At 35.9% G+C, this 144,179-nt stretch overlaps 10 protein-coding genes across 17 annotated transcripts in view; 5 read left to right on the top strand and 5 right to left on the bottom strand.

The window, feature by feature from the left end:
* LOC306880514 (dual specificity protein phosphatase 10-like) overlaps window positions 1-5,280 on the bottom strand; it is a 16,294-nt gene extending 11,014 nt beyond the window's left edge. Inside the window, exons 1-2 of the mRNA XM_079434073.1 lie at window positions 5,095-5,280; window positions 3,177-3,978 (exon numbers count right to left, since the gene is read on the bottom strand). Coding sequence (XP_079290199.1) covers window positions 3,177-3,912 — 736 coding nt within the window. The 5' untranslated portion in view covers window positions 3,913-3,978; window positions 5,095-5,280. The remainder of the gene's footprint in view (window positions 1-3,176; window positions 3,979-5,094) is intronic.
* A 4,493-nt stretch (window positions 5,281-9,773) lies between these two features.
* LOC306880529 (TATA box-binding protein-associated factor RNA polymerase I subunit A-like) lies at window positions 9,774-28,038 on the bottom strand. 3 transcript variants are annotated; one of them, XR_013785077.1, is made up of 7 exons: window positions 27,912-28,038; window positions 12,606-12,764; window positions 12,469-12,525; window positions 10,504-10,641; window positions 10,257-10,342; window positions 10,089-10,128; window positions 9,868-9,973 (listed from the first exon to the last, which is right to left on the bottom strand). XR_013785077.1 is itself a non-coding variant. In XM_079434092.1 (5 exons), exons 1-4 carry the CDS (start codon window positions 27,954-27,956, stop codon window positions 10,543-10,545), a joined length of 360 nt encoding a protein of 119 aa, XP_079290218.1. In that variant the 5' UTR covers window positions 27,957-28,038; the 3' UTR covers window positions 9,774-10,342; window positions 10,504-10,542. The 3 variants fall into 3 exon arrangements, 1 of the variants encoding a protein (XP_079290218.1); XM_079434092.1 differs by having other exon boundaries at window positions 9,774-10,342; XR_013785078.1 differs by lacking the exons at window positions 9,868-9,973; window positions 10,089-10,128; window positions 10,257-10,342 and having other exon boundaries at window positions 10,510-10,641; window positions 12,336-12,525.
* Window positions 17,745-44,887, top strand: LOC306880497 (uncharacterized protein). 4 transcript variants are annotated; one of them, XM_079434040.1, is made up of 28 exons: window positions 17,745-17,932; window positions 19,459-19,592; window positions 21,022-21,108; window positions 21,195-24,036; window positions 24,799-25,107; window positions 25,185-25,321; window positions 29,265-29,396; window positions 29,485-29,506; window positions 30,292-30,380; window positions 30,460-30,537; window positions 30,617-30,727; window positions 30,808-30,879; window positions 32,062-32,166; window positions 32,247-32,369; window positions 32,505-32,604; window positions 33,844-33,899; window positions 33,975-34,065; window positions 34,166-34,304; window positions 35,301-35,463; window positions 35,552-35,587; window positions 35,949-36,016; window positions 36,120-36,217; window positions 36,831-36,944; window positions 37,205-37,273; window positions 38,334-38,383; window positions 38,541-38,606; window positions 40,090-40,309; window positions 43,462-44,887. In XM_079434040.1, the coding sequence occupies exons 1-28, from the start codon at window positions 17,809-17,811 to the stop codon at window positions 43,731-43,733; spliced, it is 5,907 nt and encodes a 1,968-aa protein (XP_079290166.1). In that variant the 5' UTR covers window positions 17,745-17,808; the 3' UTR covers window positions 43,734-44,887. The 4 variants fall into 4 exon arrangements, with proteins under 4 accessions (XP_079290166.1, XP_079290165.1, XP_079290168.1 ...); XM_079434039.1 differs by having other exon boundaries at window positions 36,828-36,944; XM_079434042.1 differs by lacking the exon at window positions 38,541-38,606.
* Window positions 44,888-45,594: 707 nt separating this feature from the next.
* On the bottom strand, window positions 45,595-50,894 carry LOC306880524 (axin interactor, dorsalization-associated protein). Its single transcript, XM_079434085.1, has 10 exons — window positions 50,607-50,894; window positions 50,011-50,077; window positions 49,774-49,827; window positions 49,511-49,565; window positions 49,215-49,278; window positions 48,882-48,985; window positions 48,447-48,569; window positions 48,239-48,361; window positions 47,365-47,482; window positions 45,595-47,289 (listed from the first exon to the last, which is right to left on the bottom strand). The coding sequence occupies exons 1-10, from the start codon at window positions 50,714-50,716 to the stop codon at window positions 47,193-47,195; spliced, it is 915 nt and encodes a 304-aa protein (XP_079290211.1). The 5' UTR covers window positions 50,717-50,894; the 3' UTR covers window positions 45,595-47,192.
* A 2,239-nt stretch (window positions 50,895-53,133) lies between these two features.
* LOC306880518 (BRO1 domain-containing protein BROX) lies at window positions 53,134-63,444 on the top strand. Its single transcript, XM_079434078.1, has 13 exons — window positions 53,134-53,231; window positions 53,800-53,913; window positions 54,845-54,951; window positions 55,059-55,155; window positions 55,832-55,927; window positions 56,059-56,131; window positions 56,346-56,451; window positions 56,543-56,632; window positions 57,418-57,503; window positions 57,735-57,816; window positions 58,768-58,918; window positions 59,007-59,166; window positions 61,687-63,444. Exons 2-13 carry the CDS (start codon window positions 53,813-53,815, stop codon window positions 61,771-61,773), a joined length of 1,236 nt encoding a protein of 411 aa, XP_079290204.1. The 5' UTR covers window positions 53,134-53,231; window positions 53,800-53,812; the 3' UTR covers window positions 61,774-63,444.
* LOC306880528 (protein FAM177A1) lies at window positions 62,651-66,094 on the top strand. 2 transcript variants are annotated; one of them, XM_079434091.1, is made up of 5 exons: window positions 62,651-63,752; window positions 64,466-64,600; window positions 64,698-64,764; window positions 65,449-65,543; window positions 65,816-66,094. In XM_079434091.1, exons 1-5 carry the CDS (start codon window positions 63,741-63,743, stop codon window positions 65,957-65,959), a joined length of 453 nt encoding a protein of 150 aa, XP_079290217.1. In that variant the 5' UTR covers window positions 62,651-63,740; the 3' UTR covers window positions 65,960-66,094. The 2 variants fall into 2 exon arrangements, with proteins under 2 accessions (XP_079290217.1, XP_079290216.1); XM_079434090.1 differs by lacking the exon at window positions 62,651-63,752 and having other exon boundaries at window positions 64,326-64,600; window positions 65,816-65,995.
* Window positions 66,095-66,773: 679 nt separating this feature from the next.
* LOC306880527 (uncharacterized protein) lies at window positions 66,774-71,023 on the top strand. The gene is made up of 2 exons (XM_079434089.1): window positions 66,774-66,917; window positions 70,411-71,023. Exons 1-2 carry the CDS (start codon window positions 66,776-66,778, stop codon window positions 70,881-70,883), a joined length of 615 nt encoding a protein of 204 aa, XP_079290215.1. The 5' UTR covers window positions 66,774-66,775; the 3' UTR covers window positions 70,884-71,023.
* Window positions 71,024-75,521: 4,498 nt separating this feature from the next.
* On the top strand, window positions 75,522-132,095 carry LOC306880498 (protein dispatched homolog 1-like). Of its 2 annotated transcripts, none has more exons than XM_079434043.1 (8): window positions 75,522-75,646; window positions 111,534-112,028; window positions 124,781-124,810; window positions 125,696-125,819; window positions 125,932-126,059; window positions 127,013-127,110; window positions 127,919-128,016; window positions 128,121-132,095. In XM_079434043.1, the coding sequence occupies exons 2-8, from the start codon at window positions 111,568-111,570 to the stop codon at window positions 131,685-131,687; spliced, it is 4,506 nt and encodes a 1,501-aa protein (XP_079290169.1). In that variant the 5' UTR covers window positions 75,522-75,646; window positions 111,534-111,567; the 3' UTR covers window positions 131,688-132,095. The 2 variants fall into 2 exon arrangements, with proteins under 2 accessions (XP_079290169.1, XP_079290170.1); XM_079434044.1 differs by lacking the exon at window positions 75,522-75,646 and adding an exon at window positions 107,074-107,485.
* A 4,995-nt stretch (window positions 132,096-137,090) lies between these two features.
* Window positions 137,091-140,290, bottom strand: LOC306880502 (toll-like receptor 5). Its single transcript, XM_079434048.1, has 2 exons — window positions 140,143-140,290; window positions 137,091-139,919 (listed from the first exon to the last, which is right to left on the bottom strand). The coding sequence occupies exon 2, from the start codon at window positions 139,907-139,909 to the stop codon at window positions 137,294-137,296; it is 2,616 nt and encodes an 871-aa protein (XP_079290174.1). The 5' UTR covers window positions 139,910-139,919; window positions 140,143-140,290; the 3' UTR covers window positions 137,091-137,293.
* A 341-nt stretch (window positions 140,291-140,631) lies between these two features.
* Window positions 140,632-143,080, bottom strand: LOC306880512 (thrombomodulin-like). The gene has a single exon (XM_079434066.1). It carries the CDS (start codon window positions 142,897-142,899, stop codon window positions 141,367-141,369), a length of 1,533 nt encoding a protein of 510 aa, XP_079290192.1. The 5' UTR covers window positions 142,900-143,080; the 3' UTR covers window positions 140,632-141,366.
* Window positions 143,081-144,179: the final 1,099 nt, after the last annotated feature.

The following is a 144,179-nucleotide window of genomic DNA, read 5'->3' as shown; positions in this document are numbered from 1 at the left end:
GTATCAGTAGCTTAACAACATGCTAACACCAAACTCTATAGAAATCAATAGTGAGTGGAGTTTCCACACATTGTGTGAGGAGAGCTACAGGTAAATGCATAAGCCACATTTTCATGTTGTAGCCTATGAAGAGCATTCCAAACCAATTATGAGATTCCATTTCAGGCTGCTGCGTTAGAACTAGACAGCAAGGCAGCTCACTAGAATTTGGAACAAAGCCCTAATGTGTGCGTACGCTGACATATCGGCTCCGTTCCAAAACCTAGTGTGCTGACTTACTGTCTGCACTCCTAAAGCAGCAGCCTAACTGTGGGATTATCTCATATGCAACACATATGTGACCCTGGAGCACAAAACCAGTCATAAGTAGAACAGGTATATTTGTAGCAATAGCCAACAATACATTGCATGGGTCAAAATTATAAATTTTTCCAAAACAAGATAACTTCGAAGGCATAATGTTGGAAAAGAACACATGTATGATGCCTATGTTTTGGAGCAGATGCGTGCAGTGGATGTCAGCTGACAGACGCGCTCTGCCCTCGTCCCTCGACTCTTCACGCCAGCCAAACAAGGCAAAAGATGGCAACAGACTCGCGCACTGCTAGAATAGAGCTGGCTCTTCACCGTCAGCTGCTGCCAGGGGCCGCAGGAGCTCAGGCACGCGGAGACACATGGCCATCGCAGAGAGAGGTCAGCTGAGCGGAGCTGGACGTGCCTGCATGCATAAACAACCTAAAGCTTTCAACGACCTGAAGTCAGATCAACCGGAGACGTAACACAACTACTGAACTGTCCGGCTAGTTTGTTCGGTCACACCACACAGTCCTACTGTTCTAGTCTCATAGTATTCATTTGACAGTTGCTGAATCAGTTTATTACAAATTATACAATTAAACAAAAGTGCAATGCCTTACAAGTCTCTTCTGCTCACCAAGGCAATAAAATTGTGAAAAAAGCTGTATTTTCAGCATCATAACTACAGTCTTCAGTGTCACATGATCCTTCAGGAATCATTCTAATATACTGATTTACTGCTCAAGAAACATTTCTGATTATCATCAGTGTCGAAAACAGTTGTGCTGCTTCATATTTTTGTGGAAAACGAGATAGATTTTATTTTTCAGGATTTTTTGATGAACATTTATTTGAAATAGAAATCTTTTGTAACATTATAAATATCTTTACTGTCACGTTTGATCAATTTTATGCGTCCTCGTCCTTTTGTAACATTTTAAATGTCAGAAAAAGTCTTTACTGTCACTTTGTTGCCATCCTTGGGTTGCTGTATAAAAGTATTAATTTCATTCAAAAAAAGACTGGCCCCAAACTTTTGAGTACAATAACGACTAAAAGATTATATTATATAAATATTTATATATATATTATATAAAAATTTGATTATATTGTTAGAAAGAATTTTATGGGGAAGATATACAATTACAACTTCTGTGGGGTGTGAAAGAAAAGCAAAGTAACTAGAAGTGTAACTAATTACTGTTGCAAGAAAGTAATAAGTAAAGTAATAATATTACTTTTGAAAGGAGTAACTGGTTATGAGGAATATATTACATTTTTTGCGCAACTAGCCCAAAACTGTTCACAACACACATCAAAAAAGCCCAGGATTACACTACAAGTTTCAGAAAGTGAAAATCTCATACGGTTACTCAAATGCAACGGTCTGAAAAACTCCAAGCAGACACACGTCTGAGAGGGTGGCTTCATCTTTGAAAGTACAGACTGATGTTTGAGAAGTAATTCAGATCATACGCCAACGAAACAAAAAGTAGGCGTTGAGTAACGAGTCATTTCTAGAAATGAATAATTCAGCTAGTTCTATTTCTGCAGGACTCAAATGACTGTTGGTGAAATTAAAAAGGCAGCACAAACGTTAGGACAGAGGATTCACAAAACAGGAGATAAGAATGACAACCACTAGGCTATTTTCTGCTTATTTTCTAATTTATGAGTAAAGTATTTACATCTAAATAAATGCTTATTATGAAAAATATTTGAGAAAATCTTAATTTTTTCATGAACTGCATATACACTCTTGAAAATAAAGGTTCTTGATTGCATCGATGGTTCCATGAAGAACCTTTAACGTCCATGGAACCTTTCAGTTCCACAAAAGGTTCTTTATAGTGAGAAAAAGTGTTTTTTAGAATTTAGCTTACAAATTTTTTTGACTTATTTTCTTATGAAGATTTTTGTGAATCCGGCCCCCCAGGACTCTCAATGTTGGATGAAAAGAGCATTTGACTGCTTCCATGAAGAACCTTTAACATCCGATCCATGGAACCTTTTTCAATCCACAAAAGGTTCTTCACAGTGAAAAAAGCTTCTTTAGATCATCAAAATGTCTTTCGAACTATGAAAACGGTTCTTTTAAGAAAAATAAAAAACCCTTTCGGAACCTTGTACTGAACAGAATTTATCTCACAAAACTTTTTCCATTCCACTTTATAGTTAAAAACAGGTTCTTTAGATTATTCAAATGTTCTTCACACCAAGAAAAATATGGTTCTGTTCACTGAAAAGGTTCTTTGGAGAACCAAAAATGGAAGAAAAAGCAGTCAATCGATTCCTTGAAGAACCTTTAACATCCATGGAAATTTCCCATTCCACAAAAGATTCTTCAGATTTTAAAAAAATGTTCTTTAAGTAAGAAAAAAAAAACTTTTGGAACCTTTATTTTAAACATTCATTTTAGAATGTCTCTTTAGGTAACACTTTATTTCGATAGTCCACTTTAGACATTCTACTAACAGTAAGTAACTTTGCAACTACATGTCAACTAGCAGTCATTAGAGTATTAGTAGACTGTCTGCTTAATATCTTCTAACACTTTATTTTGATGGGTCCACAACATACAACATACTGACTATGAAAAAATTTGCAAGCATAACTTATTCTACTGACCCTAAACCTACCCTAACAGTCTACTCTGAGAGTTAGTAGATATGTAGCTGCAAATTAATGAGAATTAGTTGACATGTAGTTGACATGTAGTTACAAAGTTACTTATAGTTAGTAGAATGTCTAAAGTGTACTATCAAAATAAAGAGTAACCTCTCTTTTTTCTTAGAAGATTCTAAACGTTGGAAGAAAAAGCATTCGATTGACTGCAAGCCCATTCATTTCCAAAGCTTCACTCTCAAAAGCAGGCCTACCTTTAAGAACGATGGGGTCCTTTCCTTCCCTCCGCAGCGACTCCAGAACCACATGCAGAGGCTGAGACGGCGTTAGCCGGCTCGGGTCCACCGTGCTTTCGTCGTACACCACCAGCTCTTTGGAAAAAATCCCCTTGAAGGAGTCCTTGCTCTGCCGGCAGGAGATGAGGTCCAGGACAGTGATCTTTCCCTGCTGGAGCCGTCGGCGGCTGATCTTGTCCGAGCAGTTGATGTGTACGGCGCCTCGGATGTGGCTCTTGTTAAACTCCATGAAGGGCCGGCAGTCGATGATGACGGGCACCGGCCCCACCGGGTGGCCCAGCGGGCAATGCGTCAGCTTCTTGGCCAGTTCGTTGGGGTGGATGACACGCATGCCGCCCCTGCTCAGGCCGGAGGTGAGACTGGGAGCGCTGTAGGCCTCCGTGGGGACACCATAGCCCACTCCGGAGTTCAGGTTAGGGCTGCTGGCGCTGACCTGGCCATCCTTCTCGTAGGTGCTCACCGTGCAACAGCTGGCACTGCTGCATCCACACGTCAGCGAGCGCGTGGAGCCGCTGGACGAGGGCATATACGCCTGGATCTTCACCACGGTGGTGCTGCTGATGACCGTCGACTGACCGGCGGTGCCCACGGTGGCTTCCAGGTAGCTGGTGTCCAGGCGGAGTCGGAGTTCCTGAGGTCGTATAGGCCTTGGCAGCGCCACCACAATTCTGTCGTCTAGAGGAGAAGGAGGCATGGAGAGACCACAGAGGGCTGGCACACCACGGAGAACTCAGATGTCCGCTCGGTCGCAAGCTGGTCACTGAGAAACACACGAGAATCAGAGATGGATTTAAAAATGAAGGTTGTTTGCGCAGGGATGCCATTGAAGAAAAAAATTTGTTACCCATGTCCAGAACATTATAAAAATCTAAAGCTAGGTGTTTCCCAACCAAGCTCTTTGGAAGCACACCAACACTACATATTTTCGAATTGTGTTAAATAAATAAATAAATAAATATATTAATTAATTAAAAATTGTTAGAAAATTATTTTAAAACATTAAATTTTATATTTTAATTTTATAATAATCATTTTATTTTTTATAAAAAATAACTTTAAAATCATTTAAAAATTTAATTAAAATAATAAAATTTAATTAAAATAAAACATTTTGGAGGTAAAAAATAAAATAGTCATTAAAAATAGGGGAACGCTAACCTAAAGAACCTGTTTCCATTATGAAGAATAGAAAGATTCCATGGATGTTCTTCATGGAAGCAATAAAGAAGCTTTATTTTTAAGTCTGTAGCGTTGTCAAACGGATAGTCTGTTCTCACACAGGCCCGGACCCAACCTGCAGGGGCTTCACACTCATTTTTAGGGGAACCTGCAGAATGGCTTTCAGCTGAGAGCACTACAGTCAAATCAGCCGAAATATTCAGCCAGCAAATGTGCTAGTGTCACTAGAACTTTCAGACCAAGATGTGTTTGGATTTGCATGGAAATCTATCTGATAGATTCCTATAGGCTCTGATCACAGGAGCGAATTGCTGACCCCATTAAATTCAAAAGAGCACACAGCAGCCCATTCCCAAACACAGCATGTGGACGTGCTGGGAATAAAATATGGAAAGGTTCTGCATCTGAGGCTAGACATCATCATTATTTCATGCGGTGACAATGCATGCAATTTACAGATGGTTTGCTTTGCACAGCACAGACTCTGTCAGGATCACAACTTGAGACTCACACATGACTGATGACAGCCATGCATGGAAATCAAGTTTGATTTGTGACAAAATAGCATCTGCATTAAATGTGTTCTTATTTCCTGGAATGAAACACATCCTATAGATCTATATGGGGTGGGACTGCTCAGCAATCCCGTGCAATTACTAAACAACTCCAAACAGTTCAACATGTTCTTCTTACTTACATGCGAGTGGCGTTTATCAGCAGTGTCTTCCTTCCGCTGCTTATCGATCAGTATGAGCCGCTCAGCCGGTCCCGGCGCTGGAGCCCCGCAGCATTTTCCTCCCGTCCTGCTTTGCTCTCTCTTCACTGATGGAGTTGGAGTTTGTAGCGGCTCCGCACTAGTATCACTTCAGACTGACGTGCGCCTGAACCAATGGAGCTCCGCGCTGCTGAAGGAGAGCCACAGCGACCCAGAGATGGGGGGAAGCGCAGGGTGATGTCATTGAGAGCCAATCAGGAGAGAGCTCGGTCAAAGCGGTTTAAAGAGACGGGACGCGAGTGTGAATGCACTGAAATACTAGCAATGAGTAAAGAATTAAAATGAAAATTAATTAGAATGAAACTAAAAATATTATACTGTGTTTAAAAGTAAAATTATACAATGAAGTAAAAATTATATATATATAAAAAATTTATTAAAATAATTAAAAAAATATATCAGTGTTGGAGGGTCCTTCAGTATGTCAAAAATTTAAATATTTATTATATATATTATATATATATATTATAAATTAAGCAATCAGAAGATGGTGAAACTGGTTTAAAGAGACGGGACACAATGCACTGAAATAGTAATAATAAAATAATAAAATAAAATAATTCCCCTGTTTAAAAATAAAAAATTATACAATAAAGTAAAAATTATTTTATATATATATATATATATATATATATATATATATATATATATACATTAAAAAAATGTATAAATGTTGGAGGGTCCTTTATTATGTCAACACCTTAAAAGCAAACATTTCAATATTTATTACAAATAAAATGCTAACAGAAAAAGAACATATTGTATAAATTAACCAATCAGAAGATGGTGAAATTGGTTTAAAGAGACAGGACACAAATGTTAAAGCACTGAAATAGTAATGAATAAAGAATTCAAATGAAAATGAATTAGAATTGAAATAATAAAATAAAATAATTCCACTGTTTAAAAATAAAATTATGCAATAAAGTCAAAATAATATTTTAAAAAATACATTTAAATTAATTTAAAAAATGTATCAATGTTGGAGGGTCCTTCATTATGTCAACACCTTAAAAGCAAAAATTTCAATATTTAAAAAAATTAAAATACGGTAACGCTTTATTTTAAGGTGTCCTTGTTACACGTTGCATGTACTTACTATTATAGAAGAGACTGTAGATGGTTCGCACTCTGAAAAACTAGACAAAGTCTTTTACAAAAAGAATCAAATTTTTAATAGAGCAAGAGCAGACGTTTCAGCCATCCAGCTATTCTCAATGCTCATAATTATGAATCACATTATGAGCATTGAGAATAGCTGGATGGCTGAAACGTCTGCTCTTGCTCTTTGTCTAGTTTTTCAGAGTGCGAACCATCTACAGTCTCTTCTATACTTTATTGGTTTTCACGCACCTGGACTTACCATTAGCCTTCATTTGAGCGCAACAGTATTTCCTTGTCTTCTGTACTTACTATTATAAAAAAAACAAATCACGCATAATTACATGCAAGTAACCGTAAGACAAACCCTAGCCATATGGTAAGTGCATGTAGTTAATTAATATTACTCAACACTTAAATCTTATATTATTCCATTGTTATTTTTATTTCAAACACTGCTTTCATTATTCCATTGCATTCACGCTTGTGTCATCTTCTGATTGGCTAATTTATACAATACTGTATATTCATTTCTGTTAGTATTTTAAGGTTACACTTTATTTTAAGTTGTCCTTGTTACAGTGTAATAATACATTTAAGTACTGAGTAATAGTAATTAACTACATGGACTTACTATATGGTTATGGTTAGGATTAGGGTTACTTACATGTAGTTATGCACAATTAATTGTTATTATAATAGAAAGTACATGTAACAGGTGCAGCAAGGACACCTTAAAATAAAGTGTTACCAAAGTAAATCATAAATGTTGTAGGGTCCTCCCTTATGTCAACACCAAAAATTAAAATAGCTATTAAAAATAAAATACAAACAGAAAGAGGAGAAACTTTGTGTAACATAAAACTTGATACCATGTTTAAAAATAAAATAAAATATAAAAATTATAAATAAATAAATAGTGAAAAAAGACAATGTTTTTGGATCATGTCAACACCTTAAATATTTAATGTAAATATAACATAATATTATAATACAAAAGATAAATGAAAACAAATAAATAAAAATGCTGAAAAATAAAAAGATGTTAAAATATAAAAATATATAAATGTTGTAGGGTCCTTTCTTATGTTAACAACCTAAAGGCAAAACTTTAAATAGGCATTAAAAATACAGAAAGAGAATATTAGTATAATAATTGTATAAAATGTTATAATTTTTAAGAATGAAAATGTCAACATTATACAGATTCTATATAACAAACATTATCCAACACTAAACTTAATGCATTCAAATATTATGAAACTATGACTCATGTATCAACAACTCATATTTGAATGCACATCACCTACTGATCTGAACATTCAAAAATATTAAATGACTTATTAATAATGAAGGTCATTATGTAGTGTATGCAAAATAAGACTGATTTGTCTGGGATGGACTGCTGTTGAGTGGAGCCCTATATAAAGCCCATGACTGCTGTTCACTCTGTAGTTTAGAGTTATCTATAAGAGTCCTTGTTTTCACATTTAAGGGCAAGGCCACAGTCACAAATGTTATATCATGTCTTCATCTCTAAATGATTCATCTGTGACTAATGTGAGCTTTATTGATGATCTCACGAGCAGTGAATAGTGTAGCATTCACCAAACAGGTTCTTGTAACACATGGGAGTGAGTGAGGTGAGGTTTGACACTTCATGATTTCTTGTGTGTTTGCAATAGAAAGCATAAGATAGATTTAGTTGTTAAAATGAGGTAAAGTGTGCCTCTCCTGATCTTGTTTTATTGCCCCGGTAGAAGCATACAATTATATTTAGATGTGTGTATGTGAGAGTCTGTTAGTGGAAAAACTGAAGTCATGCGGTGTGATATTTAGAGGCCTGAAGAACAGGAAACGAACAACCACTTCCTCTTTTGCAGAGGTGTTTTGCTCAGGCCCTTTTTTTACAGTAGCATTAGTTTCATTATTCTCAATGACAATTCTCATTAGACTCTCGTTACTGTAATGCAGTCGTTTGCATTTGAATCAGCATCGTTTAAAGGCAGTACAGCATGGGGATTCATTACAGCAAAGGCAAATAATACTTACATGGAAAAAACAAATCAAATGTAAATAATATTTAATTATGCAAATATGTGCACTACTGGTCAAAAGTGTGGAATGATTATGAATTTTTTATATTTCTGAAAGAAGTCTCATACTCGATGCTAAAAAAAAATTAATATTATGAATTATTCACAAAATAAATAAAATATATATTTATTTTATGCTGCTTTACATTGATTATTACATTATTTTTTAATAATTAAAATTTTGTTTGTTTTTGAAAAATATCTATTATGCAAGTATTTATTATTAAAATGTGCATAATACATATCCTTATAATTATTTATAATTAGATATCTTTATAATTATTATTCACAAAATAAAAAAGTATATATTTTATTCTGTAATTATGTTTTTCAAAGACATCTTTTATGCTCACATTATCAGTAAAACATTTTATAATATTTTATGCTGGTTTACACTTATTGCATTATTAATAATTAAGATTTTTTTTTAAATGTTTTTCAAATAGGCTAGTCAGACCACAAAAGCTGCATTTATTTACATTGAAACAGTATTGTGAACTTTTATAAAAATGTATGAAAAATAAAAAAAATGTATTAAACTTTAAAAACATTAAATTACTATTAATAAAACTGTATTACCAAAACTTCATTTTACATATGCATACATAAATAGGAGATTATAGGAGGTACAATTTGTTTCATTGCCATGAATATAATGACAGCAAATGCATTTTCTTTATCCAAATTTATGTGTATTTATTTAATTTTATGTGGCAAAATGTGACATGTTTTTTTTTTTTCTCCCTCCATCCATAAAAACTTTTGGACCTGTACGCCTGATTAAAACTCATCTGGTTCTGAATGAAGCTGAATCTTCTCTGAGATCTGAAGAGTATTTTTCTGCATCATTGCCTTCGTGATTCAGAGTCCATGAACATCTTGCTCAGCATAAGTGTTGTTCAGATGGTCATGAGCAACACGCAAACCTGCTACACGTGACAGAGATGCTGTCAACAATCTCCCCACAAACCACGCTGTTATTACAGCCATCTGTCTGCTGTCTAAATATATTTATACAGTCCACTGTGAGGTCACTCACTCTTCATACGGTCAGACAAGTGTCAGAAATCATGGTATTCCTTGCATGATATTTCACAAAGAACAATTAAAAACAAAAACTACACTTACAGCGTATAATTTATATAACCTAGTTGACATACTAGAATAAAAGAAGTTAAATCCGTTTTATTTCAGAATTTTTTTTTTAATTAACTAAATTATTTAAAATAATTTTTCATTGTTTTCTTATTTTTTTACCATACTCAACCAGTTTTTTTTATATATATAATATACATTTTATATTATATATATATAAAACAGTATATCGATAAATACCAAATATATCAATACATTATAATTATAATATACATATATGACATTTAGATGCTTTTAATTTCTTTATTTAATCAAAAAAGTATTGACTGGACAGGAGAAAATCCACTAGTATCATCTCAAGAGCTGCTGACAATGTTTTGATTTTTTTATAAATATGAAATGTTCATCAGGCTGTGGTTCCAGGAAAGCATCAGGCTTGAGAAATGCAGCGTTTGCGCTCCCTGCTGGTCACCATCAAGACCAACGGTCAGTTCACTGCACTTTCAGTCCTTTAATTCACAGCAATTGAAGAAATTCTCATGTGTTACATACGCAATCAAACATTCTCAGGTAAAAATCTAGAAAATCTCAAATTTAGACACTTATTACAAAATTTACTCGCACTTCTTAGTCTTTGAGACTCTTCTTTTTCTTTTCCTTCACCCTGAGTGATATATAAAATATAAAATGCAATTAATATCAAACATGCATAACGTGAAAATGTATAGATTTGCTCTCTGGTAAAAATCTAGGAAATCTCAATTTTACACAGTAAACATAAAGCTTAGTCACCATCCTCTCTTTCCTCTTCCTGAGTCTTTCTTTCTTTGGTTTACTTTCGCTCTCAATTTTCAGAGCGATTCTGAAGTACTCTCTGTCTGCAAACAGAACACATTTAACATATACAAACAAACAAAGCAAAGTTTACTTCATATCAGGAATCATCTGCAACACATTACAAACTCAAAGCCTCACGGTTTTCTTTCTACTAAGTGAACTGAAACTTTCTGCAAATCAGAAATAATAATCATGTACTTACTGTTTTCATCCGTAAACCTCAAAACGTCTCTCTTGACCATCAGAAGCTGGACGTTCTCGTGCGAGTCCTTCCGGCTGATGTAAGGAAAGCCAGAGCGATCTCCTGACGTCCCACTCCTTCACAGCATCCATGCACTTTCTGAATCAACATCACGAGAAACAAAAGCACTGGAAGCACTGCTTGTCATAAAAGTCATTTATCATCAGAATCATGCTGTGACTTCCTAACAAGCCATTTCTAATTCCTTAGAAATGTATATAATGTGATTTATATAATGAAAATAATTGTGTACATAACTTGTATTTCCAACTCTTCTTATTGAGTGGCCATCTGATTTTTTTATGAAGGTGACAAAATATTATCAATAAGTTTACGATTTGAACAAGATATAACAGTGTAATGTGTGTATTTTTGCATGCGTGTTCCTTACTTTTTTTATTACTAATGCTAATTCTGTGAATAAAGAGAGATCAGACTATACTTTAAAACAGCTCTATTATACGGTTCACTTTGGTTACAGCAGATCTCAAATAAATAAAAAAATTTAAAACAGATAAATATTGTCATATTCAAAAAAAATGTTAACTATATATTTTGGCACATTCAAAAAAAATTTTTTTTTATATAATATATATATATATATATATATTTATATTTATATTTGTGCTGTCAAATGATTGATCACATCCAAAGTAAAAGTTTGTTTTGTATATTTATTATGCATATATAAATACACAAACATACATGTGTATATTTATGAAAAATATATTATATTTATGTTAGATTTATTTAGATATAATATAAAATATAAGAATATATATACATATAAATATACACAGTACACACATTATGTAAACAAAAACTTTTGTTTTGGATGCGATTAATCGTTTGAGATATATATATATATATATTAATATGTAATTAATGTCACCCATATAATGCCTTGTTTCCACTGAGCGGTACGGTACGGTACGGGTAACCCTGATCAGGCTTGCGTCTCTACTGCCAACACTACCCTTTACTTGATAGGCCTGGTGTGTGCCGGAAAGTAGCGATCGACAATAAAGAGCGACAATAAGCACAACTCTGCCTCTTTTATGTTTTAATGAACAATAATAGCCATTATAAAAGTATAAGTACAAATTATAAGAGGCTTATATAAGAGGAAATAGGCACTATATCTTTATAAATAAACTGCAGATTTGAGTTTTAAACTACATTCTCGCCTGAAAACTACATTTCATGACAGTGAAAACAGTAATATTTAGAACAACAGTAAAATTACACGGGTTTTTGGGCAATGATGTTTCACAAGTGCACAAGAACAGACAAGAACGCATATTGAGAAACAGCTACTGTCTGTGTGAAAATATGAAAGTATACCAGTAAACCAGTAAACCAATCAACTTCTGCAGTGAGTTTAGCTCCACCCTTTTGGTACCCTTTGCTGTGCTAGGTACCCCAAGGGAAGGGTACCAAAAAAGTGGTACGGTATGGTTCGCTATTTTGGTACCATTCACAACTTCTGACAACGGAAACGGAACTGCGTACCGTACCTCTCAGTGGAAATGAGCCATAAGTATGTTAGAGATGTTGTTTAAAATGAATGCCACAATAATTGTTTTATAATTATATTTTTCACTCCTATTCTGTGAAAAAAACCTGTCAAATTTAAAAGATATTGTCGGCATTTTACATCATTTATGACTTCAGTAACAAAAAGAGATTCAGAAGCTGATGCAATTTCTCATTTTATTCTCTCTCGTCAATACAATGTTGACCCGGTGCGACTGATTTTATGTACTATTTATGGTGTATTAATAATAACTTACTTCTTTTTGAGTTTCTTCATTATTTTCAGAAGACACTTCCAAGCCTTCCAAATTTACTGGTCAATTACTGGTCGGTCTTTATAACAAAACTGCAATAGAAATCCGTCAGAAGAAGTCTAGTTTCCATACGTACTGGTGTGCAGCAGAGGTCCAGCATCAGCTCGTGACTCGGGACTAAAGAGTGCAGAATCTGAGCGACACAAACCACAACATGGGAGTCATTTTAACGAGTAGCTTCATCTATTCCTGACTGACTGAATGGTTTCATACCCTTAATGAACCGATGAGTTTGGCTTGTGGGGCTTGGTGTCTCTTGAGGAACTGGAACAGATAAACATGAGCGTTGGGGTTCAAAGGGAACTCCTTATTGTAAGCGTAATTCTCCAGAACCTGAAGAGTAGCCTCCTCATCCTCGTAAAACTCCAGCATCTGCAGCGGTCCACACACATAGACAGCAGGAGATCAAGACGAGCCTACTTTAGGGGGTTAGTTTAAACAAAAACAGCAATCCTGTCGACATCATTACTTTCTACACTACCTTTATTTTAAAGCATTGGTCTCAAACTCAATTCCTGGAGGGCCACAGCTCTGCACAGTTTAGCTCAATCCTAATCAAACACACCTGATCCAGATAATCAAGGTCTTCAGGATTACTAGAAACTTCCAAGCAGGTGTGATTTGGAGCTGCTAAACTGTGCAGAGCTGTAGCCCTCCAGGAACTGAGTTTGAGACCACTGTGTGAGATTGAAAAGACTCTGGAAGAAGAAACCTATTGGTCAACATTTTAGAAAAAATATTATTATTTAATGTTTTTGAAAACAATTATTTTCTGCTCACCAAGGCTGCATTTATTTGATTAAAATATCCAGGGAATTGTTTGAAATATTATTACAATTTAAAAAAGCATTTTTTTATTAGAATACACTTTAAAATGTAATTTATTTCTGTGATCAAAGCTGTATTTTCAGCATCATTACTGCAGTCTTCAGTGTCACATGATCTTCAGAAATCATAATAATATACTGATTTGCTGCTCCAGAAACATTTCTGATTATTATCAATGTTGAAAACAGTTGTTCTGACCAATATTTTTGTGGAAACTATTCACATTTTTGGGGTATTTATTTATTTTTTAAACAAAAAAAAAGAAAGAAATTAAAACATTTGTTCAGCTAGGATGCATTAAACTGATCAAAAGTGACAGTAAAGATATTTATAATATTACAAAATATTTATATTTAAAATAAATGCTGCTCTTTTGAACTTTCTATTCATCTGTGAATCCTGAAGAAACAAATGTATCACAGTTTCCACAAAAATATGAAGCAGCACAACTGTTTTCAACATTGATAATAATCAGAAATGTGTCTTGAGCAGCAAATCAGCATATTAGGCACTGAAGACTGGAGTAATGATGCTGAAAATACAGCTTTGATCACAGAAATAAATTACAGTTTAAAACATATTCAAATAAAAAAATTATATTTTAAAGGGGTCATATGATGCTTTTTTAAAGATCATTATTTTGTGTATTTGGTGTAACAGAATATGTTGACATGCTTTAATGTTCAAAAAACACATTATTTTTCAAATACTGTATATTGCTGTAGGTCCTCTATGCCCCGCCTCTCAAGCGCAGTCTGCTCTGATTGGCCAACTGGCACAGTGCATTGTGATTGGGTACACACCACAAGCCAGTCGGAAATGTAACGCCCCTTTCCATAATCGCGAGCTTCAGCTTTCAAAATGAAAGTAAAGACAGTTAATAATGTCTTTAGTTTTACCATCAGTTGAAGCCCGAGAGGGGAACAGTCGCGTGACAGACACAGTGATGAAGCTCATATGTGTTTGCAAACAAGCCGTGATTAAGATGTGATGTGATGTGACCCCCTCTCTCTCTCTCTCTCTCTCTCTCTCTCTCTCTCACACACAAAGCGTAAAACTCCGTATTTGAGCAGTCAATAGCAAATACTTAAACTAATATCAAAACAGTTGCTGATTCAGAAGTGCCAGATTGTCAGAGCAAAGTCAGAATTACCTCCTCTCCTAGGTTCACGAAACTGTAGTCCATAAATGTGTTGCTGTTCTGTTGTAAGTAATCTTAATGATTCCTAAATGCGTCTAATTTCGGAAGGCCAAATAAAGTGCTTTTGCGTTCACATAGAAACACAGCTTCTCCCTGTCATGGCTGCATCAACACTACTGCGGTTACTGAAACCATGCCTTACGCAAATATTTCCACATCGTGACATAGACATGTGGGGGCGTGTTTAAATGAGCCGTTTTAGGGGGGCGTGGCAGAGTCTTAACTTTGATAAAGAATATCTCTTTGAGTCGGCGCCGATCGTCGACATATAGCGCAACTGCGCTCACAGTGACCCGAGTTCGAGTCCCACCTCGAGGTCCTTTGCTGATCCCGCTCCCCTCTCTCCGCCCAATGCTTTCCTGTCATCTCGCCACTGTCCTCTCAAATTAAAAGGCACAAAAACTCATAAATATATATATATGAAAAAAATATCTCTTTGGTTTTGAGACTTTAGTCTTTGCAACTTCAGGGATCTTATCTATGCACGAACAGCTTGTAACACTCCAAAGAGAAAGGAAAACTTGAAATCACATCATTTGACCCTTTTAAATTGTAATAATATTTTACAATTTTTTACTGTATTTTTGATCAAATAAATGCAGTCTTGCTGAACAGAAGAGACTTCTTTCAGAAACATAAAAAAATTCCCAAACTTTTGAAGAAACAGAAAATTAAAATAATCCATATAATTTATAACACTATATATAATCCTATATATTCCAAGTCTTTTAAAGTCACACAACACTTTTGTGTAACAAATAGACTAAAATATAAGCTATTATTCACTCACAAATCTCATTGGTGCATGTGCATTCCAACTTCAATCCATTTGTTACACAAGGGCTACTATAAGACTCTTCTGAATTACTCTCATCATGCATTTTGTCTTTTTTAAGGCTTGCTTTGCATGATGATTTCTTCAAACAAATCTCTTTTGAACAGCACAAGGGTGAGTAAAATAGATCTCTGCATTTCAGGCCGGGCCTGATGGGCCTGACGGGCCTCGACTTTTTTATGCCACTAGGGCCGGGCTTCGGGCCAATTTTCACATCATAGTTCAGACGCGGGCCGGGCCTTGGGCCGGTTTTAGATTTCTCCTTATTTTTATATTTTAAACATCCATCAATTAGTGATGAAAAAAATGTGCCACGCTGGTGGAAACAACACGAGACCGTGCCGCTACTGTGAAAAACGGCTCGATGGTGTTTAGTGTCCCGCAGCAGCAGCGAGCGTGCCGTCAGTGCAGATGAAGAGTTCTGCCTTCAAATGCACGAAATAGGCCAAAGCTTGCTGCAACCCCCCAAAAGTAATTACCATGAATGTGTCAGGGGGAAATAGTAAGGAGATATTTGAATTATTTACTAACAAACTTGTGTTTTCTGTGTCCGTGTCGCAAGGATGAAGTTGCTGATCCTGACTCGCCGTCTCCTCATTAGACGCGCCTTTAGAGAGAAATGAATCTTCACGGATTATGATTATAAAGAAAGAGATTTGTTTAATTTCGTTAAGTAGTAATTTAAAGCTTTCTATAGATATATGTGTCATGTCTGTGAGGCATGTATTCGCTGACTTTCGGTTCATTTTTGTGAAGCGCTCCTGTTCAAGACTGAGACGGCAGAAAGCGCATCATGTTTGTTTTCTTTATTTTATAAAAGCACAACGTTTTGTTGATATTGTGAGTGCACAAAAATAAAAGTAGACCCTTTACAGCTCCGAACGATGTATTACTCTTACCTTCATGAGCAACAATGCAATTGATTGCGCTGGTGCATGTCCTGCTTCCACTCTCTGCACAAACTTTTGGATATAGTGCACATTTATCTAGGTTTAACGTTTAAACATTGTTATATGCTTGAACTGTTTTAGTATATCTAGAGGTTTTATTTTAGGCAAGTCGTGATGATTTGAGTAGGCTAAATTGATCAAACACAGACTATGATCAGCTCACTGTCTGCCGCTGGCCACTTGGTCTTTACTTTAAAAAACAAAAACTTATATTTAACGATAAAAAATGCTCTGCAATGGATGCTCTGCAGTGAATGGGTGCCGTCAGAATGGGAGTCCAAACAGCTGATAAAAACATCATAATAATCCACACCACTCCAGTCCATCAGTTAACATCTGGAGAAGACAAAAGCTGCATGTTTGTGATAGATAGATGCATGAGTGATCTGTGCTGATACTAAGCACAAGATGTTTTCACTTATGTGAAAACAGATTAATTTATGTGGAAGCACATTAATTTATGAAAACAATGTTTCTAAATGAACATTCAAACCATCTAGTTTTTTAAATGCTAAGGGAAAATGTCATTTTATAATTTTGCATACATAATGGGAACGTCACTTTTGAATGTTCTCTGAACGTTTTGAAACAATTTACAAAAAAAAAAAGCTTAGTTACACTATAACAGAAATAAAAATACAGAGAACATTATTGAGATCAGATAATGCATAACGGATGATATAATTGTTCAGAATGATTTCATTTTCTTTATTGATTTATTGTTAATTTATTTTTTATTTCAAAACCATCAAGATACAAGATATTTCTCTCCAAATATATGAAATATTCCTTAAAAAATTAATAATAATAAGACAAACATATATTGCATAAAACGTTCGGTAAGGTTTCCCTTTGTGCATTTTTTATTTATAAATGAGAAAGATAATTAGTGAAACTTGATATTTATCTATGTGTGAATATATATATAAAATATATATATATAAAATACACACACACACACACATATATATATATACTGTATATATATATATATGTATGTTGTAGGTTTATTTATGTATTCATGTATTTTTTTATTACTGACTTATTTTGATATTGATATAATTTTTATTTCCATCCAAATACACACATATATCTTATTTATTCTTTTTAAATAGACATGATATATTTCAGCAAAGACATAAACAGGTTTGTAAGTTTTGCCTTTATTCATTTTTGTTTGTATGTGAAAATGCCCCCCCCCCTTAATTACAATTCTAAATTAATTAATTCTATCCATCCACCCATCTATCATCTATCTATAATCTGAGTCTATCCATCTTTTTTTGAGTATTCTCAATGAAGAGATTTTTCAGTTGTTTCTTTTTTCTTTTCCCAAACAAACATTGCTGTATATGATCAAATAATTTATGCAACAATGTACCTGATAAAAAAAAACACTACTAAATTAAAAAAAATGATATGGTAAACGTAATATAAAAATAATTTATTGTGCGCCTGCGCATGCGCAGTGTGTTGTTTTGGTGCTGCGGTCTCTTTAAGCGCTCTGTAACATGACTCCGGCTCTTCTCTTCTCTTCTCCTCTGGGGTCGCCTCGGATCTGCTGACGTGTCGGCAGCGGCTCCGAGATCAACAGCTGCCAGCATGGCTGCACCGAAGCCCTGTTTTTATTGTGCTTTTATGCTTGTTCTGTACGCGTGTTTCCCTCGGAGCAGCGCGGAGGTGCGTTTCTCGGACCTGAAGCGATGCGCCGATGAAGAATGCAGCAGTGAGTATCACTGGAACTGTGTATCGGGATGATGCTGCTGCCGCGGACCATAAAACTTACCACTGACGGCGTCATAAAGGCCGCATCGCCGCCGCCGCGGGAGACTGTTACTTTGTAACAAATGCAACTGTAAATGAATTTAATTTTATGCTGCGTGGAGGATTGAAATTGAGGAACGGCGTCCTTGAACATCCTGATCTCAGTTTAGCCAGTCGAGCTAACAGCATAAACTCACTATGGTTCTTTAAAACAACCATGTTTTATGTATTTAATATGTTGAAAGCGTTAATAATGTGAAATGTTAGACCTGGTTGCATATCGCCATGTAAAACAGACCGATTTCTGGATTCGGAAGGTTATTTACAGTCAGTCTGCGGGATTCGGTTGTTCTCGTTTGAGATGGATTAGGTTGAACTCTTGTTGACTTTTTTTTTTTTTCCGATATTAAGAGTGGAATTAACGAAAACTGAAATGGTATCAATATATGCATAATGCAAGTATCTGCTATATTGCATTGCAGTTTAATAATATGTTTACCATTTGAGAATTGAACTGAGCACTTTATGTAGATTTGTAAAAAAAAAAATATTTTACTTAAAATTCAGTAGAAATACTAAACAAAATGTGCATTGTCCATTAGTGGTTGACTGGGGCAAAAAAAATATTATTATTTATTATAAATAATTGAGATCTATATATCTCTGTCTCTGTTGCATGATTTATTAATTCACAAAGAATAAAAACAGTGTTTCTTTTTTTACTTAAACAGCAATGTAATCATTTTATTAAGTATTTAAAAAAATTGAAGGTGTTCTTACTAGACTTTACTGTAAAACTCAAGTTTAAAAATATAAAAATCTCTAAAAACATCAAATATATTGTCTTTTATAATATTAAATATTTTTATTTTATATGGTAAGGCAACTTCATTTAGATAACCAAATTGTAACTATAGCATTTTTATATTTTATTTCCTGTTAAAAATACTAATCTTCTACAGTAAATAATATAATCTATCCCTCTTTCCTTAATTAAGTATTTGCAATTAAAGATTATTTTCATTATTACTTGTAGCACTACTTTCATCACAACTTTTGAGTTTATTATCATTAAATGGATTTTAAAAAATGCACGCAGTACTGTTTCATCACACAATTTCAAAACATTCAACATACAAAATTTCTTAATTCAACCTGATTGGGTGAATCTCACAAAAACTTTCCAAAAATATCCAGATCAAGAAATTAAAGAGATATTTTGCTTAAATTCCTATTTAGGACCCTTACAATTTGTTGCATTGTCCCTTTTAATATACTTTATTTTTAATGCAAATTAGAATGAATTAATCACAATATTTTTTATGCCATATATTGCATTTGGTTCTGAGGCATATGATGTTGAAAATCCACATTGTAAGCACAAATCTAACATTTTTCATTCAACTTTCATTCAGAAAACTGTAGCTTTCATAATGTAACATGAAGTGAGTAGTTTTCATCCTAACATGTTTTTTGGTGTCTCTTTAGTGCTTCTCGGCAGAGGGAAGGCTGCCAAGGATTTCACAGGGCCGGACTGCCGGTTTCTTTCTTTTAAGAAAGGAGAGACGATATATGTATATTATAAACTCTCAGGGCAGAGATCAGACGTATGGGCTGGTAGTGTAAGTAACCTGTTAATCATTGATTGATTGTTTGATGATTTTGGGTGTTCCTGATGATGTACTCGGATGCCAGTATTTGATTAGTATTATTTAATCATTGCAAACAGTCTACACATATTTATTTAGTTGGGCGACAGATCACGAATCTTCAGTAGCAGAGAAATGTGTTAAAGGACTAATTCACACAAAAATGACAATTTGCTGCAAATTTACACACCTTCAGGCCATTCAAGATGTAGATGAGTTTGCTTCTTCAGAGTTGGAGAAATGTAGTATAAATGTAGCATTGCATCAGTGTCTCAGCAATGGATGCTCTGAAGTGAATGGGTGCCGTCAGAATGAGAGTCCAAACAGTTGATAAAAACATCACAATAATCCACACCACTCCAGTCCATCAGTTAACATCTGGAGAAGACAAAAGCTGCATGTTTGTGATAAAAAATGAACAAACTATAATTATGGTGTTTTAAAAACCATTGCTTGCGGCTAAAATATGAGTCCATAATAACGCTTCCTCCAGTGAAATCAGGTCGGAATCAGGAGAGAAATCTGCACAGATCAAGCACCGTTTACAAGCCAAAACTGTTTTAAACAATTACATGTGTGGATTTTGATGTGAGAGACAACAGAGGATGATCTTTGTCAACAGAAGGAAGCATTATTTTGGATTATGGACTCACATTTTGGCCAGAAGCAATGATTTCAAGTTAAAACATTTGTTTCTTACAAACAATCAGCTTTTGTCTTCTCAAGATGTTAACTGATGGACTGGAGTGGTGTGGATTATTGTGATGTTTTATCAGCTGTTTAGACTATCATTCTGACGGCACCCATTCACTGCAGAGCATCCATTGCTGAGCAAGTGATGCAATGCTACATTTCTCCAAATCTGTTCCCATAAAGAAATTTTCCTTTTTGGGTGAACTATTCCTTTAAGCAACTACTAACATCCACACCACCATCAACAAATCAATGCCTTACCGCAAGCTTAATGAAACAAATTCATTTAAATAGCTGAAGTTGAAGTATACAATAAATAGTTAATCTAATTAAAAATTGATATTTTACCCAGTGTTTCGGTGTGCTTTGTGCTACAGTTTATTCAACTGTCTTTTTTTTCTTTAATTGTTTTAATACGTTTCTTTGGAATGAGAGAGGAAATATATATATATATATATATATATATATATATATATATATATATATATATATAAAAAATAGATACATGTACAAAGTTGTAAAATATAAGTGCAGACTGCCTTATTTTATGCATATTATACATTTTTTTTCTTTTTGGTTCCATTTTATTGTTGCTTTTACTGTTTTTATGATTTTATGGTTTCTGTAAACACTGTTTAAAAAAAAAAAAAACACTTATACTGCAGCACAAAAACTGATAATTTTTTCCCCTCTTCCTCTATTTGCATAGGTTGGAAACCACTTTGGTTATTTCCCAAAGGACTATCTTAATATAAATCATATATATACTGAAAAAGAATGGGAGGTACCTACAGAGGTAAGTCGGTGTGGTTAATATTGACTCATGTATGGTCATTTTTGATGTGACATTTGGTTAACATGAATCTTTCTTTCCCATTTCAGGAAACAGATTTTGTTTGCTTTGAGACTGGGCTCGATAAATTTGAAAGTTATGACATAGATGTGTTATTAAGCAGCACATTGTTGCTAGAAAATGAGAATTCAACAGAAGAATCAAAAGAACCAGCTCACAATGAAGATGCATCTCAAATGACAACAACAGAATCAGAGGAGCCTCTTGAATCTGAGTCATTAGATTCAGAATCAACATCGATTATTGAATCAGAGTCAGTTGATTCAGAATCAGCATTTCTTCTTGAATCAGAGTCAGTTGATTCAGAATCAGCATTTCTTCTTGAATCAGAGTCAGTTGATTCAGAATCGGCATCTCTTCTTGAATCAAAGGCAGTTGATTCAGAATCATCATCATATCTTGAATCAGCGTCAGTAGATTCAGAATCGCAATCGGTTCATGAATCAGTGTCAGTTGGTTCAGAATCACAATCGTTTCATGAATCAGTGTCAGTTGGTTCAGAATCGTCATCGCATCTTGAATCAGTGTCAGTAGATTCAGAATCGCAATCGGTTCATGAATCAGTGTCAGTAGGTTCAGAATCGCAATCGGTTCATGAATCAGTGTCAGTAGGTTCAGAATCGCAATCGGTTCATGAATCAGTGTCAGTTGGTTCAGAATCGCAATCGGTTCATGAATCAGTGACAGTAGGTTCAGAATCGCAATCGGTTCATGAATCAGTGTCAGTAGATTCAGAATCGCAATCGGTTCATGAATCAGTGTCAGTTGGTTCAGAATCGCAATCGGTTCATGAATCAGTGACAGTAGGTTCAGAATCGCAATCGGTTCATGAATCAGTGACAGTAGGTTCAGAATCGCAATCGGTTCATGAATCAGTGTCAGTAGATTCAGAATCACAATCGGTTCATGAATCAGTGTCAGTAGATTCAGAATCACAATCGGTTCATGAATCAGTGTCAGTAGATTCAGAATCACAATCGGTTCATGAATCAGTGTCAGTAGATTCAGAATCACAATCGGTTCATGAATCAGTGTCAGTAGATTCAGAATCACAATCGGTTCATGAATCAGTGTCAGTTGGTTCAGAATCACAATCGGTTCATGAATCAGTGTCAGTAGATTCAGAATCACAATCGGTTCATGAATCAGTGTCAGTTGGTTCAGAATCACAATCGGTTCATGAATCAGTGTCAGTTGGTTCAGAATCGTCATCGCATCTTGAATCTGATTCAAGAATCGATTCTGAACCTACTGACCCTAAGGCAGTTGATTCAGAATCTGTAAAAGCTCCTGAAACAGAGACATTACTGAAATCTACTGAAGAGGACTCTGATAGCTTTCATCCAAAGACTGATGTTTCATCAGAATCGATATCTGAATCTAAAGATTCACTAACAGAAGAGACAGAAGATATTTCAATAAGCCAAGATGCTAAGGCCATTTCTGAGGATGTGGAAAAAGAACCGTCAGATTCTGATGCGCAGGATATAATTTATTCTGAACTTTTGCACAACCAAAGTGACTCTGATTTTGAGCCACTTGAAACACAAGCAGCAGGTTTAGATGTAGTACATGAAGAACCTGCTAAACTAGAGCTAAACGATAAAGATATACCACTACAAACACTAGAGAAAACACTCGAGGATGAGGACAGGTCAAGCTTTAAAGATGCTATCAAAACAGACCATGAAGGTGAAGCGCAAGAGACCGACTCTCTTGAGGAACTCGCCAAAGAATCTCTTTCAGCTGCTGATGTTGAAGAACAAGCTGGTCTTGAGGTCATGCATACACAAAGTGATGTTGAAGAACTACACATTAAAGTCCCAGAATCTTCTCATCTTCCACAAGACGCTAAAACTCCTTCGGCAGCATCAGAAACGCACACCGAGTCCAAAAAAGCACCGCCAGTATTAAATGTTAGTGAAATCACTGGAGAACATGATCCAAAGAAGTTAGAGATGGAAAACGTTGAAGACCTTCTTCAGAAGGCCAGCATGAACAAGAATGAAAAAGCAAACATAAACATTGCAGACGACCCTCAGGATGCACTTACGAACAACGGCGAAGAAGTGAGTGAATTGATTGGCGTAGATGAGAAGTTAAAGGAGGAACTTGTTACAGAAAGCCCAGAAACTACACCTCTATTTGACCAAATGGAGGGCCAAATCGATAAAGTGAAGAATGAACTCGTGAATCTACTGAAAAACACACTGGAATCGGAACAACAGAGTCCTGAAGATGAAGAGGACGTGGATGAAGACTCTGAAGAGCTTTTAGAGGATGAAAACGCTCTTCCTTCTTCTAAGCCTCAGCTCACAGAAGACATACACGAACTTAAAGAAAACCAACAACCTGAAGGCGATCAGTTGATCGAATCCCAACAAAGCAAAAACTCCACAAAAAGCGAAGAAAACGGCACGCTTCCTCTTCCTCCCGAGGAGCCTGAATACAGCGATAACGTGCTGAGGCTCACAATCTTACGGGATCACCTGAAGGACGAGGACATGGAGCGCATGCAGAAGTATTTTGGACTGAAGAACCTGTTCAAAATCGAGGCCATGTTTTCTGATCTAGATCTGGAGATGAAGTCTACCAAAGAGCTGCAGACGGACATGGAGGAAATTGAGCGAATGCTGGACCAGATCATGGAGGCCTCGGAGAACTTGATTCTCGACGCGACGGAGGACATGATGAACGAAAGAGAGCAGAAATCTCAGAAACACGGCCAGCAGAAGGAGCCGGAAGCGTATGATTTTGAGGCTGCCGTCTTAGACGGTTTCCAGGAGATCGTTTTCGCTTTACGACAGAAATATTCAGCGGCCAGTGACAGCGCACCGTTGGTCGAGGAAGAACTACTTGCATCTGAAACAGGTAATTTTAGCAGCACTAACAGCAATGCTTGTCTTTCCAAATCATAGTTCGTGGTTGTTTCTATGATTCATTTCAAGTGTCACCTAAAATCAAATGCTGATTGCTTTGTTTTAACCCTATAAAATCTACTGCATCATATTTTAAATGCCTCTAAATGATCAAATCTTTGCTGTTAAACCTGTTGCACACAATCTACCACATGCCTTGTCGCCAGATTGATAGTTTAGATTTGGTAGCAAGTAAAAAAAGGCATTTTAGTATAATTGTACAAACATCCACTTTCAGCTCGTGCTTCACGTGTCTTTTTGCTGTCAGATCTTTACTGATTTAATTAAGTAAACATAAGAATAACTTCCATTTCAAGATGAACACTTACTGGACTGAATAAACTTGAGTTTACTTTTTTTTTTAAATCAGTGAGTATCAAATCATCATAAGGCTTTTAATGAACCTTTATTTGTTCATCTCTCAATCATCATTGTATTGCATTGCATTATATGTTTTGATCATTTAAATCTAATCTTACTAAGGCTGATGATACACTGGGCAACTTTTTTTAAATTTAGATTTAATTTTTTTTCTCCATATTCTCGCTCTATATGAGCCATAAAAGCCTATGATACTCAACAAAAAACGTAAATGCAAGCATTTCTTTCCAAAGGTTCAATAAACTGTTCCAGTTCAAAAATGTCATATCGTTTCAAATGTCAGGCCTTTCAGGGTTAATGGTTTATTAAATATCTTTATGCACTTTTTTTCCAGATAAAAAAATTGACTCTGAAGAGGTGAAGGCTTTGGGCAGTGACATCGAAATGACTGAACCACCCAAGAGTCCTGAAATGCACGAGGAGCAGAATGAATCTGAAGTGATTCTGAATTCTGAATTGAATATTAACGAAGATTTGTCTCACACTAAAGACGTGGGTCTGGAGGAGGACGGGGGCCATTTCAACAGAAATAAAGATGCCCAGATAGGGTTTGAAGACCCTGAGGAGATTCAAAAAGGGCCTCATGCTATTTTGGAGAACCCAGTGGACACAAGCTTTCACTTTGAGGTGGATCCATCTTCAGGTGTGTCAGAGTTTTCCTTCAATTTTAATAACTGTTGTTGCATATATTTATCTAAAACCGTTGTTTTCTATCACCAGGTTCACTGGAGTCTCCGAGTGTCTCTGATTTCCATGACACTGAAGCAAGCAGTGATTCCTCCAGCTCGTCAACTTCAGATGAGCTTTGGGGTTTTGTGCCTCTCGTCAAAGAATATCTTGGAGTGTATGGAGAAATTGTGAGTAAGACTATTTTAAGACATTAAGGCTCAAGAGAAACACATTAAAGGTGTCATAGAATGCATTGATACAATATTTTAAATGGTATGTGGCTTAGGGAAGGGCAAAAAATCTCTGTTTTACATGTGCATTTACAACCCTAGGATTTGTCCCTAGAATGAAATGGTCTGTTATTGGCTTATTTGGAAGGGTTATGAATAATAATGTTGAGCTCTGCTCTGATTGGCTGTTTCACAGTGCGGCTCATTTCAGAAGCTCATGCAGCAGGAAGGAAACACAGGGAAAATATATATTTCAATACTTTCTCTCACAGTTATATTGTCAGGTAATTATACTTTATATAAAATGCGGGAATCAGGGAGCCACTATTAATAGGCGGGGTATTGAAACTGCTTTCAAATGCACAATCACTTTTTACTTTCGCTTTCGAGATTCGCGATCGCATGTACTCTGTTTATATCATGGAGCGGCGGTACTTAACACACATTTTACAAGATTAGATGCTTGTCAGTGGTGCTCAGGATCTGTAAATCATTCACCATCATCCTCAGCCATCTCTCCTTACTCTGTTTATGTGGTAAGTGAAACCTTATTTACTGTAAGGTAACAGGCTACTGCTAGCAAGGAGCTAACCATATCCCTTTAGTGGCTCGCGTTATTTTATTAGAACGTGTTATTTGCTTTCCATGCCTTTCTGAATACAGACACCAACCCATCCCTGAACTTCACATCCCCTGCACAGCCTGGAATATAACATTTATTTCCATGATCTGCCATTTTTGCTGTTGTCCTCGCTTGTTTCTTCGCAATACCTGCAGAACTTCTGATGATTCGGCTGGCGGCTGGCCTAGAACATGGGCGGGTATTTGCAAATGTTGGGGGCGTAACTATTAGTGATCCTGACTGTAATGTCACAGTCGGTGTTATGTTCTGATTCGCCTATTTTTCAGTGGTCTTTTATTATTCACGAGATTTACATAAGAAGGAGGAAACCATGGTGTTTGAGGCTCACGGTATGTCATTTCCATGCACAGAACTCTTATTATTAAACTATACCAAGGTAAATACAGTTTTCCATTCTATGGCACCTTTAATGCAAAAGCTTTCTAGCTACACAATGTTTGTGTTGTTGATTCTGAAAACATGTCATGCAAGAGATGCTATAGCAGATATTAGTGTAAACTACAGTCAGTGCAGTTAAAGAGGTGAGTTTAGAATTGATTAAAAGAACTTTCTTTATTCCAAATCACTACATTCCTTTTCAGAGATATTTTTACTGACTTTAAAGAAATGTTTGGGATCTTTAACATGCTGTAATGTGTTCTGTTATAAGTCTTGTTAACCGCTGGCACACTGAACTCAGCTTGCATGAGTAATTGCTGTGACGTTAATAACAGGATTGTTTTCTGTTGGACTTTACATGGTTCTGGGATTCTGAGAAGCAAGCTAGCAATTTGAAATGTTTCTGTAATGGTTTCTGGAGTAATTTGTGGTTGTTTGTTAGTGATATTGCTGGTGTTTTGGCTCAAACTGTTCATTTTTAGCTGTTCCATCATTTTAAGCCACCTCTTAATTAAAAATTCAGATCATTTAATATAGCAGAGACCCATTATTCCTCCTACAGCGAATGATGAATGTGACAAAGCCATCATGAATGTCTGGGTTACACTATCTATCTATCTAGTGTGTGTGTGTATGTGTATATATATATATATATATATATATATATATATATATATATATATATATATATATATATATATATATATATATATATATATATATATATATATATATATATATATATATATATATAATAAATAATAAAAAAAAAATGCAAAGTATAAAAAAACAACAAAGAGACAAATATATTTTTCCCCTAGTTTTTTTTCTCAAATACTGACTGAATTTAGAGGGTTTTTCTGTCGAAATATTTTCATAAAGGAATGCATGTTCCTTAAGTAGACCTAATAATATTTCTTTAGTGTTTTATAAGATGGACAATAAATATTTCGTCATGACGGGTGACCGGGTCACTTCTGCTGGCGTCGATAAAGCTCTATTCGAGACATGAAACCTTAAGTAGATTAAACTCCAAATCATTTCAACTAAATATCGCTGCCTTATATACGACATATCCACCGAAGCGTCGTTCATTCAAGTTGCTAATCTTTCAAATCCGCTAGCATCACAGCTAAATAGGATCTCCTGCGCTCACCAGGCGTAACCAATCAGAGGCCGCCGCTAGCGTCACATGACCGCGCGCGCACTCTACTCTGAGCGAGAGACTCTTACCTCAGCGTTTCGAAATGTTGACGTGTTGAGAGAGATCAACGCTGATCTTCCTCCAGCCGCGATTTCAAAACATATTAATTGTATATATCAGCTATCCTTCTATATACAGCTTAAATATATATTCGCTTTGAAAGCAAAGCGTGTCAGAGCGGTTTTATATCAGAAACACCGGCTTCCCGACATGAAGCAGCGGTCCGCCATTTATACTGTTTATCGTCTCTGAGCGCTCGGGTAACTTACTCTGGTAAATAAGTTCAAACGCTGTAAGAGAATGGATTCACAGCCTAGTCTTACCTCTCCACCAGCTGAGATAGAAAACACAGCCTTTTTTGTCTTCATCCTGTCCAGACTTCAGGAAGTAAGTTAAGTGTTTCCACTCTCTAGACTCGATCACTGCCTTCAGGATTAAACTCAATGATTTATAACGACCTAAACTGCTTCAAATCCATCATTCATACAGTAGATCAGTATAATATCCATTCAGTAGTTGTGTAATAATGTCAGTGCTGTATTTTGAGCCCTTCTCATCCAGCTCTCATAGCAATCCCAGTGAGTTAAGTCCATAAAGATCGTATAAAGTCCCAAGGCAACTAAATTGTGTAAATTGTAAGTGCTTATTGTAGGCATTAGGTGACTGGGTTTCATCAGAGGTGAAAGTCCAGTAAACCCCTAGTGTTGTGATTCTGTTGCATGTGGCTGGTGATAAGGGTCAGTGCTTAAATAGACTTTGTTGCTTCAGATTTGTCAATGTGAGTCTTAAAAAAGGGCATAAATTGATCTGAAACAGTCCCAGATTTGACATCGGGGCCTGCTAATCACAAACAGATTAACCTGTCAGGCAGTGAAACCTATTAAAGTTTGTTTCCACCACAGGATAAAACAGTAAATAAGTATTTGTGACTTTAACTCTCAATTCTGTGAGATCTAGTCAGATTTGTAGAATATAAAGTCAGAATTGTGAGATAAATTTGCAAATTGAGAGAAAGTAACAATTTCCTTTAATAATAATAATTCCATGTTAGAAACGCACACAAAAAACGTAAACTCGCAGTTCTGCGTAAAAATAAAATAAAATAAAAGTTGAAATATAAAATTTCTATAAATATAAATGTGCAAGAAAAATTTTTATATTCTTAGAATTGTGAAAAGTCAGAATAATTTGATAACTCAGAATTGCAAAATAAAAGTCAGAGTTGTAAGGGAAAAAAGAAGAAAATCGCAGTGATATTTTTATTCTCTGGTGGAAATTAAATAATTGCGGAATGTAAACTGTGGAAAAAAGTCAGAATTCTGAGTTTATATCTCTCATTTCTGAGTTTCTCAATTCTGAGTTTCTCAATTTCAAGTTTGTCTCTCAATTCTGAGTTTCTCAATTTCAAGTTTGTCTCTCAATTCTGAGTTTCTCAATTCTGAGTTTCTCAATTCTGATCTCATGTCTCTCAATTGTGACTTGATTTCTCTGAATTTTTAAATGCAACTCAATTGTGAGAAAAGTCACAATTGTAAGATGAAAAAATCACAATTAGTTTATTTTTATATCCCTTGATGAAAACATTCTCCCATAGAAACCAAGTAGTCAAATTTAGGAGTTGTTTCAGTAATTATCATAAAACCTGATGATATTTTGTGTGTTTTTGTTTCGATTAGCTGATCACTGCTCTTCCGGAGGAATGGCGACCGGGTCCCAATTTCCACGGAGTCCCCTGGGAGCCGGTGGCTGCTACGGCGGTTGTCGGGGCCCTCACAGTACTGATGTTCTTCTGGAGGACCGTTCTTGCTGTAAGAATCACCTCGTGATTAATGTTTTCATTCTTTTATAAATGATTCAATCTAATCGGTGTCATTCAACTCTTCTTTTCTGCTCTAGATCAAAGGCAGAACATATCAATGTAAGTCACTTCTCAAGCTCATCATGATTGAGATCAGCTAAATATGCATTTTATCGCATTGTTTTCTTAGGGTTGGTTGAGGGCATATACATGCAATGGTACTGTTATATATCGTACTTTAATAATTTATGTTGGTTTTTACTGTTTTTAGTCGTCATCACGGGAATTTATTTTTGCACTGTTGTCAGATTTTTTTAAAATTTAAAAATTAGCTGATCTTTTGGTTTGTCCATCTGATAATCTCATGCTGGAGAACTTTTATAATATATTTAATGTTCTGGTTAGGTAAAAAGCATTAGTGCATGATTAAATAGGAAAACAAGCAAGTTATTAGCAAAATAAAATTTACATTACTTCCTTTTATAATTTGTCTAATGGTGAAAAAATATTAAATATTTTTAATATATATTTTATAATCTAATTTTATCAGATTGCACTTGCTCAAATAAATGAATAGAAAAATATTTTATATTTTGATAAATTAGTTTCAATGTAGTTTATAGTTTACTTTCCAAATAATTCAAATATGAAGTTTTAAGTAAAATGTTCTCAGTAGTTTTTGAATCACTCTCCCAAAAATATTTATATCGTCATTGAATATTGTAATATTTGTTATCAATAACAAAATGGAATAATTCAAAATTATGTATTTTCACCTTATATATGTAGGATATTTTTCTGTAAAATGATCTAAATTATTTTGTAGTAATTTGAAGTGTTCTTAAAGTCTCTTAAAATATTTTCTTTATTTTTTAAATATATTTTGCAACATCTTTTTTCCACAGTAACTGAAAAGCAGCTTAGAGACAAGATCCAGCAGCTTCTCAACGAGAAATCCGATGCTGCTAGCAAGATCACAGAACTAAACCACATGGTAAATTTAATTTGCTTGTATTTTACAGCTTATTGTTTTCAGTAAAGGCTGATGAACCTGATCATTTGTCTCCTTGCAGATAAAAGAGCGCGAACAACAGCTGAAAAACTCTGAGAAATCACTGAGTTCCAGCCAACAAGAAGTGAAAGGGCTGAAGGTGAATCATCATCCATCACAATCTCAGTGTCATCTCTGTGCACATCTGTATAATGTGGTTTGTTGTTTTTGCTGACTAGAATCGTCATCAGAAGCTTCAGAGCCAATGGGAGCAGATGTCTGGGAGCGTTTCACAGCTCAACCAGAAAATAATGGACACGCAGGAAGAAAATTCAAATCTTAATGAGAAGGTAAGCTTTGATCTCTTTTAATTGTGAATTTTATCTCTCAGATTTTTCATGACTTTTTCATGTTTTTCTCTCAACCAAAGATAGCCAAAATGCACCAGAGAATCGAGAAATACCAGAAAACACTGAAGAGCTATGATGAGGAGCGTGCAAAGGTAATTTGTGCTGGATGAATTGATCTTGAATTGGCGGTTTTTGGCATCAATTTGTCAGCCATTATACAGGTGCTGGTCATAAAATTAGAATATCATGAAAAAGTTTATTTATTTCAGTAATACCATTCAAAAAGTGAAACTTGTATATTAGATTAATTAATAATATTTCAAATGTTTATTTCCTTTAATTTTGATGATTATAACTGACAACTAATGAAAGTCCCAAATTCAGTATCTCAGAAAATTAGAATATTGTGAAAATGTTCAATATTGAAGACCCCTGGTGCCACGCTCTAATCAGCTAATTAACTCAAAACACCTGCAAAAGCCTTTAAATGGTCTCTCAGTCTAGTTCTGTAGGCTACACAATCATGGGGAAGACTGCTGACTTGACAGTTGTCCAAAAGATGACCATTGACACCTTGCACAAGGAGGGCAAGACACAAAAGGTCATTGCTAAAGAGGCTGGCTGTTCACAGAGCTGTGCCCAAGCACATTAATAGAGAGGCGAAGGGAAGGACAAGATGTGGTAGAAAAAAGTGTACAAGCAATAGGGATAACCGCACCCTGGAGAGGATTGTGAAACAAAACCCATTCAAAAATGTGGGGAGATTCACAAAGAGTGGACTGCAGCTGGAGTCAGTGCTTCAAGAACCACCACGCACAGACGTATGCAAGACATGGGTTTCAGCTGTCGCATTCCTTGTGTCAAGCCACTCTTGAACAAGAGACAGCATCAGAAGCGTCTTGACTGGACTGCTGCTGAGTGGTCCAAAGTTATGTTCTCTGATGAAAGTAAATTTTGCATTTCCTTTGGAAATCAAGGTCCCAGAGTCTGGAGGAAGAGAGGAGAGGCACATAATCCACGTTGCTTGAGGTCCAGTGTAAAGTTGTGAATTAGATTATAAATTCAAAAATAAATTAGATTTATTGCTGTTTATAATTTCCATATAATTTAAATACTACTTTTAAGTTGAAGATTTGTTTTCCAGTAAATTTCACATTCTTTCATTTTATATATATTGATAATCAACTACATTTTGAGAATATTTTAGCTCCCTGAATAAGGGCTGGACAGATAAAATGAGACCATTGTTAAATAGTTTCACTAAACATTTAGTTCCCTCATGTCCTAAAGACGAAGGTATTAAATGTTTTGGGTTTGTTTTGATTTGATAACAGGTTCATGTCCTCATGGATGAAGCCAAACTCAGAGAAGATGCTCTAAAGGCTCAGGTTCTGTCCTTTGAGAAAGAAAATGGCACTTTAAAAGAACAGAAGAAATCTGTAAGTTCTGCTGTCAGAGCTGTAAATCTCATTCATCCATCAATGTCAGCTTGAATCTAATGATATTTATGTTCTGACAGATCCTCCGTGATGCTAAAGACTGGCAGGAGAAGCACAAGAAACTGAGCGAGGAGATCCGAGTTTATCACAAATCCCAGAAAGAGCTGGAGGACTCTCTGGTGCACAAGGAGAATGAGATTGATGTGAGTGAAACTTATTGCGTATTATAAAACAGGTGGTCCGGAGGAGCTTTGTTTAAATTTTATTACAAATTATAGTGTGTTCTCCATAATATCACATCCTAAATGCATGGCATCCCATGATTCTCTGGTATCTAGGTTTTGTCCAGCTGTATTGCAGAGCTCAACCGTCTGGGAGCCGGTGATCCTGCAGAACTACAGAAAGATGATGCTAAAATGTCCAATGGGGAAGATGCTGGTCAGTCTCTATTTATAACTCCAATTGTTTGATTTAAATTTAGTTTTCGCTGTCCTTTTTTGTCTTTTGTCAGGGGACTTGTATTCATATGCATTCAGCAGATGCTCTCATCTTGAGTGACTCAAAGCTTTATTTCTCGGAGTCTGCCGTGATCCACGAATGAAACGTGGGAAATTCAGAGTTATCTACTGAGAAATGAAGAAATAATCAAGATACTGATTATGTTTGAACTGTCAATCACAACATTCCATTTAAGAACTCTAAATATCAGATTGTTCTATTGATTCTTTTTTTTGTATCAGTTGAGCAACGTAACCAAGAATGCAATCATGATCTGTGGCATTTAAATGCTTCCACTCCTAACAAGTTAGTGCTGAGGAAATGTCAGACACTCATAAAAAGCTTTGGAACTAAAAGTAAAAACCACTCTTCTATGGAATTATTTTGGATTTGCCAGATTTCAGTATAGATTTAAATATTTTTTTATTCAGAATTTGAATAACAATTCCGTTCTTCATGATCCAAAGGCCCAATGTTTATAGAATGAGCTTTTATTGTTTTGTTGCTTGGCAACCATTAAACCCAGTTATTGTGATCTGTTGTTGATGCATTTAATTAGGTCTGCATGATTTGGGAAAAATATTATTGCAGTTTTTCTGATCATTTCTGCTGCAGTAAAAAAGCTGTTTGCTTGTATGCACAGTTTGGCCAGAATCATATTATTATAATAATAATTATTATTATTATTATAACGATATTACGCAAAATTCTAAAAAACATTTAACAAAATAGGATAATAGTAGTAATATTTTAATTAATTTAATATATTTAATATTAATTATTTAAATATTTAAAACTATTAGATATTAATGTCACTTAATTAAAATAAAATATTTATTAACAAATAAAACAATTTAAAATAAAAATATTAAACAAAATAACATTACTGTTGTAATGTTATTTTGTAATGTTGTAATGTATTAGAGTATTTGCAAAAAGTGTTGTATTTTATGGTAGAATTGTAAAATTACTAATGGTTGTCTTAATTTCTTCAGTTTCAAATGTTAAACCATTGAGGCTTTATTTTAGCGTTAAATTTAATAAATCGCTTGTGTGCTTTTAATTTATTAACATTGGTGTCTTGCCATTTTATTCAAGCAATAGGTTGCTTGAGGCCTGAAGATGGTTAGATGAAACTTTCTCCTCTGTTCTGAACAACAGGCCTCTGTTTTCTTTCAGAGAAGATGATGGACACCATGAGACTGCGAATCAAACAGATGATGGATGTCTCCAGGGTACATACATCTGATTTAAATTTGAGGATAATTCAACCCTCTTCTTATTTCTAATGCAATGTTTCTGTTTCGCAGATTAAAGCGACTCTCGGTGTTGTTGAAGACGAGAGGAATCGCTACATGGAAAGTCTCCTCACCGAACAGAAAGCCAGACAGGAGCTGGAGGGTATGAAGACTGTGAATGTTCATTTGAACACTTTCTGATTGGCTTTCCACATCTTCATCTAATTGTGTACTGACTTTAATTTATTTTTTCTTTAATGTAGAGCAATATCAGAAGGTCATGCGTGACCAGATGAATCTGAGCAATGAGAGAACTCATCTGGAGAACCAGTTCAAGCACCTGCAGCAGAGGCTGGAAATCACCACTGAACTCTACCAGCAGAAAGAGAACGCACTGCAGCAGTGAGAGCTCACACTTTACATCACATCTTTGCATCATCAAACCCTTTAGAAGGGCACAGATCTGATACATTAGTTCAGAGAGCGTTGCAATATATATTTTATTTCCATGTTTTTAGTTAGTGTGTGTATAATTATTCTACTAGTAGAACACCTGTAGTATTTCATTATTTCAATTGAAATAACATTTAAGTTTTTCTCTCTGCAAAAGGACCAACCATAAAAAGCCAATTGTGATCTATTATCGATACATTCAGTTTGGGCTGCATGAATTATTTAAATGCTTTTTTAAATTATTATTTTCATTTAAAATACAATAAAAAAAGATTAAAATAAAATGTATACATAAAATTGGGGCTGTACAATGTGGAAATTTAATGTTTTCGATTTAAAATGCAATCAAAAAACAAGATATGTTAATATTGTAATAGTTCACTGTAAAATAGAAAATTGAGTGCTCATATCAGATCCGTTAGTTCAGGGAGTCTTGGCAGTATTTTTTTATTTATTTTTTTTCCATATTTTTAGTTACTGTGTTCTAAAATATGATGAATATCCCAAAATAAAAATTAGATTTTTTCTTTTTCTATGCACTTCAGAGAGCATCAGCTGTGGAAGTGCAGATGGAAACTAGAAATCATGCTAAACTCATGAAGTGCATGTTATGTTACAAGCGACTGTATTTCACACAGCTGTTGTGTGATGTTGCATCCTAAATGATGCACAATACACTTACATTTATGCATTGAACACACACTTTCATCCAAGGTGACTTACAAAAGAGGAACAACAGCCATTTGTTAAAGAGCCATTTGTAATGTGCAATGCCAGGTTTATTAGACAACTACATGAGGAAGCAAACTATAAAACAGAAGAAATAGATGACTGATCTGGCTGTTTAGGATTACCCAGATTTCATAAAATTGAGTTTCAAAGCACAAATACAGCTTGTATTTCATGATTCTGGATTGCTAAAATAAACTCACCTGTTGTATGTAGGAAACTGACTCAGGAGGAGCTGGAGAGACACGAGAAGGAGTCGAAGCTGTCGGAGGTGGACAGTAAAGCTCTGCGCTCAGAGGAGGAGGTGAGAGCCCTCAAACAGAAGATCAAGGACATCGAGGAGGAGATGCAACAGAACGAACGCTCTCTGAAATCTGAGGTGAGAAACATTTACTGCACAGAGTCACTGTATTCTCAATCCGGCACACAAAACTCAATCTCAACTCCTTGCCTTCACTTTCTAACAGGTGGCAATCCAGGAGAAGAAAGCCCATGAGAACTGGGTGAGTAATTACCACGCTTCAACTTTTTGTCTTTTGTATTAGGAATCCACTGGCTGTGACTGATATGATGGTACACATTTCAAAATGTTTTAAATACAGAAATATTGCTGTTGAACAGTGGAATGCCCTACTTATGGTAATATTATTTATAATAATGTAATTAGACAATCTAGAAGCTTTTTTTTCTTCAGGGATGCGCAGACTGATACTGATATCTTATTTATAATTTAAAATCAGTACAATTAAATGGCAGATAACAAAATTACTAAAACTTGGCTAATGTAAATACTAATAATATATTATTAATAAAAATAATATTGGCTAATACTGATATATAATCAAACCTACTTATTTTCTATAGTTGAAAGCCCGCGCCTCTGAACGAACTCTGGTGGAGGAAAGACGAGAGTCGGGCACCCTTCGTCAGAAGTGAGTGTTTATCAAATCGCACTGTTCAGTTGCGGTATTCTCCATCATATTGCTGTTATTGTCAGTGTTGATTCTGATCTCTGATGTTTGTGCATTTATAAAGGCTTGTGGAGTACAGAGATAAAATATCAGACCTGGAGCAAAGTCTGTTCAAACTCAACTCTGGACCTCCAGATCGCCACATGCCGCCACAGAGAAGAGGTGAGCAGTTTCTGTCCTATAATTCACACTTCACAAGGTCTTTACAACACAAACGACCCACAGAACGGCTGCTGTTGCTGTCCACAGTTAGTCTGACAGGCTTTTGCATAATGCAGTGCTGTTAACAAAAATATTAGAAGTCATTTGTTAATTGAAATAAAACAGAAATATTAGATGAAAAACATAAAATAGAAAAAAAAAATATTCAAAAATGAATGAAAATACCAAAAATATTTTTAAAACAAACTGACAATGACAAAAGCTTAAATAAAATAAAAACTAAAATGAATAAAACAGAAATAAAAATCATTAATGCAAAATATATTTATTTTAAATTACAAACACATTCAGTCCGACACTAAGATAACTTTGGTATAATGTAATTCCAGAGAGGATGCAAGCAGTATTTTTCTCTTTCATTCAAGTAGAGACATTTTACAAAAACTCCAGATAAAGAATAGTAAAGTAAGAATATAAATACTCATTAATGATAAGCTACCTTTGTAAGCTTGTCTTTCCGAGCAACAGTAACTGAGGGGCGGAGCTTAGCGCAGGGTTGATTCCTCTCATGTGTCTGGTATTGTTTCTGATTGTGGTGGTTTGGTCTAAGCAGGTGATTCGTACGGGCCATCTCCTGTGAGCGGGGGCGCTCCCTCTCCTCCTCTAATGATGGAGGGTCCTGGACGCCCCCCCTCTGCACCTGTAGGGCGACGGGGCGAACCGTTCGGTGAGTCGCCGCTGTGTCGTCCTCCTCCCCTTGACATCAACCTTATCCTCCTCCTCTTATTTTTCCAGCTTTCCTGTTTTTGAGTCGCTCTGTTTTTAGATCGCCTGTCATTTCCCCCTCAGTTTCTCTCCTCAGAGCATTTCCTTCTGTCTTTGTCATTGAAAGCGCTCCTGATGCGTTCGCTCCTGAACTCCAGCATTTAATGTATGTCAGTATAAAATGATTGATAACGGTTCCTAATGACTTGTGATCTGTTCCAGGTCCACGACCCCCGTCTGACCCTCACGGACGCTTCTCAGACCTCGGACACCCGCTGCCATCCAGACCAGGTGCTTATGATACGACCCGTTATAAAGCAGCAACGAGAGATGCATTTAATATATAAATATACAGTAAATTTATAAAATGTTGTTATTTAAAAGAACGGTTTTCTATTGTAATACATTTTAAACTGTAATTTATTTCTGTGATCAAAGCTGTATTTTCAGCATCATTACTCCAGTCTTCAGTGTCACATGATCTTCAGAAATCATAATAATATACTGATTTGCTGCTCAACAAACATTTCTGATTATTAATATTAATGTTGAAAACAGCTGTGCTGCCCAATATTTTTGTGGAAACTGATTTTTTCAAGATTCTTTGAATTGAAAGTTCAAAAGAGCAGCATTTATTTTAAATAGAAATCTTTTGTAACATTATAAATGTCTTTACTGTCACTTTTGATAAATTTAATGCATCCTTTCTGAATAAAAGGAATGTTACCTTTAGAACTAAAGTAATTTCTAAAATAACTAAAACTGAAATAAATAAATCAAAGCTAAATAGAACAATTATATAAAAATGACACTGATTATATTTAAAAAATACTTTTTTGTGTGATTTGAAATGAAAATAATTAAATAAATTATAAATGTTGACTTGTGAACTATCTAAAATAAGTACTTAAACTGAAATAAAGCTAAATAGAATTTTTTGTGATTCTTTGATTAATAGAAAGTTCAAAAGAACAGCATTCATTTGAAATGGAAATTGTTTGTAACAAGCCTTTACTGTCACTTTTCATAAATTTAATGCTTGCTTGCTGAATAAGTATTAATTTATTTTCTTTTTTAAAACTTACTGACCCCAACCTTTAAACTAGTACAGTTTTTACAGTCATTATCTGTTTATTACATGAACATTTAAATACTCCATGTAAAGAGTTCATTGAATCCTAAATCTAATATTGTAAAGAAAATAAATATTTAAATATGAATTTTCATTTATTTTTTTCTTAGTTTTTTAATAAATGTGGACTGTATCAGATGTGGTTTGAATTGCACAGTTTAAGATCTACATTATATCTGCATTCACAGATGTCTAAATGTCATTTTGTCTGTTTTTCAGAAATGTTTCCTCCGATGACTTCATCTCCTTGTGCACATGATGGACCGATGGTAAGGATCACAGCTGTCATGTTTTTCTCTGTTTGATATTTGATGTACAGTGTGTTCCGATGTGAGCGAGGAGATCTTCAGTAAACGTCTAAGAAACACTCATGCATATCCAGATGTTGTTGTCCATTAAACGGCGGTGGGTGTGTTTGCTTTAAAGCAGACGGCACCGGTCAGTGAGACGGCCAAGGCCTCAGAGCAGGTCTCGTCTGAGCCCGTACAGCCTGTGAGTACAGCGGCTGGGTGCTGGGATGGATGGGACTGTTTTGTGCACAGTGCCAGGTTGCTTTGTGAGCTGTTTTTGGGTCTTCAGAGCCTGATTAAACATGTCTTTCTGTTCACTTTCTAATCACTGTGTGGGTCTTGTGTGGGCGGATGTTTAACAAAACTCATGTTGGTGAGTGAGTTCCAGCATGTACAGGCCTGAAACATACTCTACACAAGTACATGAATGCAAAATAGCAATGCAAGACTGATTTGTTGTGATTTCATAATGCAACGCAAAACTTTATCGGCCCTAATGAGTAGTAAGGAACATTACCACCACAGTGACACAAGTGCGTGTAAAGTATGTCAAATTTAATCAAATATAAAATTAAAATAAATCAATAGGGCTAATGCAACAACTGCCACTTATGCTTTTACACATTTTGATAATTTCAAACTGTCCACAAAAATGAAGTATTCTGCCAAAATAAAAGCTTGAGGCTTTGAAATGTCAAAAGCTTGAAAGGTTTAAAAATAAATATTTGACAAGTTATAAACGCTTGAGTACCCATTTATGACTTTAAATATCATTATTGTAATTTGTAATATAAAATAATATTTTTTTACAGTACAATTTTAATTTACAACACTATAGAATAATTGTTTTTATAAGTGGAGCTAGATTAATTATCAACAGTTATGATAATCAAGCTTGATGCATGGTAAAGCTTTAGAGTTAGAATTTAAGACATTATTAATATTGCAACTTGTTATATAAAATACAAAATTATCAAATATTTTTTTACATTTATTTTACAACCGTAAGATAATTCTTTATTCATTTTTATAATTGGTTAATAGACAACATTTATTTTAAGTATTATTAATAAAGCTTGAGTGACCTTTAGTGTTTGAATTTAAGACAAACTAGTATTGGAACTTGTGTAAAATAATTATCAAATATTCAGTTTATATTACAGTACATTTATAATTTACAACAATAATATTTTTCTTTTTTATAATTGGAGTTAGATTAGTAATCAACCATTATAATAATTTATTATATTAATAATTAATGATCAATAGAACTCATCATTATTACTGCTATTATTAGGACTATTACTATTATTGTTGTTATATAAAATTGTATTGGGTTCCTAAAACACCAGTGTAACCATTAAACCACATTAGAGAACCATGCGCATGCATGTGGATGTTAAATTATTGAACTAATTTTAAATTAAATTATGAAAATAATTTAAAATCTCAGGGCGACTACAAGTATTTGAATATTAAAATAGTTTAAGATGTTAGGGTAACAAAAGGGTTAGGGTTAGGGATGCGCTTGTGTCTGCTGTTGTTCTTGTATAAAGTGTGTTTCTGGCCTTGCAGTGGTTCACTGATGTCTGCTTGGGTTGGTTAACAGGAATCTGGTGTTAAACCTCCTCAGAGCTCTAGAGAGTATTTTTCTTTAACCTGTAGTTCTCTATCTTCTCCTCCAGCTCTCCAAGTCTCAGAGTCATGGATCCTTCCTGTCGTCTCCCATCCGGGATTCTCCGGTTCCACCACCGAAATCTTACGGACCGCCGCCACCTATGATGATCCGACCGCCCAATGGCCACCCGCCCATGATGCTGCCAGAGCCACGCTTCAGACCGCCACCCATGGACCCATACGGCCCTCCTCCGATCGGCCCGTTTGGACCTGTACCGCCACTGTTTGGTAAGATTCAACACTGCTTTTTTTTGCTTCACATCCTGAAACTAGTGATGCACCAACATGAACTTATTAAAATGCCAAAATCAAAGATTTTAATTAGCCAGAAGTTTATTTAATAATCAGTTAATCAGATTTATTTACTAATGAACACTCAAATAAAACAGTTGTATATAAAATATTTAAATTGCATATAAAATCCAAGCTCCAACCAGCCCCAAATCACACCTGCTTGGAAGTTTGTAGTGATACTGAAGACCTTGATTATCTGGATCAGTGTTTGATTAGGATTGGAGCAGAGCTGTGACTCTCCAGGAATTGAGTTTAAGACCATTCCTTTACATGGTTACAGCAATCTGTCACGCCATGTTAAAGGGTTAGTTCACCCAAAAATTAGAATTCTGACATTAATAACTCACCCTCATGTCGTTCCAAACCTGTAAGACCTTTGTTAATCTTTGGAACACAAATTAAGGTGTTTTTGATCAAATCTGAGAGCTTTCTGACCCTCCATTGACAGCAATGCAACTGCAATGTTACATCGGTAAAATAGCCCATGGGACATCAGTGTCTCAAGAGAAAACGCACGCATGCTGAACGTAAACAACGCTGATTACATTCTGGGGAAAGCGTGCGCATGCGTTGTGGTACTCTCCAAAATGATGATGGACGGTAACTTGGGGAGAAGAATTGTTAAATTTTGTTTCCTTTGCGCACAAAGTATTCTCGTAGCTTTGGAGGACTTGGGCCAAGGACTTGAGCCACTGATGTGACTGTTTTACTGATGTCCTTGCTATGTTTCTGGACCTGGGAACATTGCAGTTCTGTTGTGGCGCTTTTCCACTGCGTGGTACGACTCGGCACGGCTCAGTTCAGCTCGGTTTGCGTTTCCACTGCAGTTTAGTACCGCTTTAGAGTGGGCGGGATTATTCACGTGTCTTTATAGTTGCGCTGCCTCTACTGCTGTGACTCCTGAAAAACATTTTAATTCCGCGTCGCTCCATCAAGCTCTTGCAGGATCCACTCCTCGGCTGTCAACGAGAGTACAGTCTGTACTTCCTCAACAGACAACGAAACAGCCATTTTTTTGGTTGTTAAAAGAAAGGTGCGCTCATTCAAAACGGTTGCGTTCGATCCTTCGCTGGCTGTGCTGATTTAAATCTAGCGGGTCTGTTGTGTCTCGTGCCGCAAGTTCAATGACGCAAGCAGTGATCAGCAGAGTTTACACGTCATGTTTTGCTAACGATATGGTTCGCTTGGAACCTCGGCCGAGGTGGTACTAAAAAAAGTACCAGGTACTGTAGCCAGTGGAAAAACCCCCAAAAGTGAGTCTTGCTGTACCATGCAGTGGTAGGGTACAGTGCTGTACCATGCATATTATGTGCAAAAAAAGTTTACCACTTTACAGTTAGTGCTATCATACAAATACTTACTAGTAGGTTTAAAATTCTACGTCACATTTATTGTCCAACTACAAATATTTTAGCAAAATATATATTTGAGTCATAATTATATGAAGTTGTGAATGAAGTCTATGATGTTTAGTGGAGAATCGCAAAGCAAAAGCTTATGCACTTCTGACAGCAAAATGGAAATATTTCCATGGCTTTTCTAACATTTACAGATGGAGAATATACCTGTGAAATGTAAGTTGTGCATTTAGGAAAACAGCACATCTCAAACACATTAAACGGCGCGAGTCTTTGTCACCGGAACACGCATCCTTTCTATCAGCCGCTTTAAACTCAAACCACAGGCTATCTTACGAGTTTTTTAAAAGCCCTTCATATAAAGCTTGTCACATGTTAAGAACAAATTGCATTATGCACTTTTTCCGTAGCAGTTCAGTCTGTGTCCTCCGCTAGATCTTTTTTCAGATGCGCCCGTATCAAATATCGATATTAACGGCATTGCTTCATACCGTATCGCTTATAAAAAAATATATCTATCGTACAAACTCGATATACCGCCCAGCGCTATGCAGTGGAACATTTTTGATTCTACAAGTATTGCGATTCGATATTGCTGTGTTCTGATTTGAGTTTTTCATTTTTAACTCTAGACCATGGGAAAAAGTTGAATGATGCACTTAATATAGACTGTCGCAATAAAAAAACACATCTTAGCAGTCACTATTGCAATTTGATATTAGAATTTATTGTGATTTTTGTTTGCTTATTAAAAGACTAGACAATGGAAAATAGTTGATTATACCCTTAAAAGAGACTGTATATGAGGAGTCATTAACAAAAACAATGCATCACATCTTTCTGAACTTTTATTTCTGGAGCATACACAGTGTATATTTAAAGTACTTTGAACCATGAAACTTAAAAGTACCAAAACTCTGAACTTGCGCATGAATATAATAGTCAAATGTTCAACCAAATGAGCAGAAAAAATACTTTCTGAATTAAAAAAGAAGTGCTATGTTACTCTGCATACCGTTTTAGTCATGTTTAGTCATGTTTTCCCGGCAGAATTGGGATTCAAAACGTGAAGGTGCAAAAAGAATTCTGGAAGAGGTTTGATCCTCTGCCTCCGTCATGGCTTTGCTTTCTCGCACCGGCTTTAAAAGTATGATGTCATCTAATGCAGCGGCACTGCAAACGCAGAACGATCGTGACAAAGCACCGCGAGAGCTACAGAGAACAGACGGCTCCCACTGATCTATATATAATGACGGCTCTGTGTGCTTTCGAATCGCTCTCGAGGTACTTTAATGTCATGCGCTGATCGTCCAAGTTGAACACGCCTATACATTTCGCCCTCTGTTGGAATTACAGAGCGCTAACTTCTCCCCCTCCACCTCTTAGGAAAAATAAAATAATCAAATAAAAATCGAGGTAAACCAATCGATTTTTAAATGGTTTTAAAAAGAATCGCGATAGATGAATCAATTTTATTTATTTTTTCTCCCATCCCTACTGTCTATGGAGGGTCAGAGAGCTTTCAGATCTCATCATAAATATCTTAATTTGTGTTCCAAAGATGAACGAAGGTCTTACGGGTTTGGAATGACACAAATTAATGACGCAATTTTCATTTAAAGGATTCAAAAAACTTAATCAAAGTTAATCAAACATCAGTTTTGTTCTGTGATTTTGGATATTAATTTTCAGTGCATCACTAAACCTTGTTACGTTTTGTTTGATCAGGACGAGGCCCGCCATTGGGACCACTTCCTCCTCCGCCGCTTGGACCACGGGACGTCCCGCCTGAATTTTTCGGCCCTCGTGGACTCCCCCCACGCCCCTTCCCTCCCGGACCTCTGCCGCCCCCCGGAGCCATGATCCCGCCTCCATACGGCGGGCGTGGTTTCCCAGGACCCCCTCCGCTAATCCCTCAGAGCTCCAGAGACGGCGAGGGGAGTACCACACCAGCCAACGACCCGCCAACGGATGCATCCCATCAGCACAGGGAGCCTTGATTCACCAGCTTGATCTTCTCAATATTTAACCATCAAAATCTGGTTTGGGTGGAAGAAAACACTTAATTTTGTTTGGATAACACATTTGTGACCGAAATAATGAGGGTTTTGATTTTATACATTAGCAAACCTTTCCTATGGAAATAGTTTGATTTAATATGCATTACAATTGTTTTTCTGGTGGTTGAATTATAATCTCTACCACTCTCTACCACATGCTGATGCATTCTGGGATGTCAAACCGATATTTAGGTAAGTCGTGAAGCCATTTCCTCATGCCTTTAATGTGAGAGGACTCTGAAGAGAATACATATTTTTATGCCTTTTCACCATTTTTGAACGCCCATATTACCGCTTTTAGTCTGATTCGCCAGCCCACGTGATTATTTGCCTTCTCGCCTGTGTATGTTTTAACATTTGATTCGTCGTGCGTCTGCTCTTATGATTCCTTTTCCTAGCGGAAAGACACACATGATGTCATATTGACAAAGTATTTGTACATTTCTTTCAGCTGCATACATATACAATAAAATATTCTCACAAATCAGGCACAGTAGAAACAGATGAACGTTGTATGTTTGTGCATTCATAGTCAACAGGTGATTTAAATGTATAATTGAATGTTGCATGATGATGAAACACAAGCAGATTGAATTTGACAAACTGTTTGAATTGATTGTGACCGCTACGTACGGTAGAAACATTCATGAAAATGAATTAGTGTCATTCGATTCACGCAGGAATGATTTTACAACGAGCAAGAGCCGCACATGATGATTCATTGAATTGCAATAATTTATATATATTAAAAAGCCTTTTCATTCCCAGAATGGTTTTGCGCACAGAAAATCTGCTCGTGTTTTATGAACGAGGCCCATGAATGATGTTCTCTGGGTTTCTGATGCAATGCTTTTGTAATCAAAATTGAAAAATACTCAAAATCCATCTACCTTTTTTGTCTTATTTTCTTGGCATATATTGTTTTGTTTGATCGAGTACATTATTTTAGGAAGTGTGTTGAGAGGATGTATCTTGTGTGCAGTAAGAGTGTTAGCATCATGTGTTGAAATCCTGGAAAAGAAACCGTTTTAATAAATGTGGCATTGATTTCACAAGAATGAATGAGTTTAATAAAGCTGCTTTTTTTTCCTGTAGTTTTGGTGAATGTTTACTGGCGACTTTATATTTCAACAAGAACTCTATGAGGAGTCAGCCATTTAATTACTAATTAATCCAGGACATTTGCATGAAGTAATTAATCATGTCAGCATTTGCCTCAAAGAGCATTTGGACACTTTTGCTGTGCTGAAAATCTGTGCTTTCCTAATTTGGATTTCCCCATCAAAAAAAAGACAAGCCTTTTAAAAACTGCTTGTAAAAAGCCTCATTATTATGCTGTATTATCACCCAATCTTGGATTCGATGTTTTTGTCAACTTGTTTTAGCACAGGTTTTGTATTGCTTTTTTAGAACTGATTGATTATAGGCCTCGCTGATCTGAGATTATGCAGTTTTTGAGTGAAAAAGCATTTGTGTATAATGTTGGCAGTTTACACAAATGAGGTGCATAAGCTCCGATTAATGAGGCTTACCAAAATAATAATAATGCAAAATCACTAGTGTTAAAAGGTGGGGGGAAATCCCCATGAAGATACAAAAATTATCAGGTTTTTTTTTTTTTTTTTTGGTAAATTATGATACCCTGTGTGAGCAAAGTAAGCAAATTTTAGTCTAACATTAACTAGCATTTACAAAATAGGTGATCCTATCTTAATAAAGATGCAGAATTTAAAATGAAGTTTGCATGGTTTAAAATGTTGAAATAATAGCCGTGTAGTAGTGTGAAGCAATATGATTTTTTGATTCGTATATCATGCTGATAGTTTATTTGATTTGACCTGTGTGAAGAGGTCTGTCTTCATACATCCACTAAAATCATTCAAACACCAGCTACCATACTTTTAGGACAAAATTATAAAGCAAACTGAACCACATGGGATTTCACAAATTATGCACTTTGCCTTAAATCCAGGTCATTTGCATCGATTAATCATGCCAAGATTTGCCTACATGTTCTCATTATTTCATATATATATATATATGCAGTACAGAAAGAAGCTGAACCTTTCGTGTTTCCTCAATGCAAGTCTGATATTTCAGGCTTAAGTATATTTATAAAACTTTCATGAATCAAGCAGCATTATCGTTTATTAGAAATGAGACATTCGAAAAAGCTGTGTAATGATACACATGCCATTAAACAACATGATGAATAAAGTCTTCACAGAAATGCAATATTTAAACATTTAGTTGATTCCGAGACTCCAGCGCCGGCATAAAATTAAACAGCCCGATGTGGGATCTCCATTAGTTTTTTCAAATGATAATCTGGAAAATTCCTGTGATAAAAGCGTACTGAAATCCTTTAGTAAACTCGGTTAAAACTGAAAGGAGAAACTAATCCTGAAGTAATCTCCTCAAACTATTCATCAGAGCAAAGTGTGCAGCTCAAAGCTTCAACTGCTCCATGTTTCTCCTTTCACATGATCAAGATCATATTCACTGGCTTTTCTGATACATACTCAATTATACTTCTGAAATGTCTATTAAAGACTACTACAAGGTCATTGTGATAGATTTTCAATGATGTTACTGAGCCAAACACCATTATTTTAAAGAAAAGCATGAATGCCTTGTAATGCTAAATTAATATTAACCAGTTTAATAAGCAGTTACCAAATATAAAACTGTTCAGAAAGTGTAAAGAAATTAAAAAAACAAACAATATATATCTTTTTAGGGTTTTCATGTACTCCATATAACATTAGCAAGCAATAGATTTGTCTGTTAAACAACATTTATAAAGGAATAGTTCATTCAAAAGTGGATTTTCTGTCATTGTTTACTCGCCCTCATATAATTCACAATTTGTATGCTGTTTTTTCCCCAAAGCACATATGCTTATAACCAAACCAAAGTTATAAGTTCAGATTCATGAATCACATATTATATTATATTGGAGATTTTCACTGAATAACAGTTTAATATTAAGTCTACGACGCTTGTATGGGTTCAGAAAGTGTAAAAGATAAAATCGATTATTTTTATGATGTTAATGGTGCTTTGTCTTTTTTTCTATGTTTATATTTCATGAAAAAGAGACTTGCGAATAATAACAGCATACAGGTTTGGAAGATGAGGGCGAGCTGTTTCTTTAATGCAATAAAAATTGAAAAACCAATGGGAAGTTGTGTTATATCCATCAGAAATCAACATCATTTGTACACAATTCCGTTTTTAAAATCATTTCCATTTCTAACAGATGAAGCACCGTGGAGAAATCCCAACCTTCAGACTGGAGATATGAAGAAAAGTGTCTGATATTGCAAGGAATGTGAGAGGTGATGCACCAAACATAACCTTCACTGTCCGTCAAGTGTTTGGCTGTCGGATCTTGGTTTAGTCCTTGTGCAAAGTCTGGTTAAGGTGCAGGTAAAGTGGTTTCTTCGTCAGGAGGTTGAGTTTCTTCCTCTTGAAGTCAGTTGGTTTCTTGTACCTAATATCAGATTGTATTTATGTATTGCATATTAAAGATATAACATAGGATGCAACCAACTCGCCTGATACTCACAGTTCTATAACGATGGGACCTGGCTTGATTTCATCCATTTCCATGAAAGCGAAACACTTGGTGCTAGTGAATCTTTTCTTGGGTTTGTAGTGTTTGAATTCAAAGAAAATAGCTGCACCTACAAAAGAGGCAATAATGATCAAGAACAGAAATATACTGAAATATTTCATACTGCGTCTCTTGAGTCTTAATGCAAGATACAGATGAGTTTGTTTCTTCATCAGGTTTGTAGAAATGTGTCTCTGCAATGGATGCTCTGCAGTGAATGGGTGCCGTCAGAATGAGAGCTGATAAAAACATCACAATAATCCACACCACTCCAGTCCATCAGTTAACATCTGGAGAAGACAAAAGATGAAACATATCCAGCATTAAGACGTTTTAAACCATTTCAAACTCCTGCTTTTGGTCAAAATATGAGTCCAGTGAAAAAGTTGACTTGCCTGAATCAGGAGAGAAATCTGCACAGATCAAGCGCCAAAACAGCTCTAAACAAATATGTGGGTGGATTTGATGTGCGAGGACAACAGGAGATGGACTTTTTCAATGGAGAAAGAAATATTATGTATGGAGGACTCCTATTTTAGCTGGAAGCAACAGTTTGAAGTTAAAATGTTTTGATGGATTTGTGTCATCTTTTGTCTTCTCCAGACATTAACTGATGGACTGGAGTGGTGTGGATTACTTGTGGATTATTGTTGTGTTTTTATCAGCTGTTTGGTCTGACGGCACCCATTCACTGCAGAGCATCCATTGAGACACTGATGCAGAGACACATTTCTACAAACCTGATGAAGAAACAAACTCATCAACATCTTGGATGGAGCAAATTGTCATTTTTGGGTGAACTATTCCTATAAGAGCAAAGTGAGACCTTTTGGTAGTTTTTCTAGATGTTTCTGGATTTCTACATCCACGCTAAAATGAATATATGTGTCCTCCTTCCGCGTGGCCACTGGCGTTTCCTGAACCGGGTTCAAGTCTATACCGTTCAGATCTGGATAGTGAAAAGGAAAGATAAATATGTAAGAAGAATGTTAAACATGTCTGATATGCGGTTAACAAGCGCTGCTGAGCTCTACCTTTAACACTGACTGTAATGTACGGGTCAATGCACTGTCCTGCGTCTTTCAGACCGATCTTCTCTATCGCCAGCGTGAGCAAAGTCATTCCAGGCTCGGAGGGTAGCCGTGGCAACAGCGTACCTGTCAAACACCTCAAACTATAAAACTGGCACAAATCAAAATTTGTTTGCTTGTTGATAAAGAAAATAGATCAACAGGCACTTTTTACAAAACTATAACTAAAATGAAAATAGAAAATATTATTCAAAATATTAACAAAAACTAAAATAGTATATCAATGACACTAGACCAATTTCTGAAGAAAATTTGAGTGTTATCTGCCTGATTTTTTTATTTTTTTTTTAAAGGTTGAAAAATCAAATTTAAGGCCTTAGCATAATGATTATAAGAAGTGCATAAATACTGAACGTCGTGCACTATGAAGTGAATCACCTGGAACCCTGGAAGGGAATGATGGTGTTAAACCTGCTCCAGTCCCAGCGTCCAGCTCCTCCTCAAGCTCCAGGTTCTCCTCCTCACCTGGGGCAAGAATCTTCCTAAAAACACCCAGAATCAACAGCAGAAAAAAACACATTTGCTAAACAACAAGGGATTCTATAGAAACAGTATATTAGTATAGTAAATAGTATTAGTATGGTATATTGTACATATAATCATGCCTAACAACACTCTTTATAGCACAGTGTTCTAATTGGAATACTGGACCGACCAATCAGCATCCAGGACCAAAACGATCCGTTCTATAAATAAACATTAAAGAACTACCTCAAAGGCACTGGTTGGACATCAAAAGGGAAATCTTTGTTGTAAGTCAGAATGTTCTTAATAACTGAGGAGAAACAGAAGAATAGCAGTGATATATAAACTCAGTCCAGGAAGTCATCTTGAAATATAAAAGTTATTCTCATGTTTACTTTATAATAAAGTCAAAAAAAAATAAAAAATCTGACAACAGAAGGCTTGGAGTAGATCATTAGAGGATGCATTTCAATTCATCTATCAAATATGATACAGAAGGCTTAGGGTTCAAATCATTCATATTCTCATATTAATATACATACTGGGCTCCAGTTTTTTCAGGTCTTCTAACTTGAACTCCTCTTGAGATTGTGTGCACTGACAAGGATAGACACCAGAATCAGTTTAAAGAGCACTGATAATCTGTGCATTATTCCCAGTCATTATATTGACAATATGAGACGATAAATATATTGCTTTCAACAATATCTTTAACTGGATTTTTTAAATTTTCTGAAGCATCTGTCATTAATTAACTGTCATCTTGTCCGATGATCATTAAGACTCCTTTCATAACAGCACTAACCTGTAAGGCTGCACTTCTCATTTCAAGGCATGTTGCAAACTTTCCCAGGGTTTTCTGGAAAACAAATAAAACCAAATTAATTTTGTGAGATAAGAGAACCGGATTGTAGACAACAGCAAAAAGAACAAAATCTTATCTAATTGACAATATCTGAACATCAATTCCAAATTTGGAATTGCATTTGCTGTCATGTTAAGCATTAAAAAGTGATTGACAGCTGTCAATCATCATACTCACCTTCTGTTCCTCTGTGAAATCGTGCGAGTTTGACGCCTGCACTTCTTTCTGAAGTTGCCTTGCGAGTCTGAAAACATCACAATAACTGGTTACAAATGACTGAATGTCTAATATGATAACTTTGTTTATAGACACAGTCGCAGTCCAGCTAAGAGTAAGAGAATACATAATAAAAGTCCTTTTCTTTACAGACATTAATGCAGTTATTGACAAGAAATGCACATTAAATCCATGAATAAAATGCACAAGTAGCGCGTGAAGCACAGGAACAGTGAGTCTGTTGTCATTGAGCTAAATGGCATGAGTTCAGACTGAGACGGTGAAACTCCACCCAGTGCTGGAGGGTGTGGCGCGCGACATAATGCACGCAACGCTTATTTATTTACTCATGCACATGCATTCCATGCATCAAATCGAACAATGCAAGAACAAGCCAAATAAAGTACAAATTACTCTGTGACGGGAAATAAATTGTAACTTTGTGCAATTATAAATGCATCACTTGTCATGTAACCAATTCTGATCCAGAGATCGCCAAATATATATATATATATATATATATATATATTTATTTTGATCAAAAATGCGCAACTTACATTTGATATTCATCGATGGCTTCCACCAGCTGCCCCCACGAATCAAAGTCCGTGCCCTTTTTAAAACTCGCGTGCCATTTCTGCACGGTTTTGGTGACATCTGACGACATCTCGGGTTAAAGTTGGGCGAAAGCTCGGGGCTCTGACATCTCTGGTGAAGTTTTATCTCCAGCGCCGCATTGTTGGGCACCGCCGGGGAAACGCACTGGGCTCCGGATGCTCCGGTGGCATCGCCACACACCGACACAAGCCTGATGCGAGTGCAACCGAACTACCTGCGACTGCGCCGGAAGTCTTTCACATTAAAAGTCCGAATACCAGTTCAAGAAAAAAGATTTGAGAGAGAGATATGAACCTTAAAATCAGTGTTAGGAAGGTTACTTTGGTAATGTAATAGGTTACAAATTACAAATTAAACTATATAAATGTTACAAGTAGTGTAACTATATTATACATTATTTATCCACCACACTTATTTTTTTATTTTTTTTCTCATTTCTAATTTGCACATATCAGACCTGTACATACATAATTGTCTATATTACATATTGTGTTTTTGCTGTTTTGTACATTGCCTATTTGTATGTTATTCTTTTATTATCTGTGTCCTGTCCTGTTGCTGTTTTTCTGTTGCACTGTGGAGCTACAAATTCCTTGTATATGTAAACATACCTGGCCAATAAAGCTCATTCTGATTCTGATTTCAACTACTTTATCAATTACACTTGATTACTTTTCTACTTTTGTAATGTTTTCAACTGTTAATCATTTTCAACATGTAAACCAGGCAGGGTTAACCTTACAGCATCACTCAACACGGATTACTGTCAAACTTTCATTTATAATATATAATAATTTAGTTTTAAAACGCAACCACCACAAAATCAGACTTACTTTGAGATCATTCTGAGGTTAAATACAGATTTAAAATCATAACAGGAAATAGTTTAGTAGCTTTGAAATCAAATCTTTGCATAGTTATGACTAGGAAACTCTGCCATCTAACAATGGCTTGGAAAACAGTTAATCTTAAAAAAAAAAAAAAAAGCATACACATAAACCCAAATAGGAAATAAAACATATATCCAATAATGATGTGTCCTATTCTGTGTCCTAATCTCCTGAAACATTTGTATTTCATATTTTAGAGCAACTATTTCACAGCAATTTAAGAAAGAAATCAATATTAAATCTGAATGTGTGTGAAAAAAAATTCAGATGTAACCCCCTTTGTAGTCGTTAAAATTTTCACAAGTAGCCTAACTGTAATTTTATTACACTTATTTTTTCTCAGTAACTATACATATAAAGTGTCCTCTTAATAAATTTATTACATTTTTTGTTAACCTGTCAACACATCCCTTCCAAAAATTAACCATGGTCTTACTAAAAAAAAAACACCACCATGGTACACAAATTGCATGGTCAAATGAATCAAATCAAATGATTCGCACTCCGAAGTTCCGAACTAAATCAAATGATTCGCACTCCGAAGTTCCGAACTAAATCAAATGATTCGCACTCCAAAGTTCCGAACTAAATCAAATGATTCGCACTCCGAAGTTCCGAACTGAATCAAATGATTCGCACTCCGAAGTTCCGATCTGAATCAAATGATTCGCACTCCGAAGTTCCGAACTGAATCAAACGATTCGCACTCCGAAGTTCCGATCTGAATCAAATGATTCGCACTCCGAAGTTCCGATCTGAATCAAATGATTCGCACTCCGAAGTTCCGATCTGAGTCAAATGATTCGCACTCCGAAGTTCCGATCTGAATCAAATGATTCGCACTCCGAAGTTCCGATCTGAATCAAATGATTCGCACTCCGAAGTTCCGAACTAAATCAAATGATTCGCAAAATCAAGCCTGCTCATATTTAAAAATTAACCTGAAAGTAACGCAAAAGTAACGTAACACATTACTTTCCATAAAAAGTAACGAAGTAACGTAATTAGTTGCGTTTTTAGGGAGTAACGCAATATTGTAATGGATTACTTTTAAAAGTAACTTTCCCCAACACTGCATAGCACATACAATGCTTTAATAAAACATAAATGTTAACTTTTATGACACAAAATAAATATTGTAATGTAATAAGCTTTTTAGTATCTTAAATATATAGTAACTGAAGTAAAATATTTTATTTCAGCTAGTTTCCAAGGCAACGTTTCTCATGGTTATTTAGTTTGAAGTAGAAGTAATAAACTGAAACAAATTAAACTAAAACATACAACTATATGGACATATTTAAATAGAAAAACGAATAAAAACGACAAAAACACAAAAAACTACTGGTATATAAAATTTGAATGAAAGCTCTACTGTAAGATAAGTGAGTTGGTTAATTGGTTGATTGCATATTCAAATTTTTATTATATATATGTTTTACATAAAGAAACAAAAATGATAATATACAACCACAACAAGTGATAAAACGCTACCAAAACACGCATCAAAATAAAGACGTAAGCGGGGGGTTTAAACCAATGGGCGTGCACATGACGTCACCGCCCGAAACACGTCATACAGGAAGTGCATTCATTGTTTTGGCGTTTCCTGATCTACATGTTTGGAGTCTCTCCGATTAAAACAACAAACATCTGACAGTCGACACATTTCTGGTATTTATCTGATTTAAAACAAGAGTCTGTTGTGAGATTTGAGGGTGTTGCTGCTGCTGAATAGAGATTTCTCTCAGGTTTTAATCATATTGTGAGCAACATTAAGTGTGTTTTCATTTGTAGCATGTTTTAGCCAGTGTGTTGGATCTATGTCAGTTTTTATTCATGTCGATGTGTTAATAAACAAGGCCAAGATGTTAGAAATGGACCTGCCTTATCAAATATCTCGCTCATAATTCACACAGAACCGATAAACTGTACTTTAGAGATCTTTTCATCTGATCTTTTGTAAATAATATTTCTTCTTAATAGGAAAATTCACTGCGTATTAATAGATGTGGAATCATAACTTGTGTATATCTCTCACAAGCATTGAAAATATCAGTGTTAATAACATCTGTGACATCATATAATGTCTAGTCAAGTTGTTTTAGTAAACTGGGTGTGTTTCTCAAGATGGTCAGGATGCAGATTTAACACTGGATATATGGTGGTGATCATACAACAGCAAATAGATCAAATATTGAAATGAACTGAAGCTGATAATAGCATCTTTCTTCTCGTTCAGGTATCCTCTCATCATGACTCACTGGTTCCATCGAAACCCTCTGAAAGCCACAGCACCTGTGTCCTTTAACCTGTATGGTGTGGCATCCAGTCCCGCTGCCAATAAGATCTGCAAGTGAGGATTTCATGCTGCTATTATATATTCATTGTATTTTAGGATGCCCCTGCGTCCTCTTTCCTGGCTGGGATTTCTAAATTGTCTAATATGTCCAAGTTTTGGGTTTGTTTTTCTATTTTTTTTATACTTGCTGGTGGTAATGAGTGAAAAGTAGCAGGCATTGTGCGTAATCAACCAATTATGGCATGCGAGAAGGCGGGATCTACAGAGATCAATGCAGATACATGTACAACTGTACATATAATCAGAGCTGGGTAGATTACTTACAAATTGTAGTCTGTTACTGATTCCAAATTACATGACAAAAATTGTATTTAGTAACATAGGCTAATCCATTACATTACACATTTTAGGTAATATAATCAGAGTACTTTTTGATTATGTTTAGATTACTTTTTAACGTAACGATTATCACATTGATTTAAATAGGATAATATTGTACCATACTGATATTAAAATGCAAAGAAAATAAATTCCATTTGTTGTTATTAACAAAACAAACTGATTTAAGCATGATATTACAGCATTATATCAACTGGGGTTCGTGAAGGAACTTTTGTGAATTTAATGATTAAATCATAAAAATATTTTAATATCAATATTTATATATATAATATTTTAATATCAAAATAAAACACTTACTAAAACACAAAATATTTAGTTTACCTGCATGTCATGTAGGCATAAAAATAATAATTAGGGAGAATCAGTAAATTATGAATAATTTATTGCTATTGTGTGAATATATGTAATCAATAGAAAATGACAAGGACATAATCCAGATTACATGAAATCTCTGTATATGAGGACTGTAGGAAAACAAAGCCAAAACACAGATATTTAACCAATTTGGAAATCCCGTCTGGGAAAAAGAGGATGTATGGTCACAGGATGATTGTTTCTGATAGAAATGTTAAATCTGTCTCAGTGACATGAGAACGACCCGGGCCCGACTGCTGGACATGTTCACAGATGCCACATGTACCCCAGAGATCATGAAGAAATCCAGTGATGAATATTTTGCTCTTTTACAGGGTTTGTGCACTGTTATTTTCCCTCTCTGATCAGGCATTTGCTCAGGCTGTTTTTTATTTAATTCATTTGCATTTATTCTGCTCAGAGGCATGTTGTTGTTGTTATAGGATTCATTTTGCCACTGGATGGAACCACACAAGAGAGCAAGCTCCGGTTCATCCAGAACTTCAAGTGGAGTGACACTTTACAGGGAAATATTGCAAGGTAATTCAGAAAGAGCTGAACTAATACACAATGTGGTTTAGCACAGTGGTTTTCAACTGGTTTGGACCCATATTTTACATTTCATCGACTGGTGAAAAGAATTTGTGCAAAAGTAAACAAAAATGAGTAATACGTGAAGCATTTATTAATGGATCATAGAAGTATTTTAATGCATTAATTATGCCGTGTAATGAACCTCATAATGAAACCACAAATTGTAACCACAGTTACAGTACATTATAATAATTATTTATTCATTGCTATACTTTTAGAAACTATAAGCCATCAAAACACATGACAACTAATTTCAAATATAATCTGCAAATAATTTCATTTTTTACACAAATTATAATGCATCACAATGTACATTCTGAATTACTTTATAATGCATTATACATAAAGGCTAACATTTCTTAGACGAAAACACTGAAATTCATTATTATATTTATCAAGCTAATAATTAATTGTGCTCTGAACAAACTACATTCATCCTCACTTCAAATGCACGTGTATTTTCTGTAAATCTTGTGTAATTTAGTTCATTTATTTTCAAGGTGAATGCATATTATGCTACATGTCCATGTTGACATTGATCTAATTTGATGAGCTTTTATGAAAGTGACAGTTGTATTTGAACTAGAATAACAAGGAATAAATTATGATTTGTGTTTTTCAGTGCCCAGCAGGATGCTGTTTTTGAGCTGGTGTCTATGGCCTTTAATGTTGCCATCTGGTACACAAAGTTTGCCTCACGACTGTCCGGAAAGGAGAAGTAAGTTACATGTGTCACTTCTCTCTGGAATGATTGGTTGGTCAGTGACAGGATTCAACAGGAAGTTGAATTTTAGGCTAGATATTTTTAGCATTTGATTAAAGACAGGTTGCTTTTGTTTTAAACTGTAGCATCACAGAGGATGAGGCCAAAGATGTTCACAAGAGTTTGAAAATCGCGGCTGGAATTTTTAAAACCCTTAAGGTAAAATGTGCTTATTTTGTGGAAAATTAAAGCAAAAAGACATTAGGGTGCATGCATTACACTGATTTTACCACATAGCGTCTAAAACCCCTTAAACGCTGTAAATCACTGTAATGCATGGTCATGATTGTCTTCCTGCTCGATCCATGGTAATATTTGACTCGGTTACCTGTTTTTCTTTCTGAATGTGCTCCTGTGGTGTGTTTCCTGTCAGGAGACTCATATTCCTCGGCTCATCACTCCAGCAGAGAAGGGTCGAGACCTGGAGCCGCGAGTCATTGACACCTACATTGTGCAGAGTCAGGCCGAGGCTCAGGAGGGTAAAACACACCGACAGTCATGATCGCTGGAGAACTGCTCTGTGTGTGTGTGTGTGTGTGTGAGTGATGGTTCATGTGTCTCTGTTTTTAGTCACCATTGCCAGAGCCATCGAGCTGAAGCACAACGCCTCCCTCATCGCAGCGCTGTCGTTTGAGACCGCCAACTTCTACCAGAAGGCCGGTAAGTTTAGAGACACATGCTCTGATATTGTGCATTAAAGGTTTTGGGGTGAACTATCGCTTAAAGATTTCTGAGTAATTGAAATAATGTATTTAATATTTTACACACATTTGTATATGTTTGTGTGTGTGTGTATATATTACTATATGTTACATACTACCATTCAAAAGTTAGGCGCCCATAAGATTTTTTTTTTTAAAGAAATTAATACTTTTATTCCGCAAGGATGCATTAAATTGATCTAAAGTGACCGTAAAGTCATTTATAATGTAACAAAAGATTTCTATGTCAAATAAATGCTGTTCTTTTGAACTTACTGTTCATCTGTGAATCCTGAAAAATACAATGCATCACAGTTTTCACAAAAATATGAACCAGCACAAATGTTTTCAACAGAAATGTTTCTTGTGCAGCAAATCGGCATATTAGTATGATTTATTTTAAGTTCATGTTAGCTAATGCCTTAATTAATGTTAACAAATGGGATCTTGTGATGTCTTAATCTAACAAGAATATATATATATTTATATGTTACATTTAAATAACATGTATATGTAAAGGGCCTGAATGGACCTCAATATAAATCATGAAATCATGCATGGACATGAATATTGATTTGAATTAAAATAATTGTATCATGTTGAGACTCAGAGTGCGAAGAGACACGTCAGACATTGAAATAATTAATATGCAGTTTGGTCATTTTACCGAAATATTCAAGCATTCATAAAGCATTTGAGTTCTGTATAATAAAAATGCTACCTATGTTTCTTATATTTGCTCAGATCACACTCTGAACACTTTGGATCCAGAATGCAGCAGTAAATGGAAGAAATACCTGCAGCTGAAGCAGCACTTCTACATGGCTTATGTGAGTCTGTCTGAACTGAAGCTGTAGATTTGGGATTAAATGCCCGATGTTACTAGATCAGTTTAAATGAAATAATTTAACATGCAATAATTGACTCAGTCTGGGGCAGGACTTTCTGTTCCTTTGAACAATGGCAGACGAGTGGAGTGTTTGGGTACAATCACTAATTTTGTTATTTGGTCACACTAATGCAATAAATGTTTTGCTGTATGATATATTTGTTATTTCCAGGCACACTGCTATCATGGACAGACTCTTCTCGCAGGTGATAAATGCGGAGAGGCCATAAGATCCCTGCAGGAGGCTGAGAAATGTAAGCAAATGATGAATCCATCAACAAATGATCACATTTCAGCCATATATGATGTGCTATTGGGTATTTTGATGGACATGTTTTATATTCTGAGGAAGGCTGCAAAGTAGCTTTATGCTATATGCCCTGTATGCATGGCATTGGTTGTCTTTGTATAATAATAATGCCTGGAGTATTGTCCCTGTTAAATAAACAAACAAACAAATAAAATAATTCAAAGACATATTTTGTTATTTGTGACCCTTCACCACAAAACCAGTCATAAGTGTCAATTTTTCGAAATTGAGATTTCTACATCATCCGAGAGCTGAATAAATAAGCTTTCCATTGATGTATGGTTTGTTATGATAGGACAATATTTGGCCGAGATACAACTATTTGAAAATCTGGAATCTGAGGGTGCAACAAAATCTAAATATTAAGAAAATCGCCTTTAAAGTTGTACAAATTAATTTCTTACCAATGCATATTACTAATCAAAAAATAAGTTTTGATATATTTACAGTAGGAAATTTACAAAATATCTTCATGGAACATGATCTTTACTTAATATCCTAATGATTTTTGGCATGAAAGAAAAGTCAATAATTTTGACCCATGCAATGTATTTTTGGCTATTGCTACAAATATACCCCAGCGATTTAAGACTGGTTTTGTGCTCCAGGGTCACATTTAGTACTGATATTAAAGAAAGAAAAGTGTAGTGGTACAAATATGCAATTTATCCTAATGAGCTCTTTATACACTTTTCACTCAGAAATTGCTAGTAAATCTCACAATTACAAAGAAAACGCAAGTTACACAAACATGAAATTTTGAAGTATAAAAATACAGTGTTTTCTAGTGGAATGATGCTGTAATGGTTTTTAGTCTGTGATTATTTAGAGTTCTCCCATGTTTTCTGGGTGAAATCCTTTCTATTAATGCTTGTATTGAATCTGTGTGTCGCAGTTTATTCCCGCGCTGAAGCCTTGTGTAAAGAGTACCGTCAGATGAAGGGTCCCGGCAGCACAGCCAAACCCTCGGAACAGCTCTTCTTTAAGAAGCTGGGCACGTTCATCAAAAACACCCTGGAGAAATGCCAGAGAGAGAACGGCTTCATGTGAGTCAAACACGGGTCCGGATAAAGACGTTTATTGATCAAACGATTCCTGGAGAACTCTGTGTTGATGGCTGGATTTCTGTGTCAGTTACTTTCATAAGGTTCCTGCTGAAGCTCCAGCGCTGGAACTGAAGGCCAGTTACGGTTTGGCTGAACCGACTGCATTCGAGCTCCCGCCTCTCAGCGCTCAGTGCACACCTGAAGTCTACGCCAGCTTTGACCTGACCAAAGGACCCAAAGAAGACAAGGTGATGAGGACAACTTTTCTTTCCCAAACATTTTATATATATATATATATATATATATATATATATATATATATATATATATAATTTTTTTTATATATATTATTATATATATATATATATATATATATATTATTATTAATCACACATTTTTCGCGATAAATCCCACCTAACATTAAAGTTTTTAAATATACTTTTATATTGCAATAATTTCACATTCAATCTTCAAATTAATGTACAAACAACATAAAGACAGTATATTTTTAAATATTTGTTTAATGGCATCTTTTTTTATGACTGAAGGCCAGTATCACTGATACCAATACTTATTTCTCTATAAAAGTCCCCCCCACCAATATTTAACCATTGACTATAGCCATTCAACATTACAGTATAATTGAGTTATAATTTTAACATTTATTAGACTTCAAAAAAATTACTTCTAATTTAAGTGAACTTCAAACAATCTTCACATAAACCTATTATAATGTCATATTTACCTGTGCCCTTCAACAGAAATATACAGAAATTGAAACTATCAAACATTAAATTCTAAATGAATCCTTAAAGCTATAAAAGTTATTTTTTCTCTTTTTTTGTTTTTTTTGTTCTTTGATTAATAGACATCACAGCTGCTGGTTATTAGGTTATTTTGGCTGTTATTTCTTTAAGAACTGCCGCTGCTGAACGTATATGACACGCATCATATTTTCTCTCTATTCTTTTTACCTTTTCTGACCCACTTCAGGTCTTAAAGTCTCTATTAATGAGCTGACGAGTTGAATCGGGTGTGATAGATGAGGGAGACAGTGCTGGGCTGCTCCAGGACAGTTTTGAAAACCATTTCAGAGACATGTTCTTAAATGTGACTCAAAATATATTACATGCATGCACCTTTTTAAGGCAGCTTTAATCGTCTTTTTGGTAACTTCATGACTGAACTGACCACGACATCGCATGCATGTAGTTTATTTCGCGCTTTGATATGAAAGGATACAGGCTACAGGATACGCCGGTGCCTTTATGCGTGTAATTGAAGAGCGTGCGCTCTGAGCACAGGACCGTTTCCACGCTCGTTTGACTGGCGCTGGAGAGAAGTGGAGCGCGCGTCAGAAACCTCTCCCGTTTGATGTGGTCGTAAAGACGTTCTGCGACTGAATAAATGCACTTCTTGTCAAGAAAAAGAGACATTGCTGACTTGGCAATGATCCAGAAGACAAACATTGACGCCCTCCACAAAGAGGGTAAGTCACAGAGGGTCATTACTGAAAGGGGTGGCTGTTCACAGAGTGCTGTATCAAAGCATATTAAATGCAAAGTTGACTGGAAGGAAGAAATTGGGTAGGAAAAGGTGCACAAGCAACAGGGATGATTGCAAGCTTGAGAATACTGTCAAGCAAAGCTGATTCAAACACTTGTGAGAGCTTCACAAGGAGTGGACTGAAGCTGGAGGCAGTGCATCAAGAGTCTCCACGCTCAGACGTCTTCAGGAAAAGGGCTACCAAGCCACTTCTGAACCAGAAACATCATCATAAGTATCATACCTAGGCTGTGGAGAAAATAACTGGACTGTTGCTCAGTGGTCCAAAGTCCTCTCTTCAGATAAAAGTAAATTTTGCATTTCATTTGGAAATCAAGGTCTGGAGTCTGGAGGAAGACTGGAGAGGCACAGAATCCAAGCTGCATGAAGTCCAGTGTGAAGTTTCCACAGTCAGTGATGATTTGGGGTGCCGTGACGTCTGCTGGTGTTGGTCCATTGTGTTTTATCAAGTCCAGAGTCAATGCAGCCGTTCACCGGGAAATTTTAGAGCACTCTGTGCTTTCATCTGCTGACAAGCTTCATGGAGAAGTTCAAGTTCAAGTTGAGCTTTATTGTCATTCCGCTACATGTGGGGACATACAGTGGAACGAAATGTTGTGTCTCGCAGCACCACGGTGCTACATAAATACAGACATACAACAATGAAGTAAAAAAACACTATAAACCTATACACTACTAACAGATTTAACTATAAGTATACTATAAGTATTTACCCTATACAAACTAAAAGAATAAAGGATAAAAAATACAACTGAGAAGCTGATTTCCTTGAAGCTGCACTTGAGTCTTATGATGGCATCTAATGATTCTGCTTGTAAATATGCCTGACAAGACTTTTGGGTATTTGAACTATTGTTACACTGAATGACATTTTAGTAGGTGTCTTCTGTAAATCATTATTTTTTGCTCATAAAGTAAAATTAAACAAGACACATTCTAATGCTTGAAAACCTTTTTGTCTTTGACCCACATATATTTATAATTAATAGTATATTAAATATAAATGCTAGACATTTATATGCAAATAAATGTGATTTTGGTTCTAAGTAGTATTTTTACATTAGACAGCATACTGTATCTGCTCTTAGTGGACATCTATTTACTGACTGTCATGATGTCTCATCAGCAACAGAAACCATTTATATATTGACTTTAGCAATTAAAGTATTAACATTTTTAAATGATGATTTTCCCCCCTCCAGGCAAAAGCGAAGCACGATGAGGAGATAAAGCCGGTGAAGGAGCTGGATCTGAAGCCGCAGAAGGACACGGGCTGCGTCGTCTCTTAAACTCCTTCTGAAGCAGCGGCAGACAGGTGAAGCATGATGTCCAGGAGATCTGGAGGAGTCTGTAGTCTTATCTCGTCTAATTCTCTCCCTGCTCAAATATATACCAATATAACATAGTGATATAACAGTGGCGTCTGTCTCGTGCTCGGATTCTGTTTAAGGTGTTTCGTCTACAAACGACAGATGTTCTAATGAAGGATTGCGTGACTAATCTGACGAACAGTTAATACTAATAACCCAGACTGAACCATTTGATTATCTCTCTGTAGCAGAATATAGATGATCCTAGAAGGTTTATTGGGTCCATTGATAGGAGAATAACTTCTATAGGTCTCTAAATATAAATAATGAAATAATAATAAAATAATGTTTAGAAATGGACTCTATTAAAATTATCCATTGATTAATGCAAATGTTAAACAGCATTTAAACTATGTGAATTTCAGATTTCACCCCAACATCTAAAGAAAAAAGTGTAAAGAGAAAAAAACTTATAATTGCATTATAACATTATTTTCATGACAATTAAACACATTTTCTAAGCACACGCATAATATAATTTTCTTTGGTATTGCATTAATGAGAATCTGCGTAATTGCCGTGAATACAGTGTATATTATATAATGAATACAGTGTCATAATGCAATAAATAGTTGTCTGAAAAATTGGCTACATGCAAAATATAATATCTGGACTGTTGTGATTTACTAAACAAAAGCAGTTTCTATCGAAATACAAGTACATTATTTCGAGTACATTAGTTTAAGATAAAAGATTATTACTTATCGCTCACTTATTGCACTTGAAATATCAGCTGTATGATTAGTATTTCTTAGCGGGAGGAGCGGAAAAGCACATTATTATTATTATTATTTTTTTAGTTGGGCTTTGGTATGAAAAGAACAGAATGATACCCAGTTATATTTGACTATCTCAGCAGTTAATTAAAACCATCCTCGTCAGAATTAAACAGGGTGAAGATGTGACGTGCCATAAGCTTCGGCCTGATTATAACTTCAAATATCAACTTTTACTGGACTTATTTTCCATGCGTGTATATATTTACAGTCACTTTTGAAAAAATGATTTGCTTCTGATTTGAAACCTGTCCAAATAATCCAAACATGGATTGCTGTGCTGTACATGACGTAGGAAACTCAAACTCCCAGTTGCTTTTGCTGGTTTGATGTGTTAGGTTTTTTTTTTCTGTAAACTCAACACTGACATTTATCTGAATATGTTCAACCATGTTTGAGTTGGTAAATGTGACACTGGTGCTTTATGAGTTGTAAAAACTTCAAAACTATATGCACTTTCACTTCGGCTACAGGTACAGAAATGATCACTAAATGTTATCGCTTGTCATTTTGGCCCCTGCTTTAATTCATACGCAACAGCATACTGAAAACGAAGAGTTTGTATACTTAAGGGTAAATTATTGTCAGATATTTTGCTGTATGTTTATTTAACACAATTCTGCAGAGAACAAGACTTTCTCTGGCATTGTAAGATGACACGCCATGATCACTTTTAGTTTTTGTAATTATTCGTTATCTATGCAGTTGTATGGATATGTATTCATCATCTTATATACTTACAGATTACAATGTCAACCTGTAACTCACAGTCATGCATTTAATGGTTTTTCCCATTAAAATGTGTGTCAACTATTTGTTTTGTGCAGCATTTGTTCTCCAGAATGTTCAAATCATGTGGTTCATACTGGCGTGATCTTTTTGCAATACTAGCAATACAAGTATATCAAGATTATATGCTCTGACGTCTACGTCAGCAAATATGTAGTTCATCTGTCCTGGAACGACGTAAGACACACAACACCAGTGTGCATGAGACTTACTTCCTCCTGTGATGGTGAAGGAAACTTTCAGCCAACTGTGAGAAAAATCACTATTTGAGGAGTTCTTTGAAGATATGAACACAGGGGATTCTGCTGGAAAAGGCACAGCATGCACACAGACGTAAGTGTTTTATATGCGTTCGATCAGCTGTCTGTATCTCAACAGCAGCAGGTCAGTATTGATCTCTTGTTATTCAGCTTTTAGCTTTTTTAACCAAGCCTTTATTTAATGTACATAGACTTATTGCAGCACCTGCCCTTGGTAAATACACCTTCACACTTCCTCACTAAATATTCAGGCCTAAATTCAAGATTTATGTATTTGAATTGCATATAAAATCTATCCAGATTGCAGTTTTATCGTAAACTAATGAACAATGCGATGCACATTTGGCAGTCATCATATAAATGAAACCGCTCAGATTTCTGTAATACTGCTAATAAACTGAATGCCAGTCATATTTAAACCATTCATACTTTTTAACTGAATAAATTAAATTGTTTGGCGGTGAAATTTAGATTTATGCTGATTCTAAGCTATTTATATAAATGCATTTTGAAAATGTGATTATTTAACCAAATAAGCGCAAAAAGATTTTTTTGAGTGTATGTATGACTGACAAAAATATGTATCACATTAAGTTTCTTATGTTAGATGGAATTTTATATGCAATTAAAATACATAAATTTAGGCCTAAATATTTTTGGAGCGTAATGGAGAGAACAAAACTAAGCTTAAATGCTCTTGTGATGTGTCCGAAAAAGAAAAGATGAAGAAAAAATGTAGCTTGTAAGAAGAAAAGTCTAGTTTTGATCATAATGACTGATGTACAGGAGCCGCTGAGAGACGTCAAAGCCCGACAGGTGAAGGTGATTCATTTCTCTAGTGGAGAGACTCTGACAGAGGATGACAGCGAGGAAGAGGAGGCACAACATCAGCTTCATCAAGCACCCACTGCTTCTGACCCGGTCAGTATCGATGATGCACTCAATAATAGAATCATATTCATTTAATCTCTGTCCGGTATAAAAACAACCAAAGGTTGTTTTATATTTCACTTTTTAGGGAACCTGGACATGGAAGGATTATTCTCGGTTTTGGGGAACACAGATTTTGAGAAAGTCCTTGCTATGTAAGAAAAACCTGGAAACCTATTTATTGATGGTCATTCACAGGTGTATTTTATTTCATATTCATAAAAGAATATTGTTTTTGCGGTTTCTTTAATATTAAAATGCTATTTTAATGACTGAACGAACTTTCATGTCAGAGGTCAAGATACATTTACATGCACTCAAATATTCCGTTATTAATCGGATGGTAAGCCTTCATGTGAACACATCAAACAATCTGAATTAGCTCGATTCGAATTAAATGGTGGCGTAGACCTAAAATAATCAGATCAACATGAAAAAATTAAACGCTTCGAAAATACCTTGCGTATACGCAGTACACTGATGCATGCATATTTTTATTTACGAATGTGGGGGACACTGACTATTTGTAAATGCTTGCTAAAAAGCTTTTATGACATCGCAGTGGCTTTCTCCGTTCTGATTGAGCACTGCGCATGCGCTTCGTTTTGAATAGATAAGCAAATTTAGTGCATGTACATGTTATATAATGTCTTTACTGAAGATTTAAGTGTGGATGGTATACAGTTTTTGTATCTAAATACACATTCTAATGAATTACACATGCGCTTCATACTTGTATAAGTATAATAATACAGAAATGCTTGTGTTAAACTCTGTCATTTATATCAGAAATATTGTATTTAATCATTATAACTCGCCATAACTTAATTTCTCTGTAGTTTGTGATTTTCTTGGAGAGAAAATGGCTGGTTTGCTGGGTCTGAATGCTGTCAAATATCAGTATGCTGTTGATCAGTATCAAAGAGAGCATCAGGTAACAAGTTTAAGTACTCTTAAGTTAAAAATGGGGTATTTTTTGCTTGATTTTTTTTTTGGAGAGACTTTTTAAATTCCACCAAAACCAAAACACATCTGAAGAACTTGTAATGAAACCTCAAAGAATTTTGTTGAGGGTTGTTTACTGAAGATGACTTTTATTTTGAAGAGGCCTGTCATAGAAAATATAAATACTGTAATTGATGTGAAAGATTGTTGCATTGTTTATAAATGGTTAAATGTATAACTGTGAGTGTTTTGTTTGTGCAGAATGAAACGGAAGAAGTTTGGACCGGTGTGAATGATGAGGAGAGAATTGATCTGTCAAAAATTGTGAGCAAACCGTATGGAGCCACAATTGAAACGCCACGATATAAAGGGGACCAGAACGAAGGATACAACTCTAATGAATAATGGATCTAGAAGATCTAAAATAAAATGTGAATTGTGAATTTTTTTATTTCTTCCCTTCTATAATTTATGGCCATCACACTAAGCATTGAAGGTATTTCTAATACGCAAATAAAAAAAATTGGTTTCTCTACGTCCAAAATTATCATTATTATTCTTTTAGATTTAAAGTTGAGCAGTTCAATTTTAAGCCGCTTACACATACTACAAATCCCGGCTTGCACCTCGGTAATGCAACTTGACTGAACAGTGCGCATGCGCAGATATCTCGCTACTTCTAAGATTCTTCTATTTTTGAAATAGATCAAGCGGCTACAATGGCATTATGAAGTATTTATCTAAAACGGGCGGGGGCTGTAATTTCTGACTGCTCAGGTGCCATGGTTCCATTTCTACAATTTTAAATAACTTTTAAGTTAAATAGATATTAAACTGTCTCAGTGCCGTTATTAAAGTGTAATTTACCCTAATGACCGCTAGAGGCGTGCGGATTTGTCACGTGTTACGTTTCTCAGCGCTTTTCAAAATGAACCAATCACAGCCGTTTTTGATTAGTAGAGATTAATTTCTAACATCAGAATATAGCGAATCCGCTTTGGTAGATTTCTAATAGTCAAGCCCATAGTAATTCTTATTAATAATACATTTAAAAGATTATACGTTGTTTTAAAACAACCCCCTCAATAAGACAAAAATCATGCTGAAATTTGAATAGAAGCCAATGAGAATGATGATTTCTGCGCCCCCGAGCGCCCCCTACCGGAAGCCCCGCTCATGTCTCTTCACTCAGCGCTATTAGCTAGAAACACTTGCCGCCCAATGCTAACAACAATGGAGGAGAGGTTAATAGCAGCGGTGTCCGACTATCCAGAGTTATACAATTCTACAATAAATTCATATAAAGACGCTGCTAGAAAAGCCAAAGCATGGAGAGCCGTGAGTCTGCAAGTTGAAATTCCTGGTAAGAGTTGCGCTTTCTCAAGTTGTTTGTTGCTCACTAAAGTGCTAGCTGTGTGCTGTTAGCTTGTTACAGAGTAGGCTAACAGGAATCCAGATTTGAAGATTTAATTAATATCTAATGAATGCTGTTTCCGTTTCATCATAGAACTAGCAGAGCGTGTGTTTGAGTTGAAAAGGCATTGGATGGTTAATCGGCTAGATATGACACTTTACTGAACGCTAGCATGAGTTGTTTTGAGTTTGGTGATCTGCACAGTAAGTGGGATCTGATTTCATTGAAAGTTTACAGAGTTTACTGCTGAATTTGATTTTGATGCACAAAGCCATCATTTTAACCAGAGATGCATCAGATTTGGTTTTGTTTAGTAAAAATAATGAGCACATTTAGTCTTTTTTTTGCAAAGTATGCATATTTTTTTTATTCTGTATGCATGAATGAATGCATGCCTTGGGCCAATTTAGACATCATTTGCAGAATACATTACTGAATATGTTTTTAATATGCTGCTGGGAAAGTTTGACATATTCATTGTTACATGTTGTTAATTATAATCTAAACTGGCTTTAGACATACACATTTTTTCCATGCAAGAAATTAGTAGTATTGTTCAATTATTTAATTTTTGTGTAATTAAAATTAAATATACTCGTGCTTAAATTGCTACTTATTGAAATTGCAAGATTTATTATGTCACTAAATATGGTTTATAACCAATTTATAATTGTAAAATGCATGCATGTTTAATTAATATAATTAACTATAAAATATAAATATATTCAAAATAGATGCATATGAATATAATTGTTTAAATCACTATTTATTGATTATTGTAAAATTATTTTTATTAAATATATGCTTAAATTACTAATTGTAAGATTTTTTTGATGTTATTAATCAATATGCATAAATCACTATTTATTGAGTATTGTAAAATGTATTAATTATATTATGAATTAAATATACAGTGCCCTCCATAAGTATTGGGACAGTAAAGACAAAATTGCTCTGTTGGCTGTGGAGTCAAGACATTTACAAATATGATTAAAAGATGAATATGAGACAAAACTACAGAATGTCACATTTTATTATTAGCCGTTTCAACACATACATGTTTTGCCAAATAAAAAGAACAGCACTTTTAGAGTTCATCCCACTCATTGATGTGAGCATAAGTATTGGGACAGTTGAACATAAGGCAGATATAAAAGATTAAAAGCTATTATTTAGTTGCAGATCCCTTGCACACAATCACAGCAGTGAGTCTGTGACCCATAGACATCACCAGACTCTTGCTCTCATCCTTTGAAATACTTTTCCCAGCCTTTAATGCAGCCAATCCCAATTGTTGCTTGTTTTGGGGAGTTTCTGCCTTTACTCTCCTCTTCAGATGCTGAAATTCATGTTCAATCAGATTTAAATCTGGAGATTGACTTGGGAAATCTAACACTTTCCATTTCTTTGCTCTTATAAACTCCTTGACTGAACTGGCAGGGTGTTTTGGGTCATTGTCCTGATGCAATATGAAGCACTTCCCAATGAATCTGGTGGCATTTTCTTGAATATTGGTAGGCAAGATGGTTTTGTACCCTTCCAAATTCATTCTGCTACTGTCATCATACATTAAGTCATCAGTAAAGTTGAGAGGGTCTGTTCCAGAGGCAGCCATGCATCCCCATGCCATGACACCACCTCCACCATGCTTTACAGATGAGGCTGTATGCTTGGGATCATTGCAGTTCGCTTTTTTTCTCCATATTTTTTGCTTTCCCATCACTTAGATAAAGGTTCATCTTTGTGCTTTTTTGCAAACTCTACTCTTGCCTTTCTATGTTTGGTGCTGGTCAGAGGTTTGCATCTTGCTGTGTAGCATCTGTAATTCTGTGTCAAAGTCTCCTGAGGACAGTAGATTGTCAGAGCATCATCCCAGCTTTCTGGAAGTTGTTGGTGATTTTACAGACATGTCTTTTAGGATTCATTTTCACAGCTTTTATGATTTGTCTGTCATCAACTACTGTTGTTTTCTCAGCCGATCAGGTCATTGTTGGTTGCTGGTGTCGCTGGTGGTTTCCAAACTCTTGATTTCTCCATGTCCTTTGTTTTTGCTAGAGCTCTAACTGACTTCCTCTTTTCTTTTAGCATCCAAATTTTTCTCAAAGTCAGCTCCCTCATCTTCATCCTGGTTTGTGTGTCATCATCGAATGCAAGATTCAGAATACAGAAGTAATGGATATAACTGATACGATACATTCTCTGCTTTTAATATCTGAAGAATTAATGCAGCAGGACACAGCTGATCACTTAGAAAGACCTGAGAGGCAACTGCTCCAATACTTATGCTCACATCAAATGAAACTCTAAAAGTGCTGTTCTTTTTATTTGGTAAAATATCTATGTATTGAAACGGCTAATAATAAAATGTGACATTCTGTAGTTGTGTCTCATATTCATCTTTTAATCATATTTGCAAATGTCTTGACTCCACAGCCAACAGAGCAATATCTTTACTGTTCCAATACTTATGGAGGGCACTGTAGATATGCTTAAATTTCTACATATTAATAATTGAAACATTCATTGTTAATTATATTAATTAAAATTGCTTAAATCACTATTTATTGATTATTGTAAAATTTAATTATATTATTAGTTAAATATACGTGTGCTTAAATCGCATAATGTTTTCTTATTATATCATGTATTTATATTAATATTAGTATTTAATATTTAAGATATATATATATATATATTCTCGTTCACCATTCCTGGCTGGTGGAATAATCTTCCCACCCCTATCCGGAACGCCGGATCTCTGGCAACCTTCAAGCAACAACTGAAAACTCATCTCTTTCGGCAGTACTTGACTTCATCCTAAACTTAAAAAAAAAAAAACAACTTTCCCTCTATCTTTCTCTCCACCTACTAGTTTGTACTTATTTGAACAATGACTGAGACTTGGTGTTACGAGCACTTCCTCTGTCTGACTGCCTCTTCAAGATGAATCGCTTTTTGTATTCCCCAATTGTAAGTCGCTTTGGATAAAAGCGTCTGCCAAATGACTAAATGTAAATGTAAATATATATATATATAAACACACACACATACAGTTAAATCACAATTTCCTTTGCTTATGTATTATTTGTTAATTAAACACACAAATATATAATGTGCTTAAATCACTATTAATTGATATTGATAATTTTATATATCTTAATTTATTGTTTATTTTATTATTATTTAAACACACATCCTTAAATCTTTCAATTGATTATTGTACAATGCATTGTTAATTAAATAGTTTTTTTAAATGATTATTTACTGGCTATTGTAAAATGCTCTTAGGTAATTAATAAGTGTGCACATGCTAAAATCACTGTTTATCGATTATTATTAAGTGCTTGAAAACAGTAAATTGCAATTTCATGGCATTTTTCTGCACGAGTTGAGTGTGCATCATATGCATGTCTTCAGTGGTGTTTGTTGTGTCTGTGTGCAGAAGAAGACTGTCGCAGGAGATGGAAGAGCTTGCGGGACATGTTCATCAAAGACAAGCGTGCGGAGCAGCGCCGGCGAGCCTCAGGAACGTCCCACCGCAGCTGGAAGTACAGTTGGCAGATGTCGTTCCTGACGCCGTTCATCCAGTCCCGATCGCTAGCCACCGACGAGCCTGAGGAGGACCGAGACGAAGAGGACAAGGAGGAGGAGAGGACGGCGGACGGGAACTCGGCGTATGCAGTGCAGGACTTTGAGGGCGATCACGGGATGCTGGATGGATCCTCGCACTACTCGGCGTCGGGATCGCAGGGTTCGGGACGCAAGAGGAAGTGGCAGATGGAGGCCAACGAGGACTTGGAGGACGAAATGTTCTTGTTTAGTTTACTGCCGTATCTCAGACGGCTGCCTTACGCCAAGAAGAGCGCCGTCAAATTAAAAATTCACCAGCTGTTGTATGAGGCAGAGTTTAAGTGATGTTCTATAGTTTCTTCATATTTTTCTATCTTTTATTGAAATTCTATCCACTGCGTTTTTTAACATTCATAACATATTGTATCGATGCTGGTAGATGTTTGTTTCATCGGAGATCAATGATTAAACAGACATGTGCACTACGAGAGTGATGTTTGTGTCTGGAAATATCCTAATTACTCTCCTATGCAGCTGCGTCTCAAAAAGATGAGTGCTAAGGCATTCAGTTTGGGTCTATTATTTCACCAGGTAGTGTTATTTTAATGATTAAGATACTTTTGTAGTTTTTATTAATTTTCGATTAGTTTTTAGATTTAACGTTTTAATTTTAGCAATTTTGTTGTTTTCGACTTTTAGTAGGTTTTTCTTTTTTAATGTCTACATAGTTATTAATTTTTTAATTTTTTTTATTTCAGTACATCAACTAATTTTAAAATAAAAAATGTTTAAATAGAGAACTTTATTTTCAATTAGCATTTATTTAAATATTTTTTAAATTATTATTTTAATTAAATGTAATAACTCTAGTCTATAGTGAGCCATCAGGGTTTTCAAAAAATATACAAAAATTAAGTTTTAAAACTAATCAAGATTTTTTCGTAACATTTTTAACTAAAACTAATAATATTTATGGTCCAATAAAGTATGGTCGCTTGTTTTGTTTACTGCGGGACGTGCTGAAGTTGCGTTTGGTCTTGTACTGTATCGCATACCTTGTCAGGGTCGTGCACTTGCTTAGCCTTTTGTTGTGATTTAAATTTTCCATTTTGTCAAACGGGTATAAAAAAGGTTATACCACGGCAGCCGTCGTGTGAAGATCGAAGAGTGTAAAGACCATTGACTCTACCACACAGGGACACAAGTATCTCTTGATTCATCCTATTTTCTGCACCTAGCTTCATTTCTGTTTCAGTTTTTATGCCCAACTCTTACTATGTGTTTCCATATCTCTACTATTACTACCACTCGCAAGCCACGCATCACACTCTGTAGGCAGCGCAATCCTAACAACCTGCGCACTTTGCCTATGGCTGCTAATACATTACATTCTTTTTCTGTTGGTCTCTGGCAGATTTCATTACATCTTTTACTAGTCATTCAAGACTAAACCTCATGGCCCTGACAGAGATGTGGATCAAACCAGAGGACACAGTTACTCCTGTAGCACTCTCCAATAATTTCTAATTTTCCCACACTCTGCGTCTGACTGGAAGAGGTGGTAGTACTGGTCTGCTAATCCCTAATGATTGGAAATGTATTCCTTTACCTTCTCTGGGTATTAACAGCTCCTTTGAATCACATTCAGTCACTATTACCCACCCTTTTAAAATCCATTTTGTAGTTGTTTATCGACCCCCAGGACCACAAGGTAACTTCTTGGATGAATTAGATGTGTTGCTCTCAACCTTTCCTGAGGATGGTAGTCCCCTAGTTATACTTGCAGACTTCAACATCCACCTATAAACCTCAGGCTGCAGACTTCCACGCTCTGCTTGCCTCTTTTGATCTCAAGAGAATGTTAATAACAGTTACTCACAAATCAGGCAACCAACTGGACCTTATATTTACACACGACACTGCTCCACTGATCATGTGCTGGTTACTCCACTGCACACTTCAGATCACTTCCTCCTCACTCTTAACCTCAACATGATTCCTGACACAATATGCACCCCTCCACATGTCATCTTTTGACGTAACCTACGCTCACTCTCACCCTCCCGCCTATCTGCTATGGTTTCATCTTCGCTTCCTCCCCACCTAAACAGTTAGCATCTCTTGATGCTTACAGTGCTATTGATACTTTCTGCTCCACTCTTACATCTTGTTTAGACACTTGTCTTCTAGGTCAGCCCGTACCACCCCTTCTGCCCGTTTGCTGTCTGATGTTCTCCTCGAACATGGTTCTAAGCTCAGAGCTGCTGAAAGGGTATGGCCCAATTCAAAAAATCCTAACAAAATTAACAGTTTGTCTAACTCTCGCATGCTCTTTAAAACATTTTGCTCCCTCCTTTGTCCTCCCCTTCCCCCTCCTTCATCAACTCTAACAGCTGATGACTTTGCCACGTTCTTTGTTAATAAAATTAAAACCATCAGTCAGTGCACAATTTTCCACACCACAATCGGTCAAGCGCATCTTACCAGCAAACATACACTCGTTCACATCCTTCTCTTTACTCTCTGAGGCAGAAGTCTCTAAACTCATCCTTTCTAATCATCCTACTTGTCCGCTTGATCCTATTCCATCTAATCTCCTTCAAGCTATTTTTCCTGCAGTTGTACCTGCACTCACTCACATCGTTAACACATCCTTTCACACTGGTGTTTTTCCCTCAGGATTTAGACATGCTCGTATAACCCCACTACTTAAGAAAACCCACTCTTAACCCATCTCTTTTAGAGAACTACAGACCGGTTTCCCTTTTTCCTTTCATTGCTAAAACACTTGAACGAAGTGTGTTCAACTAAGTCTCTGCTTTTCTCACACAGAGCAACCTCCTCGACAGCGACCAGTCTGGTTTCAGAAGTGGACATTCAACCGAGACTGCCTTGCTCTCAGTTGATGAAACCATAAGACTGGCAAGAGCGGATTCCAAATCTTCAATACTTATCTTGATGGATCTGTCCACTGCTTTTGACACGGTTAACCACCAGATCCTCCTGTCAACCCTATTGGCAAAGGGCATCTCAGGAACCGCACTCCAGTGGTTTGAGTCTTACCTCTCAGATACTGTAGGTCCTTCAAGGTATCTTGGAGAGGTGAAGTGTCCAAGTCACAACATCTAACTACTGGGGTACCTCTTCTTGGACCAGTTGTCTTCTCTGTCTACATGGCATCACTGGGTTTTGTAAATCAGAAACATGGCTTTTCGTATCACTGCTATGCTGTTGACACTCAACTCTACCTCTCATTCCTTCCTGATGATCCGACGATAGCTGCTCGCATCTCAGTTTGTCTAACAGACATTTCTTACTGGATGAAGGACTATCAACTTCAACTCAACCTTGCCAAGACAGAACTGCTTGTGGTTCCATCAAACCCATCACTTCATCACAATTTCACCATCCAGTTAGGCACATCAACCATAACTCCTTCAAAAACAGCCAGAAATCTTGGAGTTATGATTGATGATCAGCTGACCACTTTGCTAAAACCGCCTGGTCCTGCAGATTTGCTTTATTCAACATCAAGAAGATCAGGTCCTTTCTTTCAGAACATGCTTCACAGCTCCTTGTTCAAGCTCTTGTTCTGTCCAGACTGGATTATTGCAATGCTCTCTTGGCAGGTCTTCCATTCAGTTCGATCAAATCATTACAATTTATCCAGAATGCGGTGGCAAGATTAATTTTTTTTTAATGAGCCGAAAAGAACGCACGTCACACATCTGTTCATCAATTTGCACTGGCTACCAATAGCTGCTCGCATCAAATTCAAGGCATTAATATTTACCACCTCTGGCTCTGCACCCCTTTACCTAAACTCATTACTTCAGACTTATATTCCTCTAGAAACTTGCGTTCTGCAAGTGAATGTCGCTTTATTGTGCCATCCCAAAGAGATGGGATCATTTAAATGAAATGTTCGCTCCTGGTGGAATGTCCTGCCCAACTCAATCTGAGCAGCTGAGTGCTTAGCCATCTTCAAGAATCGGCTAAAAACACATCTCTTCCATCTTTATTTGATTTCTAGCACTCTCTATTCTAATTCTATTCTTTAAAAAAAAAAACTAACTCTAGCTTTTCTAATCTTTTTTTGTATTCTATTTGTTTTCTTTTTATTATACAATTAACAAAAGCAAAAAAGGCCTCTAACACTAGCTTGCTCTATTCCTTTTCTATTCTATCCGTTTTCAACCCCCCTGTATTATATTTATACATGCCCATATATATATATATATATATATATATATATGTATGTGTGTGTGTAAATTTGTTCTTTATCAAAATCAGTAACATCTGTTAAAAATGGCAACAACCTCCTTTTTATATGGTGAAATAAAATGTTTCTGACTGTTTGAGTTTTATTCAAATGAACCATTGTTCTTCCATAGTAGCATACATTTACATCATGATAACCAGAGTTAAAAGCACACATTTAGCACCTTGATACTGTGGTAAAAATGCAACTATATGGTTTCTAGGCAGCCTATTTATATGAAAAACAGTAGTCTAAATACATTTATTATAAATGCACAAACGCTAGCCTATAGCTTATTCACAAATATACTGTAATAATTACATTCCATTACTCATTTAATACACGTCTACATTAATAAATTTGATATAAATACCCCACATTTCTGCCACAATACCATGGTGCAGTTAGTGTTACTACAGTAAAACCATGGTAAACGATGGCGATTTGTAGATTAAAAAGCCTTCTGACTGCATCGTTGCACACAGTGTTTGTCAGCGCTGTTTAACTGGATTTAATTGATTGCATCAAACATAGAAAATATTATTCGGCTATTTTTTGTCTTTTGGAAGCTGCATTCAAAATCTAAGGGGGCACTTTGAATGGGCCTGACGCCTCTGCTACTGTAGTACGGTAGTGTGTTATTTGCGACACGGCCCGAGTGTTGTGTTGTGTCCGGCTGATCTGCGCAGGTCCTGAGTGAATGTTCTCTGGATCTGCCCCTCACTTCCTGTAGTTCCTTCCCACCCAAGCAGCCAGCGACCAACCAACCAACCAACCTGCCCCGTCTCACATTATCCGCGAGTTTAGACGCCAGACGGCTGCCAGACACGCTCGAGCTCGCATTGAGGTAAGATGCTTTTGGCGCGCCGCCGCTGTTACTTTGTATCTTTGATCCATTATGACGTGCTGTCTGTCCATTATGACGCAGGCGCGTCTGGAAATCAGTGCGAACGCCGCGTTTCTTTCTCTCTGTCCGGTGTTGTGTTCAGCTTATTGTGGCGGAAAATGTGGTGCAACTGTTTAGGACACAACTTTTCAGTGTCGTCGGCACGTTTTGCTGCGTTTCTCGCTGGTTTTGACGCGGAACTCTGAGGCTGTGTGTTGTGTGACTGCAGCTGGATGTGTACTGGTGTGTGTGTTAGTGGTGTGAATGGATGAGATGCTTGTGTTGAGTTGTATTGTAGAGGAGGGATGCAGTATTGTTATGTGGGACCGTGTGTGTGTGTGTGTGTGTGTGTGTGTGTGTGTGTGTGTGTGTGTACTCTTCCCACCAGAGAAAACTGTTGCAGTGACCCCCCCCCATGCTTTAACGTAAGTGTCCCGACATTCAGGTAGCTTCATGATGATGATAATAATACATGTAATGTAATCAATGTAATCAAAGAGTGAAAAACTTGTCAAAAACATGTGCAGATTATATTCATATTCATAATATGCAAATTCAAACCCAAAAAGAAGAAACGAGAAACTATCTTTTGCAAATCATCATGGACATTTGTAAAGTGATTGTATTGTTTTATAGTTATGCTCAGTTCTAAAATATGTAATTGTTCAATAATTTAATATTTTATCATATTTCACCCAAACTCAAGAGTATATTTTGAATTATCCTTATATAAAATTAAATTAAGTATCAAAAATAAAAACCAGTATTATTTAGCATTTTTATGACATTGTCACAACAATAAACCAAATTCATATTATTGTACTGTACTGTAATGTGTATTTATATATTGTATATAGAATCAAAATTATAAAACGTGTAAATTATAAAATATTTTAAAATCATTGTCTTTTTTTTGTACTTTTTATTTTTCTTTATGCAAAATATTATTTAGATGAATTTGTCATCAAAGAGTGAAAAACGTGTGGAATATTTTATCCCAAGCTCAAAATAAATAAATTAGAAACTATTTTACACTCTATGAAATTAAATGATTAAATTAAGATTTAGCATTTTTATAACACTATTTTCATGACAATTAAGTACATTTCCCACCAAATTTATATTGTGTATATATAAAAATATTATAAAATGTTATAAATCATTGTATAATTTATCAGACTCATTTTACTTTATAAACATACAAGTATAATCATGATCATTTATCAATAGAATCTCTTATATGAAATGTAACCTCTCTTGGGAAAAACAAGGAAGTTTAACATTGTAATGTCCAGGCCTTGAAAACTCATGGACCTTTCTATATGGATTGTTGTTTTAGTTATGCTAATTTCAAAAATATTTAATCAGAAATAGCTGTTTATGAGTCCAAACTCATTAAGAGCTTTTGTTCCTCTTTTGTATATCACTTTGAATGAAAGTGTCTGCCAAAGACATGTAAATGTAAATGCAAACTCTAAAATGATTTGTTAAAACCCTTCTGTTCTAACTAGAAAAGCAATGGAAAAATCATCAAAAAGAATGTTTTGGTCTACTATGTGTAGATGTGTTGTGTCTCAGAGCTCTGCTGCAGGCCGTCTCCTCATCTGTCCTCTGATATGTTGCTGTTTGACTAGCTGCTGACCCGGACTGTAAATGTTTCACTGAAATGCCCTCATCTCCTCCCTTGATGTTGAAGCGTCCTCTCCGGCTGATATATTGTGTCTGGGAATGACTTCAGTTCAGTTCATCTCTGCCGGCTGGATCCGTGCACCTGGCTCACTGATTAATTTTCCCCCATTGTTTGCTGTAATATTTCATCAGCCGTTCCAGGACATATAAAAATGAGAATATGTGTCCGAGAGGATCGTTTCCCAGGGCTTTTCCACTCAAAACATGGAAATGTTTATCTCCCTGTACATGCCGTTATAGAGTTGGCCATAGACTGCCAGGCTCTCGCAATGAAATGGACATTTAATTGAAGTTGACAAAATTATATTTTCCCTCAAGCCTAAAAGCAGCCAAAACCGAAAGCAAGAGTGACAGAAAGAGAGAAAAAAAATCTTTTTTTTGCAAAATACTGTAGCCTTTTTATATAGAAAACACTTTTTGGTTACAGTACAAGCCCAGTTAAGAATAAATCATGGACTGTAATGGTACAGAGCATTGATTTTTATTTTATTTTCTCTTTAATATTGCAAGATTATAGCACAAATGATATTACACACACACACACACACACACACACACACACACACACACACACACACACATACTGTCTATAATGAATTATGTTCTATGAATAAATGTAAAGTGTGTATATGTAATAAGTATATATGTAAATATACACTGCCGCTCAAAAGTTTGGGACCAGTAAGATTTTTTATGTTTTTTTTTAAGGGAGTCTCTTCTGCTCATTAAGACTGTATTTATTCGATCAAAAATACAGAAAAAACAGTAATATTGTGAAATCTTATTGCAAGTTCTAATATTGGTTTCCTATTTTAATATACTTTAAAATAGAATTTATTTCTGTGACGCAGTGCTGAATTTTCAGCATCTTCAGTGTCACATGATCCTTCAGAAATCATTCTAATATGCTGATTTATTGTGAATGTTGAAACTGTTGTGCTGCTTCATATTGTTTTTTGGAGCCTCTGATACTTTTCTAACAATATAAGTCTTTACTATAACTTTTTATTCATTTAACACATCCCTCCTGAATAAAAGTATTAATTTCTTAAAATATAATATATATATATATATATATATATATATATATATATATATATACTGACCCCAAACGTTTGAATTGCATTGGAAATTGTAACAAATATAAAAAAAAAAGGTCCCAAAAAAATAGCCGCACAATGGTTTCTAACATTGATTATGAATCAGCATATTAGAATGATTTCTGAATCACTGAAGAAATGATGCTGAAAATTTAGCTTTGATCACAGAAATAAATTATATTTTAAAGTATATTAAAATTGAAAACTGTTATTTTAAATTGCAATAATATTTCACAAAATAAGTTTTTTTCGGTATTTTTGATCAAATAGATGCAGCCTTGATGAGCAGAAGAAACCTCTTTAAAAAACATTAAAAAATCTTACTGATCCTAAACTTTTGAGCAGCAGTGTATATGTATATATATATATATATATATATATATATAATATTATATTCATATATTAGAATGTGTATTAATATAAGCTTAAATTGCAATATTAACATAAATATTAACATTTTATATATAAACACCATAATATATTTATGTACAATTGACAGAAACATATGTAAGCATTACAGTTTGGGGGTAAAATGTGCTTAATTAACTTGGCAGTATAGTAATGAAATAGCTCCTAATGGTTCTACAAAAGGCTTCTTTGAAAAAGTATTAAATCAAATTTTTTCTTCTTTTCTTTGTGTATTGTGACCTGGACATGTTTTGGGTCAGATTCACACATGAGCTCATCCACAAGAGGGTGCTATCACGTCCATTAGGAGTCGATGGAGCTGAACTGAAGTGAAGTGTAAAGTTGGTCACCACTGAGTTTGAATGTGAAATATTGCCAGACGGGCCGATTATATGAGCCTCAAATGTGTTTTTGCTTTTATTTGCTCTTTACCCTGGATGACCGTAAACACTGGCATCCAACACAGAGACCTTGTAATGCAATATCCAGATTCAGCCCTGGTGATTTGTCACTCGTGTCCCTTCTCGTTGGCCAGAGCGCTGATTCTGGCGATGACTGGCTGGATTTCTCTTTCCGCTTGCACAGTATGTGTTCCATAAGGAATAAAAATCAATAAGGAAAACAGATGTTGTCCTGTTAACTCCGGGCTTTCATGATAAAAGTCTGTAAAAGTGATCGGGGACAGAAATAAGTCCAAACGTACATTCTACTCTTCTGCTGCACAGTTTGTTGGGCATTTCCTTAAAATGCTATAATTAAGAACCTACACACAAACGGTTTAATTTAACACTCTGCAAGTGTCTCATGTTCACTTGAGTGATTAGCAGAGCTAAGGACGTTTCTTGTCTCATCATCACGACCATTTCGAGACACTTCTGCGAGTGCACTTGACAGCTGGTCGTAAGGACTGCCAGCTGTTTTACAGCTTGGACCTGAACGTGTGTGAAATCACATTAGTGTTGTGTTGTCAGGAGTCATCAGTGCTCATTCTGTGTGTCGTGTCATCAGTTCCTGGCTTCTGGGTCACTGTGTGTCAAATCAACCAGATTTCGGAAACTTCCTCGGTTCAATTTTTTGATTTTGTTCATTTATGAAGAATGACATAAATGGTGATGAAACCCAAAATATTAAATGTCATGGATGAATATTTAGAGACTATTGAGTAATCCACTGTTTTGTAGAGGAGGGTCACAATTAAGATTGTAACATGAGATTTGGAGGCAAATTCCAGGAGTCGGAAAATGACTTTAGAAAGATGGCAGCATCATTGTGTTGTTTTTACTCAGAGATTGGTAGCTCAAAATCTGTTGACTTTAGCTTTCTTTGTTTCATTATGCCAATAGTGGCAGTTTCAAAAATTGGAAAAAACAAAGGTTTGCCCAAGGTTTGCATGCCTGTTACTCGAGATGCATTAAAGACATCTTAATTTTCTTTTAGATTCTTGTTCTTAACAAACATTTCTTTTGATATACCAATTTTTAAGGCTCTGTATGATTCAGCTCCAGAGATATGGGGATCTTAATGTGGCTCCACGAGTACATTTTCCACTTTTTCAGTGGTCAAAAATCGAATGTCAGTCCCTATGCATACAGCCGATACTTTTTGTTTTAAAGAGGAATTACTGAAGAACAATCGATTTTCAACTTGAAATGTGTCTTGTTTCTCTCTATCACAACAACTGCGTAGAACAAACCCGATTGATTGACAAAACCATGCATTTTCCAAAGTTTGCATGCCTGTAACTCAAGAAGTTTTGAAGTTATCATAATAGCTTTTTAGATGTTGCTTCCTGAGAAAATATTCTTTTGGTATCTCCATTTTTAAGGCCCTGTATGCTTTAGTTGAGAGAAATGGGCATCTCAGTGTGGCTCCATGAGTAAATTTGGTTAAAAACCAAATTCATGCCTGTTACTCAAGATGCATTAAAGCTTTCCTTTTGTATTCTGGTTAGAGATATTGGGATCCCAAGAGTGAATAGTTAAATTGTACACATTTTCTGCAGTCAAAAACCAAATGTGGGTCACTTTACATACATGTTTGGATAATGAATGACTGAATTGATTGAATCAGCCACAAAATATGTCAGTTTGATGCTGTAACTCTGTTCTGACTTTGAGATAATCTCTGAGTTCATGGGTGAAATCGGGCCAGACTCGGGTCGCTGGAAGCAGGTTTGACCCTGGCTGATGTTGCTTTGACCTTTGCTTGTAGTAGCTGCTCGTAGCACCGGATTGAGTTACAAATGCAACCCAAACACTGGCAATTAAATGGCAAAAGAGCAAGAGGAAATTATTCATTAGCCACAGTTTTCTTTTGGAGACCGTGAGTGAGGGTTCAATTTCAGGGTTAGATATGATATCCCGATTAACGACACTGCAGAAATTCACTCAGATTCACTGGAATTGTTGAATTATTTAAAATAGCATTTTTCTATTTTAATATGCTTTAAAATGTAATTTATTTCTGTGATGCGCAGCTGTATTTTCAGCATCATTACTCCAGTCTTCAGTGTCACATGATCTTCAGAAATCATAATAATATACTGATTTATTATCAGTGTGGAAACTGTTGTGCTGCTTAATATTTTTTGGGACGTGATACTTTTTCCAGGATTCTTTGAAAAAACTTTAAAAATAAGTGTTTATACAAAATATAATTTTTGGTACATTTTACACTACTGTTCAAAAGTTTATGGTTAGTAATTTGTTTTTAAAGAAATTAATACTTTTTTCAGCAAGGATGTGTTAAATGGATAAAAAGTGATAGTGAAGAATTGTTAGAAAAGATTTCTATTTTGAATAAATTCTGTTCTTTTTAACTTTTCTTTCATCAAAGAAAATTATCACAGGCTCCAAAAAATATTAAGCAGCACAACAGCTTCAACATTGATAATAAATCAGTATATTAGAATGATTTCTGAAGATCATGTGACTCTGAAGACTGGAGTAATGATGCTGAAAATAAAGCTGCGCATCACAGAAATAAACTATATTTTAAAATATATTAAAATAGGAGACCAATATTAGAAATTGCTATATTTTGCAATATTATTGTTATTTTCTGTATTTTTGATCAAGTAAATAGTCTTGATGAGCATAAGAGACTCCATTAAAAACATAAAAAATCTTACTCATGTCAAAATTTTGAATGGCAGTGTACATATTAATATATGAAATTTTAAATACATATGTAATATAATAAAGTGACACCTCTCGCTCTCTATACTTCTTTATATAAGATTAGCTTTTATTAATATTTTGATATTTTAATACCATTAATCATTTTAAATACATTAATTTTTTTTCTTATTGAAAATGAAGCCTATTTTAGGTATTTTTAATAATAAAAAAATAAAATGAAAATAAATATAGGAAATGAAGCTTATTTCAGGACATTTAGTAATTTTAAATGAATAAATAAATATCAAATAAAGCTCTTATATAAAATGAAGCTTATGAGAATTATAAATAAATAAATGTCTATTTACTTAACAACAGTTTCAGTTTTAGTAACTATATATATATATATATTTCAGGTTTTGTTTTGTAATTTTAGTGCTCCTACATTTTAGTAATTTTCATTTAGTTTAAGTTTTTAATCTAATATTTAAATTTCCTGTATACATTTGATCATTTTAATGCATCCTTGCTGATTCCAAACTTTTGAATGGTAAATAATATATATATAAAGCCCTAATCTATATAGGTAGGCAATCAGCTATTGGGGTTTTTGTAGGTTTTATCCAGGTCTGATTTCCTTTGACTCATCATCATATCATCGTATGGATATATATATATATATCACGTGGTCAGTGTCACAGACTTTACTCTCGAGGTAATTGGAACCAGTGCTTGATCCGAACGGGAGAAATGGATAGCGTGTGACGGTGTTCAGAAGTCATATGTGAAATATTAGAGATGGAGCGCTGTCCTCTCGCTGTCTCCGTCCGTCAGTCGCACAGCTGTCACTGCTGCTGGGTTTGATAGAACGGAGGCGTTGAGCAGAAACAGGTGTTGTGTATTAGTTCCACTTTTTTTTTTATTTCCCCCCAAAATGTCACCGGACTGGATTGAGTTGTCAGAGAACATTATTGTGAAATACGGCTGGAGGTTTTTGTTTGACTATTGCTACAAAACATTTTCTTTCCCTGAGGGAAGAAAAATGTGAAAAAATGTCATCCAGGTGGACTGACCTCAGAAATGAAAGCTGAGCGAGACAAAGGCTTTGAATTGGTGAAAGATTCCTGCTGGTTTTTAACTGGTTAAACTCGCTTAGTTTAGCTCAGGTTTTGCTGGTTGGTCAGTGCTTCTCACATTATTGAAGTATAATGGGTCCCAAATACCATTGAATTTCTTTCAAAACACTTTTTTTTTTTTTAAATGTTGTTTTGGTATTATATATGTTAATAAAGATATTAACACACTAAACGTTATTTAGTACTAAAATACTTTTTACAGTTATAGCTTTTATTCATATTTTGAATTAGCTTTTATATTTTCGTTTTTCATTTTAATTTATAATTAAGAATTTTACATAAACATTTTCTTGTTAAAAAATAAAAATTAATCATACATGCAGTCATGGCCAAAAATATCGGCACCCTTAGTAAATATGATCAAAGAAGGCTGTGAAAATTAATCTGCATTATTAATCCTTTTGATCTTTTATTAAAAAAAATCACAAAAATCTAACCTTTCATTGGATAATAAGAATTTAAAATGGGGGGGAAATATCATTATGAAATAAATGTTTTTCTCTAATACACACTGGCCACAATTAACGGCACCCTTTCATTCAATACTTTTTGAAACCTCCATTTGTCAGTTTAACAGCTCTAAATGTTCTCCTATAATGCCTGATGAGGTTAGAGAACACCTGACAAGAGATCAGAGACCATTCCTTCATCCAGAATCACTCCAGATCCTTCAGATTCACAGCTCCATGACGGTGCTTCTTCTCTTCAGTTCACCTCACTCATTTTCTACAGGGTTCAGGTCAGAGGACTGGAATGGCCAGCAGAATCTTGGTTTTGTGCTCAGTGACCCATTTTTGTGTTGTTTTTGAGGTTTGTGTTTGGATTATTGTACGGTTGGAAGATCCAAACATGGCCCATTATAATATTTCTGATAGAATCAGTCACTTATTGATTTTTTATCTGTTGGTATTTGATAGAATCCATGATGCCATGTGTCTGAACAAGATGTCCAGGACCTCCAGCAGAAATATAGGCCCACAACATCAAAAATACAGCAGTATATTTCATTGTACACATGGGGTACTTTTTATCCCTGTGTTCACCAAACCCATCTTTTTTAGTTTCATCTGACCATAGAAGCCAGTCCCATTTGAAGTTCCAGTCCTGTCTGATAACTGAATATGCTGGAGTTTGTTTTTGGATGAGCTAGGAGAATTTTTCTTGAAACCCTCCTGAACAACATGTGGTGATATAGGGGCTGTTTGACAATTTTTTTTGTTGAGGTTTTTGACCCAGAGTCTCAACTATTTTCTGTAATTCTCCATCTGTGGTCCTTGAAGAGTCTTTAGCCACTCAAACTCTCCTTCTCACCGTGCATTAGGACGATATAGACACACGTCCTCTTCCAGGCAGATTCATGAAAATGGGAAATGGGGATTTTCACTGCTCTAGCTCTTTTCTTAAAGCCACTTCACTAATTTGTGAAGCTCAATTATCTTTTGCTGCACATCAGAAATATATTCTTTGTTTTTTCTCATTGTGATGGATGATTAAGGGAATTTGGGCTTTATTTTCCCTCATATTTATATTTCTGTGAAACAGGAAGCCATGGCTGGATAATTTAATGTTCATAGTCACCCTGGAGTGCTCAAAATGAATATGTGATTATGAATGGGAGTATACTTCAGAGATATTTTACTCATAAGAATTTCTAGGGGTGCCAATAATTGTGTCCAACGTGTTTTTGAGAAAAAAACATTTATTTCATAATGATGTTTCTCCCCATTTTAAATTCTTATTATCCAATGAAAGGTTCGATTTTTGTGAATTTGTTTAAATAAAAGATCAAAAGGATTAACAAAGCAGGTTAATTTTCACAGCCTCCTTTGATCATGCATAAATTCCAGTTTATAGTTTATTGAATATATATATATATATATATAGAGAGAGAGAGAGAGAGAGGGAGAGAGAGAGAGATAATTATACTGTTTAGCTTGATTTTATTTTCATTTTAGTCTTTTTTTTTTTTTTTTTTTTTTTTTAGTAATTTTAGTATTTTTCCCCCCAAACTTTTTTTGTTTACGTTTTTCATCTAATATTTATATTTTATTTCAGCTTTATCTCAATTCTGTGTTTTTTGTTAATGTAATGGAGATAATGTTATAGTTTGTATTCATATTTAAATTTAATTTTCATTTAAAGTTTTAATAATTTTGTTGTGTTTTTGTCATTAAGTTTTTAAAAATACATTACTGTATTTTTTATTAATTTTAATTTCAGTTTTAGTCATTTTGGTACATCAGGTTAAATAAAGATAAAATAAGATAAAACTTATATATTTAGTTTTATTTCAGTTAACATTTATTTCAAGTAACACTATTTGTTTTAGTTTGTTTTAATTTACTGTAATAACTCAAAATGACCAAAAATTTTTTTAAATGGTTTTATTTTTAGTTAACAATAATATCCCTGTTCCAAAATATTTTTCAAAACAGAGAAATTATAAATAAATATTCTGCTTTTGTTAATTATTATTTGATCAATTCAAAAGGCCTTTTGAAGTGCATTTTATCGGTCAGAATATATACCTGCAGCAAACAAAATTTAGCATGAGATGAAAATGCAAAAACATTATTTCCGAGCCGTTCTCCTGATTGAATTCAGCTCAGGATCTCTTCAGGACTCTCTGATCCTTTGGAAAGAGAGCAACCGCTGTGACCTCCTGCCTCAAAACTCCGCTTCCTTGCACAACCTGTTCGCATTTATCATGTTTTCAGCTGATGCCTTGAAGACGGATGGCTCTACTCAAGGTCTCGCTGCAGCGTCCAAAAGTCTGCGCCCTTAATTCAATGAGATAAATTGGAAAAATGTGCAAATGCAAGTCATATTTGCTAGCCAGTCATAATCTTGCCAGAGTTTGGTGCGCTGGGCTGCAGACGGGCTTAGAGAGATCATTAGCCTGACACTAAGCAGAGGAAAGATCTGGAAAGACGCTGGACACGGACCAAACGTCCTGCTCCTGAACAACAGACTCCGGAGCCCGGGTTTCTCAGTCTGTGGCCTGAAATGAGGCTTCAGAAATATACTCTTATATGCATGTATGAATGCTGATACATGTTAATAGCTTCATAAACTGTACTAGTTTAACTTTTTAAACTCCTTCAGTAAATCTTCCTGCTCAGACCTCAGTGTATGAGATTTATGGAAGTGGGTTCTTTCACAATTACCTTTATGCATTTAGCAGATGCTTCTATCCAAAGCAATTTATGGAAGAGGACATAATGAGAATTAAAAAAAAATCCCCTAAAATGTGCAAATTAATTGTCCTGTGATTTATTGTTTTAGTCATTTAAACGTCTTAAAATAAGCTTCTTATTCTTTATAAAAATTGTATTTATTTTAAAATATTATTGGTCCTAAAATAGGATTTATGCCATGTAAGTAAATACTTAGTTATACATTTAAAATTACTAACAGTCCTAAAATAGGCTTCATTTTCTATAAGAATTTTTTTATTTATTTATTTAAAAATATTATTCATCCTAAAATAGGCTTCATGTTCTTATAAGAAAATATATTACTGAGTAATTTAAACATAAGAGTCCTAAAATGTCATATAAAAAATATTATATTTAAGTATTAACAGTTCTAAAATAGGCTTAATTTTCTTTAAGAACATTTTTTATTTATTTAAAAATTTTATTCATCCTAAAATAGGCTTAATGTTCTTATAAGAAAATATATTATTTATTTATTAATGTAAACACTGCATTTTTTGTACATTCATGCTCAAATAAATCTGTGACCAAAAGCCATGATATAAAAGTTCATCAAGTCATTAGAAGCATAAAGTATTTTAAAGCTTTATAAGTATTTTATAAAGCTTTTTCAATATATAATGTTTGTTTTTATTTATTTGTTTATGTATATATATGGGTAGTTGACGTATCATGGAAATAAAATAATATTTTGTAATTATTTAAATCTGACAAATTTTTTAACTGTTTGTCATAAATCAACATCTCATAAAAATGTTATGGGGTTTCAAATTATGAAACAGGACGTTGATTTCATACACGTCCACAGAGGACACCGGGAATAAAAGCTTGTTTATTACACATTTTGGGAGACACAACAAATGAATAGGGAAAGAAAATATATTTCAATATTCCTATGAAATATTATATATTATTATGAAAATCTTGTCAATTATTACTCTCATTATTACACTTCTTTTTTCATTACATGTTGCCCCAAAAACACATTAATATGCAAATGAGTTTATACATCGTATATAATGGGAAAACCCCTTTATAGCCAGTTTACACACATTTTGCAAAAAGAAAAATGGTATATCAAATCATTCTGTTATAACTGTTGAGAATCATCTTTATACAAAGTCTTGTATAAAAAATCCTGAAACCTAATTATTTTTGCCTATGTTTATTCATGTCTTTTTATTTATTTTTTTAATTGAGTCCCGGTGTCCTCTACCAAAGACATAGCATAACATGAATTAAATATCATTTTCATCAAAAACATCTCTAAACAGTTTAATGACATCAAAAAATACTAAATTTTTCCTAATTATTTTTTCTTTCTGGGTCTTAAGAGGTTTCAGTTGTTTTTGCAATCACAATACCCATAAAACCAACTGTTGCCGGAACTATGAGGGGCCAGTCCATCATTTTCAATGTTCGACTGGCCCCTCATAGTCCAGACCTCAACCCCATCCAGCAAATTTGGGGCGATGTGGAAAATAATTAAAGACCATGTTAGCAGAGGCTTGTATTTTCTGTCAAAGTGAATCTGTTCAGTAGTTTCTGGGAAGTTCTCTCTGCTTCAGTTGTTTAGTTTAACTACAGAAATATCCATTAGGTACAGTCTGGCTTTTGATTGTGGAAAAAGTAAAGGATTTGTGAAAGACGAATGTGCTTCTGCTCGCAAGCAGTTGAGATTGAGCAGAGCCGTTGTGGAGCTTCACCTCCTGTGGTGAAGCTCCTGTGGCAGGTTGAACTTCCTCAGCTGGCGTAGAAAGTACAGCCTCTGCTGGGCCTTTTTCACAATGGACTCAATGTGATTGTCCCACTTCAGGTCCTGGGAGATGGTGGTGCCCAGGAATCTGAATGACTCCACTGCAGTCATGGTGCTGTTCATGATGGTGAGTGGGGGGAGAGCAGGGGGGTTTCTCCTGAAGTCCATGATCATCTCCACAGTTTTGAGCGCGTTAAGCTCCAGACTGCACCAGACAGCCAGCTCCTTAACCTCCTGTCTGTAAGCAGACTCGTCACCGTCCCGGATGAGGCCGATCAGTCTGGTGTCGTCTGCAAACTTCAGGAACTAAAAGGAGTTTTAGACTAATGCATTATTCCTTGGAAGTTCAACCATTTCAATTAACCAGTGTGGTTTGTTTCCAGAGCTTTGTGTTCTTGAGCGCTCCTTCATGACCTGATATTCCTTAGTTTTTCCAGACTTTAGTAAGCCCTTTTCCTGGCCCTCTGTCTTGATTAGAAGCTAACTCAGCACTCATTTCTTAAGGCTAGAAAGATAATTAGTGGTAGTATATAAGGCAGATGTGAATGCCCGCTTACGCGTTTATCAGTAGAGCTGAAAGAGAAAACACTAGAAGAAGACGTTCACTTTAGCTCCTCTGGTGGCAGCAGACACATACTTCAACGCAACTGTGTTAAAGTACAAGAAATACTGCCATGATAATGTAGGTATTAATACTTCACAGCTTGCAGTTTATAGGGCCTTTTTTATTTACAATGAGATTTATTTTAGAGAAATGTCACTGTCCCAAAAATATAATCCAGTATTTATGTTTATTTAATTAAAATTAATAATGGTCCTAAAATAGGCTTGATTTTCTGTAAGAAAAATATGTAATTATTTGTTAGTATGTTTATTTGTTATTGTTTATTTTTAATCTCAATGCTAATATATACTTAATTTTCTTTAAAAAAATATTTATTTAAAATGATTACTGATACTAAATAAGCTTAATTGTCTATAAGAAATAATTATTTAGCTTATTTATTAAAAAATATCCTAAAATGCGCTACATTTTCATTTAGAAATGCATGTATGTATTTATTTGTTTAAAAAAGGATTACAATAGGCTTCATGTTCTGTATGAAATGTATTTATTTAGATTGCTAATGGTCCTAAAACATGCTTTTTATATGAGAAATATTTATTTATTTAATCAAAATTACTGTTTGAGTTCTAAAAGAGGTTTAATTTTCTATAATAAAAATATTTAATTATTTACTTGTTTGCTTGTTTTTATTTATTTTTAACTCTTATTCTATATGCTTAATTTTATATAAAAAATATGTATATATTTAAATATATTACTGATCTTAAATAAGCTTAGTGGTCTATTAAAAATATGTATTTCTTTATTAAAAATGTTTAATGATCCTAAAATACACTTAATTTTCTTTTAGAAATATATTTATTTATTTATTTATTTAAAAAGATTAATGGCCCTTAAATAGTCTTCAGGTTCTGTAGGAAATTTATTTATTTATTTATTTAGATTGTTAATGGTCCTAAAACATGCTTTTTATAAGAAATATTAATTTATTTTATTAATTAAAATTTTTAATAACATTTTCTACAAGAAGTTTTCAATTATAAATGATCCTGAAATAGGCATCATTTTCTGTAAGAAATGTTTGTTCATTTAAAAGTTTTAATGGTCCTAATATAGGCTTAATTTTCTGTAGGACTGTTATTTTTTTATTATTTTTATTATTATTATTATTATTTTATTTTAAAATTTTTTACTGGCCCTAACATAGTTTTTTTTTTTTTTTTTTTTTTTTTTTTTTTTTACAATTTGTGCATTTATTTACTTTCTGTCAAATGCAACCCATACCGACAGTGGGCTAAATATTCCATCTCACATATCACTGGTGACAGTGCCTGTTTATTTTCCCCAAAGACGCAACGCAACATTTCCTTGAGTGTCTTAAAGGCTTCAAAAGCCGCCTTTGAATCCAGCGAACTCTTTATGTATTCAGCAAACACTCAGATGTGCTCATGTTTGGCAGCGGAGACGGGACTGATCTCACTTTCTCTTGACACTTGTCGATCGTCCCGTGATACCAGAGCGAATGCTGAATCACTCTTCTGCTGCTTGCTAACAGATCCCGGCTTTATGAAGTTCAAGCTAGACTGAACGATTAGAGGGCAGAGATCAGGATCGATCCAAGTGTGGGATGTGGGAAAGACATTAACTGATGGACTGGAGTGGTGTGGATTATTGTGATGTTTTTATCAGCTGTTTGGACTCTCATTCTGACGGCACCCATTCACTGCAGAGCATCCATTGCTGAGACACTGATGCATTTCTCCAAACCTGTTGAAGAAACAAACTCGTCTACTTTGAATGAGAGTGAAGACATTTTCAGTAAATGTTCATTTTTCCTTTTAATGCTGAAAACCTCTGTGTATTTTTGTTTTTTCAACCTCATTTTGACTTTGAGCTTCACCTTGAATTCTAGAAAGAGATTCAAACCACTTCCTCTTTCACTTCCCCTAAAAATCCAATTAGCCAAGCAGCTGTTCCTAATGAAGAGAATTTGAAGTGAATCCGCTCCGATGTGAAAAAAGCCTTGTTCTTTCACATCCAGGTGTTCCACGTCCATTTTTCCCTCTTTTATTCCCATTGTCATCTGTAGTTTGCAGCAGTGTTCTTCATGTGATGGATGGCTTTTGCAGAAACACAAAATATTTGCTCAACATATAAGTGTTTATGGTCTTTTAGTAGCATCTGTCTCATGTTTTTTCGGTACACGTCATGTTTTTTTTCCTTAAAATACTTTATGCTTCTAATGACTTGATGAACTTTTATATCATGGCTTTTGGTCACAGATTTAATTGAGCATGAATGTACAAAAAATGCAGTGTTGAATCTGTGTAGAAACCATATAGCAACATGTTAAACACCTTAGCAACCACATAATAACGCCCTGGCAACGACTGCATTGTGGGTATCTTTGAATAGGTAATCAACACTCATATACTTATTTATATTTATATATATATTTTGTTTGATTGTTGTAAATTATTAATGATACTAAACTACGCTTCATTTTGTACAAGAAATTAATTTATTTCATTAATGGTCTTAATTTTCTAGAAGATAATTAGTTAATGAATTAATTTTGTTTAATAAAATGATTGTTCCTAACATAGGCTATTTTTTCTGTAAGAAAACAATTTAATTTGTTTATTAAAAGTATGTTGGTCTTCAAATAGGCTTCATTATCTGTAAGAGAATTTATTTAATTATTTATTATTTTAATTTATTTAAATGACTAATGATTCTAAAACAGGCTTTGTTTTGTAGAAATGTAGGCCTATTGATTTGATTGATTCATTTAATTATTGAAAATGATTAATGGTCCTACAATAGGCTGCATTTCTATAAGAAAATGTATGTTATTTATTTATTTAAAATGATGGTTCTACTATTATATATAACACACACACATACATAGACACACACACAGATAATGTAACTAATAGCCTATATAATATAATAACTTTATTATACTTTCACTCTCTTTTCCTTTGTTGCCTGGACAACAAAATAGTTACGGTATGTGGTTCTGAGCTGACGAGGTGTGTGTGTGTCTGTGTGTGTGTGTGTGTGTGTGTGTGTGTGTGTTTCTGTGTGTGTGTGTGTGTGTGTGTGTGTGTTTCTCAGAGCTCCGTGTCAGTGGAATGTCTCTGTTTACTAGGCAAACGTTCCTGTCAATCCAGAGAGACGGATTCTCTCAGGAATGGGAGCAATGCAGACATCAATCACAGGCCCAGCTGGGCTAAATAATATTAAGCTACATTGTGAAAACCATAATTATTTTACTGTGTTTTGTATTTGCCCATTCAGTTTCCTAGTGTGAGAGAGTTGAGGCTGACTTGTTTCAACAGCGTCACTTATTTAAACTGTAGCTGCAAAAATGCTGTCAGTTTCTGATGCTCTGAATCTGATTCGTTTGAATTATCACAAAAATATTTAGAGAATCTCAGTTTTCCATATGTTAAACTTTTTTAGTAAATTATATATGTAGATAAATATTGCTGTTTTGTTATATTGGATCATATCAGTGAACATGATTAAATATCATCCTTTTTTGTACTGTATTTTAATTTTTGCATGAAACATTTTGAAAGTCTACTTGGCATATACTTACATAAATACGTGTATATATAGATATATATTGTTAAAGGCTGGAAAATATAAAAATATACACTGTTTTGTATATTAATACTAATAATATAATAGTAAATTAATACTTTTATTCAGCAAAGGTGCATTAAATAGATCAAAAGGGTCAGTAAAGACATTTATAATGTTACAAAAGATTTCTATTTCAGATAAATGCTGTTCTTTTGAACTTTCTATTCATCTGTGAATCCTGAAAAATAAAATATATCACAATTTTCACAAAAATATTGTGCAGCACAACTGTTTTCAACATTGATGATAATCAGGAATGTTTGTTGAGCAGTAAATCAGTATATTAGAATAATTTCTGAAGATCATGTGACACTGAAGACTGGAGTAATGATGCTGAAAATACAGCTGCAGATCACAGAAATAAATTACAGTTTAATATATATTCACATAGGAAACAGCTGATTTGAATAGTAATAATATTTCACAATTGTACTGTATTTCTGATCAAATAAATGCAGTCTTGGTGAGCAGAAGAGATTTAAAAACATGAAAAATAAAGTGTTTTAGGAATATTGTTCTGCCCTACTGCTTGGACATCTACTGTATATATTTTGCGATATATTAACAGAATTAGTCTATACTCAAACCAGCATCAGATATGTGATTTTCATGCGTTTTCCTTCTCTAGAAACATGTGGCTCCTCTAGAAACGTCTGCTGACTATCAGCGCGTCAGACTTCATTGCAGTAATTGGCCGGCTATGCGCTGTGACTGCGGGGGAAGCGAGTTTGAAATATTTTCTTAGCGGGATATATGTGATTTAGACTGCCAGATCTTATTTAACGTCAAAAGAAGCAAGTTAAATAGTTTCTGTGCTTTTGTTCTTCGAGGCAGTTAAGCTTGTTAGCAGAGATCCACTTCTCTGCAGATTTGACAGCTGGTGTTTAATATCTATGACCAAAAACAATAGAAATGTGGCCTAAACTCTTATTGGTCATGATTATTATGGAAAACTCATCTTTTTAATGCCATATGTTTTTTTTTTCCTGTAAAATGCTAATGATGTGACTTGGCTCTATAATGTGGACCACATGCTTCATGCCGTAAACATCTGCAATTGAATCTTGGATGCAGTTGTAAAGAAGGAAGTAGGTACCTATGTAGGAAAAAATGCATTAATGTAGTCTTATAGTTTAGACTGGATGACCAAATGTGACATGAATGCAGTTAGTGTTAAGTCAGGCATCACTATGTTTGTGCTGCTTGTTGAGTATCACATGTATTGCATTACTTTACATAAAGGAATATTTCACCCAAAAAAGAACATTTCCTCACCCTTAGCCCATCCAAGATTAGGATTAGTTTGTTTCTTCATCAGATTTTAGTGATGGGAAGTTCAGATCATTTTACCGACTCGGACCTTTGAGTCTTGTTCAGCAAAATGAACAAATCTTTTTTCGAGTCATTTTGTTCATTTCAGCAAAATATAATTCAAATATTACGTGTTACTTCCCTAACACATCTACTACTTATGCAAATGTTGATCACACTACAAACAAGACAAAACTATAATGCTATAAGAAACAGAAAAGATGAATTCATTGTTCGCCTGGGTCAATCGGGAAGAACGAGACGACTCGTTCTTCCCGATTGTCTTCTCAAGATGTTAACTGATGGACTGGAGTGGTGTGGATTATTGTGATGTTTTTATCAGCTGTTTGGACTCTCATTCTGACGGCACCCATTCACTGCAGAGCATCCATTGGTGAGCAAGTGATGGAATGCATCTGTTCCAATGAAGATTTTCATGTTTGGTTGAACTATTCCTTTAAACATCAAACTTGCAACAACTTTTCATCTTTATATTTCCCCTCTTGAACATATTTGTCTATAACCTTCTAAATTATTCTGTTTTTATTTATAATGCATGTGGAGAAACTTGTCAGAATCCTTTAAGTTCCTGTAATCTTTACTTTGACCCTTTGAAGCCTTATTAACGGCTCAGGCGTGGGCAGAGGGGCCCTGACCCCGGTTCTCTGGGGCCACGCGGCCCATGCGGGAGCCGCCATTATGCTGCAAGAGTCTTGAAGTGGCATTTGAAAACCCCGGGAGGTGTGTAACACTTTCTTCCCCCCTTTTTCTCTCAATTAAACTCATTTTTGGTCCCCACAAGTGACCTGTATTAGTTAAGACTTTATTTGCACAGTTGTCTTTTCAGAAAAGTGGTGTTAACTTAAATTTGCCACTGTGAATTATAGCCAGTAAAGAACTCTAGTTCTAAACAAATGCTTAAAAAAATATAAAAGAAAACACTAAGGTTCAAAAGTTTCAGCCGGGTCATTAAGGTGTTTTTATAATTTTTATTCCGTAAAGATGCATTAAATAGATCAAAGTGAGAGTAAAGACATTTATAATGCTACACAACATTTGTTTTGAACTTTCTATTCATCAAAGAATAATGAAAAATAAAATGTAGCACAGTCTCCACATAATATTGGGCAGCACAACTATTTTCAACATTGATAATAATTAGAAATGTTTCTTACATTGATAATAATCAGGAATGTTTCTTGAGCAGTAAATCAGCATATTAGAATGATTTCTGAAGATCATGTGACACTGAAGACTGGAGTAATGATGCTGAAAATACAGCATTTTAGGAATAAATTACATTTGAAATGGATATAAACCAGAAGACAGATAATGTTCAGATGACCTTTTCTATATTACTTTATGTAAAAAGAGCTTATTCAAACCAACATTTTAAGGTTTGTTTTTCTTCCTTGGCCTTTTTAAATCGAGAAAATGTCCAGGTCATATCTTATTCTGGAAAAAAGGACAAATTTACAGTAAGAAATGAGAAAATTAACCTTATTTTACCACAATGCAGAAAAATTTCATTCGCATTATAGTAATAATATGAAGATATTTCATTTAAATTGCAAATTACTTCTACGACATGGTAGAATTTGTTTCATTTTATTTATTTAGCTTATATTTGTTTTTTAGAATTTGTTTCGATCCCGGACGAGCCCCCAATTTATTACATATTGCTGATTTAATAAAAAAACTAAGAAATCCTACAGTAATGAGAATCTAATAAAAACCATCATTGATAATAACAATTAAAAATATTTTTAAACATCATTAAAATAATGTCAAGTCACCTTATTTTTCATGCAGATTATTTCAAAACAGATTCATATTAATAAACATGAAAATAACAGCGTTAATATTGCAAAGTATTTCAATTATGAAACAAATACAATTTCAGTTGTAATACAGCTCTAAAAAGACAACCAATGTCACAGTGCTCTTAAAAACTAGGTTTATTATCTTTATGTACAAGTATTAACATGAACTCCTCGTTTCTGACTCACGGATCGGTTTCATTAAAGGTGAGGCTTTCAGCTGCAGAACCTCATTTAATTGGACCCATGCAGACGCTGAAGACAAGATGAGAGGAGTCCTGAGTTTTGCTGCGAGGCGAGTGAACAGCTGTGTTGACGGTGTAGTCGTAGGGAGTTGATTACAAACAGCGACATTCAGGCGTGCCTGCGTTTCTCCACCAGGACGTCCTTTGATCATCTGCTGTTGTTAAACTTGACGATTGCCCTGGCGTCAGATAAAACTCCTGATTATTGTCTTAATGACAGGGTTGAAGTGCGGTACTGATCCCATGATGCTCGGCTTTCAGACTGTTTGTTGTTTATGCCAATATTAATAACTCGAGTGGCTTAAAGTTTGCTGCTAGTATAAATGATTTAGTTGAGATGTGTTGCATGAGTGTTTCAATCCAAGAAATCATCATTTTGATCACAGCCATTGTTTCATATTTTTCCACACTAGTTTTTACTACATGAACATGAGGAAGAATGATAATTATTTTAATTTATATGCACTAATATTACACTACTGTTCCAAAGTTTGGGGTTGGTAAATTTGTTTTGATGTTTTTGAAAGAAGTCTCTTTCTGCTCACCAAGGCTGCATTTATTTGAACAAAAATACAGTACAAATTATTAAATATATTACAATTTAAAATAGCTGTTTTCTATATGAATATATTGTAAAATGTAATTTATTTCTGTGATCGGCGCTGAATTTTCAGCATCATTACGCCAGTCTTCAGTGTCACATGATTCTTCAGAAATTATTCTAATATACTGATTTACTGCTCAACAAACATTTCTGATTATTATCAATGTTGAAAACTATGGAAGCCCATTTCTGCCAAGGAATGAAAAAATATAATGGTAATTGTGACTCACAATGTGGATTCTGAATCCTGAGAAAAAAGTTATGACTTTTGTCCTCTGAAAACATTTATTTAATTTTCTCAATAAATATTATTCATTGATCATTTTCAATGTTGAAAACAAAGTCAGAATTGCGAGATATAAACTCAGAATTCTGACTAATTCCCAATAGAAACATTTTATTTTATTTTATTTTGTTTTACTCAAACATCATCCATTGATCATTTTTAATGTTGAAAACACTTGAGCAGCTGTAAAGTTCTTAAATCATATAGAAAGTTCAAAAGAAGAGCATTTTTTAATAGAAATCTTTTATAACCTTATAAATGTCATTACCGTTGCTTTTGATCAATTTCATGTCTTTGCTGAATAAAAGTGCTCATTTATTTAAAAAAAATTGTTGAACAGTAGTGCATATTTTTATGAAAACATACATGCAGCATGGAGACTTTGAGTGTTTTTTTGTGAGTGAAGGCCATTCTGTTTCATTTCTGTCCAGTCTTGCTCAACTCAGCGGTGGTTTTTGCACAAGCCGCTTTCAAAGAGTTTCTTCCTGAAAGCAGTCAAAGCTTTCCACTAATTGAAAGAGTGTAAGTGATGGTTGAAGATGCCGAGATCTCCGGTTGGGTCTCAGGAAGAAGATCGGAGGCCTCTGACCTCTCGCTACAAAGAGGCTCTTCTCATCCTTACATCCTAAGCTGGGAAGAGCAAATATTTAGCAGCCTCACAACAATGACTGACTGGAAAAATGGATCGCTAAGTGTGTTTCATTCTCCAAGACCTCTAATCTCTTCAGAATGGGCTGAAAAAATACAAAAAACAAGTACTAAGAGTAATTATGGAGGTTTCCTCTGGGCTGGATTTGCTCTAATAGCCGGTGGCATTATGGCGCTGGATTTTTTTCTTTAGTATAAAAGTGTGTTAGGGTTCCTCCTATAAATCTTTGAGGTGGATATTCGCTCAGTGCTGTTTGGAAAACTACTTAAAGCCCATTATGCCACAATATATTCACTGTTCCCCCCTCTGTCTCGGACGTTAACACTGACTTGATTGTCTGACACGCTGTTACCATTTTTATGGCTCTGGTTTTGCTTTGAAACGTCTCTTTTCACGTCGTCCACCACTCTTATGCCACATTAATTGCCCGTTCTATACAAATATACAATTGTGCATCAAAATAATGGTCGTTTTACAACAACAGGAAGTCTTAAGAATGTGCAGAGCAAGTGATTTATTGAAACTTGTAAATCTTGGAAAGTTACTGCAGGAACTGAACAGGTGCAACAGGATGAACCAAATGTTTGTTTGACAATACAGTAGTCAGGCTCTGGATGCAAATACTCTTCAAGGTTTTTTTGTACACACAATCGTTCAAAAGTTTGGGGTTGGTAAAATGTTTTTGTGTTTATAAAAGGCTCCTCTGCTCACCGAGGCTGCATTTACAGGTAAAATAAGTATTGAACACGCCACCATTTTTCTCAGTAAATATATTTGTAAAGGTGCTGTTGACTTGAAATTTTCACCAGATGTCCGTAACAACCCAAGTAATTCATACAAGGAAAACGAAACAAGTTCAGAAATTAAGTTATGTGTAATAAAATGGAATGACACAGGGAAAAAGTATTGAACGCAAGAAGAAAGGGAGCTGCAAAAAGGCATAGAAAGCCAAGACTCCAGCAGAAATCTATCAGTAATTAGAAAGCAATCCTGTCCCTCATCAGTGGAAATTAATATTAGCTGGTTCAATCCCAACAACTACAGTACCAGGATGATGAAGATGAAACAAGGGTGACAATGATCCCAAACACAGCCAAGGAAATTCTCAGTTGGTTTCAAGCTGCTAGAACGGCCAGCCAATCACCTGACTTGAATCCAATAGAAAATAAGAACTAAAGATCAGAGTTCATAGAAGAGGCCACAGATTCTGTGGAAGAATGGGCCAAAATCACACCTGAGCAATGCATGCGACGAGTTTCTCCCACAGGAGGCGTCCAACAAACGCTGTTGTAAAAAGTATTAAATACATTTCAGTAGTTCAATACTTTTTCCCTCTGTCATTCCATTTTATTACACATAATTTAATTTCTGAACCTATTTGTTTTGTTTTCTTTGTATGTATGCATTACTTGGGTTGTTACCCACATCTGGTGAAAATTTCATGTCAACAGCACTTTTAGAAATATATTTACTGGGAAAAATGGTGACGCGTTCAATACTTACTTTACCTGCTGTATTTGATCAAAAATACAGTTATAAGATGCATTGAAATACTGTTTCCGTCGGCAGATCGCTGGCGTTTGGAACAGAGCTGCAGTGTCCTAAGAGTTTTTGCATATTTTTATGACACCACACTGAGAAAACAGAGCGTTTGCCCGATGATATAAGCTTAGCTGCTGACTTCTGGAAAATGAGTTTGTGCAGGGCGTTTTAGAAGTGCTCTGTATTTTTCCCCATTTCTCGTCCCTTTACTCGGTCCTGGGAAATTTGCAGTGTAACGTCCACTGAGATCTGCTCCTGTCAGAGCCGCTCCTGATGTCATTGATGTTAATATGTTTTGACCTCATTTAGCGGATGAAGGATTAATCGCAGGCCCCAGCAGGTTCTGGGTGGAGAACGTGTTGTAGTCAGCTAGTCATTTTACAGCGAGTTTAGTTAAGAAATCTTCTCACACACACTCGTATAATCATCTAATAAATCCAAGCATGGCAAGAGCTTATGTGTTTCTCGGTTTTAGGGTCTTAGATATCAATATTTGGCTGCCAAAAGTGCTACGCACACCCCATTTATTGTGAAAATGTGCGCTCTTGGATTTGTGAGTGTTTTGGAACGACCCACGTCTGTTCATATAAACGAGAGAAAGAAAGTAGAAGAGTATTTTACATGAATGTTATGCATATCTCAACATGTATTATATACACTGCCATTTCTAGTTTGAATACAATAATAGCATTTATTCAAAATATAAATCTTTTATAACAAAATAAGTCACTACTATCACTTTTTATCAATTTAACATATCCTTGCTGAATAAAAGTCTGTCTTTCTTTCTTTCTTTTTCTATCAAACAATGAAGGGGTCCAAAAAAAATATTAAGTCGCACAACAGTTTCCAACATTAATCATAAATCAGTATATTATTATGATTTCTGAAGGATCATGTGACACTGAAGACTGGAGTAATGATGCTGAAAATACAGCTTTGATCACAGAAATAAATTACATTTTAAAGTATATTAAAATAGAAAACGTATTTTAAATTGCAATAATATTTCACAATTGTACTGTTTTTATAAAAAAATCAGCCTTGATGAGCAGAAGAAACCTTTTTAAAAAACATAAAAAAAAATCTTAATATAATAAATATAGATTTCTTAGAAATACACACTGTAAATATGATTTTTTTTTAATTGTAAATAAAACGTATGTTTTAATTACAAGAAAATAAGAAAATACAGTTTCATTCTTTATGCTTCAATACTTCTGATTCAATGTGTTGCTTGCCGTTTTTGTGTGAGTGGAAATAGTTTCTACACCAGTGTAGATTGTATATCGATGACAAATATTCTTTCTTTCTTTTTGTGTGATATGCTGTATTTGTGTCATGCATAAAAGCACCACGATCCTGACACCCGATCTGTTCTTTTAAAATACTCGGGGTTATAACATACAAACATACAAAAGCGCCCGCATTTCTCCTTTCCGAGCCACTATCGCTGTCATTTTCCTGCCACAGTATCACTTTTCTTACATTATTTGTCGTTAAATAGAGGAGGAAGCGAGTTCATCCGCCTAGAATCACCCATAACATCCGAGCATCAGGTTTTACACAGAAGTCCCTCCAAATCACATCAGAAAAACAGACTTGTGTCATTTTAAATATAAAAAAATGACACGCATTCTGCCTAACAGTCGTAGAAGCATCTGTTAGTGTGGCGGACGAGAGCGCACACATGTTTGTATTTATAGGACACATTTGTCAAAGCACACATTCATCATTCGGTCCATCTGCTGGTACCCTGACGCTAATGTTTCAGATGCACTTTTCAACAAAAATGGGACTGTTTTGCACACTTGACAATTGTCAAGATTGCATTTTAGTTTACCACCACTGTAATCTAATGGAAAATGCCCTGTTAATTAGTTGGAATTTTAAGGATAGTTCAAATTTCCTGAAAGTGTGCTTACCCTCAGGCCATCTGAGATTAGGATGAGTTTGTTTCTTCATCAGATTTGGAGAAATGTAGCATTGCTTCACTGTCTCAGCATTGGATGCTCTGCAGTGAATGGGTGCCGTCAGAATAAACAACTGATAAAAACATCACAAAAATCCATAAGTAATCCACACCACTCCAGCTCTAAACAAATATGTGGCTGGATTTTGATGTGAGAGAACAACAGGAGATAGTTTTTTTTTTTTTTTCACTTGAGAAAGCATTATTATGGATTATGTTCAGAAGCAATGGTCTGAAATTAAAAACGCCTTGATGGATTTAAAAAAAAAATAATAATAATTCCAAACACGCAGCATTTCTCTTCACAAACGGATGGACTGGAGTTGTGTGGATTACTTGTAGATTATTGTGATGTTTTTATCAGCTGTTTGGACGGCACCCATTCACTGCAGAGCATCCATTGCTGAGACACTGATTCATTGTCCAAAATAAGACCAGGAACGTTAATAGAGTTGATTTTGACCTCACGTTGACATTGTACAGACTTTTAATGTGTTTAAACCAGACATGGACAGTGTGCTGAGGAACAGTGTGCTGGAGATAAATAACCAGCCGCCCACTGGTACTTGTGTTTTGCATTGTTGGCATGCAAGCATTTTTAAGATAACAAATATGTAAAAATTGCATGTTTGTCTTTAGTTTTCATGCTCTCAGTTTTCCCAGAAGGACTTATGAGGTTTTTTAAGGTGACTTGAAGCAAGAAGGTGGGTATTACAAAACACTATAGAATCACAAATACACTGTTATTTAAACCTATAAAGCCTGACATATGAAATAATAGTCAGAAAATGTACTTTTTTTGAAATGGAACATTTTATTGAGCCTTTAGACAAAATATATATTAAAAAAAGTTTGCACGTGTTTTTGTTGAGTATCATATTTGATTTGGCTTTTATGGCTCATATATTCTGGTATAGTGAGAATAAGGAGGAAAAACAGCTGAATTTTATTCAGAGACTCGAACTGAGCAAAATTATGCAGTTTGATGTAGATGCTGATATTTATTTGGCCAAAACGTTATGAAATTCTGATGCTTGCAATGCAAACCAATTAGATATTTATAGCAGATACTCACATAAAATGATATCAATATTAGTCATCGCTCTATATCTCCAATCATATGTGTTAGTTAGATGATATTTAAATGATCAAAACATATGCAATGCGATTCAATGATGATTGAGAGATGAACAAATAAACGTTCCTAGATGATCATATTTAATACTCGCATTTGAAGATGATTTTTCTAAAAAAAAGGATGTCTGGATAATCAAGTAACCCTAAGTTGCATAATTTTATTCTATTTCATTCTTATGGTTACTTTATAAAAATGAAGCACGAGCTGAAGATGGACATTTGTACAATTATACTAAACGATTAAAAACGTATAAACTATCAGAAGACAGAAGGCATGGAGTAGTGCAACAGTTTTTTTCTTCAAAGTTTTGATCATGTTGAACTTTTAGAGGGCTTTGCATATCAAGTATGATACAGTAGGCTTTAGATAATTGATAACATAATCTGATAATGTCATATTTGGCACAAAACGTGGCCAGATGCTGTGAAAAAGCCAGAAAACGGCCCTTTGGGGGGAAATTTACTGCTATTGCTCTATACTGTTTGCGTTTAAGTTGAAAAGCATTTCTGGTTTGCATCCAGAGTCATAGTGCAGCTCTGAATGCACCGCGTATGTGTGTGTTTGTGCATAAAGCAGGAGATCTGACACACAAATATAGGTTAAAATGGAATAAGCTTCAGTACAACTAGCTAATCTGGAGGTGAATAAATATATAATGCATGAAACTCCTAATACATAATGCATAAACGCACACATTTCTAATGCAATATGAACAGATTGTTTAATGCTGTTGTGTTATTTTCACATTTTTAATGTGGCCAGCAGCTGTTGGTTCACAGCGCTCACTGGAAACATGACACAGGCAGGATGCCAGCAGTCTTCCCCCAGCAGAGCGCTGTTAGTATGGGCCTGTTCATTAAAATCAGACCCAACACACACACACACACACACACACACACGTCCGTCTTTCCTGGGGCCGTTGAGTGAAATCATGCAGGGTGAGGTGATTTGGTTTGTGTTGGCATGAAAGCGGAACGAGACGCAGACCAGGCTGCCGCGTTGCGGGTGTAACCGCGTGGCAACAGCTGAAATTTATTACGCACTTATGATATTTTTGTGGTTTTTGTGGTCATTTATCACAAATGCACTCAATTTTTTTGTGGTTGGCTTGCGCAAATGTTTGTGTTAAATTTTCAACAGTTAAGGATTTATGATTTAATTCTGCTGTGTGGAATCATCTTTAATCAAACTGTCTGATATTGGTGTTAATGCCAGATTGTGAGTTTCTAGATGCATTACACAGTAATGCTCTTACCATGTAAGACTGTAAGTTGTATGGGAAGGTTTGATAAGGTTTGTTGTTTAGCTTCTTGTTCTAGTTTGTCCTTTTAGGAACTACATTTCTAGATGAGAAATTAGAGATTTTTTTCATGCAAAAAGTTCCTCTCTTGTCTTTTTACATGGTTAGCAGTTTCTAGTTTAGAGAGTAAACTATTTAATTTTGTCAGAATTAGATATTGAGGTGCATGTAGTTTAAGCAAACCCAAAGCCTATTTCACCCCCCAAAAATAAATGTTTAAACTTTTTTTGCTTATTCCTGCTATAATACCGTCAGACTGCTGTTTCTTTTCATTTTGGCCTTGAGACATCATGTCAGAATTCCTCTGGCCCCTGAACCTCCCTCGCTTTGGAATCTGAGGCCCCTAGAGAAATTTGACATCCACACTCCAAAAAGTGTGTGGAAGTCCAGAAGACTGTGTCTGACAGACGTCCTCCCTTCTCCAGCCGCTCTGTCCCTCTACACCCCCTCGTCCGCCGGAGGAATTCCAGAGCCGCTTGCTGTTTGCTGAGCCGCGGCCAGATCTCAGATTGACTCTGGATGGCTGGCGCAGAGTTTTGGGCCGTTCCTCAAAGGATGAGCCGAACAAACGCTGAAATACACAGTCACTCTGATCTCTTGTCCTTCTATCAGCTCTTTCTGTCTATACATCAACTTTTGTAGGCAACAGGATGTATTGGAAGGAGGGAACAGAAGATTTCAAAAGTCTATAGATCCTATTTTCACTATAAAGAACTTACAATGGAAATGTTTCATTGACATTAAAGGAATAGTTCACCCAAAAATGAGAATTTGCTGAAAATGTACTCCCCCTCAGGCCATCCAAGATGTAGATGAGTTCGTTTCTTCATCAGGTTTGGAGAAATGTAGCATTGCATCACTTGCTCAGCAATGGATGCTCTGCAGTGAATGGGTGCCGTCAGAATGAGAGTCCAAACAGCTGATAAAAACATCACAATAATCCACACCACTCCAGTCCATCAGTTAACATCTTGTGAAGACAAAAGCTGCATGTTTGTAAGAAACAAATACATCAAGACATTTTTAACTTCAAACTGTTGATTCCGGCTAAAATACGAGTCCAGTGAAAAAGTCCATCTCCTGTTGTTCTCTCACATCAAAATCCAGCCACATATTTGTTTTGAGCTGTTTTGTCTTGTAAACGGTGCTTGATCTGTGCAGATTTCTCTCCTGATTCAGACCAGATGACTTTTTGACTGGACATTTTATTTTAAAATTATTTTTTCCTCAAAACAAGCAGCTATTTGCCTAACAAGACATTAACTGATGGACTGGAGTGGTTACTTGTGGATTATTGTGATGTTTTTATCAGATGTTTGGACTCTCATTCTGACGGCACCCATTCACTACAGAGGATCCATTGGTGAGCAAGTGATGGACTGCTACATTTCTCCAAATCTGATGAAGAAACAAACTCAATTACATCCAACGTTTCCCGCCATTTCCCCCCCCAACCAATCAGACTTTAGATCAAACGACAAGCCAGTCATATATAACAATCCTACCTGCACAAAACGCAAACTAAATGATCGTTGTCACATACAGAACAGGGTTTGTGCTCTCGCTCGCACATGAGAGCCATTAGGCAACACTTGTATGAGGAATGTAAATCAGGAACACACTCCCATATTTCATTTCCAGCCAAACGTCCCATCCCTCCCTACTTTTATGGATCAACATTTTTGTAGCATCGAATAAAAAGCTGCATATGAATGTACTTGCACCTGCCGCATGCATTGCTTACATCTGCAGCTGCATGCACTAATGTTTGATAAACAACAACAACGATTAATCCGAATGCTTTGACTAAATTAAACGCTTCTGTCAATATACTTTTCTTATTAGATGTCTAAACATTTACTTGAGTTCTTAAGAGTTCCCAATTGTTTCTCTTTGATCCGCTCCATAATTTGTTTAGCTTGTATTGATCTGTCTCCAGCGCAGTAAAACACATGTGGGACTCAAGAGGGCCCGAGGAAGCAGCCAGGAGTTGTTCGTCCTCATTTCAGAGAGGCGTCGGAGAGATTTGGTCCCCTAGAGTTTCAGAAAAAAAGACACAGAAGAAACCCGGGCGATTCTGGGCTCAAATTCTCTTTGAGGGTTGCATATTAGGGAGAGCAGAGATTCACAAACTTTCTTTGTCAGTCGAACCACTTAGACAAAATATTTACTTGAAATGCCTGCTGGGATTTTAAGTTAATTAGTCGATAATTTAACAACATATTTGCATGTTCACTTAATAGGTGGCATTAACAGGCGATATAAATTGATTAGAAACTGTTACCTTATGGCATTTTGGAGTAGAAAGGTACTATCCAGGGCTCAGACAACATCATAACCCACCCTTCCTCTGTGACCCTCATCCTTCTGTGATATTCTTTTTCTTTTCTCTTCCCTTCTTTTTTTTCTTCTCTCCCGCTGTGTTGTTGGCTGACCTTGTCAGCTTTGATGAAGTGCTGGCGATCGATACAGAGTTCGCCTGGAGCGTTTTGATTACGGCTTTATCCAGTTCCAGTGCCCCCCCCCCCCCCTCTCTCTCTGAAGCCTCTTCTCTTTGAAGTTCAGCTGCCTGTTGTTATTTCAGACGGGCATCTTTACTCAGACCCTCATAGTCCTGCAGCTGAGCATGAACATGTGGAGTTGGGATGGGTCTGTCTGTCTGAATATCAGTCTTTCCATCCATCCATCCATTTGTCTTTCGTTCCATCCATCCTTCAATCTGTCTTTCGTTCCATCCATCCATCCATCTGTCTTTCGTTCCATCCATCCATCCGTCTTTCGTTCCATCCATCCATTCATCCGTCTTTCGTTCCATCCATCCATCTATCTGTCTTTCGTTCCATCCATCCATCCATCCGTCTTTCGTTCCATCCATCCATCCGTCTTTCGTTCCATCCATCCATCTATCTGTCTTTCGTTCCATCCATCCATCCATCCGTCTTTCGTTCAATCCATCCATGATGATCCGTCTTTCGTTCAATCCATCCATCCATCCATCTATCTGTCTTTCGTTCCATCCATCCATCCATCCATCTATCTGTCTTTCGTTCCATCCATCCATTCATCCGTCTTTCGTTCAATCCATCCATGATGATCCGTCTTTCGTTCAATCCATCCATCCATCCATCCATCCGTCTTTCGTTCCATCCATCCATGATGATCCGTCTTTCGTTCCATCCATCCATCCATCCATCCATCCATCCATCCGTCTTTCGTTCAATCCATCCATGATGATCCGTCTTTCGTTCAATCCATCCATCCATCCATCCATCCATCTTTCATTCCATCCATCCATCTTTCGTTCCATGCATCCGTCTTTCATTCAATCCATCCATCCATCCGTCTTTCGTTCCATCCATCCGTCTTTCATTATTTAATGTAAAAGTAAAAATGAAAAGGTAAAATATGAAATCATAGGCTATTCATCTTTTGTGAACATTAACTCTTTTGCTGGAAACATCAGTTTTAACATTACTTAAAGACGTTATTTATTAGAATGTAAAACTACTCTAGAAATCACACACATCTAGTCTAATCACAAACTCCATATAATAAATTTGTACAAGAAGAACATCTTGCTTTTTCTCAAGTTATGTCTGGAACAAATCCAAATTATTTGTCATAATGTGAAATCATTTGTATGCTGCATTATGACTTGCTATCAGTATAATCTCATACACTGTTGAAACCTGAGTTAAAACCAAAGGCAATGGTTGAAATTGATGCATATAGCAGATCCGCTAGATTTTGCTTCACATGTTTACATTTAAGGCTTCATCTCTGCTGCGTGCGCAGACGCTACATTAAATCAATGCAGCTCCGGGTATTATAATGAGAGCGCTCTGATTGGTCGACGGACCGCTGACGTCGCTTGCGGTGAAGCGCTGTAGTGTTTGTTGATGGACTGTTTGAACGCGCTCCGTTGTTCTCAACAAATGCGCGACATAACTCGCTCCTTTCGAAAGGATTACAGAGTTTTATTGTGATCGAGGAATATTATTCTGTCTCCGGATACGGAACTGCACTTTTATAGCAGACTTTGAGTTTGTTTCCGGAGTTTGTTTGGATGTTTGTGGAGCAAAAGCTGGTCGAGTCCAGGAGAAGTAAATAACGCGGTTTGTAGAGACTGTCAGGTTAGACTGAAATAATAATGCGACTGATGAAGACATCTGAACATAATATATGATTAACTTCACATCTGAACCTGACTCACCAAAAGACTCGTTTAAATCAGTTTTGTGTCTTGGGCTCATGTAATGGCAACCTGGGATCTGTCCTAAACTCTGTAAGTTTGTCTTTTGTTTATGATTTACTATCTATCTATCTATCTATCTATCTGTCTATCTGTCTATCTGTCTGTCTGTCTGTCTGTCTATCTGTCTGTAATTATAATTGTTAAAAAGGAAATGATATACACTGGCTTGTTGGTAATACTTTTCTATTCATTATTTAAAAAAAAGTATATGTATGTATATATGTGTATGTATATATGTGTGTGTGTATATATACACACACACACAGTATATGAAAGTAAGGAATATGTTTAGTTTGAAATATGGCTAGTATGAATGCCTTTGCATTAGATGACAAAATATCAACAAAAATATTTTGAAGAATAATAGCACAAGCACACTTTAAGCAAAATATTTGACAATTTTATATGGTTTGAAATGATAAAATAACACATCTAGGGTTGAAAAAGAAGCTAAACCGTACTGTGAAACATGAGTGAAAATGTTGATAGTTAAAATGATGAATTGCACCTGTGGTTCCTCTGCTAGGTGAACTTGAGGAGAACCGACTTCATACATCCACTAAAACACCAGGCAGTGACTTCAAACATGCTGAAGTCAATTAAAACACGCAGAGACAGACACTTCATTTGATGTGTTATCTAATGCACAGTCATGCATAAGTGACTGAAGTGTCCAAATACTTAGAGGACACTATTTATTTAGAGAACGTTTTGAGAAATAATCAGCGCTTTTCAAAGACCAGTGCATTAATTTATTCATCTCCCCAACAGAATGTGTATTTATTTCTTGAAGGCTATTTATAATTGTTTACAGTTCTTGTCATGATCTTCCTCCAGTGCACAGCGTTCAGAACGGATGCACGAGACGTCCAACATTACACTGAGCATTCATAGCGCTGCACATGTTTTCCCTCCCTTGGGTTTCTCCTTTCAGAAAGCTCTCTCTATCTGCCTGCTTTTTAAATGGATGCGGTTCAACTGCGAACACAACCGGATTTGTTGGTGCAAGAAGGTATTTTGGACGCTGTGTTTACAGGACAGTCAGAGGGGAAACCTGCTCACCTCTGTATCAAATGAGATCTTTCATGATCCCGGGCACTTATTTTGGATGCTCGTTTTTTGGTCTGGGGTTGGAGACTATCTTCGGTTTCCATCCGAGTCGTGCAGGTCTCCACCTGTCACTTAAGAACATGGGTGATTTACTCGACAGAAAGAGCTGACCATGGTGTCAGTATGTGTGTTTCTGGGCAAACTTCCAGTATTACAAGCGTGCATTTACCTGAGTAATACGGTTGGATCTTATTTTACTGTGATATGCATGGCGTGCTCTTTAAAACATGCAATGAAATATTTAATATCGCAGAGGCGGCCCATGTCATTCCTCTGCAACAATTTCCTGGCCATAGGGGCTGAAATTCAAGCATACCATGAAACATCGACGACTGTCTGTCCAATGTGTTTGAACCTGTTCTTTTCAATCAGACAGCGCCTTTGAAATTTGCTTTGTTCACAAAGCCATTCTTCCTGAAATTACACTGTAGGCTTAGTAATCGAGAACCGGTTCTCAGTCTGAAGTGGGGTTTTTTTAAATACTGCAACCAAATGATTTCCCTGAGGTTCAGGTACGATAGCAGTTCTTGAACTTGTCCTGAAACTAAGAATCCCGTATATTTTCTCCATAGAGAAAATTATTTGTAGCAGTAACATACAAACATTTAATAAATGCTCCTGGAGGAGCCACATCTAAGTGATTAGTTTTTTTTTGTCCTTTAAAAAAAAGTGTAAAATAACATAATACTATAAATATTTAGTCTAATTTCTGATTTTCTGTTACTTTTTTGCTTTAAATCCAATTTTGTCAAGTTAGGATAGTTCATGGCTTAAAAAAAATCAATGGAGAAAATAAAAAAAAATACTTTTAGAATCAAGGCTGTCAAAAAGATTTGTGAACAAATGACAAAAGTCAATCTTCAGCTCATTTGTTTGAATTAATTTTGAATTTGAATTAAAATGATTCAAACGGGAATGTTGAAGAGTTAATGACGGAATCTTTTTTTTAAAAATTGGAATCAAAATTGTCACAATTCTTATATTTCCACCGTTATTTTCATCAACTAAATCTAAAACCATAAATTCTGTTACTTGAATAAACTAAAATAAACTTGTTCATTGAAAATATTATTTTATTTCAGCTAATTGTCGAGTCAACATTTTATTTATTTTTCATTTACTTAAACTGAATAAGTAACTGTAATAAAATCACTAAAAAATAAATACAAATGAGAAAACCACAGCAAAATTACTAAAACAATCTCTAAAATTAAAATATTAATAAAATCTATAAGGGGCCGTTCTTTTGCACACAGCGCCGCCCATCTATGTCGGTTCCAAAATAGTGGACCAATCAGAAGACCCCGGAGGCGGGGCAAGCATTGCATGTTTTTGTTTACAGTAGTAAGTTGGCATAGCGACTGTTTCATTTGATGGCAAATGCGTCCTGTGAATGGCCCCTAATAGGGTGTAATATTAACAAATTAACACTGGTTTCCACTAGCGCAGTCCCCTGATAGTCGACTAACCGTTAGTCGACCAGAAGAATGAATGATGCATTTATATAGCGCTTTGTGTATTGCTGTACACCCAAAGCGCTTTACAATCATGTGGGGGGGTCTCTCCTCAACCACCGCCAGTGTGCAGCATCCACTTGGATGATGCAACGGCAGCCACAGCACAACGGCGCCAGTGCGCTCACCACACACCAGCTACAGGTGGAGAGGAGAGGGAGTCAACTGTATGGGGATTATTAGGAGGCCATGATTGACAAGGGCCAGTAGAGGGAATTTGGCCAGGACACCGGGGTTACACCCCTGCCCTTTCAATGAAGTGCCATGGGATTTTTAATGACCACAGAGAGTCAGGACCTCGGTTTAACGTCTCATCTGAAACACAGTGCTTTTTTTGACAGTATAGTGTCCCCGTTAGGACCCACACAGACCACAGGGTGAGCACCCCCTGCTGGCCTCACTAACATCTCTTCCAACAGCAACCTAGTTTTCACCGGAGGTCTCCCATCCAGGGACTGACCAGGCTCAACCCTGCTTAGCTTCAGTGGGCAACCGGTCTTGGGCTGCAGGGTGATATGGCTGTGGCCATATCAGAGGCTTGGTCGACCAAGATTTTATTAATCGCTTAGTTGTAGAAAAAAAAATCCACAGCAAGTGGCGATACAGTACATCGGGCAGGACATCCAAACGCTCGCCTAACATTCATCGACCTCAAATATGGCTTATCATCGGAAATATGTTCAACTTTAAATGGCTGCTCAATCTAATGTCTGTGCGGAGTGTGCAAGCTGAACAGTAGCTCACTGCAGGACAGATGGAGGCGCCGATACGCTCACTGCTCTTAAAATACTCCCTCCTTTTTGCTCATACAGATAAGAGTAATACATCTCTAAAATCTGTGAAGACTACCTGTATTTGTGTGCACTCACAATAACAACAAAACATTGCACTTTTGTAAAATAATGAAAGCAAACAGGCTTTCTGCCATCTTGGTCTCTGTGAACTTGAGCGCAAAACTCCGTGTATACTTGCCTTACAGACATGAAAACATATAGAAAGCAAAATGTCTTTCAAATAAGACAATTCAAATGGAAAACAAATATTCTCAGATTATGTAATCTGTATGAAATGTGCATACAGGCGTATCGTTTACTGCGGAGATGACGAGTCAGTGTCGCTAACTTCATTTCTTAAACCGAAATCAAAGAAAGCACTACTGTATCAATACATTATTAAAATGTTAATGCAGCCTCCGTACTGTTTTTTTCATGACACATTCATAATTGTTACTTCTGCCGGTGTACTGTGGCAAGCTTTATGCGTGCACTTGAGCGCTTATTAGGCAATGTTGGCAATTAAATCTCAGAAAAATCTTTAGTCGAGGATAGCCCTAGTTTCCCCACATAATTTTTATCTCAAGGGTTAGTTAGTTATCGGTACATTTAACTGTGATCGGAAATAGCTTGAGTTGGATCTCTGTGCATGAGTGACCATGACTGTGTGTTTATTTGCAGATTAAGGTCCTGATCAGCTGATCCAAGAAGGATCATGGCCCTGAGCGAGGGCTTCACCACCAGCAATGGCAGATCCTCAACTTCTGCAAATGCCATTGAAGAGCCGGAGGACGAGCAGAGAGTGTCGGCGTTCACGCAGCCCAACGAACAGACCCAGCCGATGCACTCTGGTCAGAACGGCGGACTCAAACCCAACGGAACTGTGTGTCTATCTTCACCAGGCTCCTCGTCCTCTTCCTTGTCACATGTCACAGACTCTCAGAGACTGGCTGTGCTTCTGCCCAACGCTCTGCCGCCGGCCTGCTGCGTTTACTGCTCTCCCCGGCAGCCCGTCTGCTGCAACGGGAACCAGCAGGATTGTGCTCTCTTCCAGAGCGCCATGTCGAACGCAGCGCTTCACATGGGCTCGTGCTGCGTTCAAGGCGTGCGCGGTTTCTGCATGCAGCATCACTGGCCTGAGCATCTCCAGAACCAGCCCAACATGGCCACACTGAGGTGAGAGTCTGTTCTCCACTGCGTGTTGTTGCATAAAAACTAGATTACAGTCAAACCAAAATGTATTCCGACACCTTCAGCATTTCTCACGTTATCAGTTTATTTGCGATAGTTTAGAAAATGTTAATAAAATATGACATGGACAAATGCATCTTGATAATGTACCGTTGATAGAAAGGTATGGAATGAATTCGGTTGAATAGCTATCAGCTGTTAAATTTAAGTACACAATTAGATACCACAATGCTTAATTTAGTTCAGTCTGTGGTGTAAAAAGATCACATCAGCAATTAAAGAAAAAACACAATCAGGTCAAAGTGTCTGAATAATTTTTGGTCCCAAATTTTTAGTAGTTTTACTGGTAGTCCACAGTATGAAGAATTTTTGGGTATAGTATGTCACATTTTACTTTAGTTTGCTATCCTCACTTGCATAAATGAACTATAGTGTCCTGCACCCACTAGTTAAAAAAAAAATCTAATTATATCTGGTGTCTGAATAATTTTTGGTTTGACTGTAAGTATTGTTTGTTGATGTTCATGCTGTCAGACAATTATTTGTTTCTACGGCAACATTCATAACGTCCCAATGTATCCACAGACAAAATGTCATTGCTACAGTTCAAGCATAGTTCATATTTATATTCCTTTGCAAAACAGTGAAGAACTAAGAAAGCACTCCAGGCAACATTTGATATTAAAAAAATTATGTAAACATTAGTGAATACTACTGTTCAAAATTTGGGGTATTAAGATTTTGTTTCCCAAAAATCTCATATGCTCATTATGGCTGTATTTATTTGATAAAAAATATGGTAAAATTGAGAAATATTATTACAATTTAAAATAGCTGTTTTCTATGTGTGTGTATATGTTAAATGAACAAAGCTGAATTTCAAAAGAACAGCATTTATTTGCAATCGAAATCTATTTAGAAAAATTAGAAATGAGTTTATTTGCAAAAACGGATAACTGTATTGTCTGTTATCATGATTTTGTGTTTTATAGTGTTAGTTAGCTGTATTTGTTTTGTTATTTTTTACCTAATCAAAATAACCCAACTGTAGTTTGAGATTAATTGGAATGCACAATGAAAAAACTGTTAAAAACAGAGTTATTGTATGTTATTATTAACTAAAACAAAAAGAAATTGCCGTGTCAGACAGCTGTATTGGTCTGGACTTTTACAGATGAGGCAGGTTACTTTAGATAAAGTCAGAGATGAAGAGGAGAACCATATGAGTTCTTCTGCTCTGTAAATCAGCATCTTTTATGCAGACAGGATCATATCGAGTATCTGTTTGATCTGTTTCTGCTGGATTAAGTTGACGGTAATTGACAGTGACGCCTCCATGATTCTCCATCAGCCTTTTGAACTCCCCTGATCTGAAATATTGTCTCTGTGAGATTTGGTGAATCTGCTGTGTTCCTCTTCGAGCAGCAGGTGGTTGTGCTGTCATCATGTTTGACTTTTCTTCACCGTCATCTGGAAGCACATGTGAAAGATTAGTGGAGGTTGGCGGCATCATTTAAACTCAGGATGGAAACGCTCTGGCTCTCTGAAACAGATTTGTAGTTATGCCATGCATTCATAAATAGGAGCAATACTAGTGACATCATACAGACCAATTAATAATCATTATTTGCAGTGGTGTGAATCTTTGGGTGGACAGTGAATCAAATCGATTTGATTCATGATTCATAGGCTTTCAGTGCAATTCAGAAAAAACTATTTTCAAATTTGGAACAGTCTGATCTGACTCACAGGGATGTTCGATTTATGATTCACATATTAAGTGCATTTTCAGGATTATGTATTGTGGCAAGAAAAAGACAAACTAATTAAGATGGTTATTACACCAAGTAAATACATTAAATATATACTTACAGTCTAATTGGAATATAAAAAAAACTGTGACATGTAGATCAAATATTTTAGAGCTGATCATGCCTAGCGAAATATTCCACATTTAATTTTTAAAGTTTTTATTTATTTATTTGTTTTTATTTACACAGGGTTTCTTTATCCGGATATAACACATTTAATATTTCACATAAGTTTTTAGGTTTTCCATTACCCTTTGTTAGTAAATTAATCCTAATATTAATTTATATAATATTTAAAAAAAATGTTATTATTATTATTATTATTGTATGTTTGTTTATTTATTTTGGCATTTTGGTTAATCATGCAATTAATTTTTACGTTTATATTTTTTTTAATGAATTTTTATACAATTTAATTTTATTTGAACTCCGTTTCTTCAAGGTCTCATATGCAAATAAAAATATTAGCAATTAATATGTATTTTAATATTTGTATATTTTAAAATATTAAACTACCAAATTTCGATTCATTCAGTTTTTAGCATTTCAAATTAATTATGGACCAAAACAAACGATTTATGATTCAAAAATCAATGTTTCAAGATGCTACATATGCACATTTGTAATCGATGCTTCGAGAAAACAAGTCAACTGTTACGCCCCTATTATTTTGAGATCTGTAAAATCATCTTTTGCTGTTAAATTGGCCGTATATGGTTGCTGATATGTTGTGACTTCCTAATAATATCTCAAGTAGTTTGCCTTTGTCTTTTTCTTAGCTAAGACGCATTAGGAGAAGCATTGACGTAATCCTGTGAATGCCCTTAAAATACAGAATCGAAATTGAATCTCATTGTGAATCGGAATGGATTAAGTCATTTTGAATTTAAAAATAGTTCCTGAATCGAATTCAAACCCAGTGAATCGATTCGCTGTCCACATAAAGATTCAGGAATGAAGCGGCTGAGACAGATGGTGGCTGATCTTCCAACTGAGGAATGATGAATAGCTTTTGTTGACTGAAAAAGAGGGAGCTGACATGTAGCCATCTGGGGTCATGTCACATGTTTAACCCTTCCCGACACGCTTCATTTACCTGACCAGAACTGGTCTTCTGTATTTCCCATCCTGTTCTAACCAGGTGCAACGCGCAGAGCGATTTTGGATGTGCAAACGTTTTTGCCATTTTAATTTCTGCACCTCTCAGCTGTTAATTAAACAAATGCATTCTGATTTTGAAGTGATTCACTTTCACTTGGGACAGAAACGATGCTTAATGGTGGAAACTTGTCTTGTCGTGCCTGCGTAAGTCAACAGATGCTTCAGTCAGCTAGTTCAGTTCCTTTTCAGGAAGATGTTTGATCAACGTCAAACAGAAACTTTGATAAATTTGTCCCGGTGTTTAAAGAATCACACGAAGCTTCCAGTTCTTTGTTGTAGGACAAGCCTGGAAGATATTCCCGAAACGTACAGCGCTGTGTGTGTGTGACAGCTGCAAGCCCCGACCAGCCAACAAGCCTTAAAATGATCTTTGTGTTCTCAATTTCAGGGTGTCATTTTGAGAAGCCTTTACGCGTGATCAGAAACAACAACTGTGTAGCTCGTGTCTCTCAACTTACATTCAATGATTAGAGTAAAAATGGAGATGTCAGACGGAGAGAATTCAAGCAGATGCTCAACAATAATTTCACTAAACAAAAATAAGTGTATTTGATATCATATTGCTAAATAAATACTAGCCAGCAATATGTATAGAATAGAAATATACATTTGTAGTCCTATTTGTATTTCTATTTTTTTTATAACCGTTTATTTAGCTAAATAAATATTTAGCTATTTTTAAGCCACATTTTTGTAGTGCTTAGAATTTCTATGAACATTAAATGAGAGTGCAAATATTTACATTTTAAAATATATCATTATTTATAATATGATATATAACAAATAATCTAATACTTTTTTTTTGTCATTTATTCAATATTTTTATATATAGGTTTACTACTACTTTTATTGCTTGGCATTTTTTTAAACTTGGAAATACTATGAATATTTTTGAGTGTTAGAACAAAAGAATCATCAGCTTGTGCTTCATGTGTCTTTTTGCTGTCAAATCTTTACAAGCCTAGATGTAACAAATGCGTGTATTGCGATTTCAAGCTTCTTTAATGATAGAAACGATTTCACTTTGGAGAGAAGCCGGATATAATAGAAACAGGACTTAACAACTGAACTTATCTGCTTATCAAATTTGAGGTTATTGTCGAACCAAACACCCAAGTTTCTGACATAAGTGGTACTGTATGGTGACAGAGTTTCAGTTCCTCCAGGCAATCCAAAATGGGCTTAATGGCATGTTTATTGCCACGCTTTAAAGGGATATCAATTTGGGTGTCATCTGCATATAGATGGAAGGAGACCCTATGCTTGTTAAGAATAAGCCCTAAAGGAAGCATATAAAGTGAGAACAATACTGGACCAAGAATCGATCCTTGAGGTACACCAGATCTTAAATGCATCTCAGAGGAGAAATGATGCCCAATGTTGACGACATATCTCCTATTGGTAAGATATGACCAAAACCACTGTAATACTGTGCCCCGTAAACCAACACATGCCTCAAGACGAGATATAAGAATATCATGGTTGACCAGATCAAAGGCAGAGCTAAGGTCTAACAAAACCAGAGCTGTAAACTGGCCAGAATCCGTAGTCAACATGATGTCATTTAGAACTCTTAAGAGGGCAGACTCAATGCTGTGGCAGGATTTAAAACCAGACTGAAATTTTTCATAAATAGAATTGTGAGACAAATACGATTGAGGTTGATTTGAGACAATTTTCTGAAATAATTTTGATAAAAAAAAGGCAAATTTGAAAGCGTGCAACTCCAGCACGCTTTCCTCTTTTTCTCCGACGCTTATTTTTCCACAGCAAGTCTGTAACATGCCGGTACTGATGTGAAGGGAAGTAGGAATGGGTAGGCGGCGGAGAGGGATGAAACACACAGGTGTCAGTCCTGGCTGTTTCAAAAGCCACTCGAATGTCCATAAGTGATTGGCGATCAGTGATAAAAAATAGACATAAATGAAAACATAAATAGCAAACAAAACAAATGAAAACAAAGCAGCAGAGACGGGGAGAACAGCAGACGGCGTGCCAAACACAGAGGCGCCATCTTGGAAAAACTCATGAATATATTATTGCAAGTATTAGTTGTTTTTTTTGGTCCAGCCCTAAGCTACACATTTTCATTTGGTGTTTTTGGAAGTTGTCTTTCGCTTAAATGCGTAATAAATGCTGTCATTTGTTTTCTGAATGTGTCACAGCCCTGGAAAGATTGATACACAAACACTAGGAGCGTTTAATCCCTGACCGTGTTTTGCTTTAGCTCCGAACAGAGACACGTAGTCGAGCGGAACCGCTTGCTTTCCAAACCCCCTCGGTGCTCGTGATCTACCATACCGCCAGTCCACTTACTTCAACACTACTTTTGGCAGCTCTATTGCTTTTTAACACTGGCCAAAGGATGTTTTTTTTAACTAAATGGTGCCATAAGCTATTTTATTCAGTGCGTGCCTAAGTCAAGGTTTTGGGTCTGCTTTTGGACGCAGTCTTGAGCTATTAAGACTAGTTTGAAGAGGTCCTGTCAGGTTCTGTACAATGTTATAGGGATCGTTCACCCAAAAATGAAATTTTCTGTTAGTTTATTCACAGTCAGGCCATCCAAGGTGTAGGTGAGTTTTTTTTTTTTTTTTCTTTTCTTTTTTTTCTTCAGTAGAGCAGTAAAGAAGATCAGAAACCGTGATCCTCTGTGATTTGATAAAATGCAAGTCAATGGCTACCGTCACTTTGAGATTCAAAAAAGCACATACAGGCAAGACTAAATTAATACCTGTGGCATCTGAGGATATATTGAGATCTTATGAAGTGAAACGATCCGTCTGTGAAAGAAACTGAACATTATTTACAACATCATTACCTGTAATCTAGAGCTTGAGGCAAACGGTCCGGAGCAGTGTCCGGTTCACAAATGAATCATTATTTTGAACCGATTCTTTTTGGTGAACTATATGAAGTTCACAAAACTGACTGAAACAGTTTGTGGCGAATGAAGGGCAAAATAAAAGTTTTTATGGTTTCTCATTGTTTATGTAAAAAAAAATTGAGTTGATGAAGGCTAGTTTATTCACTTTATATGCTTTAGACATCATTATTGCGTGCTTTAATCATATAATTACGAATAGTGACATAATTGCATGATTATGTAAATAAACTAGTTAATTGAACCAATTTGTCGAAACGAACTGTCTGAAAGAACCAGTTCTTCATTACAGTTAATAAATGTTGTAAATAATGTTCAGTTTCTTGCACAGGCGGATCGTTTCGCTTCATAAGACCTCAATATATCATCAGGAGCCATTCATTTTGTTTTGCCTGATATGCTTTCATTTATTCTCAAAAACTGGTAGCCATTGACATGCATGTTATGAGTCTCCAGAGACCATAGTTTCAGCTAAAAATCTTCTTTACTGTTCTACTCAAGAAAAAGTTGCCTATATTTTGTATGGCCTGAGGCTAAGTAAATTAACAGCACATTTGAACTTTTGGGATGTTGTTTTGCATGTAATGCGAGGTCAGAATAACATGAATAAGAGGTTTGCATGTTGACGCATCCCGAGTCTCTTCCTGTATACCCTGGTCCACGGTGCGTGAGGAACCCGTGGAGCCAGTGAAGATGCCCAGTGAAGATCAAAGCACACCTGATCCCATAAACCATGATCAAAGACGGCGAGCAAGCAGGACCCAGTCATAACCTCAAATTAGTCCGATGTCTAGCTCGCTTATTCTCGTTTACTAAACAGATTGAAGCCTGTAGAAGGGTGAGGGAACAGCTGGAATGTATTAAGTCGATCTGGGACCGTCTTGTTTTTGATGCAAGCACTACAGGTGCACTTATTATGATCCCCATCAAAGAGACGGTCCTTGCAGCAATTGCACTTGAAGGTTTTTTTGTCCGCTTCTAATAAATTGTGGCTTTATTCAAAAATGCTTCATCAGGGACCATCACAGTACAGTTGGACCAGGGTCTTCACATCCGTGTCTAATATTTGAATGTACATGTATGTGACATTTACAGAATCATTAGTGGAAAAGAAAGCATTTGTTATTGGTCGACTTGTCATATCACACCTCTGTATGTTTGCAGTATGTCTGTACTTTCTTCTGCACTGGAAGCTCCTCTTTAAAACAGTGTTTGGGGGTTTTTCAGTTCTGAGCAGATGATTTTGTGTAGAGCTGAAGCATGAGCTGCCTGCGTGTAAATAAATTCACTCTGTGACACACAGAGCATCTTTTTCTCTAATTAAATCGCAGCCTTTGCCAGTTGATAATTGTACTAAATCATATCATGATTTCAGTTTTATGTTGATTAAACATGCAGCTCTTAGCTCCAGTGAAGATTTTCCATAGAACTCTTGTCTATCTGTCTTGGCATCGCTCAAAGTCTCAGCTCTTACCTGTCTCTGCTCATTTCCTGCCTTCTCCTTTCATTTCCTCTCTTCCTGGTTCTGTTTTCCAGTCTCATTCACACTCAAAACCTTCTTTCTACCTCCACCTCTTGAATCACACACCCTCCTCTGAAGGTAGAGCTTGTGACATTGTTGTTTTTTCAGCATTGTGTTGCTGAGACTCATGGGAAATACTGTCTAGGGTCATGAACTTCTCGTTTAAAACAGAACCTCAGTTTAGTGAGAGAATCAATCCCAAGCTTTGAATTCTCACTCAAGCTTTGGTAAAAGAGATGTTTCACAGGATTGTAGAGAGCTGCATCTGAATGTTGCACACAAACAAAGAGCTGTGCCTGCGGTGTGCTGCTCGCTAAATGAGTTTGGCCCATGTCTAGACATGCTTGATATCAAAGCCGAGCCTCTGTTGCTATTCACACACTCTTGAGTTGAATGAAATGATTCTTGAGACTTCAGATTTCTGCAGGTAATTTGACTCGTGCATGGTTTCGTTTCAGTATTGGAGCTGATCATGTGATCCTCTTTTAGTCGAAACAGATTTATTACTGAGCAAAATGTTTTTACTTGCTCTGTGTATTATCCATTTCTGGCTAAATTGTTTACACTACAGGCAAAAATGTTTTTTTCTTGAGATTATGGGCTATTAGGCATTTCTTAAAGTGGTTTTCAGAGTAGTGGAATGAACATCCAAAATACACTAAAATCTAGAGATGCAAATAGATAAAAAAAGATCTAATAATGTATTTTTAAAGGCTGTTTTCTCAAAAAGAAAAAGAAAATCCACAATTTTTCCCTTCTTTTCTCTGAAGGTTTTGTTCATATACTTGGCAGATGTTTTTAAAATATTATATGTTAAAAACATGATTGATTTTTTTTCTGGCAGTATTGTCTGATTTATAGAGTGATAAAAAGAGAAATCCAAAATTTAATTTGTAAAAACATTTAAAATGTCAGCAAAATCAAAACATTGTAAACCTGGCTTCATTCTATTCTGGAAAGTTATGCAAATTAGTGCATATTAATTAGATAATGCTCTATTTTCATATTTAAATATAAGATTTTAAACTTGTAATACAAAACAAAAATCCAATTTTTTATGTAATCAGTTACTGGATAAGTAGGGTGAAATATTACGTTTTTTACCCTGTTCATTTACCCTTATTTTTTAGAATGAATCTTTTTAGTGAATCAAAGCATACAGTGACTTGTGAAATCTTGAACAAATGTGTCCTTTCTTTTTAGTGAACCAAAAACATGTTATGTTGAATTTAAGTAGCGGTATTGTATTGTGAGACTTTAATCAGTGTAGTTAAAGACAATGAATTTTGTTAGTGGTATAGTGTTTTTTGTATTATTGACTTCATAAACTCTAAATTAATGTGCAAATCAAGGATGTTTTGGTCATTTTCAAGGCCTTCATCGGACATCCCTTGTCCCAAGACTTTTAGTTGGCTGAAACGTCATTGTTTTAAAGAAATAATGTTAAGTTTATGTTTGTAGAGTCAGTGTTACCCTTTTTTTCTAGAGTTTAAAAATGTAAATTTAGACGCTCAACCAGCTGTAGAGAAGGTTTGACTTTTTTCCAGTTTCTCTTTATTGAATACGTAAAGCAACATTTTTATTGCATTGATTTTAAACGAAAACCCATGTATAATTTTAATTGGTTCATAGAGTACATTCCCTAGGAATCTAACCTAACATTTCTTTTTTCCAACTTTTTCCAATTTTCTTCCTCAAAAGCCATTAATAGGAATCAAAAGTGCAATCTCATGTTTATGTATTCATATTTATATATTCATGTTTGAATATACAAGAACTATATTGATCTCCGGCAATGAGAATTGTGAGTGTAATTGTGTATCAGAAAGTTTGAGCAATAGTAATAGTGATTCTTGCCTTAACAAGCTTCACCAAATATCCTTTTGCATTAGCACTTTGCACTTGATTTTGGTGCTTCATTTGGTCATTTATGCCACAGCACGTGTGTTTTGGCCACTTTAAGTTAAATTTGAGTGTTGAGAAATCAGGTGAAAGGCCTCCGACCTCTCGCTGGAATCATTGTGTATCACATTATTCAAAGCGTGTTGCGTTCTGCATTCCGTAGTTTGTAGTTTAAGCTGTCGAATTCTTGCAGTAGGAGCCAACAGATAATGAAGATGTTTCTTGGACAGCTTGTAACTGTTGGCCACAGTGTTGAAATCCAGCCTCCCTGTCTGGAGTCCATATATCTACGTATGTCAAAGCAAAGAATGCGGAGATATCAGGAATCGACCTCTAGACCTCGCAGCACTCGCGGATTCAGCATTCTCCGTTTCTGAGCAGATGCACGTGTGCACGTCATTCACATTTGTGCATTTGGGTTTGTTCTCTGCTGTTGCTATGATTATTACAGTAATGCCAAATGAAAACATTTTACGTTTCAGCCTGAAGATTCTACATCATTCTAATTTGTTAAAAGATTTATATACTTAATGAGGAACGTTCTGTTTTTGAAAAAAAAAAAAAAAAAAAAAAAATCAGGCTGCATTTTTTATCAGTAAAAACAGGAAAATTGTGAAATATTTTTATCATTCAAGCTATTTTATGTGTGTATATATATATATATATATATATATATATATATATGTATATGTATATGTATATGTAATTTATTTTTCAGCTGAATTTTCAGCATCATTACTCTTCAGGGTCACATGATCCTTCAGAAATCAGTCTAATATGCTGCTATATTAGATTAATTAGTGCTATATTTGCTGCTCAAGAAACATTTCTGATTATTAGCAATGTTGAAAACATTGTGCTGCTTCATATTTTTGTGGAAATTGATGCATTTTATTTTTCAGGATTCTTTGATTAATTGAAAGTTCAAAAGAGCAGCATTTAATTGCAATAGAAATCTTTTGTAACATTATAAATGGCACTTTTGATCAATTGCATTTAATCTTTGATTATATTCAGTACATATCTAAATATTTCACAGTATTTTTTGTTGTCTTGGATTTCTCTGAAACAGCTGAGAAAGTCAGGCAGTTGATTATCACATAGTTTATCAGTTGTGAATGTATTAGATTGATGTTTATTGTTTTCTATTTTAAGCCTCTTTTTTTCCTGCTCCCCTCTTTGACCTCTGCCCTTCAACTACCGTTTCACCCCGTGACCACACTGTTGCTTGACCTCACTTCCTTGTATTGTCTTTATTAATTAACCTCTTCATCCATAAACATTTGATAGTTCTTACAACAATAACATTTCTCTACAAAATGAGCCATGCAGAATATGGCATTGACATGACTGTGGTGTTTTAGAATTGTTATTTTGGATGCACTATCCTAAAAACATGACTTGAGAAGATTGAAGCATACCAAAAACAATTTAACAGTAAAGGAACTGAACGGAACTAAATATGCTCTTAGAATTCTCAAGAAAAAAGTCAGAATATTGAAATATAAACTTAAAATTATTATTTTTATTTCTCTCTCAATTCTGATGCATTTACTGAGTTTATATCTCACAATTGTTTATATAAAGTAAAAAAATGAAAATGCAACTTCTAATCAAACTATTTTTTTTTCTCACAATTGTGAGTTTATATATCACAGTATAGTAAGTTTGTCTTGCAATTCTGACTTTGTTTCCTGAGAATTTTGATTTACATCTCAGTTCTGTTTATATAACATAAAAAGGTAATTGTGAGTTTATATATCACAATTGTTCACAGAATTGCGAGTGTGTGTATCTCAGTTCTGAGTTGACATCTCAATTCCATTTGATATTAAATAAAAAATGTAATTGCTACTTTTTATCTCAATATTCAAATATTCTCAGGAAAAAAGTCAGAACTGCGAGTTTATTTATCATGATTTCAGTTAGCTTTTTAACTCACAACAATTTACTTTTTTTCTTGAATTCTGAGTTTACATCTCACAGTTCCGTTTATATGAAATAAAAAAGGTCATTGCAATTTCTAATCTCACGAGAAATAAGCTCAGTTCTGAGTAAAAAAAAAAAAAAGGCTAAATTGTGAGGAAAAAGTGGCAATTACCTTTATTATTTCTTAATTCCATAGTGGAAACCAGCCTCCATAGTTTTTGCAGTGATGCAAGAGAACAATTTCTCTTACTGTGAAGAACATTTTAATAATCTAAAGATATTTTTTCCACTATAAATAATATTTTGTGGAATGTAAAGATTCCATGGATGTTAAAGGTTCTTCATAGAGCCATCAATGCCAATAAGAAACCTTGATTTTTAAGAGTGTACACTAAAATACTGAACTAATTTCTTTCTTTTCAGGCTAACCAGAGAACAAAAGTTGCACACATCCAAATATGAAGAAATAATCTCCAAATCACACAGGGGGAAACTCCCAAACTGTTGCACTCCAGTGGAATAATCCATTGTGATATCTCATAAATGTTATTAAATTTTGGACCTTCTCTCATTCACGCCCCTGAATTCCACAGTCTGTGGCCCAAACATGGAGTGTTTGCTGATAGCACACTTTATAAATCATTGCATTGGTTTCCCCCCCGTCCTCGCACAGGAAGCGGAGGAAATCTGCTCCTCGTTATTTACTTTTGGTTTGGTTATTTGATTATCGGCTGTCTGCATGTACTTTTCTCTGATTGCACGGAGAAGGAGGTGCACCTCTGTTTTTAAAGCCTAATGGGACTCACCTTGAGCCAAATATGCAGATGCTTAAAGCCTGTGTGCTTGCAACATCTGCTTGTTGTATTAACGTGTCCGTTGAACTTTCAAAGGGATTTATAGCCTCTCTAGAAGTCGCCCTGTGGTAAAAAAATTCTTGCCAGTGGCTTTTGTTCATCTGTGCCTCTCAGTGCCATAGCAACCACTAATTATAGCATTCCATGGATTCCCTTTTAAGACGGCGAGGAAGAAAATTACAGCCACCTCTTGGCCCTGTGACCCTTCTGCTCTCATCCTCGAAGGGAGCAATATTGGTTGTCGTTGTGGTTCTTCAAGGATTGGTGGTGGCGCCATTATTGCTGTTGCTTATATTTAGAGTATTTAGCATCTTGCACCATTTGTGCTTTTCTCTCAATGCACCTGCATGCACAGGCCATAAATGCGTCTTTATATTACACAAATGCATGAAGGCGGCTGATTGTGAACAGCTGTGCATTGTGTGCATGGTGATGCCATTTTGAGCCTCTAATATGAACATCCATGATGGTTTTGATTTGGAAAAGCCGCAAGAAGAAACGTGGAGACAGCTGCGATTTCCCCACAGGAATGTGTGTTTGAACGGAGAGATCTAGACCACATACGGCGTGTGGTTAAAAATACACTTTCATGAAAAAACATGTCTCTCCACACAGGTAGTTTTAATCCACTGTATGGCACTTAAATCTAATCCTGATTTGTTACCTCTACCTTTCAGCCCTCCAAGGCCTTTCCGGTTTCCCAAAAGGTAAGTTTACTTTTTTTTTTTTTTTTTTTTTAAATGTATTACATTTATTTAATTATTTTTATAATAATGTAATAATAAAATAAAAATGTCGATTTGATTGTTTGATTTTTATTGTTTTTCATGAAACTTGAAATCTCTCTCTCTCTCAAGACTAAAAATTAAGACTAAAATATTTTTCAAAAATGTTCATTTGACAGTGTAAGTATCATACAATAAAAATATTCAATTTTTTATTCTATAAAAATGTTTACAATATCAGTTTAAATTATTTTTTTTAATTATATTGCAATATATTATTTTACAATTTTAATTCATGGAAAAATGATTAACTGATAAAATAAAAATGTTTTAAAAATGTTAATTTTAAATGACATTGAGCATTATATACAATAAAAATATTAAATTATTTTTAAATGTTTTTATTTGCATTTTTACTTTTGTATGTAATTATATTACGTTTTAAAATTATTGCAATATTATAGTATATTGCATTAAAATTAAGACTAAAATATTTTTTAAATGTTCATTTTAAATGACATTAAGCATTATATACAATAAAAAAAAAATATTAAATTCTATTTTTATTTTTTACATTTTTACTTTTGTATGTTATTATATATTTTTGAATTATATCGCAATATTACAGTATATTACATTACAATGGAAAATGTTTAACTAATGTTTTTTTTTAAAAATTAGAATGTTAGTAAATTTTAAATTAAGATTTTTTTAAATAAATTAAAATATGTAAAAATAAAAATGTATAAATATAATGTATGTGCAATGTTGTCTTCATGATTTGCGCTTGTACAATAAAGAGGCTGGACAGTATGTAGTATACAGTGATATATATGCATATGATGTATGAATCTCCCTCAATTGCAGTTATGCGGAGCTCATTGCTGATTGGCCGGTGGTGGTGTTGGGGGTGTGTACCGTTCTCATCGTGGTTTGTGCGCTGGTCGGTATCCTTGTGCCCGACCTGCCTGACTTCTCAAATCCACTGCAGGTGCGCACAAGGAGCTTTTTTGGTCGTCTTTATAGAATATTGACATTTTCAGACTTTCATGTTGATTTTGTGTGCAGTTTGAGTGAAGATTTGTTGTCATTTCTCTTATTAGGGATTTGAACCGAGAGGCACTGCAATAGGCCAGCGCCTTGTAACATGGAACAACATGGTGAAAAACACAGGCTACAAGGCAACGCTGGCCAACTACCCCTTCAAATACGCAGATGAGCAGGCCAAAAGGTAACAGAGTCCACTTCTTATCTGATAACCATATTTTCCTGTTCGTTTTCATCCAGAACAACAGTAGATGAGTGACGTGAGCCAAGCGAAGATTAGGAGTCAGGCCAGGATTGGTCCAAATTGGTGCATTTGTGGGATTTTGGTTTTGCAATAGGGAACATGACCTATTTGTATTTTATTTGCAAATATGCATCTTTAAATGCACATTGCTAAATGGACAGCTCATGAGAAACCAGACTGATTTAGGTTGCATTTTTTGCTTTGACGTGCATTATAAAGTCAATATATTGTCTTGACATTTTGTTATTGAATGCAATGACAATCAGATTCTTTTTGGGGCCACCTTATATGCATTTTTTGCTCCTGAACAGCAGTGCTTGGTAATGCAATCTGTGTTGGCTGTATCATGACTCATCTGATCGGGATCATTGTGAACTGGATTGCGGATCATGACAGAAGCAGTCTGAGAGAGAATGAGGCACGGCTCCGTCTCAGCATGTGCATAGGCATCTTCCCTCTGATTAAAGAGACTTCCGGTCTGTGGAACAGGATGTGCTGTCAGCAGCAGTCCTGCCCTCTGTCAGTAATAATGATAACGGTCATTTCAATCGCAGATCTCTAATGGCAACAATGTGAGGAGGCTGAAATTGTATGCTGCAGTGTGCTCTGGAATTAATAATTAGTGAGGTTTTTTGTTTCATTAAAGCTGTCTAAATCCAACAAGAATCAGACTGCAAGTCGTGAACCACTAGATTGTGGTTTTGGGTGACAGGGATTTGAGGCTTTATCTTGATAACTTTCAACATAAAGATCAATTGTATATAGACCACAGTCAGAGCAGATAGCATATTTTATTTTAAACTTTTTTTTTTGTTTAATGCTTTTGCTTTTCATGCAGAGCGGTTAAATGCAATGATTTAATTTATAAAAACTTTCCTTATCCTGCGTTTCAGTCACCAAGATGACAGGTGGTCCAAGGATCGTAATGATAGAAAGAAAAGACAAGCGGAGTGGGATTTTAGTAAAGACAGTTTCTTCTGTGATGTACCAGGTGAGTTCTGTATTCTGAAAATTTTTAATAGAACTGTTTTTCTATTTTATTTTATTATGTAATTTATTCCTGTGATGGCAAAGCTAAATTTGGTGTGTCCTTGTATAAATTTTTATTTAAAAAACAAACATTTTAGAGCATTTATTAATCTTTGTTAATGCAGATTTATAAACTATTGCTGGTTGTTTATAATGTCAATCTTTACCTATACAACTTTTAATGGTGGAAATTTATATGTAAAAATGAATATGAACCAAGATTTATATACATATATACATAGACATTTTGATTGCTATGCATGTTCTGCACTTAAATTCTAGGACTATTTCACAATTTTTATCTATTTGTTTGCATTTAACTAATTAACTGCTACAAATTGATTTTGTGTGCTTTAACAAATGTATTACTTCTGGAGTCAATCGTTTGATGACAAAATTAAGCGCACATTTATTAAATACATAGTACTACATCCTCTCAAGTGAGACGAGCTGACATTAATCAAATCTGCCACCTAGTGGCTCATGGAGAAAGGCTGCTGGCTTTTGGTTCACTCTCAGAAAAAAAGGTACAAAAGCTTTCCCTGGGGCAGTACCCTTTCAGAAGGGATATACATTTGTTCCTTATTTACCCCTAAAGGGTGCATAGAAGTACCTTAAAGGTACATATTTTAGTACCTTAAGTGTACTATTAGTGTATTAGTAACTTTAAAGTATCATAGTTTACCTTTTGAAAAGTTACCACCCAAGTGACATCTTTTGTACCTTTTTTTTCTGTGAGTGTTTAACCACCAAATGTTGTCTTTCTACAGGTGACAGCTATTCCCGAATCGTATTTGCATCTGCAGGGGGAAATAACTTGTGGAATATACACGCAATAAAATCCATGTGCAATTTTGACAATACACGGGTATGTATCATTGCATTGCATATATTGATTATACTATTTGCAGATGCTTAATGGGATGTCGGAAATGGGTGTTTTACTACTGTTTTTCATGTCTGGTCCTTTAGGTTCGCTCCCATCCCCAGTACTTGGATCTGTGTCAGCGCACCACTGCTGCTTCATGCTGTCCCAGCTGGACGCTTGGGAACTACATAGCCGTCCTTACTAACAAGTCCTCCTGCCAAAAGATCACAGAGCAAGATGTTTCCCACACCCTAAAAATCCTGCGCTCCTGTGCAAAGTATTACCACAACGGCACTCTTGGTCCTGAGTGTTGGGATATGACGACCCGTAAGAAGGACCTCAAGTGTGGCAACGTGCCACGGAAGTGTACAAAGTACAACGCCGTATATCAGATTTTTCACTTTTTGGTGGACAAAGACTTTCTGAATCCAAAGAACACGGACTACCTTCCACCTAACCTCAAGTACAGCATGCTCTTCTCCCCGACCGAGAAAGGAGAAACAATGATGAACATTTACTTGGACAACTTTGAGAACTGGAACTCCTCGGATGGGATCACGACCATCACAGGAATAGAATTTGGCATCAAACACAACTTATTTCAGGACTACCTTCTGACCGATACCATGTATCCCGCAATAGCAATTGTGATCGTGCTGGTAGTCATGTGCATCTACACGAGATCAATGTTCATCACCCTTATGACCATGTTTGCCATTATCAGTTCGCTCATCGTCTCATACTTCCTTTACCGTGTGGTCTTCAACTTTGATTTCTTCCCCTTTATGAACCTCACCGCGCTCATCATACTTGTTGGAATTGGCGCCGACGATGCCTTTGTGCTCTGTGACGTCTGGAACTACACAAAGTTTGACAAACCCAATTCTGAACTTTCTGAAACAGTAAGCGTGACGCTTCAGCACGCGGCGCTTTCAATGTTTGTCACCAGTTTCACCACGGCTGCGGCCTTCTATGCAAACTACGTGAGCAACATCACTGCCATCCGATGCTTTGGTGTGTACACCAGTACTGCTATCCTGGTTAACTACATACTGATGGTCACCTGGTTGCCAGCTGTGGTGGTCCTACATGAACGGTACCTTGTCAACCTCTTTACATGTTCTCCGTCACAACACCACCAGACGCAGGGCGCTATGCCATTTTGGACAAGCCTGTGCCAGATGGTCAACAAGTGTCTTTTTAGCATCTCAGAGGCCTCTCGGATATTCTTTGAGAAAGTTTTGCCTTGCATCGTGATCAAGTTGCGCTACTTGTGGCTCTTGTGGTTCCTGGCAATGACGGTGGGTGGTGCCTACGTTGTTTGCGTGAATCCCAAAATGAAATTGCCCTCTCTGGAGTTGTCAGAGTTTCAGGTTTTCCGCTCTTCCCATCCCTTTGAACGCTACGATGCGGAGTACAAAAAACTCTTCATGTTCGAACGGGTCAACCATGGGGAAGACCTCCACATGCCAATAACCATCATTTGGGGAGTTACTCCAGTTGACAGTGGAGATCCGCTGAACCCCAAAAACAAAGGTAAACTAACACTCGACACAACCTTCAACATTGCGAGTCCTGCAAGTCAGGTATGGATTCTCAACTTCTGCCAGAAGCTTAGGAACCAGAGCTTCGTGTTCCAGTCTGAGGAGCAAGACTTCACCAGCTGCTTCATGGAGACTTTCAAGCAATGGATGGAAAACCAAGACTGTGAAGAAGCATCCGTCTATCCCTGTTGTAGTCAATCCACGTTCCCTTACCGACAGGACGTCTTTGAGTTGTGCATCAAACGGGCAATTATGGAGCTTGACCGAAGCACCATCTACCACCTTGACAGCAAGACTCCAGGGCCAAGGTTTGACATCAATGATACAATAAGAGCAATTGTGCTCGAGTTTCAAAGTACCTACCATTTCACTCTGGCATACGAGAAGATGCATCAGTTCTACAGAGAAGTCGATGTTTGGATTCAGGAGGAGCTGAGGGATGCTCCTGAAGGACTAAGCTATGGATGGTTTGTAAGCAACCTCGAGTTCTACGACCTGCAAGACAGCTTATCAGATGGGACTCTTATCGCTATGGCATTGTCGGTGGTAGTGGCCTTCAGTGTTATGCTTCTGACCACCTGGAATGTCATCATCAGCCTCTATGCCATCATATCCATCGCCGGAACCATATTTGTCACAGTTGGGTCGCTTGTGCTCTTGGGTTGGGAACTAAATGTGCTTGAATCAGTGACCATCTCAGTTGCTGTAGGCCTCTCTGTGGACTTTGCTGTCCATTACGGAGTGGCGTACCGCCTTGCACCAGAACCGGACAGGGAAGGGAAGGTGGTATTCTCCTTGAGCAGAATGGGCTCGGCTATAGCGATGGCAGCTCTCACAACCTTTGTAGCCGGTGCGATGATGATGCCATCCACAGTTTTGGCCTACACTCAACTGGGCACGTTTTTGATGCTAATCATGTGCATTAGTTGGGCATTTGCTACATTTTTCTTTCAATGCATGTGTCGCTGTTTGGGACCTCAGGGTACCTGTGGACAGATTCCTTTGCCAAAGAAACTCCAGTGCTATACTTTTTCAGAGAGCACATCTGAAAACCAATCTAATCTGAGTCAAGGTAAACTCGGTGCTTGCTACACAAGCAAGTACCAGATAGATAATACAAGAAGTGAGGGTCGACACGAATGCTATGAGCTTGAGCCCTTGGCGTTGAATGTCAGGAATGAGGAAAAGGATTCTGATGAGGAACATGAAGCATGTACACCGTTGCATAATGGCGTCACTTCTCATCATTCAACCTTGAAAAGCTGCAGCGACCCAATAGAACCCAGTCCTGAGATTGAACATGGCTTACCAGGAACTGAACTTTCACATCTTCATCAATACGCGTACACGAGGTGCACCTGTGAGAACTCCATGCATCAGTATATGAGGGAGCGACAAAGGACTCCATACCATCCTTGCAGCAACCAATGCCCTGCTAAACAGGCCAATCACTTACCTGTGGGTCGGAACCTTCAGTCCTCACGGGATACAACGCACACTCCCACTGACTGCTTCGTAAACTGTGGCCACTTCCAACACTGCTCACAGAACCAAACATCAAGGCCAACCCCTCACAGATGTTTCCCCGGGGGCTACAGCATGCAAGCAGTGCAACTTTTGCATCAGGCAATGTTGTCCGATACTGCAGTGCATGACGAGTCCAATTCGATAAATGCATGTGGCTCCAATTCACCTCTACCAGAGAGCCAGAACTTTCCAGCTCACATTCAGTTTCCAGATGTTCAGTGCTGCGCTTTACCTGACACAACTCTAGTCTGTACTGTTAATCACGATACACAGAAGACAGGGGACCTAGCATTAAATTCCCCGACCCCTCAAAAAGTACCATGGAACTATATAAAAACAAAGGCAAATGGCACTTGTGTTTTGCTGCAGGACAGTCGTGAGATTCGCGAACCGATTCCAGTGGTACCGGAAGAAAGTGTCAAATGCAATCTGAGTAACAAAGACAATAATGAAAGGGCAGAGCCTGTATCTCCCAAAAAATTTAACTGTTTTAAAAAGACTGTAAAAGCGAAGTGCAATTCTGTAGAGTTTCACAAGCCAAAACCCACCGTGCCTACTATTGCCATTCATTCAAAAGCCTCATCTGAGAGTTTATGCTAACATTTAAAATTAGAGCATTAGATCGAGATATCAGAACGTATTGCCATATTAAGATTTAGCACAGAAAGCAACTGAGTTGTTTCCTGACAGGAAAGAGTTTCTTGACATTATGTGCATGGGAATTGTGACATGATGTCAAAGAAAACTTTTGTCTGATTTAAGAGGACACTATTTTTACCCGGTGGCTTGTATTATTTGTGACATCTGTTTTAGATTATTTTTTTAATGTCTGGCCACAGGCCATCACTTTTTCATGGGAACAGAAAAACATAATCAGAATTATTTTCCTGCACATTTCATATGAACTTGTATATATTATATGTGTTGTGTATGTATTTGAATCATGCACTTTTTCGTTGATGCTGATTGGAATGTTTTGCCTATAAAGTTTTTTAATACTTCGCGTGCAAACTTCAGTAGTTTCTGTGATGGTGAATTGAAAGACTCATTGTGCTTTGTTTTAAAGTCGTCTGCTTTTTTCCAGTTTCTCAGATAAAACACTTCCTCCTGCAGTGTGCAAACATTTACATTAGCCTCAGGACTTCAGGGAAATTGAGTCAGTTTATGTGACTTCACACAAAAGAAAATAGTTTTTGTCAAATATACTACATGCAGAATTAAGTCTTCTAAGTGTCACGTGTCCTTGACATGTACGGTGTATCTCTCATCTGAGAAATTAGGATCTGTTATGTTGTTTTTTAATATAAAAATAATTACACATTTTAACATTTTTGGTAATATTGGGTGTACCAATAAAGGCTGCTATCTGGTGTAATCATCATTTAAATATATAACACAAAATTGGTGAATTTTGCTCAATGCTCCATAACTGAATAAAAAACAGCAATAATTTTAGTACATTATCTTTAAAAGTCACATTTTTATTTAAAAACCAAGTATTGTCCCACAGATATTTGGAGACATGTGAATTGTAACACACAATATGATTTATTCAACTTAATGTGCCAAATCCTGAAACAGAATGAAAATAAAAATGAAAAAGGTGTACTATTTACATATGTAAAACATTATTTAAAGCAATTACAGTGTTGATGCAGGTATCTGTAATGCCACAATTCCATTGACTTTTACACCAACTGACCAAGAAGTTCATGCTACTGAACATTTTGGATTATACAAAATAAACTTCTATAGAGTTCAGTATGGTGTCAAGCTTAATACACTTCATTATTGTCCAAAAGAAAGCAGGTCAAACACAGTAGGATGGATGAGAACCTTACCAAGAGCAAAGAAAGGTATGTCCATATGAAGTTCTTCAGTTACACTGCTGTGTCTGCATGAACACGTGCTGCTTCAGGATTGTTTTCGACCTCCTTGTCATTTGTTTGTTTAACCTTGGTGTTTTTTTTCTTATTTTATGCAGAAGTTGGTCATAAAACCACTCCCAAGTCCTGGCTGTCATCAGGCCACATAAGGTACCTTCTGTTCTCAATGTAGGATATCATTTGTTTGTATTTCAGTAACCTGTACTTCAATGCTCCTCTCATCCTCTTCATCCTCACATTGTATGCTGGATCTCACAACTGAAACCATGTACTGATCCTCAGGACTGGCACATGTCACATCCTCAATGGGGTGAAAAAGGGTTACGTTGGTTTGATTTAGCCATTTTTGGAAATCCCTTAGGTTGCAATCACAATGAAAATCATTGCAGCAGGCTGAGGTAGCTGAGGGTGTTAAAGAGGTGTGGATCTACTGAATAAATCAAGTTATATTCTAGATTAAGGTATTGTAGACTTTTAGGGAAAATACCATTAGGAAGGTACTTCAAAGAATTGGAGGACAAATCCAAAAAGACCAAAGAGGTGAGGTCTTTGAAAACATCTTTGGGAAGCGACTGCAGTCTGTTGTAACTCAGATAAAGCACTTCCAACTGGTGAAAGTCATTAAATACATTTAAACATTTTCCTTCTAACCAGATAACTTCCAAACCTGCAATTGCAAGATCAAGGATTTAAATTTTTTGCGAAAGCACTTTGTCGTCAGGGCAATAAACAAGTTCGTTACCTCGAAAAACGATTTCCTCGATTTGAGTTTTGAGGTTTGTGGCAATGTTGAGTAAATTGGACGCATGTATAATTTTGTTGTCACCCAAGTAGAGTTTTTCTAGGCTTGGCAGGGTTGCAAATCTGTGTGCATGAAGGATAGAATTTCCTGTTAAATTTAGGATGAGTAGATTTGGAAGTCCTTGAAATGACTCAAATCCAAGTATCCATATATGATTATATGACAAATCAAGCACCTCAAGTTTCTCTAGATTTCTAAAAGTTTCTGAATTAATATTACCCAGGAAGTTTACAGACAGGTTTAGCTTCCGTAAATTTGTCATCCCCAAAAATGCATTGCTTTCAATCTTGTTGATCTGACTTTGTGCTAATGTCATTTGTTCTAGATCTGGCAAATAACTAAATACTGAATATGACAGAGAAAAAATACTTGAATTGGACAGATCAAAAGTTTTAATACCACTCGTCTCAAGACCCTTGAATGTGAATTTGTCTGGATCTTTTGAATTATTACAGGACGATTTGCCCAGGCTGCAAATGTTACTGAAAATTAGATTTGGATTTTGGCACCAGTGATTGCATTAAAAAATTGCTTTGCATTGTTCTGTTACTCAGATCCACGTTATTTACATGAGTGGGCAGCTCTGGCACCTCTTGAAGGCCTCTATCTGTGCAAAGGACAACAGCCATCAATTGAACACATCGAGGTGCATTTCACAATTCGAGTGCCCATGCATAATACAAGAAGGATCAGAGATAGTGTTTGTCTTGCTGCCATTCTGATATCACTGTAGAAAAAAACATGTTATGCAAATGAAGGTTAAAATAGTTCACCCATAAAAGACAATTCTGTTATCAGTTACCCAAAAATGTTTTCCTTTTGTAGCCTACTTCATGCAGTAGAAGAAAGTCAGAAACACAAGGGTGAGTATATGATGGCAAAATTTGCTTTCGTGGGTAAAGTATTCCTTTAAAATGTGCAATTTAAATTTGCAATTGTGGACAATAAAAGGAGGTCATAGTTATGAAATGCAATCCAAGCATAATATATTTAAGACTAAAACCACAGAACTATATATATATATATATACACACACACACACACACACGCATGTTGGGTTTCCATGTTTTATGGGGACATCCCATAGGCGTAATGGTTTTTATACTGTACAATCTGTATGTGCTATTGCCCTACACCAACCCTACACCTAAACTTAGCCCTCACAGGAAACATGCTGCATTTTTAGATTTTCAAAAAACTTTATGCTGTATGATTTATAAGCTTGTTTCCTCATGGGGACCAAAAAATGTCCCCACAAGATTAAGATTTACTGGTATTACTATCCTTGTGGGGACATTTGGTCCCCAGGACGTGATGAATACCAGGTGCACACACACACACACACACACACACACACACACACACACTCACACACACACACACCAGTCAACATTTGAAGTGGATCAAAGCCTTTCATCGAAGTTGTCCTAAAACCAAAATACGTTCTTATCTTAGGACGTACATTTTTGATCCACTTCAAATGTTAACTACTGTATATATCTAAATATATATCTAAAAATAGCACAGTATGCAGCTACTTCTATATCACAAGTTTATCTTAAGAATTGTTTGCTTATAGTTCAAAGTCCAGTGACTTTAGGGGAAAAACATAAGTTTTTGATGTGGAGTTCATTACATTCTTACGAGATTTTACTATCAATGATCTGATACATATGAAAGCTTTACTGCAAAGCTCATTAATACTAATAATAACTGATCTATAGTTTAGCGTCTCACCTCTTCGGTCATTAATCCATAGTGTTACCCTGTTCAGAAGTTTCTTCAGTTATTGATTGTCAAGTTTCAAGAGTTCCACGCGCAGATAATGTGGAGTTCTTCCTCTGTTCTCTCCCCCTTCTTCGTTTCATGTGTGCTTCTCAACATTTGTGAAACAGGAAATAACTTTCTGACCCAGTGACTCATTTTCCGGTAAGGGATTCTTCAAGTGTGAGTACTGAACAAGCCTTCATTTACTATATAGGGGCAGCCCGTGTTATTATATAACTTTGTTTAATTCATTAAAGGAGCTATTATATCTATAAAATCTATCGCAGTCATATTGGATATTTTAGCATACTTAACTGTTTTAATATATCTTCCTGTTTTCTCACAATAACTAGAGGAAAAATAGTTAAGTGAGCATATAAATAATTGAATTTAGATGAACATAAGAATCATGGACCCTGAAACATAACACTGTTTTTTGTTTAATGACCGACTGAATCTGTTCAAAAAGAACAATATATCTCTGAAACCTATAAGTTTTTATATATTGTGTTTGTTTTCTTTTCCCCCTCATCTTTCCCATGTTTAGTTATTTAAAACATACAAATTCAACACCATGGAGTAAGATGAGAGTTAGGCCTATCAAAGCCAACAAAAAGAAAACAAGGGTTTTTGATTGCATAATCAACCTGACTTCTCAATCTGAGGATATTTTAAGCAACTTCCTACATGTTCCTATAAAGAAGAACCTGCTGTTAAATGAGGCCATCGGATTGTGTGCAATAAATAGAATACAATATACAACTAGTCGTACATGGCAATTTCATTTTATGGTGGTGGATCTCGCGCTCGCACTCTCTCTCTCTCTCTCTCTATATCTATATCTCTCTCTATATATATATATATATATATATATATATATATATAAATTACACACTGACACTGTTAAGATTTCCAGCAGAGCCTCTGGGTACTAAGTCAAGTGTCATGCATTCAGTAGCAAACGTCTCAATTTCTGGCCTTAGCTCTCAACTTCAAAATGGTTTAATCCTTTCTTTCAAAGGGAAATTTGAAGGCTATTCTTTGGTCAGCTATGTTTGCTCAAGGTGTCACTGAAAGATTGCTTTCTGTGCATAAATCACAATGTTAATATTACCTTTGCAGTGTGGTCCTTTTCTTTTTTTCCCCAGTGTGCCTTATTAAAATGAAGGGATCATAACAGGAAATTATGCCAGATGGCATTGTGAGATCAACCATGATTATAATATGATCAGTTACTCAATGAAGACTGTGCAATTAAGAGTTCTCTGACAAGGTATGATTTCAATTTAATATATCAGGCATGTGATTGCTACTATTTCCAAACTGTTCAAAGTACACAAAATTAATCAATTCTGAGGATTCTTTGCCAATTTCATTAACAATGTGAAAACCGTTATTACCCAAAAGCATGAGGTCAGATTGCATCACAGTGCACTCATCATAATGGCTTCCTTGTTTTTGCCTTTTGCTTGTATTTAGAAATTAAGGTGAATATCGGAGTGGTTTGTTAACATTTTTAGGTTGTGACATTTATATACAGATTACGTTTTCAGGCATTTATTTAAATTATTAGCAGGTTCACAAACAAATATTTTTATTTATAATAATTCATTAATTATATTGATAAACAGAAATCATGAGAAAATTATACCTAATCAAGATCTGCATTATACATTAATAGGTAATGATAACAAGCATCTTATGTAATAATAAAAAACAAACAAAATACATAATCAACACATATACCACAATTATACAGCTGTGTTTGCATGGACAATTGTTGCGTCGTCCTTTGTTTGTTCGGTTTGCTTAACCTTGGAGTCTTTTTTGATTTTATGCAGAAGTTGGTCATAAAACCAATCTAAGTCCTGGCTGTCGTCGGGCCACAGAAGGTATGTTCTGTTCTCAATGTAGGATCTCACTTGCTTGTACTTTAGTAACCTGTACTGCGGTATGTTCCCTACAACCAGCACCAACAGAATGTCTTTAAGTTCCACGAGCATCCTTTTTTGTGCCAGACTGAAGGTTTCTAAGCACCAGCCATCCTTCAGGAAACGTTCAGACACCACACAAAGGGTTTTTTGACTGTTCTGGATAGCATTTCGCATGTTGGTAAGATGGTCCTCCCCGGGTATGAAGTCTCGCTCCTCAAAGCAGCAGCGGAGTGTATTCTGCTCTGAGAACTGAGAGTCGAGCCTCTTCAACAGCGCTCTTTCTACCCACTTAATATCACTGGAACTGAAACAAAGATACACGTCGTACAAAAATCGATCAGGATCGGGCTCCTGTTGCTTTCCATCCACAAGTTTATCAATAAGTTTTTTGTAAAGCTTGAAGATGTAGCCCCGTCGACGGACATAAATGATGGCGCTGGCAGTGAGAGATGTGATCAGTGCAGAACAGACAATGAAAAGCACAAGCCTCAGTTTTTCAACGCTCCTCTCATCCTCTTCATCCTCACATTGTATGCTGGATCTCACAACCGAAACCATGTACTGGTCCTCAGGACTGGCACATGTCACATCCTCAATGGAGTGAGAAAAGATTACATTGGTTTGATTAAGCCATGTTTGGAAATCCCTAAGGTTGCAATCACAACGGAACTGGTTTTTTATCAGGCTGAGGTAGCTGAGGGTGCTAAAGAGATTTGGATCCACTGAATAAATAGAGTTGTATTCAAGATTAAGTATCTGAAGACTTTTAGGGAATATACCATTAGGAAGGTACTTCAAAGAGTTGAAGGACAAATCCAAAAAGAACAAAGAAGTGAGGTCTTTGAAAATGTCTTTGGGAAGTGACTGCAGCCCGTTGGAAGCCAGAGAAAGCTGTTCTAACTGCTGAAGATTGTGAAACACATTGAAACATTTTCCTTCTGACCAGATCAGCTGCATTGTTGAAAGCTCGAGATTAAGGAGTTGTAGTTTGTCTGAAACCACTATTTGTCTCTGATTATGACACATCGAAAACGTGTTACCTCGAAGAAAGATTTTTTCTATTTGAGGAAATTCCCGTAGTATAGTGTACAAATCTGACAAGTCCTTTAATCTGTTGAATTCCAGGTCAAGGGTCGTGAGATTTTCAGCAATGTTGGGTAAACTAGACAAAGATGAAATTCTGTTCTCACCCAAGTAGAGTTTCTTCAGGTTTGGTAAGGTTGCAAATTCATGAACTGATTCCAGAGCATTTCCTGTTAGATTTAAATTGAGTAAACTCGGGAGTCCCTGAAATGATTGATCTCCAAGCACCCTTATATGGTTGTAAGACAAATCAAGCACCTCAAGTTTCTCTAGATTCTGAAATGTTTTAGAATCAATTCTACCCAGGAAGTTGTTGGACAGGTTTAGCTTTTGTAGATTAGTCATACCCAAAAATGCATTGTTTTCAATAATGTTGATCTCGTTTTGTGCCAACGTAATTTGCTCTAGATCTGAAAAATGACTAAATACTGAATTGGACAAAGCGAAAATATGTGATTGGGACAAATCAAAAATCTTAACACCACTAACCTCAAGACCCTTGAATGTGAATTTGTCTGGATCTCGGAAATTGTTATGACCGAAAGAACTGCCCATGCTGTAACTCCTACTGAGAATGAGACCTTGGATTTTAGTGCTTGTGATTGCATCAAAAAAACGCTTTGCCATGGGGACCTCAAAGCCATTTCCAGATAGGTCCAATACAGTTATGGTCATGTTCTTAAATGGGTTTCCGCACTTGTCCCATCCTAACCAGTTCTCATTCATGTCTTGCAGTGTCACAGAGGCAAGGGTCAGAAGCGTGAAATGTTTACCCTGAAAGCTGAGGAGGTCTTCTTCACAGATGCTCTTCACTTTGTTGTAAGAGAGATCCAGCACATGGAATCTCCTCATACTTAAAAAGAACGATGCCGGCTGGATTCTGTGAATGTTGTTATCTCGTAAGACAAGCATCTCTAGAGACACCAGAGGTTTAAGGACATCACCAGACAAAACAGAACCATCTAAACTGCACTGAGTGAGAGTGAGAATCTCAAGGTTGGATAATCCGTTAAAAGCCCCTGTTTGTATTTGCAGGAAGCGGTTGTAGTCTAGCTTAAGTAATATTAGTTTGGAGAGTCTTCTAAATGTGTTGTTTCTGATCACAAGACCTGGTGTTTGTTGCTCCACTTTAAGGACTTGTAGATCTTCGAGATGAGAAAAGGATGTTTCGTTGAGTTCAGCAATGCTGTTTAAACTCAGATCCACATAATTGACATGCGTGGGCAGCTCTGGCACATGATGAAGACCTCTATCTATGCAGAAGACGGCATAGCCATTAACTGAACACACCGTGCACTTCACAACTTCGGTGTTGATGCACAATACAAAAAGTATAAATATATATTCCATTCTGAGAGCTCTGTGGAAAAAACACATGCATTTTAGTATTAAAATGGTTTCGTTTTTTGAGACGTTAATGAGTATATCTTACTCATTATTTGGTTAACTAGTTCAAAGTTCACTGACTTAAAAGAAAAAGCATTTACTGCAAACAGAGACGTGAAAAGATCGGATACATGCAGCAATCTGAAAGATGTACTGGAAGTCATGAATAATAACAGAGCAATAATTTAGCGTCTCACCTGGTTCGTTTAGTAGGCTAATCCATGAAATAATGAGAGAGTTTCAATAACGCAATATTAAGACTCATAGAGCGTCAAATAAACAACTCTCTCGAGGTCCTTCCGGCGATAATGAGTTCTTCCTCCGTCCTCTCTCTCTCTTCATTTCATTTGTGTTTCCCAACATTTCTGAAATAGGAAATAACTTTCTGACACAATGATTCATTTTCCGGTAAGGAGTTCTTCAGGTTCAAGGCTGTAACTCTGGAAAACTACAACCATTTCAGTTTATTGAATAAAGTCGGAAGTTTAGTAACAATATTTTATCAATAGTAGCAATATTTGAATTTCGAACGTCGTCTTAGAAAAGTTTTAGAATCTTTTAATCGTTTATTTAGCCTATTTACTAAGATATAAACAGCGTATAAATTGTATACAATTGTGCAAAACAGGAATGATGAAGGATTAGTTAACTGATATACCAACTGCAATGACTAGACATGAACTCTTGAAGATAAAACAACATATTTATTTAACTTGAGCAATGTATGAGTGTGAAGCAACTAATATAAATGCACTTGAAGTAGTTCCTTACTGCCCACTAGAGGGGGTCATTTACTAACATTACTCAGAAGACCAGCAGAAACTTCTGTAGGAAGGCAATGACATAAAACATTTAGAAATCATGTTCATTAATGTTGCACTGTCTATTTTCCAGTCTATCTTCATATTTGGACACAGATTGTAGAAAGAGAGAGAGGACGAAACCAGATAGGTTACTGTAAATAAAATTTGCTACACGTTATATTAAAATATAACTTTTATTTTCTTCAAAAAAAAAAACAACATTCAGCAATACTGACATTCATGACTTCAAACTTGTGCAAGGTAAGTGTCAGTTTTTCTGACATTGTCTAAACCTAATATATTTATGTTTGCATACAAAATCAAATATATTTACTATTATGTACCCTCTTAAAAATAAACGTGCTTCAAAAGGTTCTTCATAGAAGAACCATTTTTGGTTCCACAAAGAACCATTCAGTCAAAGGCTCTTTAAAGAACCATCTTTTTCTTACCTTTTTATAATCTGAAGAACCTTCTTTCACCACAAAGAAGCTTTTGTGAAACAGAAAGGTTCTTCGGATGTTAAAGGTTCTTTATGGAACTTCTATGGCATCATGAAGCACCTTTATTTTTAAGAGTGTAGGCTACTTTACATTTCAGTTCGCGTGGCGTCCGACTCTAAGTGTCTCTCTTTATATATCTGCTTGGCAATGTCTGTTGTGCACAGTGTTTTTCAATGATCACCTGTTGAAAATCGAAGATTTCATCGTGGCCTTTATCCACATCGTAATGGTGCATTTTACTAAGCCGTCTCATTATGCAGTGAGCGAGGCAGACCAGTAAAAGAATACAAACAACAATGCAAACCATTATTCCCAAAAGACTGCCAGCTGAGATGGACACTGGCTTGTCAGTTGGAGATCTGCTCGTAGGAGTAAAAATATCAAAAGGCGTCGAGCTGCCTGAACCCTCAAAGTCTTCTCTAATACATGTGGTGCTGTCTTTAAGCACGTATCCTTCACCGCAAGAACATTTATATCCACCAGGTGTATTTTCACATGCTTGGTCACAGTAATCGCTGTCGCATTCATCTATGTCATGACAAAACTGATCTTCAAGTAGGAACCCATCGGGGCAGTTGCACTGGTCGTTGTTGTTGGGATCACATTCAGCTGGGCATTTGTTTTTCTCGCAGTGCATTTTACATTTGTCCATGTCCTCCTTCAACTGAATAAACCCCTCAAAGCATTGACAGTGATAGCCACCTTCAGTGTTGATGCAGACGTGCTCGCACGGTGCAGACTCGCATTCGTTGTCATCAACGCAAACACCATCTTCAATGTGAAAGCCGGGTTTACATTCTTTGCAAGACTTGCCATCTGCACCTAATTGAAATCCCGTGCGGCACGTGCACTTGAATGCATCGCCGACTCGCGTGCATTCGTGTTCACATTTAGCGCAAGAGTCATTGTCCTGTTTGTTGCAAGTGACTCCGTTGTTGTCGAGTTCGAATCCAGGCTGACAGCTGCAGGCATAGATTTGCCCTTTCTGATCGCACTTATAATCGCATCCACCACCCAAAACTTCACAGTTCCAAGGTGCTTTACGCCACTCGCCTTCCAAGCAAATGTGTCTCGTTCTCAGCGGCAGCAATGTCCCGTTGGTGTATTGAGGAATTTCTTTGAGTTCTTCCTTTGCTGGAAATCCGAAAAAAGTTTGATATGAGACTGGTGCATCGGTGCTAAGTGGCGGACAGTAACCGTGGTTGTCGTATTCGCACAAATAACCCTCGATTCTGTCATTGCATGGTCTTTCGGTCCATTTGAGAACTTTTTGTGTTACCGAAACGCATAGTGGAGAACAAACCCTCAAGATTTTCCAGTTGACGTATTGGGTTTTGTTGTCTCCAGTGACCCATCTGTATCCCTTTAACCCATCATTTGAGTTTGAACACTGATCGCCGGCGTATTTCAGCCCAAGCCAAAAGTCTCCAGAAGCGCCGTTTAACAACCCACCGAGAACATCTGCTGCTTTTTCGGTGCGTACGGTCATCAGATGTCCTCCTTTCTGTTCACAGAAGAGCTGGGCAGCGTCAAAACTCGCACTGTCTACGTGGACGACGAAGCATTTTCCATCCACACAATAGCCGTCACTGTCCCCTCGAACCCCCAGAACAACGAGCGCCAGCGCCATTCCTATGATGTCTCTCATCTCTGCTGGAGCGTTATGTAACGGTCTTCAAGTTATGGAGAAGTGACCAGCCTGAACGTTAATGAGTTCGAGGTGTGCCGTGCAGCATTTATAATGACATCCATGTCTCCAAAAATTAAAGGAAGTTCGTGTTATCTGGCAGAGATCCCGCAGCGCCACTCACTGTGCTTCTCTCTTTTCCTCCCTCTCTCTCTCTCTCTCTTTTCCTCCCTCTCTCCCCCTCTCTCTCTCTCTCTTTTCCTCCCTCTCTCCCTCTCTCTCTCCCTCTCTCTTTTCCTCCCTCTCTCCCTCTCTCTTTTCCTCCCTCTCTCTCTCTTTTCCTCTCTCTCTTTTCCTCCCTCTCTCCCTCTCTCTCTCTCTCTCTTTTCCTCCCTCTCTCTCTCTCTCTCTCTCTCTCTCTCTCTTTTCCTCCCTCTCCCTCTCTCTCTCTCTCTGCTGGCGCACATGGTCTTGAGGATTTAATTTCCAAATGAGTTTTCGCGAATAGATGTAACTATAGATGTAACTTTTTCGCGTAACTATAGGCCTGCCCCTCCTAAAATAGATAGATAGATCAATCAATACATATTTTCCCCCATTAAATTTTATTTAAAAAAATGTGGTAACAATTTTCACTCAAAATTGCTTAATTTCACAAATGATACAATGAAACGGCAAGTAGCTAACATGTATAATTAGGCTAAATGTGCAATTTTGAAATACTACTTTCTTATAAAATATAGGCTACTACTCCAGTAATCTTTATTTATAACTTAGAGTTTTTTTTACAGTGCAATTTTATTTGATATTTTGTATTTATTAGTTTTACTTTTTAATAATACTGTACATTCTATAAATATATATACTGTTACATAATTATATTATGTGAAGCACTTAAATTGGGTGTGAAATAAATAACTTTGCCTAAATATACACTCAAATGTTTGTCCTGATGATTTGCCATGAGAAGTTTTGTATTAAATTAGGCTCTATGTCGTTTGGATTTTTGGTGGATGTGTTTGGATACCAGAGTCATGCTTAACTTAAATGGCACTTGCTTTGATTTTGATTTTATTTATTTAAATTTTTGAACTCTAATAATGCTAATAATGTTTTTTTTCTTTTTGAAGTACAATCAGATTTACTTGCATGTTTTGTAATATAAGAGTCGTCATTACAGTTGTGTAATTTGGGGTTTGTATTGGGCGTGAATGTAACAGTATAAGGAAAACACCAGCATGATGAATTCAGTACACGTATGTATAGATTTAGACTCTTTTCACCTTTTTCCAAGTGGGCAA

Source organism: Barbus barbus (assembly GCF_936440315.1).
Source record: "Barbus barbus genome assembly, chromosome: 14".
Taxonomy (NCBI): Eukaryota; Metazoa; Chordata; class Actinopteri; order Cypriniformes; family Cyprinidae; genus Barbus; species Barbus barbus.
The sequence above is the reverse complement of the archived record's forward strand: the minus strand, read 5'-3'. Positions and strand labels throughout refer to the sequence as shown.

Bases quoted from the DNA above. Each gene is read 5' to 3' on its own strand.
- LOC306880502 (XM_079434048.1), bottom strand. From the start codon at position 139,909: ATGGAATATATATTTATACTTTTTGTATTGTGCATCAACACCGAAGTT.
- LOC306880529 (XM_079434092.1), bottom strand. From the start codon at position 27,956: ATGAAGACAAAAAAGGCTGTGTTTTCTATCTCAGCTGGTGGAGAG. The intron at 12,526-12,605 runs GTATGAAACCAT...TGTGTCGCTCAG, and splicing joins AACTCATCGGTTCATTAAGG to ATTCTGCACTCTTTAGTCCC. The intron at 10,642-12,468 runs GTACGTATGGAA...ATGTTGATTCAG, and splicing joins TGGACCTCTGCTGCACACCA to AAAGTGCATGGATGCTGTGA.
- LOC306880524 (XM_079434085.1), bottom strand. From the start codon at position 50,716: ATGTCGTCAGATGTCACCAAAACCGTGCAGAAATGGCACGCGAGTTTT. The intron at 50,078-50,606 runs GTAAGTTGCGCA...TGATGTTTTCAG, and splicing joins GCCATCGATGAATATCAAAT to ACTCGCAAGGCAACTTCAGA. The intron at 48,986-49,214 runs GTAGTTCTTTAA...GGGTGTTTTTAG, and splicing joins GTCCAACCAGTGCCTTTGAG to GAAGATTCTTGCCCCAGGTG.
- LOC306880498 (XM_079434043.1), top strand. From the start codon at position 111,568: ATGGCCCTGAGCGAGGGCTTCACCACCAGCAATGGCAGATCCTCAACT. The intron at 112,029-124,780 runs GTGAGAGTCTGT...TCTACCTTTCAG, and splicing joins CCCAACATGGCCACACTGAG to CCCTCCAAGGCCTTTCCGGT. The intron at 128,017-128,120 runs GTATGTATCATT...CTGGTCCTTTAG, and splicing joins GCAATTTTGACAATACACGG to GTTCGCTCCCATCCCCAGTA.
- LOC306880527 (XM_079434089.1), top strand. From the start codon at position 66,776: ATGCTAACAACAATGGAGGAGAGGTTAATAGCAGCGGTGTCCGACTAT. The intron at 66,918-70,410 runs GTAAGAGTTGCG...GTCTGTGTGCAG, and splicing joins TCTGCAAGTTGAAATTCCTG to AAGAAGACTGTCGCAGGAGA.
- LOC306880497 (XM_079434039.1), top strand. From the start codon at position 17,809: ATGGCTGCACCGAAGCCCTGTTTTTATTGTGCTTTTATGCTTGTTCTG. The intron at 21,109-21,194 runs GTAAGTCGGTGT...TTCCCATTTCAG, and splicing joins AATGGGAGGTACCTACAGAG to GAAACAGATTTTGTTTGCTT. The intron at 38,607-40,089 runs GTGAGTACAGCG...CTTCTCCTCCAG, and splicing joins CGTCTGAGCCCGTACAGCCT to CTCTCCAAGTCTCAGAGTCA.
- LOC306880528 (XM_079434090.1), top strand. From the start codon at position 64,451: ATGACTGATGTACAGGAGCCGCTGAGAGACGTCAAAGCCCGACAGGTG. The intron at 64,601-64,697 runs GTCAGTATCGAT...TTCACTTTTTAG, and splicing joins CACCCACTGCTTCTGACCCG to GGAACCTGGACATGGAAGGA. The intron at 65,544-65,815 runs GTAACAAGTTTA...TTGTTTGTGCAG, and splicing joins AGTATCAAAGAGAGCATCAG to AATGAAACGGAAGAAGTTTG.
- LOC306880512 (XM_079434066.1), bottom strand. From the start codon at position 142,899: ATGAGAGACATCATAGGAATGGCGCTGGCGCTCGTTGTTCTGGGGGTT.
- LOC306880518 (XM_079434078.1), top strand. From the start codon at position 53,813: ATGACTCACTGGTTCCATCGAAACCCTCTGAAAGCCACAGCACCTGTG. The intron at 56,132-56,345 runs GTAAAATGTGCT...GTTTCCTGTCAG, and splicing joins GAATTTTTAAAACCCTTAAG to GAGACTCATATTCCTCGGCT. The intron at 56,452-56,542 runs GTAAAACACACC...CTCTGTTTTTAG, and splicing joins TCAGGCCGAGGCTCAGGAGG to TCACCATTGCCAGAGCCATC.